The sequence below is a fragment of the Nicotiana tomentosiformis genome, chromosome 6 (genome assembly GCF_000390325.3).
Source record: "Nicotiana tomentosiformis chromosome 6, ASM39032v3, whole genome shotgun sequence".
In the NCBI taxonomy this organism is placed as follows: domain Eukaryota; kingdom Viridiplantae; phylum Streptophyta; class Magnoliopsida; order Solanales; family Solanaceae; genus Nicotiana; species Nicotiana tomentosiformis.
This window is the reverse complement of record NC_090817.1, coordinates 143,901,208-144,007,870: the sequence shown is the minus strand read 5'-3', so window position 1 is coordinate 144,007,870 and position 106,663 is coordinate 143,901,208. Positions and strand designations below refer to the sequence as shown.

General features: G+C 36.4%; 8 protein-coding genes across 9 annotated transcripts; 5 read left to right on the top strand and 3 right to left on the bottom strand.

Moving 5' to 3' along the window:
• Positions 1 to 29,804: 29,804 nt before the first annotated feature.
• On the top strand, positions 29,805 to 34,280 carry LOC104102082 (RPM1-interacting protein 4-like). The gene is made up of 4 exons (XM_009609697.3): positions 29,805 to 30,000; positions 31,917 to 32,405; positions 33,227 to 33,424; positions 34,041 to 34,280. The coding sequence occupies exons 1-4, from the start codon at positions 29,809 to 29,811 to the stop codon at positions 34,062 to 34,064; spliced, it is 903 nt and encodes a 300-aa protein (XP_009607992.2). The 5' UTR covers positions 29,805 to 29,808; the 3' UTR covers positions 34,065 to 34,280.
• Positions 34,281 to 34,783: 503 nt separating this feature from the next.
• On the bottom strand, positions 34,784 to 48,243 carry LOC104102081 (oleoyl-acyl carrier protein thioesterase, chloroplastic-like). The gene is made up of 7 exons (XM_070177976.1): positions 47,695 to 48,243; positions 37,944 to 38,077; positions 37,736 to 37,849; positions 37,169 to 37,264; positions 35,787 to 35,874; positions 35,642 to 35,710; positions 34,784 to 35,349 (listed from the first exon to the last, which is right to left on the bottom strand). The coding sequence occupies exons 1-7, from the start codon at positions 48,028 to 48,030 to the stop codon at positions 35,074 to 35,076; spliced, it is 1,113 nt and encodes a 370-aa protein (XP_070034077.1). The 5' UTR covers positions 48,031 to 48,243; the 3' UTR covers positions 34,784 to 35,073.
• A 16,729-nt stretch (positions 48,244 to 64,972) lies between these two features.
• LOC104104681 (uncharacterized) lies at positions 64,973 to 70,152 on the bottom strand. Of its 2 annotated transcripts, XM_009612820.4 has the most exons (3): positions 69,051 to 69,190; positions 66,808 to 66,866; positions 64,973 to 66,683 (listed from the first exon to the last, which is right to left on the bottom strand). In XM_009612820.4, the coding sequence occupies exons 2-3, from the start codon at positions 66,810 to 66,812 to the stop codon at positions 65,330 to 65,332; spliced, it is 1,359 nt and encodes a 452-aa protein (XP_009611115.1). In that variant the 5' UTR covers positions 66,813 to 66,866; positions 69,051 to 69,190; the 3' UTR covers positions 64,973 to 65,329. The 2 variants fall into 2 exon arrangements, with proteins under 2 accessions (XP_009611115.1, XP_009611114.1); XM_009612819.4 differs by lacking the exon at positions 66,808 to 66,866 and having other exon boundaries at positions 69,051 to 70,152.
• A 1,542-nt stretch (positions 70,153 to 71,694) lies between these two features.
• Positions 71,695 to 75,554, bottom strand: LOC104104682 (DNA-directed RNA polymerases I, II, and III subunit RPABC5). The gene is made up of 4 exons (XM_009612821.4): positions 75,399 to 75,554; positions 75,175 to 75,233; positions 74,335 to 74,429; positions 71,695 to 71,908 (listed from the first exon to the last, which is right to left on the bottom strand). Exons 1-4 carry the CDS (start codon positions 75,432 to 75,434, stop codon positions 71,883 to 71,885), a joined length of 216 nt encoding a protein of 71 aa, XP_009611116.1. The 5' UTR covers positions 75,435 to 75,554; the 3' UTR covers positions 71,695 to 71,882.
• A 3,555-nt stretch (positions 75,555 to 79,109) lies between these two features.
• Positions 79,110 to 79,864, top strand: LOC138893433 (transcriptional activator FHA1). Its single transcript, XM_070177974.1, has one exon. It carries the CDS (start codon positions 79,220 to 79,222, stop codon positions 79,862 to 79,864), a length of 645 nt encoding a protein of 214 aa, XP_070034075.1. The 5' UTR covers positions 79,110 to 79,219.
• Positions 79,865 to 84,047: 4,183 nt separating this feature from the next.
• LOC138893434 (secreted RxLR effector protein 161-like) lies at positions 84,048 to 86,568 on the top strand. The gene is made up of 2 exons (XM_070177975.1): positions 84,048 to 85,423; positions 86,496 to 86,568. Exon 1 carries the CDS (start codon positions 84,100 to 84,102, stop codon positions 84,625 to 84,627), a length of 528 nt encoding a protein of 175 aa, XP_070034076.1. The 5' UTR covers positions 84,048 to 84,099; the 3' UTR covers positions 84,628 to 85,423; positions 86,496 to 86,568.
• On the top strand, positions 86,215 to 88,396 carry LOC104104683 (FHA domain-containing protein FHA2). The gene is made up of 3 exons (XM_070179618.1): positions 86,215 to 86,227; positions 86,496 to 86,653; positions 88,145 to 88,396. Exons 1-3 carry the CDS (start codon positions 86,215 to 86,217, stop codon positions 88,394 to 88,396), a joined length of 423 nt encoding a protein of 140 aa, XP_070035719.1.
• A 1,350-nt stretch (positions 88,397 to 89,746) lies between these two features.
• LOC104104684 (wound-induced basic protein-like) lies at positions 89,747 to 92,172 on the top strand. Its single transcript, XM_009612825.4, has 2 exons — positions 89,747 to 90,114; positions 91,941 to 92,172. Exons 1-2 carry the CDS (start codon positions 90,044 to 90,046, stop codon positions 92,011 to 92,013), a joined length of 144 nt encoding a protein of 47 aa, XP_009611120.1. The 5' UTR covers positions 89,747 to 90,043; the 3' UTR covers positions 92,014 to 92,172.
• Positions 92,173 to 106,663: the final 14,491 nt, after the last annotated feature.

The window sequence follows — 106,663 nt, the reverse complement described above, 5'->3', positions numbered from 1 at the left end:
GCCAAAATGCTACGAACCCCCATCTTAGCTATTTTTCGACTCAAAGACACTCGTTTCTTTTGGCGAGATGCTGAAACTCATTTCGTTCTAGCATCTACCCGAAAGAAACGTGCGTTTTGGAGTCGGACAGTCACCTTTTAGCATCTCCGGCGTCTTCTCGTGGCTCGAACAGTTTCAAGCATACTTGTTAGGTATAATCGTCATCTCTTTAATTAATTTCTGATTTTTTATATTAGTAGATTAGTTTATGATTTTTGATTTTTCTGTTTTGGTTGTTTCTTGTTAATTAGAGTTTCAAGTTAGGTTTATTTAATTAGTTATCTCTATTTAGTTTAGTGGTTTGTTAGATTTGTTATTGATTTAAACATGATCTTTAATGTATTAGTTAAATCGTTCACGTAGTTAGTCGATTATTTAGTTATTATTAGTCGTTGTCCGATTGTTAACAATGCTCGTTCTGTTTTGAGCATTAGTTTGTGAATTTAGTTGTTTGTTTAGTAATTAGTTTGCACAAATCGAATTCATTCCAATCAAGTTGGTTTGAATACTTAGTTCAATTATGTTTTTAGTCTCGTTTATGCTTTGTCAGTTCATAGTTGTTCAAGTTTGATTTGTGTTGAGCAAGTAGTTTGTTATTGATGGTTAAAATCTGAAGTTTAGTTTATTTTATCAGAAAATAGGGTAATAGTAGCCTACTTTTACTAGTAGGGTGGCTGAAATGACATTTTTTCTCCTTGCTTCTGACACAGCAGATTTTCAGGTTGTCCTTTCATCTTTGGGACAGATCTTGAACAGTGTTTAGCACATAAAGTGAGTCTTTTGGACAGATTTGTGGTGAACCAAAATTTGTCCCAAAAAAGGGACTTTATTTGCTTATTTAAGGGGCTGCTATTTCCTCACTTAAGGACTGGATCACACATTTGTTGGGCAGTCTTTACACCCTAAAAATACAACTTGGAGAGTAAAAAATCAGCAACTAAAGCACCCTTTAGTAAGCTGAAATGGTGAGCTTTGTGAGTAAATTTTAGAGTGCAAACTTTTAGAAAAGTATAAGTCTTCTTTAGAGTTGGTTCTAGGTTTTTTCTAAGGTTTTCGGGCTGTTTAAAAACGAAACTGCTGCTGTTTTCTGCTTGTGTTTGCTGCTATTTTATTTTCCTGCTGAGCTCTATTTCTTCACTGCTGTATTTATTTTCTGCAATCCAGGTATTTTCTTAAACTTTCAATGCAAATTTTTATATTCAATGGATGAGGATATGGCTCTTTTTCAGCTCTATGGATACGTTTGATGTGCTTTACTGGAATAAATGAATGTTTAGCATGTTATTCATATAGTCATATTTTAGCATGTACATATGTAATATTTGGTTGATCTTCCACTTTTCTTTGCATGTGTAGCTCAAATAACATTATGTTAAGTGTATCTAGTTAAGGAAAAAAAATATCTTTTAGAATTATTATGTAGAGTTTAGTTTCCTTTTGCCTTGGTTTTATGTATTTGTGGTTTTGTTATTTTAATTTTTTCTTAGTGCTAAAAATAACTGATAGTAATATTTCTCTTTTTGGTTAAGTTGAAATGAAGTTGGGGAATAGTATGTGATGAGTGTGCGGGAGAGAGGAGAGAACCAGTGAAAGAATTTCTTAAATGTGTTATTGCTATTTTGAACTTCTGTTTGGTTGAGCTTGATGCATATGTTTGTTTCTCAATTATATGTCTAGAAGTCCATATTTATTAAGGCATTATTTTTAGCTACATGTCCTAGTTGGGTTTACATTAGTTTTAAGAATATTTTAGGCCACTATCACCTTTGGTTTAAATTTGCTCGCCATTCTTATTAACATCAAGGCTACTGGAAAATTTGAATTTGTCAAGTTTAAAGTAGTAAACAAGTTTTGACTCAATCTTTTAAACACTAGGTTTCTTTATTAAATAAATAGTTTTAACAAATAAATTAATTTAAACGCTAGGCCATTAGTAGGTTTGTTTTTAACTTCACGGAATCGCTTGCGTAGCGTGAAGTTTAACATTCAATAAATTAGTTCAATAACCTCACACCATAACCATTAGTTTTAGTTAATTCTTTGCTAAAATTGCTGATTCGCTTGCGTAGCGCGATAGTTAACTTTTAATAAATTTCAAAAAAAAATTAATTTTCTCAAATGTAGTAATTTTCTCAAAAGTCATAGTGTGCTTATAATCCTTGTCATGACTACGTGTTCGCTTGCGTAGTGTGGTTACGAAATCTTGTTATTCTTTATCAATTTTAATAAAGCAAGTATTAAAAGCGAATAGGTAAAATATGAAAATCATATAAATCACAGTTTATCCAAAATTAATTCAAGCTAAGTTTTAAGTCAATAAAGCGACCGTGCTAGAATCACGGGACTCGGGGACTGCCTTACACTTTCTCCCCGGTCAACAGATTTCCTTACCTGAATTTTGTTTTCGCAGACCAATAACAATAGAGTCAAATATTTCTTTGACTAGGGATTCAAATTAAAGGTGACTTGGAACACCAAAAAAAAAAATCAATTCAAGTGGCGACTCTGAACAATAAAATAATCCCTACTCAAGTTTGTCACTTTAATTGGAAAAACTCTTTAACCCACAATCAACACACATTATCTTTTTGTGGGTAGAAAAGGGGTGTGACAGCTCTGGCGACTCAGCTAGGGATTCTCAAGAATTCGAGCTTGTACATTTACTTTATTTGGCTTTATTAATTTTTGTATATACTGTGATTTATTTGGGCCTAATGTGCTAGTTGTTCGCTTTTTACCGCTTTGATATTATTGAACTGTACATATAAATTGTATCCTCCCTCGCATCCCTATGAGTCTTCTGATAATTAGTTATGTTGTGTTTGCCTACCAGCATCACAAAATTTCTATCTTGAGATAAAGCAGTTAGCCTACCAGCTTCTGGTGAAGGATTTAGTCACACATGTTTAGGCGGAAGAGCCGTTAGCTAGCCAGTGCTGTTCTACTGCTGGTGACGCTTGACGCTCCTCGACTCCGGTTGTCTGCCGGGTAAGCCAGGTCTAGATACCGTCTCCTTTAGGATTTACAAACTTAGAAGAACAAGCCACAAGCAATGAATATCCCTAGTAGGCTACGCTTCATTTGCATCATGTGCATTTGACTTAGCAGCGCTCGACACAAGGGCAGAGTTCTGTTTTACGACAGGCCTTGTTGAGACCATTATGTCATGTTATATGCTACTTGTTGCATTATTTGGGAGGTTTGCATGTCGACCGACTTTAGCATAAATTAGTTGAACGAACAGAGAAAATATGATGTGATCTAGTGCATATGGTTTTTAAAGATTAATTTTCAAAAAAAAATAAAAAAAAATAATATAGTCGATTTTAACCGTACTACGCGATTCTGATTCTCACCGGATGTGAGATACGTAGGCAAACCTCATCGGTTCCGGCCCCCAATTTTCAAAAAATCCAAAAAGATATTTTCCTTTAATTCCTTCTTTAGAAGTGTTTCTTTGAGACGTCAAATCCAAAAATTCAAAAATATTTTCTTCCTTTAAAAAAAAAACAAAAAATTAAAATCCAAAAATATTTTCTTTCTTCTTTAGAAGTCTTTCTTTCACTAATTCCCCCCCAAAAAAATTGAAAATATTTTCGTTGCTAGGAGATTTTGTCGGATTAATTATATATGAAAAAAAGAGAGTTAGTTTATCTATTTTATTTATTACGTTCCTGAACTACGTAATGATCTGATTCATGCGGTGACATGATACGTAGGCAACCCACAAAAGGTTTGATCAAAATATTTTTCAATGATTCTAAGATGAGGGATCAAAATGAGGCGTGAGTGAAAAGAAAACAAAGGAGAGAAGAAGATAAGAGCGTCAATAAGAAGCAACCTCATAAGCCGGAATGAAACATGAAGCCTCCAAAAACATGTTAGAAATAGTGACAATGATATGAGCATGGCACATTACGTGTGATTTATAGCTATAAAATGCTTAACCCTAACACGTTTGTTGTCTCTTATATAGTAAGCTTAAGGTGGTTGGTTTGTGGTAAAACGGGCAACACACTATTACTTCACCAGATCTAAGGGAACAGTAGTAATGGCCAACGATGATAAGATCGAGCTGATCAATGACGACCCCCAGGGTCAGTCAGTTGAACAAGAGTCAGAGGAAATAAGAAAATTGAGACAACAATTATCTGATGTATATCAAGCTTGGGTGTCTGGTCAGCCTCCACCCCGGGGTCCCTCAGAGGGAACTTCCACCGTACCCCTGGCTACTCAACCACCGCTCCATGCAACGAGTGACCACATTCTACCACCAGGGTATGTGCCAAAGTACAGCCTCCACGCTGCTCCTGGTACCTCTAATGTGTGACCTCCAGTCGTACTAGTCAGGAACACTCCTCTAGTCGTGTCTGGCGCGCCGGTATACACAATCCCTCCTCCACCTCCTGTGACGAGGCCAATCAATGAGCCACCATCTCATGTTTATGATGGAAAATACTACTCTCCAAATATGGCTTTCGGGTTCTCGGCTCCATATAATCAAACTCCTCAGTATGAGTCACCAGTGGAAAATAAAAAGCCTGCCAAGACTGTTGAGCCGGATGAGATAGCTAGGAAAATGAAAAGTCTTGAACAGAACATAAAGAACATACAGGGACTAGGTGGTCACAAAAGTGTTTCGTTCAGTGATTTATGCATGTTCCCTCATATCCATTTGCCACCAGGGTTCAAGACCCCAAAATCTGAGAAGTATGATGGACACGGCAACCCTATCGCCCATTTGAAAAGGTACTGCAACCAGCTGAGGGGTGCAGGTGGAAAAGAAGAATTGGTGATGGCTTATTTTGGGGAAAGTCTTGTCGGGGTAGCCTCCGAATGGTGACCAAGATATCTCTCACTGGCATGTCTCAGACGACATGGCCCAGGCCTTCGCCAAATAATTTCAATACAACATTGATATTGCGTCGAATCGCAATTCCCTGTCCAATATGAAGAAAAAGCCGACTGAATGCTTTAGGGAGTATGCAATCAAGTAGAAGGAGCAAGCGGTTAGAGTTAAGCCACCCATGGATAACCACGAGTTGATCACTGTTTTTCTGGAGGCCCAAGAGCCTGATTACTTTCAGAACATGATATCCGCAATGGGCAGACCTTTTGCGAAAGCGATCAAAATAGGAGAAATGGTCGAAAATGGCCTCAAGACTGGCAGAATTGTAAGTCAAGCTGCTCTCAAAGCCACCACCCAAGCTATCCAAAATGGGTCAGGAAGTTTTCCAAATAGAAAGAAGAAAGATGAAGGGTCCATGATGACTTTGGGATCCAGGGAAGTTCAAAGAGGGGCATCGCACCCTTATGTGCAAGTTCAGCAGGGGTAATCCAGCTACCCTCAACATTACTATCCCCTGCCAATTCCTCAGTACTCTGTGGGACCGCCACAATATATAGTGTTTAATGCTCAATCCTATGCTCGTCCTCCCAATCAACAAGTATGGGCACCAGCTCCAAGATTCCCCCGACCTCAGCAGCAAAATTTTCGGGCACCCTACAATGCTCGTCCTAGGCAGGATTATGGTCGAGAGCAGAGGCCGGTGGAAAAATTTACTCCATTGGCCGAATCATACTCTAGTCTGTTCCAGAAGTTGAATCAGATAGGTGTGATTGAACCCATTTCTCCCCACCATATGCATCCCGATTCACATGGATTTCAAGCAAATTCTAGATGTGAATATCATTCAGGTGCTCCGAGGCATAGCACCGATGATTGTTGGACCCTGAAAAGAGCCATAGAAAGACTCATTATTGAAAAATTGATTGTAGTCATGAATGGCAAGGACCCTCCTAATGTGACCAATAACCCGTTGCCGGTACACAATGATGTTCATTTTGTGGGAATGATTGGCCGAGATCGTGAATACAAGCCGGTTGGTCGAGCATAAATGACAGTGGTAACGATTCAAGAGGGAACCAAACTGGAAGTAAGTCCAAGCCGAGATGCACCGTTGATTGTGAAAGGCACCCAGAGCTCAGAGAGCGCAACTTTATTTGTTCCAAAAGCTCGAGGTTGGAAGTTCGCTCCAATGTTCCAAGCCCAAAGTTATACGTCCTTGGAGGTCACCCCATCACAAAGCATAATCAGGGCGGTGCGACGGGTATAATAGAGCCGATCATAATCAAACATGCCACACAACCCCGTATAAAAAATATGAAAACCATCCCTTAGAACTACAACAAAACTATAGTAACCTACAAAGGCAAGGAAATCATAGAAGAAGTGGGGGAAACTGGAGGTTTGACTCGATCATGGAGGTGTTACTCTCCAGAAGAGTTGAGGAAGGCTAAGCAAATCATAGAAGGCCAAATGCCAATAAAGAAGCCGGTCACTGAAGAAGAGGCGGAGGATTTTTTGAAAAAGATGATAGTTCAGGATTACTCAATCATTGACCAGCTGAGAAAGACTCCTGCCCAAATCTCTCTATTATCTTTGCTTATACACTCAAAAGAACATGCTCGTGTACTAATCAAAATCTTGAACGAGGCATATGTATCAGGGAAGACCACCATGAATCAGTTAGAGAAGATGACCAACAAATCTTTTGAGGTGAACATAATCTCCTTTGCTGATGATGAACTTCCCGAGGAGGGAGCCGGGCATAATAGGGCTTTGCACCTGATTGTTAAATGTGAGGGGCATTATGTAAAGCGAGTCATAGTTGATGAAGTCTTAAGTGTAGATGTATGCCCTCTCTCTACCTTGCAGAACATGAAGATCAACACGGACAGAATCCGACCCAGCAATGTTCGCATCCAGGCTTTTGATGGCTCAGCGAGAGATACCATTGGGGAGATCAACCTCACCATGACGATTGGGCCTGTTGATTTTGAAATTGTCCTCCAAGTAGTGGACATGGAAACTTCTTATAACTTTCTTCTTGGAAGACCATGGATCCATACGGCCAGAGATGTGCCATCCACCTTGCATCAGATGCTCAAATTCGAGCACGACAGGTAAGAAATTATTGTTCACGGCGAAGACGAGTCATCCATTTATAAAGACCCGTTAATCCTATGTATTGAGGCCAAGGAAGGATGTGAGTCTATTGTCTATCAGGCTTTCGAAGTGGTTGCTGTGGACCATGTTGAGGAAGGAAAGCCCATTTTGCATCCTCGTCTCTCCGTTCAGTAACAAGGGTACTTTTGGTTTAGGCTTCAGGCCAACACAAGCAGACGAAGACAAAGCCACGCACCGCAAAGAGTACGGGTGGGTCTTGCAGCAACCTATCCCTCACATTTTCTACACTTTTGTCAAGCCACGACTCAAAGAGGGTCAAAATTCCTCAACGCAGGCAAACATTGATGAAATTTGCCATGGCCTCAGCTAGATATTTTCTGAAGTGAATATGATCCAGGCCGGTGAAGGCACTAGTCGTGCCGATATGCAACTAATTGGCTCGGACACCATGCTCAACAACTGGGAAGCAACTCCTCTCCCCACAAGGAAGGAGTCTTGGTAGTTTGCTTTTGCAGCTTCTTTCTTTTGTACTTTGGGTTACTTTCAGGGTTGTAATCCAAACATCTTAGTATGATTATTTAATTTGATGTTAACCCTTCTATCCTTTCAAATTCAATGAAATGCAGTTCAGTTTCGTATTAAGTTTTGTATCTCTTCATTTTCCTAATTCCTGCCATTTTATTTCCATTTCAGTTTTGTTAATGCTGGCTTTAATAACATGACATGCATGCGGAATTCACGTCTAGATCTCAAAAAATTGTCTAATTTCGAAATAATGTATCAAGAGGTCGAATATGATGAAGATAAGGTTGTTGAGGAAATAAAAAGAGAGTTGGAACAATTTGAAAACAAGCCTAGGCGCAACCTTAATAAAACTGAGCCAATTAATATCGGAGGTCATGAAGAAGTCAGAGAAACAAAGATAAGCATTCACACTAAACAAAAAACCAGAGATGCCTTGATTCAACTTTTATTTGAGTATAGAGATGTGTTTGCTTGGTCTTATGATGATATGCCGGGTTTAAGTGCCGATTTAATGGTTCATAAGCTTCCCACGTATCCTGATTTTCACCAATCCAACAGAAGCAACGTAAATTTAAAACGGACATGAGTGATAAAATCAAAGAGGAAATAATAAAGCAATTGAGCGCCAATGTTGTCATAGCCGTACGATACACCACTTGGGTGGCAAAAGTTGTGCCCATGCCAAAGAAAGATGGAAAAACTAGAGTCAGTGTTGACTACAGAGACCTGAACAAAGCAAGTCCGAAGGATAATTTTCCTTTGCCAAACATCCACATTCTTGTAGATAATTGTGCAAAGCATGAGATACAGTCGTTCGTGGATTGCTATGCTGGGTACCACCTGATTCTAATGGATGAGGGTGATGCAGAAAAGATACCACTCTGTAGGGTACCTATTGTTACAGGATCATGCCATTCGGTTTAAAGAATGCAAAGGCAACTTACATGAGGGCCATGACCACTATATTTCACGACATGATGCACAAAGAGATTGAAGTATATGTCGATGATGTCATCATAAAATCAAAGACACAGGCTGATCACGTGCACGATTTGAAAAAGTTCTTCGAACGGCTTCGAAGGTATGACCTTAAGCTCAATCCAGCCAAGCATGCATTTTGGGTTCCATCTGGGAAACTCCTCGGTTTTATAGTCAGTCGGATAGGCATCGAATTGGATCCATCTAAGATAAAGTCCATTCGAGATCTGCCACCCCCGAAGAACAAAAAAGAGGTCATGAGTTTGCTCGGGAGGTTGAACTATATCAGTAGGTTCATTGCTCAGCTCACAACCACGTGCGAGCCCATCTTTAAGTTGCTGAAAAAGGATGCTGCAATCAAGTGAACGGACGATTGCCAAAATGCTTTTGACAGGATCAAAGATTATCTATCAAAACCCCATGTACTGGTCCCACCTGAACCTGGTAGGCCTTTGTTTTTATATCTATCGGTGATGGATAATTCCTTTGGATGCGTTCTGGGTCAACATGATGCAACAGGTTAAAAGGAAAAAGCAATATATTATTTGAGCAAGGAGTTCACCAATTATGAGGTTAAGTACACCCTTTTAGTAAGGACATGTTGTGCCTTGACTTGGGTCGCTCAGAAGTTGAGACATTATATTTTGGCCTATACTACTTACCTCATATTCAGAATGGATCCTCTGAAGTATATCTTCCAAAAGCCAATGCCCACTGGCAGGCTCGCAAAATGGAAAATCCTGCTCACAGAGTTCGACATTGTCTATGTCACTCGCACCGTGATGAAAGCACAGGCTTTGGCCGATCATTTGGCAGAGAATCCAGTTGATGATGAGTACATGCCACTTACCACATACTTCCCAGACGAAGAGGTCAACTCAATAGAGGAAGTAGTTCCAGACGACAACTCTGTATGGAAAATGTATTTTGATGGAGCTGTCAATATCAAAGGAGTTGGGATCGGGGCAATCCTTATCTCACCTATTGGACAGTATTACCCTGCAACGACCCGACTTCGGTTCTTCTGTACCAATAATACGGCAGAATATGAAGCCTATATCATGGGTTTGAAAATGGCCCTCGATCTCGATGTGCATGAACTATTGGTTATGGGAGATTCTGACTTACTTATCCGGCAAGCCCAAAGCGAATGGGAGACTCGAGACATCAAGCTTATTCCATACAGACAATGTGTACAAGATTTGAGCAAAAGATTCAAATCCATCGAGTTCTGGTACATTCCTAGGTTTCACAACGAGCTAGCCGATGCTTTGGCTACTTTAGCCTCGATGCTCCCTTATCCGGGAAACACTCATATCGATCCACTAGAAATCGAAGTTCGGAATCAACACGGTTACTGCAATACAATTGAGACAGAACCAGATGGTGAACCATGGTATCATGACATAAAACAATTCCTGAAAACAAGAGCATACCCAGAGTATACCAAGGAAGATTAAAAAAAAAAGAACTATAAGGCGGCTCGCCAGTGGTTTCTTCCTGAATGGGGAAATTTTGTACAAAAGGACCCCAGATTTGAACTTGTTGAGATGCGTAGATGCCACAGAAGCTGAGCGGATCATGAGTGAAGTGCATTCGGGGGTATGCGGACCTCACATGAATGGATATATTTTGGAAAAGAAGATTCTGCGGGCAGGGTATTATTGGCTTACAATGGAGCGAGATTGCTTCAGTTTTGTTCGCAAGTGTCACCAATGCCAGATTCATGGTGACCTGATTCACTCGCCACCTTCGGAGTTGCATCCCATGTCCTCTCCTTGGCCTTTCGTTGCTTGGGGAATTGATGTTATTGGGCCAATTGAGCCAAAGGATTCAAATGGGCATAGATTCATTTTGGTTGCAATTGATTACTTCACCAAGTGGGTGGAGGCCGTTACTTTCAAAGCAGTCACCAAGAAAGCAGTGGTAGACTTTGTTCATTCCAACATCATCTGCCGCTTTGGTATCCCAAATACAATTATCACTGACAATGCATCCAATCTCAATAGTCATTTGATGAAGGAGGTATGCGAGCGATTTAAAATTATGCATCGCCATTCTACCCCTTACCGGACAAAAACCAATGGAGCCATTGAAGCGGCGAACAAGAACATCAAGAAGATTTTTAGGAAAATGATCCAAGGTTCCAGACAATGGCATGAAAAGTTGCCTTTTGCTCTTTTGGGATATCGCACGACTACTCGAACATTTGTTGGTGCAACTCCTTATCTGTTGGTATATAGAACGGAAGCTGTAATACCGGCTGAAGTCGGAGATTGAAGATACAGAATGGGTAAAGACCCGATTAGAACAACTAATGCTGATTGATGAAAAACAGCTAGCACCAGTGTGCTTTGGCCAGTTATACCAGCAAAGAATGGCATGCGCTTACAGCAAGAAAGTGCGTCCAAGGCACTTCGAGGTAGGCCAACTCGTTTTGATACGCGTTCTTCCACACCAAGTAGAAGCTAAAGGAAAGTTCGTCCCAAACTGGAAAAGACCTACATCATCAAGAAAGTGTTACCAAAAGGGGCCTTGCACTTGGTAGATGAAGAAGGACGGGTACCAGACATGACTTTTAATGCAGATGCAGTCAAAAGATATTATGTCTGATATATACCCAGTGTGGAACTTTCACACATGATTTTCTAAGATCGAGATGACGAAGTCTACCATTGCTCGCTATTCCAAACAAGTGTCACCCTTTTGTTACCCATTTTAAGTTGTATTTTTCTTCCTTATTTTCCACTTTTTGGAACCTGTGTACTTACAAAAAAAAAGGAAAAAAAAAGAAGTCAAACAACAAATTTTTTGAGTCATTGAACTACGTCCGACCTGATTCCAAAAGGATACGTAGGCAGCCTTACCCTGGGTTCGGTCCCATCGCAACAAGAAATCCATATTCCCAATACTCCAAAACTGGGGCTGAAGTTTATTTTTATCTTACGGTTTTTCTGTAGAAACAGTTCCAAAAGTTGTAATTCAGTTCAAGGTTTTTTTTTGCCTTTTCCTGTTAAGAACTTCTGATCGATCTTTGAGAATACTTGAAGTCCCCATGCCAGGGGCATTGGCCAACTTTTCGCATGTCGTATCTTAGTAAAAAAAAAGAAAAAAGAAAGAAAGAAAAGAAGAAATGAGAGAGTCTTATCGGTGAAAACACGTATGGGCACTGTAAGGCGACAGTAAGCAGAGAAATGCGAGATTCTTATTGGTGAAACCCAGATGGGCACCATAAGGCGACAGTGATTAGAGAAATGAGAGAGGTTAGTTAGCGAAAACCCGCAAAGGGCGCTACTAACCGAATGAGGTTCTTCGATGCTCCGACATGAGCACAACCAAGACAGTTTCAAGATGAACATTTGCGACGTATTTTGAGAATTAAACAGCTCAAACAGATCAGGCATCCAGTCCAAAATACATGTCATGATTCATTGAAGTCGGCACATATCTCCAGATAAGTCTCTTTATTTCTCTCCCCGAAAGGGACACCTTTTATATAGACGCAATTCCTTTTTTCACTTCCAATTGCTCTTCTATTCTTTTCCATAATTTTTTTTAGATTCCCTTTCGGTCTAATCTTACATCAAAAGCAAAGCAAAAACTGGCTGCAAAACTGGCTACAGTTTCCCCGTAATACCGAGCACAATTTGGAGCATATACAGCATCGACGAAGGCAGGAATCCATCCATGATCTCTTTTGATAAGGCGGACAAAGTGTCTCAAAGAAACTGAAAAGGTCGCCTAAGCAAGACTTGCTTCATGGGAAAAGTTGATAAGCAATACAGACAGAAATTGGTTCTGGGTGCAAGACAACTAAGTTTGATTTTAAAAGAAAATTGCCTTGCCTTAGGGACAAGGATTAGCGGTACCATGGACATCCGGGTATGAAACAGTCAGGGGAAACGTCATAAAGACAATGTCTCTAGAAAGAGATACAGAGTATCCGGGAACCTCGGTACCACACTGACAAAATCAGTTCTTCGACAGCGGAGGGGTGAATTCAAACTACTCAGGGCATCAAGGCCACAGACCGACCACCACTTTAAAAACTCACAAAGTTTTCTTTGTTTGAAGCAGGATCAAAGCAGTGCAGAATGGCAATTCTCAAAGGGCGAATGTCACCAAAGGTAAGTTTTCTCAAAATCTCCACTTTCCTTTATTTGCAGCATGCATCATTACTGTCCATACCTCCTATTTTCGTAGCTTAAACCAGGTAGAACCTTTTCGCCTAGGGGGATCTAACTCATAGTTTCTGGGTAGAAGTACTCTTCGCTCATGCTGTTTTTCGTAGCTTAACCCAGGTAGAACCTTTTCGCCTAGGGGGATTCAGCTCATAGTTTCGGGTAGAAGTACTCTTCGCTCAGATGTTTTATAGTAGCTTAACTCAGGTAGAACCATTTCGACTAGGGGGATCCAGCTCATATTTTCGGGTAGAAGTAATCTTCACTCAGGCTGTTATATGTAGCTTAACCCAGATAGAACTTTTTCGCCTAGGGGGTTCCAGCTCATGTTTTCGGGTAGAAGTACTCTTCGCCCAGGTTTGCTTTTCGTAGTTTAACCTAGGTAGAACCTTTTCGCCCAGGGGATTCAACATCCTTTCAGTAATACAAGGTGCCAGCCCCCAGTTACACTCCTTTCTGTAATACAGGGTACCAACCCCTGGTTACGCTCCTTTCAATAACACAGGGTGCCAGCCCCTGGTTACACTCCTTTCAGTAATACAACGTACCAACCCCTGGTTACACACCTTTCAGTAATATAGGGTGCCAACCCCTGGTTACACTCCTTTATGTAATACAGGGTACCAACCCCTGGTTACACTCCTTTCGGTAATACAGGGTACCAACCCCTGGTTACATTCCTTCTCAGTAATACATGGTGCCAACCCCTGGTTACACTTCTTTCAGTAATATAGGGTACCAACCCCTGGTTATATTCCTTCTCAGTAATACAGGGTACCAACCCCTGGTTACACTTCTTTCAGTAATACAGAGTGCCAGCCCCTGGTTACACTCCTTTCAGTAATACAGGGTGTCAGTCCCTGGTTACACTCATTTCGGTAATACATGGTACCAACCCCTGGTTACACTCCTTTCGGTAATATAGGGTACCAACCCCTGGTTATATTTCCTTTCGGTAATATAGGGTACCAACCCTCGGTTACATTTCCTTTCAGTAATATAGGGTACTAACCCCTGGTTACATTCCTTCTCAGTAATACAGGGTGCCAACCCCTGGTTACACTTCTTTCAGTAATACATGGTACCAACCCTTGGTTACATTCCTTCTCAGTAATACAGGGTGCCAACCCCTGGTTACACTCCTTTCGGTAATATAGGGTACCAACCCCTAGTTACATTTCTTTTCGGTAATACAGGGTACCAACCCCTGGTTACACAACTTTCGGTAATATAAGGTACCAACCCCTAGTTACATTTCCTTTCGGTAATACAGGGTACCAACCCCCGGTTACATTTCCTTTCAGTAATACAGGGTACCAACCCCTGGTTACATTCCTTCTCAGTAATACAGGGTGCCACCCCTTGGTTAACTTCTTTCAGTAATACAGGTTGCCAGCCTCTGTTACACTCCTTTAAGTAATACAGGGTACCAACCCCTGGTTACACTCCTTTCAGTACTACAGGGTGCCTACCCCTGGTTACACTCATTTATGTAATACAGGGTACCAACCCCTGGTTATACTCCTTTCGGTAATACAGGGTACCAACCCCTGGTTACATTCCTTCTCAGTAATACAGGGTGCCAACCCCTGGTTACATTTATTTCAGTAATACAGGGTGCCAACCCCTGGTTACACTCGTTTCAGTAATACAGGGTGCCAACCCCTGGTTACACTCCTTTCTGTAATACAGGGTACCAACCCCTGGTTACACTCCTTTCGGTAATACAGGGTACCAACCCCTGGTTACATTCCTTTCGATAATACAGGGTACCAACCCATGGTTACACTCATTTCGGTAATATAGGGTACCAACCCCTGGTTACATTTCCTTTCGGTAATACAGGGTACCAACCCCCGGTTACATTCCCTTTCAGTAATACAGGGTACCATCCTCTAATTCCATTTTCTTTGGTAACATAAGTTACTTCCCCTCGTGGTTGCATATCCTCACATAGTTAGTTTATACTACTCTTGTTGTCTTCATTTCAACAAATTAGATACTTTAGCTTTCTCTAACTCGCAAAATTTTCCTAGTGCCAAACAGGGGCAAAAAAATTTTGTTCGTTTTGTTCGTCTTTGATGGCTTTGCAGGCCCTGCCGCATAGCAAAAGTGACGATTAAAGCTTGCAGTTTCAGCTTTCTCATCAGAATAAAAAAGTTTTTCGGTCACAAGATAGTTGGAGTTAGCAAGGATAATGTGTCAGTAGCCCAGCTTCTCGAGTTTCATTTTCTCTAATTCTGATCTGGAAAGCAAGCAATCGAGAATGAGCCATGATCTTTTCCTCAAAGAGCATCAAGATCCAATATAAGGTCAACACAAGCGAGCAGGTCAAGAATCAATATTTGACTCCACAAGACACATAGATTTGGAATTTTGTAACTCTTAGTTTGCAGACATATGTAGTTATTTCTCTTTTCCTTTTGATGTAATCAACAAGTAACAGTAACAAAAACAATAGCAGCAAGAACAGTCTTAAATCTAGTGTCTGGTAGTCCCAGCTATCAAATTTTCCCAGAACTACACTGACCTTATTCCTCTAAATAAGGATATGTAGGCAACCTCGAATCGGTCACCATTTTAAAAAAAATGCTTTCATTGGAGTGATATGTGAGCAAAAATTAGCCATGGCATTCACTTTTCTTTGTACGAAAACTCTTCATGTTCTCGAGCAAAGAGGGGCAGCTGTGAATACCTAATTTTTGTATTGTTTTAACACCTCCTAAAGTCATTAGTGTTTTATTGCTTTAATTATTTTTCCCAATTTTTGTGTCTCTGATTGCATATTTCCTATCATAAAAATACCAAAAAATAGTTCTTTCTTTATTTGTGCATTTTAGGAATTAACTAACTATTCAATTGGTGAATTAATCTAGTTAATTGATTATTTGAATAAGTTACTTAATTACTTTATTTGTTTGTGTAAATTTAGTTTAATAAGTAGGATTAAGAAAGAAATTGGGCCAAATTTGAAAGAGAAAGTGTCCAAAAGTGCAAGATAAGGGGCTGCCCTTGAAAGGGTCTGAAATGACGTAGTTTTGCCTCAAAACTACGTCGTTTCATTAAGTGACCCAAGATCAAATCTCACCCATTGATCACCCCTTGATCTAATGGTCCATATTTGATCTCTCAAGAGGTATTTAAAGCCTTAAAAATTTGAAAAATTCCCTCATTTCCCCCATAACTCTTTCTCTCTTCTCTCTCTCTCTCTCTTCTCTCCGCCGCCGCCGGAAATCACCCACCGGCGGCGGACCACCTCCAAACACCTCCAAATTAACACCATGTAATCTCCACAACCTCCTCTTCCCATATCTCCAAACCAATTCCTTCAAACACCCCTCAAACTCCTTGAATTTTAAATCTAGGAAACTTTAGCCGCCACTTTTTTGGTCCAAATTCTTGAAGCTCCGGCCAACACCATCCTACAATACATAGATGAATGGATAGAGCTCCACAAGACCTATCTTTTCCTACCCATTTCACCCCCAAAATCCCCGTCGCCGCCGGCCCGCTCCTCACTGCCACCGCGGCTCCACTGCCTCACCACCGCCAAAATGCCCCGAACCCCTATCTTAGCTATTTTTCGACTCAAAGACACTCGTTTATTTTGGCGAGATGCTGAAACTCATTTCGTTCTAGCATCTACCTGAAATAAATGTGCGTTTTGGAGTCGGGCAGTCACCTTTTATCATCTCCGGCGTCTTCTCGTGGCTCGAACAGTTTCAAGCATACTTGTTAGGTATAATCGTCATATCTTTAATTAATTTCTGATTTTTTATATTAGTAGATTAGTTTCTGATTTTTGATTTTTCCGTTTTGGTTGTTTTTTGTTAATTAGAGTTTTAAGTTAGATTTATTTAATTAGTTATCTCTAATTAGTTTAGTAGTTTGTTAGATTTGTTATTGATTTAAACATGATCTTTAGTGTATTAATTAAATCATTCACGTAGTTAGTCGATTATTTAGTTGTTGTTAGTCATTGTCCAATTATTAACGATGCTCGTTCTGTTTTGAGCATTAGTTTGTGAATTTAGTTGTTTGTTTAGTAATTAGTTTGCACAAATCGAATTCATTCCAATCAAGTTGGTTTGAATACTTAGTTCAATTACGTTTTTAGTCTCGTTTATGCTTTGTCAGTTCATAGTTGTTCAAGTTTGATTTGTGTTGAGCAAGTAGTTTGTTGTTGATAGTTAAAATCTAAAGTTTAGTTTATTTTATCACAAAATAGGGTAATAGTAGCCTACTTTTACTAGTAGGGTGGCTGAAATAATATTTTTTTCCTTGCTTCTGATACAGCAGATTTTCAGGCTGTCCTTTCATCTTTGGACAGATCTTGAACAGTGTTTAGCACACAAAGTCAGTCTTTTGGACAGATTTGTGGTGAACCAAAATCTGTCCCATAAAAGGGACTTTATTTGCCTATTTAAGGGGCTGCTATTTCCTCACTTGAGGACTGGATCACACATTTGTTGGGCAGTCTTTACACCCTAAAAATACAACTTGGAGAGTAAAATTTCAGCAACTAAAGCACCCTTTAGTAAGCTGAAATGGTGAGCTTTGTGAGTAAATTTTAGAGTGCAAACTTTTAGAAAAGTATAAGTCTTCTTTAGAGTTGGTTCTGGGTTTTTTCTAAGGTTTTCGGGCTGTTTAAAAACAAAACTGTTGTTGTTTTCTGCTTGTGTTTGCTGCTGTTTTTTTTTTTCCTGCTGAGCTCTATTTCTTCACTGCTGTATTTATTTTCTGCAATCCAGGTATTTTCTTAAACTTTGCAATGCAGATTTTTATATTCAATGGATGAGGATATGGCTCTTTTTCAGCTCTATGAATACGCTTGATGTGCTTTACTGGAATAAATGAATGTTTAGCATGTTATTCATATAGTCATATTTCAGCATGTACATCTGTAATATTTGGTTGATCTTTCATTTTTTTTTACCTGTGTAGCTCAAATAACATTATGTTAAGTGTATCTAGTTAAGGAATGAAATATCTTTTAGAATTATTATGTAGAGTTTAGTTTCCTTTTGCCTTGGTTTTATGTATTTGTGGTTTTGTTATTTTAATTTTTCTCTTAGTGCTAAAAATAACTGATAGTAATACTTCTCTTCTTGGTTAAGTTGAAATGAAGTTGGGGAATAGTATGTGATGAGTGTGCGGGAGAGAGGAGAGAACCAGTGAAAGAATTTCTTAAATGTGTTATTGCTATTTTGAACTTCTGTTTGGTTGAGCTTGATGCATATGTTTGTTTCTCAGTTATATGTCTAGAAGTCCATGTTCATTAAGGCATTATTTTTAGCTACATGTCCTAGTTGGGTTTACATTAATTTTAAGAATATTTTAGGCCACTATTACCTTTGGTTTAAATTTGCTGGCCATTCTTTTTAACATCAAGGCTACTGAAAAATTTGAATTTGTCAAGTTTAAAGTAGTAAACAAGTTTTGACTCAGTCTTTTAAACACTGAGTTTCTTTATTAAATAAATAGTTTTAACAAATGAATTAATTTAAACGCTAGGCAATTAGTAGGCGTGTTTTTAACTTCACGGAATCGCTTGCGTAGCGTGAAGTTTAACATTCAATAAATTAGTTCAATAACCTCATATATAACCATTAGTTTTAGTTAATTCTTTGCTAAAATCGATGATTCACTTGCATAGCGCGATAGTTAACTTTTAATAAATTTCAAAAAAAAATTAATTTTCTCAAATGTAGTAATTTTCCCAAAAGTCATAGTGTGCTAATAATCCTTGTCATGACTACGCATTCGCTTGCGTAGTGTGGTTACGATATCTTGTTATTCTTTATCAATTCTAATAAAGCAAGTATTAAAAGCGGATAGGTAAAACATGAAAATCTTATAAATCACAGTTTGTCCGAAATTAATTCAAGCCAAGTTTTAAGTCAATAAAGCGACCGTGCTAGAACCACGGGACTCGGGGAATGCCTTACACCTTCTACCCGGTCAACAGAATTCCTTACCTGAACTTTATTTTCGCAGACCAATAATAATAGAGTCAAACCTTCCTTTGACTAGGGATTCAAATAAAAGGTGACTTGGAACACCAAAAAAAAAAATCAATTCCAAGTGGCGACTTTGAACAATAAAATAATCCCTACTCAAGTTTGTCACTTTAATTGAAAAAACTCTTTAACCCACAATCAACACACATTATCTTTTTGGGGGTAGAAAAGGGGTGTGACAATAAGTGCAACTTTCTTATGGAGTGTATACAATATTATAGTGAAACTATTATTACAGGACAATTTCTTCTTCAAATTATTATGCTTAGGTTGAAGCCTTCTTCCTTATTTCCTTAGCTAGTCTTTCGTTATAGTACTTAGGGGAGACCCTCTGACTTTTGTAAAGCTGCGGGCTTATTACATCATATACTTGACGAAATTTTTGATGTTCTTGCTCTTCTATAATTATCCCTAGTTACTTACCTTTATGCCCTTGTGCTTGTAGGGTTGCTTCTGAACTGAAATTTTGCTTCTCTCTCTAATGACACTCTCTTTTATTTCTGTAACACTTATACGGTACCTTTAACTACCCCAACCCCTATCTAAATATTTCTCAAGGATCACGATGTCATCATATCTGGGAGACTGAATTCCCTAAGTTGGGGTTCACAACGTTTATCTTGCCTGATCTTTTGATTTATCTGTATCCTCTAGTCTAGCCATAACTATACTATTCCTGAATTAACTACTAACTACTCATTGGTCCATTCTCATATCTATATTTCACGTAATCTCTCTTGGGTTATTTTCTTTGTCTTAAATTACCTCTCGCATTTGCTCCTTATGTATCAAGTGTTCATTCACACTTATTTACCAATTAACATCTCGGGCGGGAACCCTTACTTCCTCTCCCCGGCGCCGTGCTTACATATTGTTATGGAGTTGTAATATATCTGTAGTATCTGAGTAAATACAATCTCATTCTTTTTGCCTTTATATCGCATTCTTATTTTACCATTCTATATTTACCAGAATCACTTAAATCCGACTTAATACCATATCACACCATCTTTCTCCCTTTAGTGGAGTACTAACATTTAATGATATGAAGATTTACCTATAAATGTTTTACCTCTTCATCTGTGGCATTTTTTCACATCTTCACCGACTCTTACTCGCCTTGAGGTAACCCTTCTGTACCAAGGATAACTGAATTTCTTACGCACAAGGGTGACACCTAGTGTAAATGGCACACTTAGTTCCTTAAGCTTAACTTTGTTCATAGTGTCTTCCTGAATGACCTTTAAAGGTTGTTATTTTGTTATCCATTCTATTATTACTTGAATGCGATCTCTGAAATTCTCATGATGCCGACTATTATCAAATCCTTCAGTTATCAAATCCTTCAGTCCCTAATTCATGTTCAGTTTATCTTGTTCACTAGCCCATACTGATTTTTATTACTCTGGGGGTCTAACTTTTCCTTCTGGTCCAACTTATTTCTCAAAATGAGGACATGAACTTATGGCTTATACTCTTTTATTGTTTCAAGGCATGTATCCTCTTATCTATCCCTTCACTTGACCATTGGCTCTGTCATCCTGTCATATTTTGATCTACCGTTATCACTCATCTATCACATCTTACTCATAATGCTGCATTTACTCTCTTCTTATTCTCCTGCTAATATTTCTGTCTATCACTTTATTCCGAAAACTTCAACAAAACATTCTTTCGCTTTTAACTCTCCTTGCTCCATCCACTTACTCTTCGGGTCGTCTAACATTATCTCTTTACTAGGGACGGGAGCCATACGAAGGTAAATATTTATCCTTTCTTAGATTCTATCTTCTGAATTTTTTGAAAATTCTAGTATTCATATCTAATAGTACTATTCTAGAGTGCACCATCTAGGTGTCTCACAATGAGAAATATTACCATGTTTGCAATATCCTTTAGAAATGTCAGCTAACGCTAACAACCCATCAACCATTTTGGGTTACTCTAACCCCAACTGGATCCTGATATCCCATCCTTCTCTTAAACTATATATGTTAGCTCCCATAGGGCATAACTGAGATGGGTGTGGCCAATTGTACATACCTCTATTTCTGTTGAAAGTAACTCAAAATACTTATATTTCTCTGCCTGAATTGTAAAAACTGATAATCTTCACTAACTGGGTACCTCGTACCCTTCTTCACCTTGCTTCTTTTACTTGTTGAAACTTGTATCTACCTTCTGATTCTCTCGTTGCTTTTTAAACCATATGGGTGGATAAATATTCATGCCTTTGGGCTCCTTATCAAGAAGCTTACACGTCTTAGTACACACATAATCTACTGAAGACCTTACATTTACTCATCATAAGCATGATGCAAAATCATGTTCCTCTGACTCTACTCTTCCATAGCCACATTCAATCTCTTACCAACTGTCTTTCTGGATGTAGGTATCTTTGTATTACGAATAAAACATAATTTAAGAGTTTGAATTCTTACAACTGAACTCTACCACACGATCTAGAGTAAGAAGAAAGAGTGACAGTCCTAAATGCCATGTAGCCTCCTGCTTATAAGTATGGTGCACAATACACCCATAAACAAGACTTTACTATTTCTCGGCCAGGATGTTATTGATAAATAAGTGCAAATGGATGCTTGATTCATCAAGAGTCAGTGCGAGAGGTAATTTAAGACAAAGGACATATCCCAAGAGAGATTACGCGGAATATAGATATGAGAATGGACAAACGAGTAGTTAGTAGTTAATTCAGGAAGAGCCTAGTTATGGCTAGACAAGAGGATACAGACAAATCAACAGATCATGTAAGATAAACGTAGTGAACCCTAACATAGTGAATTTAGTCTCGCATATATGACATCATGATCCTTGAGAATATTCAGATAGGAGTTGTCAATTCAGAAACACGTTTTCTTTTATGTGGCAGATTAATGTTATTTAATTCTTTTGGTTATAGCACACGAGGAGATATATCAAGAATAAAAAGGTCATGGACTCTACTAGCAGTGTAGATAAAACGTTTATTAAACTTAATAACAACATAGTTATTAGCAAAATAACCATTATAACCAATATCCATTATTTTCGAAACAGAAATCAAAATTCTTCTAATAGAAGGTACATAGAGTACATCTTTCAAAACTAAGATTCTATCACTACTAAACGAAACTCTAATATCTCCTAATGCTAAAGTTGGCGCTGGCTCGCCATTGACTTGAAAAACGCAAATTTTATTCTCACTTAGCCGCTGCATTTCCTGAAATCCCTGCAAAGTAGTGCAGATATAATTAGTGGCTCCTGAATCTACACACCAAAATATGGTAGAGACAGTCGCTAAACAAGTTTCAACAATATTTAAATTTGAATTACCTTGCTTATTCAACTTTGCTAGATAGGCAAGGCATTACTTTTTGTGATGCCGAGGTTGCTTGCAATGATAGCACCTTCCTTTGGGATTTTCCACACCAGTAGCCGCATCTCCAGGTGCCAAAACCTTGTGAGCCTTCTTCTTTTTCTTAGCGCCTTTTGACTTAGAAACCAAAGCTTTTTCAACATTCAGTGCCACAACTAGATCTTGCTGTTTGATAATAGATTCTACTGCTTGCAGCTCATTCAACAATTTTCTAGTGACAAATCCATTTTGTTCATATTATAGTTCAAGCGAAATTGTTGAAAACTGTCAGGCAGAGTCTTCAGAACCATCTCAACTTGAGATTCCTTGTCAATCACAGCTCCACGGACCTAAAGTTCATTCAGAAGACCCATCATTTTATAAACATGGTCCCTAACCGATGATCCTTCAACCATCTTGATATTCAAAAGGGTTTTCATGGTTGTCTGCTTAGCCGCGCGATTTTTCTCACTGGACATCTCTTTGAGACTTTCGAGCATGTCATAAGCAGACCCCATAGACTGATGTTGATGTTGCAAAACATTCACCATAGAGTCAAGAATGTAACATCGCGCCATCTCATCAGCCTTAACCCATTTGTCATAGGTCTTAACCTGATCATCAGTAGCATCTTCATCAGGTTTTTCTGGGCACCCCTCGGTGATTACGAATTTGTAACCTTCAGCAATTGACAATATCAAGGTTCCTTTTTTAGTCAACATAATTCGGTCCTTCTAACTTGTTTTGGTTCAAAATTGAGGTAAGTGAGTTGAATGAAGACATGGTTAATCTGAGAGATATTCACATTAATTAGACCATTAGTAATGCTATTAGAATAATAAAATTCAAATAGAACATTACACATATAACCATGCTCATTGAACAATTAGATTTGTTAGGGAAACTTAACTATTCTTGTAAAATATATGAGTTATGTAAGATATTTACCCCATAAATTAAAACAGGACCAACTAAGATGGAGTATAAACTGTCAATTTAAGATAGGTAAATATCACTTTTATAAACTCTAGTTTCATTGAATCAACATGTAACTCGGTTGGAGAGTTAATACAAGTTATCAAATAACTAGAGGAAAAACTACAGTAATCATCTATAATGAATTTATTCGATGTGGAAGAAGACCTATGTCAATATATAAATTCATTGTATTACTGTAAAACATAATTGGAAACTCTGGGGATTGAACCCTACCACCGTTGTTTTCTTAAAAAAATTATTAAAACAAATTCCAAAAAATAAAAAATAAAAAGGCCAAAAACTCATCTAAATGACCCTGAATGCCCTAAAAATGATGTACATCATGAGCAAAGCTCATGTGTATTGCTCACTGGGTCGTTTTAGATGAACCTAACAAATTTGAGGTCAATCGGAGTTCGGCAGAATTTTAGAATTCCAAATTCATGAAATATTTACAAAATCTGTTTTTTGGCATTTTTTTAGGGTTCTGTTTATTTTGACTCGTTCATATCATGTATCATACTTATGTATGTTAATCCATGATTTCAGAACTAAAATAGTACTCAAAACAGTCACATTTTTATAAAAAAAACTATCATTGTTTTCATAGAATAACCACACCAAACATGTATAATTTAACAACACGCTTTAATGTTACTCTATTTATGTTCTATTACATTATCTAGTTAGATGTAAGACGGCGTCTGATACCAATTGTTAGAACATGCGCAGCGGAAGCAAGCATACAATACATGTATCACAAACATGTAAACTAGACAATGATATAATTACGGAGATTAGAAACACTAACCTCTCAAAAACGTTACACAGGTCCTCCACAGAACAAGAAACCAGGGCTGCAGTCTTCCGCTATGCTCCTTGTAAGACCTTGGACGAAATTATTTGTATGGACAAATAATACAACTCTGAAGAGTGAGTTGTTAGGTGAAACCAGTCTTCCTTTAATAGACCCGAAATTAAGCCATAATAGGGGCTCAAAAACGTGTAGGATTCTACTAGTGCAAGTAGAATCCTACTCTAACTCAAAAGGATAACTTTTTACCCAAGTCTGTCCAGGTTTTTGCTAGGTATAGTAGGGACCACAGAAACAATAAGAGGGTACCAATTATAGTATTAATTCGAAAATTGGGATGAATTAAATCCTACTATAATTAATTACAGTTTATTCCACAAAAAAATTGCAATTGAACTCCTCAATATGAATTTCAAAAATTCACTAACACTTATTTTAACTCTCCATGTTAAGATTATAAATATCAGTTAATTAAATTAAATAACTAATAATTTAATTTAATCAACTAATTAAATCCTTTATAATTCCGCTTAAACTATTTCATGTGACAGATACAAAATTCACCGACCGAATTTTCATATGAAAACTTATAAGCTTACATCTTTGGGTATCATCAAACTCAAAACCGAGTCACGGATTCTATCAACTAATTATTATTTCACAAATGCTATTCGTTATTATCCAATTTATTATGCATACACTAACTCTGAATAGAATTGTACCTTTTGATAAATCAAAACAATAAACAAATCATATTAATCATAATAACTATATCAAGATTAGGAGTATAAGCTCATTTAATGAATTAGAGAAAATATTTCATATATATTCAGTACAAAACATCTTTTCTCTACTTGGTCCGTTCAATATACACTAAGTATACTAGCACAAGAAGTTGGAGCAAAATCACTCCCATAATCAAGATAAGTTATACTTTAATCTTGTGCTACAATCATCAAGATATCTTGCCCAACAATATCTTCGATTGTGAACATTGTTTATTAATTATGAGAACCGATAATTTAATCTATTGTGCATGAGCTAAGACTTCATACACTAAATTGTCTACTACATAACTAAAGGACACACATGTAACAAATGATCTATTTAAAATGATACTTTATTGAATCAAATAAATCAAATAAACAATTATTTCACAAAGAATAAAATACAATACTATATCTAAATCGCACGGTTAATAGTATATCCCAACACTAGAGGCCAGGTGATCCAGACTAGTTTGGCTTCCAAAATAAATATCGAACACGGAATGAAAAATCAAAGAAAGAAATTAATAAGTACTTCATATATGTACTCATATTTAATTGTTACAGGTTAAAGGTATTTTAATTAACTTTTACTATATATAAGTGAGCTAAAATGGTATTTACGTAAGCAAGTCTCCATTGTGACGATATATGGAACTTATCACCATCTATAATCATACGTTCAACTAGGCAATAAATTTATGACAATCCCTTATCATATACATCCAATAAAGGAAAAAATGTAGAAAAAAATCAAACAGTCTGTTGATTTACCTACGGCAAAAATAACCCAAACAATAAATTTACACAGATAGTATTACCATAAAATAACTTACCAGTAAGTTAAAACATTAAGTATTGGCATTATAAATATTACTAGTAGTGAACACAGAGAATAAACTTAATTAAAAGTAAGTAAATTTGTGATTACTTTGATGACAAGTTGTATTTCTCTCCCAATGGCTTCTTTTGGGTTGAATATTGTAATTATTTGTCTTTTGATTTTTATTACTCTGTCACCAACTTATGCTTTGGTTGACTTTTACCAAAATTATAATCCCTTATGGGGTCAAAACCATATAACTTTCTTTAATCAAGATACTGAAGTTCAACTTCTTTTGGACACATCCTCAGGTAGCTCAAAATTATCTTTTTTAATTATTTTTTCTGTTGGTTTAATTAAGATTACTATCTAATTTTTTATTGGATTCTATGATATTTTAAAATATCATACTAAGCCATATAAATATCATCAAATCATTTACCGACATTTATTTTACTTTTAATAAATATATAGTGACATTTATTTATGACTGTTATGAAATGGTTAATTATGTATGCAGGAGCTGGATTCCAGTCCAAATTACAATATGAATCTGGATTAGTTACAATGAGGATGAAAATACCAGACAAGAAGACCTATGGAGTTATCACAAGTTTTTATGTAATTCTTTTTTCTTGTGTATATATTAACAAGTACTGTATATGAATTAATGAATATAACCCTTAACTGAAAGGTGGATGGTTTTTTATGTATATATATTGCAGCTAATTTCAGAAAATCAATTTCAAGGGAATCACGACGAAATCGATTTCGAATTTATAGGGACAGAAGGGAAATTGCAGACAAATTTGTTTACTAACGATATGGGTGGCAGAGAGGAAGTCTACCAACTTCCCTTTGATCCTTCTCAAGATTATCATACTTATCAAATTCTCTATGGTCCCCACCATATAGTGTAAGATTTTTTATATATATTCACAGCGTAAAAATTTACACAACTATTGTAATTTAATTATTGAAAATTAATCAATATTTTATTATCTAATTTTCAAATTATGCTTATTATAAAGATTCATCTTAATTACTCTTACTTTGTAAGCGATCTAGTTGTGTTTATTATCTTTTATACCCATTGTGTATAAAACTTAAACTAGTGACAGGAAGACGTGTTGCGCTACCTACTCAGACATATGGGCATGTCTCTTTTTTCTTAAACTCGTACCTAGCTGGTTTTATTGTTTTGTATATATATATATATACACACACATCCGCCCGTTATTTTAGTTGAAGGCTTTGGCTTGGCGACTATTTAAGTTAGTTCTTCAAAAAAAAAAAAAAATGTTGGTGCATAGAGGTAGTGTTGGAGCTAGGGGACGGAAGTAGTTCATCCGAACCCCCTTCACCAACAAATTACACAGTGTATATAAGGTAAAACAAATTATGTATATATATATAAAATGTTGAATCTCTTTGGCTTTTTTGTATGTTTATTTTATTTTTATTTTTTTAAACATCATGGCTCCACTACTGCACAGAGGTTAAAACCAAGGTTAATAACATTTACATGTCTCGCTCTCTCTTTTTTGTTAAGCTCTTACCTGACTGGATTCATTGTTTACTTATTCTATCTAGTATACATAAATTATACATTAATTGTATGGTTATACACATATTATATATTTGCCCACTTTTTTAATTTAAGCGATTGATTGGGCGGTTATTTAAGCTAATTCTTCACATATTTTTTTTAAATTGTTGGTACATAGAAGTTAAAACTCTTATAACATTTACATGCACTTGTTGTCCTTGGTTTTTTTAGGTGGTTTGTAGACAACATACCAATTAGGTCATTCAAGAACAACACAATGAGAGGAGTAAACCTCCCATCAAAACCAATGTGGATAGAAGCAAGCCTATGGAATTCAAACAGTGTGATTTGGGCTGGAACTATTGATTGGAATAAAGCACCATTTATTGCTTACTATCAAGACTTCAATATTTCTGGTTGCCCTTACCAAACAGGCAATAATTGCACATTGTCTCCAGTTCTGAATCCCTGGAATAGGCCAAAAATAGACCCTCAACAATTGCAGCTTATGAGGAATTTCAGAAAGAAACACATGATTTATGATTATTGTTGGGTAAATGGAGTTAGGTTCCCATAATGTTAGAACTCATCAGAGTCGGAGCCAGAATTTGAAAGTTATGGGTTCTGATCTTATCACTGAACCTCATTGTTGTTACTAGGCTCACAATTAAATATTTTTACATATTTAATGGATTTCTAATACAAATACTAGATTTAAGCAAAAGCTACTGGGTTCGTCCGAACGCGTAGCTACTACACTACCTCCGCTCCTCATCGTGCTTAGTTCAGTTGGTTAGTTGATTAGTTTTACAGACCTTTTTAAAAATATATATATATATTGTCAAGTAGTATTATAAATCATATGTATTTCTGTGTTCATGGATACATGAAATCCTTAAGTGGAATGAACATAAATCATATACCATTGCGGCTTTATTTTATTACTCTATTTCTTTTACGACAGTAATGTCCGAGCTAACTTGTGCGCACCTTGATTATTTCACTTTATATTTGTTATATTCCACTAGCACATGTATCGAATAACTTTTCCATCAAGATTTACGTAGATGGTAAAATATTTCAATTACTACTTTAACTTCTATAGAAGTAGTAATGTTTTTACACTATTAAGTCATCTTAAAGGTAACTAATATACTATAATAATAATTATCAATAATAAAAGGAATTAATACTCTAACAAAATAAGACAAGACACCTTTACAACAGTTTAAATTATACTGATTAATTGCGAAAAGAAACCATTTAATTACACTGTCAATTTACGACTATGGGCAAGCTTTTGAAAACCGCTTATAAATATATTTTTCTCAAAAATACTTTTAGAAAGAAGCTATATTTTTGTACTTTTCAAAATTTTCTTTTGCTTCGCTTCAAAATCACTTTTTTCCTTCTAAAAGCTTGGCCAAACAACTCAATTTTTGGCCAAAGCTATTAGACAACTTGGGGAGATGGTGACTCACACATACAGAACATTTAATGTTCCAACGACAAACAAACAAAGATGTTCACGAGTACTTATGATCCAGCCTTGGAAGATCTTGACTTGATCTTTTTTTTTCTTTTTTCTTTTTTAACCTTCCGAAAGTTTACTTGACTAATTCGGGTTTGAGTTTGACAAGTCTCTTCATTAAAGGGTATAAACGTTTAGCGGCGGTAGCTACATATGGTAAAGGGGTGTCAACTGACATTATTTCAGTCGGAAAATTACATTCTGTAATTAGATAAAAAAAATTTATGTACATACACTATATATATATCGACACTCTTTGACTTCATAAGTTTACTTTGGACCCCCTTAAAAAAAAATTTGATTTCGCTACTATAAATTTCTACATCTGGTTAAAAGCGAAGGAACCTTAAATATTTCCCCACGCTAATTTGATTGTAATCTCATTCCTCTTCTATTCTATTCTTCTATATATTCAGCTGTTAGTACTGTTTATTAGGAAGACTAGTCAGCTGGCTGACCTACCACCCTCACGATATAAACGCCATTAATTTATTCTAATAACGAGTGAAATTATAACCTTTACAAAAACCAAGTCAAACATAAGATAAGCTTGATTTTTGTCTGGTAATAATACTAGTATATGTACTGCGTACATGATTTCTTTTATTCTGAAGCGCCATTTTTAGAACAGTTTAAAGAACAAAGAGTTACATTATGAGTGATGCTAACGTTGCTAAGAACTTGGAAATTGGAATATAGTTTGGTCAAATATTATGAGCTGTGCTTGCTTTAATTTTCAACAATTTTCTTTTTTATTTTTATTTTAAAAGGAAGAATCCAAGAAACGAGCAAAGTCTTTTTTATTTTCTCTTTTGGCCCTTTTCTATCCAAGCTTTAGCAACCGTTAGCGGAGAGAACAATTTTGAACTACTTTTTTCAACTACTTGGCTAACATTGGAGGTATGATTTTCGCTAAGAATGTTTAAAAAAGAAAAAGTTAAAAAGTCAAAAGAGACGGTAATAAGTGAAAATTGAACCAGCGACCTAACAAAAGTTTTGAATCCTTCTGATCACTAAGCTATGTTTTTGAGTCGTGTATAAATCGAATTTTATCTTATATGTATAGTATAATTTTTTGGCGAAGGGTAAGCGGCAAATATATAAGGAGGATACAATAAAACTCACTAAAATATAGTTCAACGCTGCTGTCAGTACTGTGTAAGTTGCATGGGGTAAAATTTGAGGAAGACTTTGAGAAAGACGACGTGCGAAGACTTAAACCAAAGAATAAAAGGAGAGGCGAATAGTCAACTATTACCAGCTATGGCAGTAGAGTCAATGGTTGCTAAAATAAACCTCACATTTATATATATTTCTCTCTTAAATTCTTCTGCCTCTGCACCTTCTTTCTCCGTCTCTTCTCTTTGTCTATCTCTTTCTCTCTCTCTCTCTTTTGAGTTATTGCATAGTTTCTTCTTTCTCGCGAAATCTGAAGGTTTGTTCCAAAAAGCTTGGTCAAGAGCAATGGCAGTAAGTTTTTCCTTTTATTTTTGATGTGATTGTGTTCATCTGTTTTTTTTTTCTAATTCTGTGGTCCATGATTTAACTTCTGGAGTTGTGGGGATCTTTTCCTTTTACATTTTTTTAGCATTATATTTGTGGATAATACAATATGTTATGTTATGTTAGTATGTTTAATTTATTTTGGTCTTGTTTAGACATTTATATATACTCTAAGTAGGAAATGTAAAGAACTTCTAGTGTGAGAGAAATTAATTCTTTTACTATTGAACTGAGATTTAAATGAGTTACATACAGTGTCAAATTCAGGATTTTGTAGTCGTTGAATTTTGTAGTCGTGGGTGCTCCGCCTCTTTATTTACGGTTGTTACGATCTATGTTGCACGGACTCTTCAAAATGTTATCTCACTCGTGTCGGATACTTTAAAAATTTACTACTTTTGAAGGATCCAACACGCACCTGAAAAAATTTTAGGAGGGTCCGAACTCCGAGCAGCATAAGTTACGGTCACAACATATAAGTGCACAACTAAGTCTTACAGCGATGGTAAAAATGTTTAACAAATATACTAAAATTAATATTATATTATAGTTAAAAAAACTTAATTTATTCACGGTTATCCCTCGCGATTTTCATTTTCTAAATACACAATAAGTAAACAAGTATCATTTTTGCTTATTTTACGTTTATTTTCAGAATCAACTATCAGTGCAAAACTATTATCTTTAGATTGAACATAAATTGAATATTTTTAATTAATTACAAAAAAGTTTAAACCATATTACGAATTTCTTCCTACAATCACAAAAGATGAAGTTTCGTCCGCTTAGGTTTGATGGGGTTTGGAGGAAAGAAATTAAAAAAAGCAAAGGCACTAAAAAGAAAAGAAAAGAAAAAAAATGAAGAAGGCCATTCATTTTTGGAGAAGAATGGGTCAGGATATTGGGGAAGAAAATAGAAAGAGAAAGGAGAAAAATTAAAATGAAGCAAATAAAATTAAAAGAGAGGATTAAAAGTACTGAGGGGATTATTAATATCAAAATGGTAAAGATATTTTCAGGGATTCGATTCTGCGACTGTCCTATCAAAAGATCTCTTCTAACCAAAGCACCCACCTTCTTATTTTGTTCCTGGGTGCTGACTCAAATTATTTGTTAGATTAATACCAATTGTTTACCAACTATGCATTATATATGATCATTTAAGCATTTAACTCGGATTCAATAAATTCCTGAATAGATATTAAGCGTAAATCTTCAACACAACCAGGTCGTTGAAATCAATTTCTTTTTTGTTATTTATGCGGAGTGGAATAATGACTTCCGTCGTACCAAAAAACCCTGATCAAACATCCCTGATCATAAACAACTGATAGGTGTGTCCTGATTTTTTTATCATATTTGATTTTACTATCTCACGAAAGATAGATAACATATTTACCATAATTGGATTTTTCTTCTTTTAGAAGGAAATTATAAATCTATTATGTTTGGCTAGTCCCTTTTTTTTTTAAGGAAAAGATTTTAGACTTCTATAAATTAACTTCCTTCTCATTCACCAACATACACAATGTAGTCATACGGGGTTTGAGAGTCTTGTTTAGCGGGACAAGTGTCAGTGTGACACTTGTATTTTGTTCTCCCGATATTTTATACTTTCTTTATATATAATGGATTGCTTATCTCCGCCTGTAAACGTAGGTCAATTGACCGAACCACGTTAAATGTTTATGTCTCTTTTGATATATTTCTCTTTTGTTGTTTGATTTATCGCCGTTCAAGTGTTGTTGTACTAGTTTTCGCATGACTCCTGATTTTTTTCAGTCCTAACAACAACGACAATATTTTTGGTGGAAAATGACTTCGATCATACCTGCAAATTAATACACTGACACTGTTGAATTTCGTTTTAATTGTTACTACAGCGTCCAAATGTGCCAAAGTTTGGCAATTGGGAAAGTGAAGACAACACTCCCTATACTGTCTTTTTTGACAATGCAAGGAAAACTCGTGGCGGAAAGATGATGAATCCAAATGACCCTCAAGAAAATCCAGACATGTTTCCCAATTTTGCTCCTAAAACTCAAAGGGATGAACCAATGGGGCTAGAAGCAGCTAAGCAAACAAACAAACGTCGAGTGAGTAAAGAACATGGTGATATTCAACAACGTAATGGAGCGGGTCGTGGATCAAACTCAGGTCGACCTGCTAGACAAACTGCAGGATCTGATCACAACATTGCTAAATCACCAATTCATCCATATTCTCAGCAGGCAAAGATATCAGGACGAGTAGCTGCTTCGCCTGTTTTGGAAGGGAAGAATTCATATGATAGTAGCCATGGTACTACTCCTGGAAGATCATTTGAAAGTGCTCGTGCTACTCCGGGGAGGCATCAAATGAAGAAAGAAAGTGTATGTTTCTTCCTATTCTATTTCATCTTTCATAATATCGAAGAAGGGGAGTCGTGGCGTAACTGGTAAAGTTGTTGTCATGTGACTAGGAGGTAACGGATTTATGCCGCGGAAACAGCCTCTTGCAGAAATACAGGGCAAGGCTGCGTACAATAGACCCTTGTGGTCTGGCCCTTCCCTGGATCTCGTGCATAGTGGGAGTTTAGTCCACCGGGCTATAATATCGTAGATTAGATACTTACAACTTGTGATTGCATGCCCTACTTATCCTATTTGATAGAGATAAGCTAATTAGTAAGATATGTTAGTCATTTCTAGACATGATAGGAAATGCATTTGATACTTTGAGTTTAATTACCTTTTATATACTGACTATATGCTGACGAGTTACTAAAAGATAACTACAGGTAATCGTTCTTGAGATTAGTAATATGGAAAATAAGATAGATCACCCGCTACAACAAGTTAGGATATATTTCCTCACACTATCAATGTATATAAGTTATGTTCTTGATACTTTTGGTATATGGCTCTTAGATCACATGTTACCAATTAGTTTAAACAATACTGCAATCACATGTGGTGCTTATGCTTTCCTGAGCCGAGGGTCTATTGGAAACAGCCTCTCTATCTTCTCAAGGTATAAGTAAGGTGTGCGTACACACTACTCTCCCTAACCCCTAAAATGTGGGATAATACTGGGTATGTTGTAATACTGCAAACATTTTTTACCTTAAAAAGTCTAGTGTGACATTGAAATTGAACCAAGGGAGTATTCAATTATTCATCTCATTACTTGTGATTTCTCCTTCTTCTGGCAGCCTGATAGAGGAGCTGTAGTTCCAAAATTTGGCGAATGGAATGAGAACGATCCCCAATCTGCAGAAAACTACTCTGAGGTTTTTAACAAAGTGCGAAATGAAAGGAATGAAAGGAACAGAGGCTCTGGAAATGTGCTAGGCACACCTGTTAGAACATCTTACAGTACCGAAAGGCATCAACGAAACGAAAAGCAAAAGGTACTGCTATCACTTGTGCTCTTTTCTATATTCAGAGGCTGATGCCTATGTTCAATGGGTTCAACTGAATCCATTATTTTCAATACGGAACTTGAATATTTCATATATGTATGTGAAAAAACACTAGTATCTTGTCTTTGTTCCTAGATTGCTAGTATTACGGCAATTTCCTATTATCTTCCGCTTCGGTTTTCTAGTATCTTGTCGTGGTTACTGCTTGTTACTTTTTCTAGTGCTATTGCTTTCCTCCATCTATTTTTTTTTCTAGTTCTTACATTGTAGTTATCATTTTTCGGGCTATTGTTGTTGATATTTGATTGTTTCTATTCATCCTCTCGAGCCGAGAGCCTTTCGGAAACAACCTCTTTACCTCCCAAGGTAGGGGTAAGGTCTGCGTACACAGTACACACTACCCTCCCCAAACCTCACTTGTGGGATTTCACTGGATTGTTATTGTATGTGAAAAAACACTAGTATTCAATAAATATTAAATTTGAACCGATAATTTCAAAACCTTAAAGGTTGAACGCGTCAAGTTTAAATTCTGCATTTGTCTCTGGCTATGAGGATCAATTTGTTTCACCCTTGTTTTCATCCTCTCTTCTGTATTCTGCAGAGCTGCTGCTTTCCTTTGTGGTGAAAAAGAGGGCCCTATTTTTCTGGTGATGTGAAGCAAAAGTGTATCTGTAAATAAATCAACAAACTCCTCTGCAATGCTAATCTTTTTTGTGTTAAGAGGCTTTTTATATTGGTGATAAATTTGGGCTAGTGGTTTGTTGTCTTTGTTATGCTTTCAGCTGATTTTTGCAATTGTATTGTGTACTTGTCGTTTTAATTCAGTTATCTTTATCTCCAACTGACAATGCTCGTTGATTCTTTAATTAACCTCCCTCCCCTTTATTTTCACGTATATGAAGTTTCAGTTCTGCAAAAGTAGCACTTTAAAATATAGTAGTACTGTAATACTTTTGATGCTATGAATATTTATCTGATTTTTATAATTAGTTTTAGTAATAATTTTGCTTAATCAATCTATCGGCAGAAAAAAAAAAGAATTTTAGAAGTTAAAAAAAAAAAATAGTTATGATTATACAATCTTTTTAACACGTGCCGTCCCTTAAAAGGGTTTCTTTTCACTTTTAGCCAGCGCCAAAAAACTATTTACAATCGGTAGCCGGAAAAATATATAAAATTTGTATGTATATAACATACAAAATATATATATAATATACAAAAAAAAATACATTTTTCGGCTATTATTTGAAGAGTGGCTATACAATCCCTATCTTCCAAGGAAAAGCAATCTTTTATGTACAAAGGTGATGGTGAAATCAGACAACTCAAAATGAGAAGAACATATGAAGATACCAGCAGGAGATACATGCCATACATTACATGATAAGAACAATGATAACCATATTACACAATACACTTTTTTCTCATGCTGTCTATTTGCGTAACTAAAACATAAGTACAAATCAATGAAGCCCTCATCTCAACGAAAGTCTATCCAAAGCTCCAAGAAAAAGAAAAGGGAAACAATCAAAAACTACAGAAAGACAAGAAAAAAGATAGAAACACTGAAAAACAGAAGAGCTCCTCCACTGATGATTACTTGGGCTATAATAGATAATATAACATTTTGACACTTATATACTTGCAGGCTTCTTTCTCCATTCAGTTCGACACCTATTTATTTCAAGTCCATCGCTTGATAATCTCAATAAATGCAAGAAGCTCTTGTTTACATCTTTTGGAGAGGTAGCAGATCCATTAGCAGCCCCATGAATCTCTAAACCAGCAGCATCCTCAATGGGCTCATAGCTCGTAAGAGAATCGACCACATCATCGTGCTGGCATTCGCGCCTATAATCTATTGTGATTGTTTCAAGTTCATGTGTATCAATAATTTCTTGAGGCATACTCTGCCATATATACAAGTTATTTGTCAGCAAAATAAAGTAAGTTGTAATCCATAGATGTAAAATATAATTGCAACGTACTTCTAATAACTTCCTATAACAGCACAAATGATAAATGGGCTTTAAAAAGTCCCACCGACTAAGTCTCCTGACTCGTCTAACTATTTATCACAATGAAGAGCAACACAAGTTTCAGTGTTGAAGAAGTTTCCAAGAAGAAAGGAAAAATTATTGCGTCCTATATATGGCTGGCCACATCCATGTATTTAAGAGATAGGTGGAACCAGCTACATACCTCAAGAACCCAGCCAATGTAAGTGACATTGTTTACATGTTGATTCATGTCCAGATCAGCTCTGCGTGGCTACCAAAACACACTGACATCCTGAGTGTTTCGAAATAGAATGTCATTGAACTTGGGATTTTAAAATGATACCTACCACCAGCCCTAGCTTGGAATACTCAGCAGGATCTTCAAGTTTTGCTATTTTCTTTAGGCTGCCATTGTTCTCCTCCGGAAAAGCTAACCTGGAATTGGGATGCCCGTTATCAATAACATTGCTCCCAATAAAATACAACACCTCAAACTTACAAGTGACAAAGTCAAGGTCAGTGACATCGCAGAGCATATGCAACAGAGTAGACAGGGAAACAAGTTACACATAACACAATTATGAAGTATATACAATTTAAAATATGTTTGGTTAAAGGGGGAAGGGGCAGATTTTTTATTTTTTTTTGCTTCCCCAGAGTGAAGTACTCTTCAGACCCCTAAGTTGGTAAAGGTGGAAGGGAGGTGAAAGACCAAAATTTCCTCCTTACTCCTCAAGTTATTTGGGAAATGTGTAAGTAAAAGACCGTCATTTCGTTCATTTATCCAATTCCGCTTTCGCCACCTGTCCTCAGACTATCCAATTTTAACATAGTGAGCAAACAGGAAAAGAAGTTAGGTTGACTCAAGTGTAATACTTAACTGAGATATAAAAATGTAAAATTGATGATTGGAGTTGGTTTGATAGAGAAGACACCGATATGACTGTCTGACTGTCTAAACTACACTGAATATAAGTTTGGCAAACAAACTAGACCTGGAGACCTTAAGGTGGTATTTGGATTGGGAAACAGATTGGTTTTAGTTTGGTTTTGCTTTTTGCGACACTCTGTGTGTGTGTGTGTGTGTGTGTGTGTGTGTGTGTGTGTGTGTGTGTGTGTGTTTGAGTTTGGTTTTGAAGAATTTGTTTTTGAAGAATTTGTTTTGCATATGTTGGAAATTTTGTTTTTGAGAAACAACCTTTTGTTTTTTTGTTTTAAGAAAGCAAAACAACTGTTTTTGGGAGCAAATGGTTTTTAGGCCCTAATGTAAATTATGATTATTAGAAGAATAAGTTTCTATTTATGTGTTATACTCTTCTATTCCATTAATCAATCTAAGATACAAAAATATTCATCAAATACCAAGAAATAGATGTAATAATTACAAATCTGTAATAAAAATCCAAAGAATTATGAATCTGTAATGTCTCCAAACCATTTGAGTGTTGGATATAACCGTAACTTATGATAGTATTTTGACAGCTACATTTTCATTTACCATTAGAAAGAAGCTGTACCTACCAAACACCATTCCAAATTTCCAACCATTGTATAGCAATTTCAAGAAGTTCAATAAGCAACTTCTCCTTAAAGTTAGATTTAACAAAAATAATTTACACACTAAGGAAATTACAAGTTCCAGGAAAGGGAAGGGAAAGAAGAAAAATGAAAACGAGGAACATAATTTTTTTTTTTAGTTTGATTGGTAAAAAGAGGAACATAAGTTTACCTCAATTCTTTTGGAAAATAGGTTGATAACTCATCACGAACTTCATCAGCTACTTTTTGAAGCCGTCTTGTGTCCTGGTTCATCATGAGCCACTTGCTGCAATCAGACATGATAACATCCTAAATTAAGATTTGTAGAATAACATGTCAAGCAGTATAGGAAAAGAAAGGATTTATAAATTATCAAAGTGAGATCTGTGACTTTGATGCTAGAGAGAAATCATTAAGACGGACAAATTACAGACTTCATAAAGTAAACATATTGACTCGTGCTGATTTAGAAGCACAACACTCCCTGGAGGTCCTTTCAGCTTTTACTAAAAGAATTCATTCGTTCCAAAAGACGCCTTTGTGGGAAATGTATTTAATAACTAGGTTAAGTATTTGCAACAAATATACACAAGTCCAGAAAACTGCTTTATCGGAAGCATACATGTCCACTTGGAGATGTGCATTTTTTTTTATAAGGACACCTGGAGATGTGCATTAAACAAGAAAATTATCTCCTTAGTGTTATCTATATTCATTCTGTTATGTCTATATATGGAGTTAATACTAAATTCTACACCTGGTTGCTCTTCCAATGACATCACCAGTAGCGCAGTCTCTGAGAATCCAATCACGTCTAGTCCCAATCCTGCCTTCACTTTGGCACCAAGTCTCTATTTCAATGACATCACTCCTGTTCCATATCACAGCCAATGTTAACCATGGCTGCAACAGTCTTGTCAAATAAACCAGTATAGTGAACAATCGCAAAGGTAAAGAAGGATTACCAAGCAGGGTATTTGTAGATCTCAATGTACAGGCGAGCAGTAACCCATATGAGATGCAATTTTCTCATGGTATGGGTAGTTGCAAATCCATCAGTTGAAAATCCAACCATTTGAGCATGGTTGCATCCAACCTCCTGCATAAAAGAATTTTAAGTATATTCAAACCCAAATAAGCATTGCATGTTCAGAAGAAACGACAACCAAAAGATAATTATAGGACCAGTGATAGAGGAAGGCAAGCAAAAGATAATCCCCAAACTTTTATACTCCCACTGTTCCATCTGATATGACATCGTTACTATTTGGGAGTCTAGCAATCTTTTCATACATTTATAAAATATTTTCAACAATAAAAAATTGTGACATAGTACTACTATGCAGTTATTAAATATGTTGTATTTTAAAAAGTGAGGTATCATATCTGAATTGACATTGGAAATTGGATGATTTTAATTCTAGTTCTCTGAACCAGTGTTTTTAGGGGAGTTTATGGGGCGAGTCCCAGGGCGCGAATCGGGGTGGGGCGCACGTAAAACGCATTTGAGCGTTAATGAGAGGCGCAGATCCTTTGGGTGCACGCCCCAAGAGATGAGGCGCACGCTTAGGCGCAAGACTCGCCTTAGAACCAAGACTCACGCCTAATGGAACTTAACCAATTGAAGGATAATTTTGACAATTGCCCTTATATTTTTTAAACCCTTTTTCGTTTTACCCCAAATCTGTCCCCACCCCATTAAAAAAAAGCCCCAACCTCGTTAGACAATGAAGAACGTTAACCTCTCTCATATTTTAAAAAATATATTCTAAAGGCATCTATAATGTTTGTCTTTATAGTTCAAAACTTCAGATCATTGCCATGAACTAGTTTGATTTTATTTCATTTTTGTTTTTTCTTACAAATGATCAATGATGCCTTTTGCTTATCGTGTTTGGAATATGGATTGTTATTTGGGTTAGAACATTATTGACTTATTGTTAAGATGTATCTCATTTATTTTACTATATTTTTTGTTGTTAGTTCATTTAATTATAAATAATTCTTTATTTTTTGTGGTTTGTATGAATTTTCTAAAAGAATTATGTAATTTTTAGATTTAAAAATAATTTTAAGTTTATTTTATTAATTATAAATTAAAGATCCATGGAACTTACGCCCCGTGTCTCGGGGCTTACGCCTCGCCCCGTGTTGGGTAAAGCGCTTCGCCTCACGCCCCCGGCTATTAAAACACTGCTTTGAACCTGTCATTCAGTTTGAAAAAGAGGAACTATCATTTACTAATAGCATGTTTGGTCAAGCTTCTCAAGAGGCCAAAAGTGTTTTTTTCTCAAAAGCACTTTTTTTCTAACTTGAGGTGTTTGGCCAAGCTTTTTTGGGAAAAAAAATGCTTTTGGGAAGAAGCAGAAGCAGTTTCTGAGAAGAAGAAGAAAGTAGCTTCATCCCAAAAGCAGAAGCAGAAGCAGTTTTGACTTTTCCTCTTACCAAAAATACCATTAACAATATATTGTATATACCAAAATAACCGTTAAACCTAATACTTAGGATATTAATGTATAAATATTTCTTATTATTTTTAGGATAGCTTTCTAATATATAGTGACTTTAGGGGTGAATGCTTTTATATTTGTTGAATAATTTTAATATATTTAACTTATATTAAAAGAATTAAGTACTTTTAAATTTTATTTTCATATTTTACTTAAATAAAAAGAAAAGATTTAATTATTGCCTGTAATAACAAATTTTTAAGATTATTTATTTACTTGTAATATTAACTATTAAGTAAATCTATTCATGTCTTTATTCGTAATTGATACTTAAAAGTATTTTCTGAAAAGCTTGGCCAAACACAAATTATTGCTCAAAAGTGCTTTTCAGAGTGATTAGCCAAACACAAACTACTTCTCTCCAAAAGACTTTTGAAAAAAGTACTTCTCAAAATAAGCTGATTTCTCAAACTTGGCCAAACAGGCTAAAAGTGTGTTACATTCTATACTTAGTGCAGTAAGATACTAGAATGACCCATTTATGAATAATGCAGCAAACAAGAAATGAAAAACAATTAAAGGTATGATGATTGATGAGGGAGTGAGAACTTGTAATGATAAAGAAAAGCTACAAGTTTAACTCATTAAGGTGGAGAAAGCAAAAGTCTCAATCAGGACAAAGTCCCAAACCCCACACGTGGGATTATACTGGGTTGTTGTTGTTGTAATCAGGACAAAGCCTTCTTCAGATATAATAGAAAACTTGTGAAGACGTCATCTTTGTTTCTACTTTATGGTTCTAATCTAGGAGTAATAATTTTGTGTAAGATTTTCTTACGTTTTGGTGGCCCAATAAGTTTAAGGCCCATAATTAATATTTAATTAATGAGCAAATCTCATCCGTCCGATCGGTTACTTGATGGACGCACCAGATTAAATAAGAACCTCTATAAATTGGTCATCTCCCAATGGGTTACCGTATTTTTTTGTTCTCTCTTCCATCACTAAAGACGGCGGTAACGAAAGCTAGGGCAAGGGGCGAGAAACCAATTTGAATTAAAGCTTCTGCTTCACGATGATGGCTTACGATTCAGGTATGTTTTCTGTACGATTTTATGTAAGATTATCATGTTCAAGATCCTGGTATGCAATTAAAGTTTATGCTAACATGTGGTATCAGATATTTTGGATTGTTTGAACGTATAATCTTCACTAATGAAAACGAAAGGAATCATTCTTTATCCGTGACTATCCTAAAAGGAAGGGGAGAAAATCCTTTCTCTTATTCTCGTTATATGTTCTGAGAATTAAGAATGCTTTTGAATGTGTCAATAGCTTTAAGTAATAAGAATAGTATAACCTTGTACATTCAATTACTAATCATGAATCACGTTTTTTTGTCTGCAAATTATAAGGATTGGTACTGTTAGTATGAAAAAAAGTTTTATGCAGCTTTGGGCTTCAAAATCTGAAAGGTCCTATATTATTGTTAATAATAAAATAAGGATGAATGGAGAAGCCTTAGCCTTGAAGGCGGCGCCGATGATAATTCTAGCATATTTAAAGGAATTAGGTTATGAAATATCTTCCACAAAATTATTATTTTATTAAAACAAAATTGATTACTTTATTATGTATTTGTTGTGGAGATATTTAATTTAGGTTCTCATCTCTTATAATATTTTGGATTATTAAATCGGTGAAGTCATTTATTATTTATTTTTATGTATGTGATTAATGTTTATATAGTTTGTTAGTCACCAAAGTGATCAAACTAGACCGTTTAAAGTATTCACATGCATAAATTCTTATGATCTCTATTTTGTGTGTGCACTTATGTTATATAGTTTGTTAGTCACCAAAGTGGCCAAACTAGTTTGTTTATGAAAATATACATACATAAAATTATAGCTTATCCATGAAATTAATAAAATGCCTATAATTAAAAATTAGTGGATAAATTAATTTTCACTATTGCTAGAACTTGAGGATTTACCCAAAGGTGAATCAATTATTCTATGAATAGTGAATATGATGAGGTAAAATTAATATTCTTTAGTCAAATATATATTGTTTGTCCAAAGATGGCATATATATTTGGTTAAAAATATTTAATTACCTATTAAAGACTAAATGGCATTTAAATTATGATAGTGTGTCGTAGTATTTACACAAAGGAGAATTGCGATATGCTTTAACTATTTTGTTGAATCCATATTGATTTGTGTGAGCATGTATTATCTATTTTGCAGTTATTCCTCTTCATTCGCAATTACTGTGTTTAACGGATTGAACTTCTCTGAATGGCGTGAACAAGTCCAGTTCCACTTAGGTGTGATGGATCTTGACTTGGCTCTGCTGAATGATAAGCCCGCTGCCATTACTGATTCGAGCAGTGCGGATGAGAAGACTTTCCATAAAGCATGGGAATGCTCTAACAGGCTAAGCCTTATGTTTATGCGAATGAATATTGCCAACAACATTAAGAGTACTATTCCACAAACAGAAAGTGCCAGGGAATACCTGAAGTTTGTGGAAAAACGTTTTCGTTCTGCAGATAAGTCTCTCGCTGGTACACTAATGGCTGAACTCACGACCATGAAGTTTGATGGGTCGCGAGTATGCAAAACCATATCATCGAGATGACTAACATTGCAGCAAGACTTCAGACCTTGGGGATGAAAGTGGATGATTCCTTCTTGGTTCAATTTATTTCGTTGCCTCCTGAGTATGGACCTTTTCAAATTAACTATAACACTATTAAGGATAAGTGAAATGTTAGTGAATTGTCCGGTATGCTTACTCAGGAGGAGTCAAGACTTAAGAAACAAGGGAGTCATTCAAAAAACCTCATGGGTCAAGGAGCTGGTAAAGGACTTAAAGTGAAGCCCAACAAGTTCAAGAAGAAGAAAGCACCTGCTAAAGCTCCACAGGATGCTAAGAAGGAACATAAGGCAGATACGTGTCGTTTCTGTAACAAGGAAGGACACTATCAGAAAGATTGCCTGAAACGTAAAGCTTGGTTCGAAAAGAAAGGTACAATTAGTGCTTTTGTATGTTTCGAATCAAATTTAATAGAAGTTCCTAATAATACTTGGTGGCTTGATTTTGGTGCAACTGCTCATGTATCTACTACATTGCAGGGATTCCTTACGATCCAAACTACAAATCCAAATAAGGATTTATTGTTCATGGGAAATCGTATGAAGGCTCCAATTGAAGGCATAGGGACTTATCATTTGATCATGGAGACTGGACGTCACCTAGATCTATTACAGACTCTTTATGTACCTTCAGTTTCTAGGAATTTGATTTCTCTTTCAAGACTTGATGTTTCTGGATTTGATTTAAAGTTTGGAAATGGATATTTTAATTTATATAAGAATGCTATTTTTTATGGTTCTGGTTTTCTTAGTGATGGTTTATATAAATTGAAACTCGATATTGGTTTTTCTGAATCCCTTCTTAATGTTCAACATAATATTGGAATTATGAAAGTTCTGCTTACTTGTAGCATAGACGCTTGGGTCATATATCCAAAGAAAGATTAGAAAGATTAGTAAAGAATGAAATTCTTCCGAATCTAAATTTTACTGATCTTACTATATGTTTGGATTGCATTAAGGGAAAGCAAACCAAGCATAGTAAGAAAGGTGCCACAAGAAGAACCCAGCTTCTTGAAATTATACACACCGATATTTGTGGACCCTTTGATGTTCCATCTTTTGGTGGAGAGAAATATTTTATCACTTTTATCGATGATTTTTCACGTTATGGATACATCTATTTGCTGAAAGAAAAATCTCAAGCAACAAATGCTCTCAAGGTGTTTGTTAATGAGGTTGAAAGGCAATTAGATAAAAAGGTGAAAATTATTAGGTCAGATAGAGGTGGTGAATATTATGGAAAATATAATGAATCGGGACAATGTCTAGGTCCATTTGCAAAGTTCCTCGAGGAACATGGCATATGTGCACAGTATACTATGCCAGGAACACCTCAACAAAATGGTGTTGCAGAAAGGCGTAATCGAACACTTATGGATATGGTTAGGAGCATGATGGGTAATTCCTCATTACCCAAATCATTGTGGATGTATGCTCTTAAAACCGTTGTATATTTATTAAACAGGGTTCCTAGTAAGGCAGTTCCAAAGACCCCTTTTGAACTGTGGACAGGAAGGAAACCTAGTTTAAGGCACTTGCATGTTTGGGGTTGCCCAGCAGAAGCTAGAGTTTATAACCCACAAGAAAAGAAATTAGATTCTCGAACAGTAACAACAACAACAACAACAACAAACCCAGTATGATCCCAACAGGTGGGGTCTGGGGAGGGTAGTCTGTACGCAGACTTTACCCCTACCTAATGCAGGTAGAGAGGCTATTTCCAATAGACCCTCGACTCAGGAAGGGCAAGAAGAAGAGGAGGAAAGCAAGGAAAGAAGAAAGAAGGAAGAGAAAAGAAAAAGGGAGAGATAAAAGATAAGTAGTACCAAATAATAGCAATAGGGAATACAATACCTGAGGCGAACAAAACCACACAATGTAATAAAAATCTAAGAATATGAATGAACATGTATGCTACTAAGATTCTCGAACAGTAAGTAGTTACTTTATTGGTTACCCAGAAAAATCTAAAGGGTATGTGTTTTACTGTCCAAACCATAGTTCGAAAATTGTTGAAACCGGTAATGCAAGATTCATTGAGAATGGTGAAGTTAGTGGGAGTGTTGAAAAGCAAAGTGTGGAAATAAAAGAGGTGAGGGTCAATATTCTATTACCCACGAATGTGCCTACTTCCACACAAATACCAAATATTGTTCCAGTTGTTGAAGAACACTTTGACAACACCAAGCAACATTTGGATGAAACACTTCGTGAAGAAACTGACTCACAAATATCTGACACAAATGAACCACAAGAAATGCCATTAAGAAAATCTCAAAGAGTTAGAAAATCGGCTATTTCAGATGATTACGTGGTTTATTTGCTAGAGTCAAATTTTGACATTGGTCTTAATAAGGATTCAGCTTCATTTTCACAAGCCATAGAAAGTAATGAGTCTGACAAATGGATTGATGCCATGAAGGAAGAGCTAAAATCCATGGAATACAATAAAGTCTGGGATCTCGTTAAATTGCCAGAAAGTTCTAAAAGAATCGGGTGTAGATGGGTCTTTAAGACCGAACGTGATTCATATGGCAATATTGAACGATACAAAGCCAGACTTGTTGCCAAGGGTTATACTCAAAAAGGAGGCATTGATTATAAAGAGACCTTTTCACCGGTCTCAAAGAAAGACTCGTTAAGAATTATTATGGCTTTGGTGGCTCATTATGATTTAGAGTTACACCAAATGGATGTGAAAACTGTCTTTCTTAATGGAGATCTCGAGGAGTAAGTTTATATGGACCAACCAGAAGGTTTCGAAACTAAAGGAAAAGGTCAAATGGTGTGTAAACTGAAGAAGTCAATATATGGATTTAAACAAGCCTCACGACAATGGTATATAAAGTTTAATGATACCATAACATCTTTTGGATTTGTGGAAAATACCGTTAATCGGTGTATATACCAAAAGATCAGTGGGAGCAAGTTTATATTTTTAGTCCTATATGTTGATGATATTCTAGTTGCTGCTAATGATTTAGGCATATTGCGTGAGACTAAAGATTTTCTCTCTAGGAATTTTGAAATGAAAGATAGGGTGAGGCATCCTATGTGATAGGAATAGAAATATTTCGTGATAGATCACAAGGATTATTGGGATTGTCTCAGAAAGGCTATATCGAAAGAATTCTAGAGAGATTTAATACGAACAATTGTTCCAATTCAAAAAGGGGACAAATTTAGTCTCATGTAATGTCCTAAGAATGATGTAGAACGAAAGGAAATAGAATCAATTCTTTACTCTTCAATTGTTGGTAGTCTGATGTATGCTCAGACTTGCACAAGACCGGATATTAGTTTTGCGGTCGGAATGCTAGGAAGATATCAGAGTAACCCAGGAATTGATCACTGGAAAGCTGCAAAGAAAGTTTTAAGGTACTGAAAGGAACGAAGGATTACATGCTCATGTATAGGAGATCCAAGCATTTGGAAGTTGTTGGATACTCGGATTCAGATTTCGCTGGATGTATCGACACTAGAAAATCCACGTTTGGTTATTTGTTCCAATTAGCTGAAGGAGCAATATCGTGGAAGAGTGTCAAATAGTCTGTCATTGCTACATTCACGATGGAAGCAGAATTTGTGGCATGTTTTGAAGCCACAATTCATGCATTATGGCTGCGAAACTTTATTTCAGGACTTGGGGTTGTCGACACCATTACCAAGCCGCTGAAAATTTACTGTGATAATTTTGTAGCAGTATTCTTCTCCAAGAAAGATAAGTACTCCAAAGGTGCCAAGCTGATGGAATTAAAGTACTTTACCGTTAAGGAGGAAGTTCAGAAACAAAGAGTGTCACTTGAGCATATTAGAACTGATCTCATGATTGCAGATCCGTTAACGAAAGGTTTACAGCCAAAGACATTTAAGGAACATGTACATAGAATGGGTCTTGGCTGTATTTATGATTGTTGTATTTATGATTTTTGACACTCTGAGCTCATTTACGTGTTTCTGATATACATTAATGATTTCCTGTTTCTCATAATGGTGTACATGTTATTGTTTTGAGATGTTGCAGGATAAGTCTCAATGAGACATTATTGTGGACCATAATATTTTATAGCTTATGAAACTGATACGATAAATTACTAATGTTGTAGTATATGAAAGGGAGTATGTAGACAAATTATATATAACCGCCATAACTCACATTTACTAGTTTGACGTATTGTGGTATTTATAGTGGACATTATAGAAGAGATTTGTTTATGCGCAACTAATGTTCCTATATTAAATATTAATATTATGTGATTATTGGGCCAAGTGGGAGAATGTAAGATTTTCTTACGTTTTGATGGCCCAGTAAGTTTAAGGCCCATAATTAATATTTAATTAATGAGCAAATCTCATCCGTCCGATCGGTTACTTGACGGACGTACCAGATTAAATGAGAAACTCTATAAATTGGTCATCTTCCCACCCATTAGGGTTACCGTATTTTTTTGTTCACTCTTCCATCACTAAAGACGGTGGTAACAAAAGTTAGGGCAAGGGGCAAGAAACCAGTTTGAATTAACGCTTCCGCTTCACGATGATGGCTTACGATTCAGGTATGTTTTCTGTACGATTTTGTGTAAGATTATCATGTTCAAGATCCTGGTATGCAATTAAAGTTTATGCTAACATTTTGTTCATCTTCTCTGTAGAACAAGAACAAATAACCATAACCAAACATAGACGGAAACAGCTTAGATAATGGAAGCACACGGGTCAACCAAATTTGCTTCAACAGACAGGTATTAAGTATTAAATGAAATGAGGCTCAATGGAGGGAAATCGATATAAAGGAATTATACAGCCAAACCCTTTGATTGACTCATAAAAGTAAATTAAACTACTTAAATATATCAAGAACAAAGACATGTTGATAAAATAATTATGATTAATTCATTCTGCAACCTCAAACGCATAAAATAAATACAGACACAAATAACTCTGGTTTGCTTATTCCTGAATACATTTAATGGTCCAGAAGTAGTAGAAAATTTACTCAATTTAGCATTTGAATTTCTTTTAATTCTTCGAATTGCTTCGAGGCTTAGTTTAATGATTGATTAACTAACAAGAGGGTCTAGCAATTGGTCTTTCAAGTAGATATCGAGACCGCAAAAAAGAGCATGTTTAAGCAACTAAATAAAGTTAAGCAGTATCCTAATCCAAAAGAAAACAAAAAACACAACTAACTCCAAAAACTTTTACCAAATGCATGTGAAAACAACAAGAAAAAGGGAGAAAAAAAGACATGCATTGACAAATTAAGAGCTCATGATATTCAGTGAAAGAGCTGATTAACACAAAAGCGCAACCAAAAAAACTAAAATCATTCTTTGGCAAATGCACGCCAAAGAAAAATAAGAAAAAGTGAGATGAAAGACATGCATTGACAAATCAAGAACTCATATTCAATAAAGAGTTGATTAAAACAACAAAGAATCAATCTTGTCATAAAGCAGTCCATCAAATCTATGATTTCGAGAAATAGACATGCATAGACAAATCATGAGCTCATATTCAGTATAAAAAGAATAAATTAACAGAGAAAAAAAAAAGAATCAAACTTTAGCAAAAAAGAAAAAAAGGAAAAACTAACAGACCTGCAAGAGATTAGCGATGGTTTCAACAGTGGCAGTTTTGTTAATTCCAACCTCATAACATCTAACAATAAACTTCTCCTTATACGACATTCCATCATCCGTCATACTCCCCAGCCTTAACCGATCCGCAAGGCTGGGCTCATAAGTAAACTGCTTGCTCTTCGTCTCGTTTGTAGCTACAGCCAAAACCGGACCGGTTCGAGCTGCCGAAGTAGAAGAAATAAAGGATTTTCTGTGGGGAATTGAAATTGAATTCGAATTAAAGAATCGATTTGAACAGCGATGAGTATGATCTGCAATAGCGGCATTACCCTGATATGTCGCTCGTGACAACATTGTAAGAGATTTGCACACAGAGAAAAAGTGTGTGTGTGTGTGGTTTACGTTATCAGTGGTTTGTTGTGTCGGAGTTGGGCTGTGTTTTTGCGTGTTTTGTCTTCTGTCGATGAGATCGAAGTTAAGAGGTTGAGGTCCTGAGGAAGTTAGACCGAGAGGGAGGGGAGCTGCCAGCTGCGCATTTAATACTGATAAATTAGTAGTAGTAATAAATTATGCAACTTGTTTTCATTTTCCTGGCAACTTTTACCTAACCGGCCCAAAACAATAAATTTTAACATAATGAGTGGCGGGGCCCCGGGTTACTAGACACCTAGAACCCATTTGTGATTCTTTCGGACAAGTACGACGAAAATATGTGTTTAAAAAAAATAGTGATATTATACTTTAACGAAGTTTTGACCGTTAAAGTATATCGCTCTTTAAAAGAGCGTTATATATATATATATACACGTCACTGTAAACCGCGCTATATACATAGCGTGGTATATAACCGCGCTATACCTGTTTTGTGGGCCCACCAATAAGTCTCATGCGTTTAACTCACATAACAATAATTCAAATGGGTATAGCACTCTTTAAAAGAGCGTTATACCTAAAACAAAATCAGCCCACCGAGCTAGGCATTGCCTTATTTAAATGCGTTAGGATTTTACAAAAAATCATTCAAAAATATTCCTAACTCTCGTTCAAAATTTTCTTCTTGTTAAATTCTCGAGCATTTTTTCATAATGTCTGAAGAGCGAAAAGTAAGGGTTTTATTATATTGGTGAGTGAGGTTGTGGTGGCGAATAACTCTGTGAGCTATAGTTTATCTCCACAGTGTCATGTTAAGTTGCCACTTACAATGGAGTACGATAGATTGGTATCGTTGTTATGTAATAAAATGAGTGTGAGGAAACGTTCGGTGAACCTTAAAGTAACCGGAAGATATTCGTATTCCGTCACTCCGCAAGGGGTTGCTTGTTACGCTGAGTTTAACATCGACGATGATGAAACTTTGAGGGATTTTTTGAGGACTCCGGATGAATACCGGAAATTTCTTGTGATAAAAATGTTGGAAATGTACGTCAAGGTCGAAGACGTTCGCAATAATGAGGTTGCGCATAGTAGGGATAACCCTCAGTCATCGGGTGATTATTCTGGAACAGTTTTTGCCGGACAGGTTCCGGATAAAATAGTTTGCCCTGATTTAAACTTATCACCACGGGCGAATGAGGAGCGAGGAAATAATTTCTCTCCTACTTTACATAATCTACAAGACGAGTGGTAAACTTTAATTTTTCTTAGTGTTACGATGTATATTTTTGTTGTATTGAATTTGTATTAACACTCATATATTCCATAGGGGGTACTGGCCAGATATGACTTTTACAAGTTATGAACCCACGCCCAGTTGAAATATGCGTAGTTCTGGTGTGTTGGATCATGGTGGTCCATCTGGGAGTCATCACCAACAGGATAATATCCATCAAGGAATGTCAACACCTTACGACTTGTAAGTGAAGTAATACAACTATATGGAAAGTATTTATTAATTTCAGTAGTTTATTATTTTGTTGTTTGTGAAGTGAAAACGAGCAAGTTGAACCACTTGTCCTCACTCAATTGCCCGAAGACGGCATATTAAATCGGGATCTGGCAGATGCACAGAGTGAGGAAGAGAACAGTGATTATGACAACAATGCCGATGATTCCGGAGACGACACACCCTTCCCTCGTGAGGATGGTAACGAGGAGAAAGAGAATGAAGGACCTGATTTGACGGGGGAGTATGCTCCACCCCCCGTTAGACCAAGAGTGTACGAGTCCCAAGTGATGTTTCATTCAAGGAAGTTCCCTACCTTGATAACTTGCCAAGTATGCCGGATGTGGATGCTCTCACAAGGGATTTTGATAAAATTCGGACAGCAATGTGGGATGATTCTAGACCAACGGTGCTGGAAAAGGGCATGCTTTTTCCTGATAAAGTGCGCCTAAGCAGGGCGGCGAAAATGTACAGCGTAAAAGAGTGTCGTGAGATGACGTTATGGGAGTCAAGTCCGGATGTATACAAGGTTGTTTGTCGCAGATGGTTTACGGGTTGTCATTGGATGCTGCGTGCGAGCAAGAAGAACACAGGTCTGTGGAAAGTGGGTAAATATATTCCCACCACATATGTGAAATGGACACATTCAATGAGAATCACTACAACTTGGATATTGACTTGATTTCTCTTGTCCTTATTCCACACCTTGAAGCGTCCATAAGGTATAAAATCAAAGAGTGCATTATATCAGTCTACCAGGAATATGGCCATACCATTACCAAAAGAAAGGTATTTCTCCGGCGCAAACGTGCATTTGAAATTGCTTATGGTAACTGGGATAAGTTATTTGCAGCTCTACCCAAGTACATGATCGCACTGTAATACTTTAACCCCGGGATGGTTGTTGAATGGAAGCTTGAGCGGAGTCCGAAAAAATCAGAATATATATTTAATTACGTGTTCTGGGCATTTAAACCAACAATTGATGGTTTTTCGCATTGCCGGCCGGTAATATCCATAGACGGCACTCATGTCTATGGAAAGTATAATATCAAGCTATTGATAGTCGTTGCAGTAGATGCTAATGGACAAATATTTCCTCTAGCTTTTGCTATTTGTGCCAATGAAAGCCAAGAGACGTGGACGCTGTTTTTGAACCATTTAAAATAGCATGTTGTCAAATAGCGTTCCGGCATTTGTCTAATATCTTATCGGCATGGTGGTATCTTAAGTTCTGTAGAGAACTTGCCTGCATGGCAAGAACATTATGCCTGCCACTGTTACTATGTGAGGCACTTTAAGGCCAATTTCTAGAAGGCACATCCCAACAAGGATCAGCATGATTTGATGTGAATGACAGCAACAGACCGCTAAGAGCATAAATTTCGGAGGCACATGGAATCTATCAGGCAGGAAGACGAGAGAGCTTATCATTGGTTGATGCGACATGAGCTTCACAAGTGGACTTTGCATGCGGATGGTGGAAGAAGATGGGGAATTCTGACTACAAACATGTCAGAGTCTTTCAACGGGTTATTGAAGTCGGCAAGAGGATTGCCTGTCACTGCCACGGTGCGGATGTCGTTCAAGCAGATGGCGGAGAGGTTTGTTGAAAGGGTTGCAACTGCAACATCATTAATGGAAAGGGGTGTTGAATTTATGCCACTACCGATGAAGAGATTTGAGAAATGCAGGCGGTGAGCACATTTGGAATTCATTTTTGCAGTATGATCACGACAGAAATATTTTTGAAGTTCGCACAGCTATCCATCAAAACCGGAGGAATAATGTACATACCATAAATGAATCTAGAAGGTTATGGTCTTGTGAAAAATGGTCCATCTACCACACGCCGTGCTCACATGCCATCAGGTGCTTTCAACATACAGGTTTAGGGCCAACCAACTACGTTGATAAACAATATAGTGTTGCTGCTTACTTAAACACCTATAATGGGCAGTTGCAGCCAGTGGGTGCTGAGCATTATTGACCGCCGGAACCATTTAAAATGGTGTGCAATAAGGACTATTTACGTCACCTACAGGTGCAGAAGAGAACGCGTATATGGAACCAAATGGATATTAGCGATACCGTTTATGCGCGCAAATGTGGTATATGCTCGCAAACAGGACACGACCATCGAAAATGTCCTTCGGCTGGTTTGGGTGACAGTGGTAATCAAGCTCGTGGTGGGTGTTCTTCTAATGTGGCCAACTATCAATGAGTTTTGTTGTAATAAGTAGTTGTTTTGTTTATGTTGCAAGATGTATCAAATAAAATTATGTTTCCATTGTTGTTAAATCTTATTGATATTTAACATTTTCCAGTTGAGTAAATTAATACATTTCTCCCTCTCATTAATGTAATCAAAAATAGTATTAGATTAAAAAACGGAAAAATATGTGAATATATTTGATAAATATAGTTCAAAAATAGTTGAGTTAAAGGTAAATTTCTGATAAATATGTGAATACACATAGCGCGGTTAAATACTACGTTATGTGAATATATATATAGCGCGATTCAATACTACGTTATATGTATTGTCTTGTCGAACTGAAAAGCTGCCCGTCTGAGAAAAACTGTTTTGTATCTGTAATCATCTTTAACACGCAAAGCATAGCGCGGTTAAATACTACGTTATGTGTGTTGCCTTGCTTATAAATAACAGCCGCATTCTAGTAATTTTCTGCGCTTAACAATAACCATTAGCAAAACTTTCCATAAAAGCAAGATTTTTTTTAACGCTTTAACAAATGTCTGAACGCCTTTATGTACCAAGGTGCCAGTGCAGCAAAAAATGTTTCATGAATGACTGTTGGGATGATGGTGAAGTTGGACGCCGTTACTGGATGTGTGTGAACAAGTTTTATAGGGTTTCCGACGAACCTTTTTGCAATTTTGAGGTATGGATTGATGAACCCTGTAAGCAGGAATACTACAAACGATCTTTGCAGTATCTTCATGATTTGACCTTAAAACAATGTGAATATGAAAAAGAATATAAACAAAAAATTGCGGAGTTGAAAGAGAAACTGAAAGAGGCAGAATTAGAAAAAAATAAGATGGAAGAGAAATTTAAGTGGTTGGAGCAGAGAATAATGGGCGGCAGTGACTAAACAATGACATGCATGTGTTGAGTGTACTACTTTATCTTTATGTTTCCCGTGTCATGTATTTTCATTATTTGTACTGAATTTAAATTATGTTAAGTTGTTATATTTTGTGTTTGTATTGTAGTATTAAAATAAAGAACGAACGGGGAAATAAAAACATAATGCGCATATTATGTAAATATAAAAAATTGTTGTTATTATTTACATAAAATACAAAAAAAAAAAAAAAATCAGTGTGTCCCACAGCCTGTGTGCTTCAATGCAGCCGCTGGCCTGAGGCGCATCCCATCCCGTCCGGCTACACTATCAGGATCATCCTCATCACATCGTCTCTTTATAGCAGGATGTGCTGCAGCATGATCATCAGTGGTACTGGCAGGATTGGTAGAAGGGGTCGTCGGTCCAGTAGAAACCTACAGAATAATAAGTCAGCTCAGTATAGGAAAGTATATATTAAGTCACAACAATTTAAATTGTCTTACCATGGTCTCGTCGGGATCCTGAATATAATCATCCGTCGCAGCCATGTCAGCATCGCACAAATGGGCCTCCATGACGGGCGGAGATGAAGCCTTAATAAGAAAATTAATAAAGTTATGGAAAATAAATGAGAAAAGAAAAAACAAATATAAATTTAATACTAATAAAAACATACTTGCGCCTGTGATGATGAGCCATAACTCAGCTGACGCCCACTATCCAAATCTCGGGTCGGATGATCCTCAGCAGCGGTCGATGACCCTGGGAAGTATGCTTCCCAATCCTCTCCGGTAAGGTCCGTGCCCGTGATTAATAACGGACCTGACGGGGTCACCTGCGAAGTCCCTGGAGTGAGCTGTATCCTAAGGTTGTATGACGGCATACTGGTGGGATACTCGGCCGGCTCATGTAGGTCACCCGACAGATCAGCATCAACATCATCAATATGGGACTCAACGCCCCTTTGCTGGGGACCACCTCCTCGCCGCCCACCACAACCCCGTGCGGCAACCCTGCCTCGTGGGGCACCCCCACCTTAAGGGGAATCCCTGCCTCGTGGGGCACCCCTCCCTCGTGCGACACCCCTACCTCGCTGGTACTGCTCTGTCGCCACATAAGCAGGGTCGTGTCCCAAGCGTTGATCCTCTCGAGCTCGCTGCAGTGTCCGGGCAGCCACCTCTGCAACCTGCCGGCCGTAATCGTACAAAGCGGTCGCTCCCTCGCCGGCATGCTGTTGCATCTACAGTCCCATCTGGTAGACTATATGTAGGCCAATAGCATGCACACCGTATAAAATATAAACTATAGAACACTAAGTTAAAGTTATATAATTAATAATAACAGAAAATATACTAGGGCCTCGTGTCGCCCGGCGTATGGAACGTACCGACCGCCAGCTTGATGAATGGGATTCCCGACAAAAAGTCGGGTAACGCGGCGGTACCAGGGCATATAGAGTTGAATAGTCTCCGTCTGGATCTGTAAGGGGGGGGGGAGGAGCGGAATCAGGTCAGCTCGCCGGTCCCAAGTATGGACATGCGCCTTTAGCCATGCTACATATGCATCGTCCACCCTGGAACGATCATCCCGCTGATAATGTGTGGCCTCCCATGTAGGCCCCCTCGGTATATACTGCGGACGGCCAAACTGGCGAAGTACCCGCTCCGTGGAATGATGCTCCATAATATCGAGGCACATGAGCGGGACGGAAGTGCTCCAAATCAGTCGGCCGACCGAGCAATAATCGGGCAGGCCACCTATCAAGTCGTCATTGTATGGCGTCCAGATGAACTATCAAATAACAACAGAAAACATGAGTATGTGCAACACATGTGAAGCTATACCAAGTACGTTTAGGTATACATTTACATGTGCACCCTCCAGCATATCCAACACATCCCTGCAAAGGGGGAGATTATGCTGAGCCTCGTAATCTTGTACATATCCATGCCGAAGAACCCACCTCCTAGCTAGAGGGAGAAACATAGGTGGTACATCCGGAGGTAATGGTGGTAGAGGTGGCTCCAACTGCAGGAACCGCTCCCAGGCCCAAACCTAGCATACAAAGTTGACGTAAAGTTTATGAAAAGTTTTGACTAGATAGAATTGGAAGGAATGAACATAGTATTCGAATACGTTGTCACCTGTAGAAGCGGCAAAAATCCACATACGTCATGCTGGGTGCCCATGCTCGCCCGGCACAGATGCCTGTATAAATAGGCGAGAACAGCAGCACCCCAGCTGTACTAGGGTAAATCATCTAGCAGCTGAAGATGATGAAGAAATCGCAAGCTGACTAGGTTCCCTGAAGTGTTCGGGAACAAGACACCCCCCCCTCAAATAGAAGGAGCACCGGCAACCTCGTATACCGATGAATATGCAGATCATCTGTCTCCCCGGTGATGTCGGGGTGCAATATCTCCAAATGCTGTCGAATAGCTGTCAAACTTATGCGACTGGCCCCTGAGTGTGCAGTCTCATCTTGTGGCATGAAACCAATGAGCTGCTGCAGCATGTCCAAATACTGCCCACGCGTCATCTCTCTCATGGCCTGAGGCAGTGCAACGGGTAGTCTATCAACAGGCATCCCATATAAAACCTTCACGTCCTGTAGCGTGATGGTGGCCTCGCCAATGGGCAGGTGGAAACTCCGGTCGCCACCACTATATCAAGGCCGTGATCAAAGACCGGTCGAGCTGCAGCTGCCCGATCTCCAAAATCCTGTAGAAGCCCGTATCCCGCAGGCGCTGGACTACACGAGGATGGAGATCTTTGTCATTCATAAAATCCCACATGTCGTCCACTCTCCTGGCGCGGAGAGTCTGGGCCAGTAACTTTCCCTCCCATACGTAGGTGGACCTATGATCGCCCTGTAACACTAATAGCTCATCGGAGACAGGTCCGGGATACATAGGCGGCACGTCCATGTCGTCTACTGTAAATTAAACAATATTAATTGTATGTTTGATCTGTAAATTAAATAATTATTTTTTATAATTATACAATATTTAATTGGACAGAGTATATATCTATGGGTTCCATGCTCGATATTTGATGCCCGATAGGGTCAAGCTATCCTGAGTTCTTGTATGTATCAATTTTATTATTTTTGTAATTTTGTATGTTTGTTTTGTAAATTAAATAATTAATTTTTATCATATTTAATTAGACAGAGTATATACCTATGGGTTCCAGACTCGATATTTGAGGCCCAGTAGCACCAAGCTATGCTTCTTCTTATGTGTGTCAATTTAAATATTTTCATAATTTTGTATGTTTGTTTTGTAAATTAAATAATTAATTTTTATCATATGGACATTGGACAGAGTATATACCTATGGGTTCCAGGCTCGATATTTGAGGCCCAGTAGCACCAAGCTATCCTGAATTCTTATGTGTGTCAATTTAAATATTTTCATAATTTTGTATGTTTGTTTTGTAAATTAAATAATTAATTTTTATCATATGGACATTGGACAGAGTATATATCTATGGGTTCCAGGCTCGATATTTGAGGTCCAGTAGCACCAAGCTATCCTAAATTCTTATGTGTGTCAATTTTAATATTTTTATAATTTTGTATGTTTGTTTTGTAAATTAAATAATTAATTTTTATCATATTTAATTGGACAGAGTATATACCTATGGGTTCCAGGCTCGATATTTGAGGCCCAGTAGCACCAAGCTATCCTGAATTCTTATGTGTGTCAATTTAAATATTTTCATAATTTTGTATGTTTGTTTTGTAAATTAAATAATTAATTTTTATCATATGGACATTGGACAGAGTATATACCTATGGGTTCCAGGTTCGATATTTGAGGCTCAGTAGCACAAAGCAATCCTGAATTCTTATGTGTGTCAATTTAAATATTTTTATAATTTTGTATGTTTGTTTTATAAATTAAATAATTAATTTTTCTCATATTTAATTGGACATAGTATATACCTATGGGTTCCAGGCTCGATATTTGATTTCAGTAGTACCAAGATATCCTGAATTCTTATGTGTATCAATTTAAATATTTTTATAATTTTGTATGTTTGTTTTGTAAATTAAATAATTAATTTTTATCATATGGATAGAGTTTGTGTTTGATCTATCAGTATAAAAGATACTTAAACTACAGGGATTCTACGCTAAAAGGCTCTACATTTTACTACGCTAAAAGGGCACTAGTCTTTAAGCAAATAAATAATCTAAACTAGATAAAAATAACAAATACATTTTAATCACAAAACAGACACAAAACACTAATATCTTAGTCCGGATAAAAATAACATACTAGTTTAATCGCAAAAAAAAAACACAAAACAACATGGAAACACATTCAAAATAACTAATATGCATTATTATACGAGTTTCGACATAAACTAAATCGGAATACCTCGATTTATGTTTTTCGGAAAGTCGATGAATTGAAAATTTGTGTCCCAAACGAGGAAACCACAACAATAGAAGGTTTGGCTAGGATGTGGGACCTACAATCTTATCTTTTTGTGTGACTGGTGGGGTCCACTATAATTTTTTTAGAAGAATTTTTTTTTTGGGGGGGGGGGGGGGGGGGGGAGGTTAAGAATTTGGAATTTGGGGAGGGGGCGTCTGGTTCGAATGTGGGGAAGAAGGAGGGGGACCGTTTATTTATCTATGTATAGCGCGGTATATAACCGCGCTATATATGTATAGCGCAGTTATATACCGCGCTATGCATAGCTGTTTTATCAGCCCTGTATAGCGCGGTTTACAGTGGCGTTATATATATGTAGCGCTCTTTTAAAGAGCGCTATACTTTAACGGCCAAAACTCCGTTATACTTTAGCGCTATATATTTAAAAATGTCACTCTTTTTTTAAACACACATTTTCGTCACACTTGTCCAAAAGAACCACAAATGGGCTTTGGACTCGGGTTACTAAAACTGATACGGATCTGATCATGAAAAAATACAAAATTGACCGGTTGGCGCAGTGGCGGAGCTAGAATATTCCCTAAGGGGAGTCAAATATAAATAAGTAAGCATATGAAAAAATTAAGGGGAGCCAACACATAGTATATATACATAAAAAAATAAAATATTTAAACTATCTACACGGTATAATTTTTCGACGAAGGGGTGTCATTTGACTCCCCTTGCCAATGAGTGGCTCCGCCACTAGGTTGGCGGAGGCGGATGCAGTATAATAATATTGTTCATCTGAACTCAATACTTTCGACGCGAAATAAAAATTTATGTATAACAAGTCACTAAAATAGTAATAAATAATAGATATGAACACATAATTTTAAAAGTATAAGAAGTTCAATACTAAAACCTTAAAGGTTAACCCACATACCTTAAATTCTGGATCTGCCTCGGTCGGTCGGTCAAAATTTATATATATTTTTTGTTAAAAATAAATATATAAATTATACATGTTGTATGTATGTAATGCATGTATATATGAAAACTATATATTTTGTCGATTATTATTTTGGGAGCGGCTAAAGATATATAATTCTCTAACAATTTTTCGAGACCGACGGACTCATAAACAAATTGAGTCAAACCGGACCTTTAAAGGAGTCTATTTTATTCTCTTTTTTTTTTTGTCTTCTGGTAAAACTATTTATTCTTTTAATAGCTAATGAATCGTTTGGTTCGAAGATAAGTTAGTACATAAATTATATGGCATAGATTATTTTTGTTCGTGTTCCCTTGATTGTAGTAAAAATTGAATATATAAGATATTATTTAAAATATGTGTTTATTTTAAATGAAAAAAGCAATGAGTTTATTTTTACCCTTGAGTCCTTGACCTTCATAGGGGATTGTATTTTAAAAGAGCTTCTACGGAAAAAAACAATAGTAACTTTGTCCTCAATTTTAATAACTTGTTTAGTCTATTTATTTTTAACTGAATAAGAAACTAAGAATAAAAAATATAAGAGCCACTGAAAAATAAACAAAATGAAACAAAAAAATGCTTAAACTTTATTACTCCTTTCAACATCTATTGCATGGTTCCTTTCTTTTTTAGGAAAGAAAAAACTATAGGTGGAGTGGATTAATAACGGCAGTAGCAAGTTATCTTCTTCTGTATAGGACTCTTTGTTATTCTGTTTTTAATATCTCTTTTGGTGCTTATCAGATTTCTTTTGTTTAGGATTGTTATTCACATAGGTTTCTCTGTATCCTAAATTCTCTCTAGTTTGTTATATTTTTCACAGATTTTATGTACTACACTTGGCTATAATAAAGCCAACCTTATAATCAATACAACACAAGTTTTTCTTCTGCCTTTATCACTCTTTATGGTATCAGAGCTCTACTGCTTCAACGAGCTTGATCCTATTTTTTTTTTTAAAACCACCCACTGTACGCATAAATGGCTTCAAGTTCTCCAACTGTCGTCAATGCCGATAACACCTCCGGTTCAAACATTATTGTCCAGTTCAATCCCGTTACTCAATTTCCCATCAAACTTATTAGTAGCCATAACTTCTCACTATGGAAGGCTCAGATGTCCATGCTTATACATGGGCACCATCTCTTTGGTCACCTTGATGGATCGAAACCAACCCCCTCTCAGACTATCTCTACAAATAACTAAGAAGTACCCAATCCTGATTTTCTTGCTTGATTTCAACAAGATCAGCTCATACAAAATGTTGTCTTGAAATCTGTAGACTCAACAATTGCTAGTATAGTTGCTTCTGCTGCCAATGCCAAAATGGCTTGGGATGCCTTGCATATTGCTTATGCAAACAAGTCCCAAACTCGTATCTTTAGTCTTTGAGACCGTCTAGCCCGCCTTTCCAAGAACTCTCGCCCTATTGTAGATTATCTCCATCAAGTTCGCTCACTATGTGATGAACTTGCCACTGCTGGATCCCCCGTTTCCAATGAAGAATTGGTTGTCAAGATTCTTAATGGACTTGGATCTGAATTTCGAGACCTTTCAGCTGCCATCCGAGCTCGAGATTCAACAATCTCATACGAAGAACTATATGAAAAGCTCCTTGATCATGAGCTTTTTCTTCATCATGAGGAAGCCAAAAGGACTCCTTCTTCTCCAATAACTGCCAATATTGCTCAGGAAACTACTTCAACTCTTACAGATCAGGGATCCAACAACAATCGGCGATCAAATGTGCCCAACAACAACAATCTCAATCAACAAAGCCGCAATCAGTCCAGGCGCAACAATCAGCAACAACAACCTCCCAACAACATTTACTGCCAACTTTGTGATGGTAGAGGACATACTGTTCGTGTGTGTCGGACACGGTCTCACAATCATTTTCAAGCCCGCGCTAATTACACTGCACGCTTCCAAAATTAGCTAGCTTTGTGGATCGTTGACAATGGTGCAACACATCATGTTTCCTCGGATACTCAAAGTCTAGCCACTATGCAAGACTACCACGGTTCAGATGATATAGTCATGGACAATGGTAATACCATTCCAATCTCCCATACCGGTAATGTGAACATTAATGCATCAAATCACAAATTCCATCTCCAAAATATTCTCTGCTCTCCAGCCATTAAAAACAATCTACTCTCTGTTCTAAATTTTGTCAAGACAATAACACCTCTATTGAATTCTTTTCTCGTTTTTATTTTGTGAAGGATCTGACTACGGGGGCGCCATTGGTTCGCGGATGGACTAGAAATGGATTGTATGAGTGGCCACCGGGCGATGTTGAAGGTCCTCCCAAATGCAATGTTGCTGTCTTATACCACCTATGGCATCGGCGACTAGGCCACCCTAATTATTGTGCTCTAAATAAATTCCTGCTTGATTTTTCCATTCCAGTTTCTGATTCAAAAACTAGCACTATCTGTAATTCATGTTATTCCAATAAAAGCCACATGATACCTTTCTCAAAAACTTCTTTGCACAGTGATAAGATTTTATATTTAATTTATAGTGATTTGTGGGGATCGTCTCTGGTATTATCGATTGACAAAAAATGATACTACGTTTTATTTGTTGATCAATTTTCAAAATATATGTGATTGTTCACGCTCAAAGCTAAAACAAAAGGTTTGTAAATCTTCCAAACCTTACATTCCCTGCTTGAAAGATATTTTCACACAAAAATATTATCCTTGTACACTGATGGTGGTGGTGAATTTTAAAAATTATATTCTTATTTAAAAACACATGGAATTGAACACTTAGTGTCGGCCCCATACACACCCAAACGGGTAGCCTTAGTTGAACGCCGACATCGGCATGTCATTGAGACGACGCGCACTTTGTTACACCAAGCATCCTTACCTTCAACATTTTATAGTTATGCATGTCATCAAGCAGTTTATTTGATCAATAGGATGACTACACCAAATTTACAAAATAAATCACCTTTTGAAATCATATTCCAGACAGTGTCTAATTATAATTCCATCAAAGTTTTTGGATGCTTATGGTACCCATGGCTCAAACCTTATTCCAGTAATAAAATAGAACCTCGATCTACACCATGTGTTTATTTAATATTTTCTAATAAATTTTATAGCCATCAGTGTTTTGATCCAGTTAATTCCAAACTATATGTATCCACGGATATAGTTTTTCTAGAAGACAATTTTCCTTTTCAAAATATTTTTTCAGATTTTAGAAGTAAGGATAATGTAGCTTGGGATAATATTTCTATTGAACAACCAGCAAGAGGATAATAATTCAACTTTAAATTCCTCTTTATCAGCTTCCACCACCGGTGACTACATTGCCCACGGTACCTCAATGCCCACAAGCTTCCACCATCTGCTTCTGACGGTGTCTCTCAACAATCAGGTAATAGTCCTTCTCCTCATAATTCGACTCCTACTTCTCCACCTTCCACACAAACTCCACAACATCAGATAACTACTTCTCCTTCTCCAATCTTGGCATCTCAAGTTTTGCCCTCACGGCCACTTATCACATATCAAAGACGAGAAAGACCATCCACTCCCAGACAAAATCCAGGTTCGTCCCACTATACATCTGCTTCAGCGCTACATCTGCCGCAAATGGCTTCTTCCCTACCTCGACCAGAATCCTCTCCACCTATTGAGTCGGACCCACCAACCCCACCTCAATCAAACCAGCCAGCCACCAAACTGTACCTAATGATCACTCGATCACAAACTAATAGTCTTAAACCTCGTCAATTTCTCATAACCAGTACATCATCTCAAAAAATTCCCACAACCCATAAGCAATCCAAGCTAATTCCCTACTGGAATTCAGCAATGCAAGCTGAATTTGATGCTCTTGTTCACAACCAGACTTGGGATTTGGTTCCATGTGACAATTCCAAAAATGTGGTGGATTGTAAGTGGCTATTCCGTATTAAGTATAAACCTGGCGATTCTGTTGACAGGTATAAGGCTCGTTTGGTTGCCAAGGGATTTACTCAGCGTCCTGGACTTGATTACCATTCCACATTCAGTCCAGTAATCAAGCCTACTACCGGCCGTCTTGTCCTAGCTATAGCCACTCAACTTAATTGGCATGTTCATAAACTGGATGTTAACAATGCCTTCTTGCAAGGTAGTCTTGATGAAGAAGTCTATATGCGGCAGCCACCGGGATTTAAAAGTTTGAGAATCCTACCCATGTATGTCGTCTTCAAAAGGCAATTTACGGCCTCAAGTAGGTTCCTCGTGCTTGGTATAATAAACTCAAAAATTATCTGCTTACTTTGGGTTTTGTTAAATCCTGAACTGATTTCTCGCTCTTCATTTTGCATAAATATGGATTCACCATGTACATTTTGGTCTATGTTGATGATATTTAAGTGACTGGTAACCACCAATGAGGTGTTCATTATATCATTGAGGCTCTCTCAAAACATTTTTCACTAAAGGATTTAAGACCTCTTCATTACTTTCTTGGTGTTGAGGTAATTCGTTCCTCTATAGATCTCTTGCTCTCTCAACAGAAGTACATTATGGATCTACTGCATGAGGTTGCTATGGATAATTGCAAAGGTGTTTCTACACCCATGACATCTACTACTGTTGTTTTTGACCCCTTACCTGATGATCATCTAGTTGATGGTTCCTTATACCGACGCATTATTGGTAAGCTTCATTACCTTTCTTTCACTCGTCCCGATATAGCTTATGATGTTGGCAAGTTGTCATAGGCTATGCATCAACCGCTTATGTCATATTGGGTTGCTCTTAAGCGGCTTCTCCGCTATCTCCGTTCCACTACTTCCTATGTTGTACACATTGCCAAGGAGAGTGACTGTAGACTTCTTGCTTACTCCGATTCAGACTGGGGGGAGATCCTCATGATCGCACCTCCACCACTAGTTATGTTATCTGTCTTGGCCGTTCTCCTATTTCATGGTCATCGAAGAAGCAGCATTCAGTTTCTCATTCTTCTACGGAGGCTGAATATCGGACAGTTGCAGTTGTTGTTTCCGAGACTAATTGGCTCACCCATCTTCTTCAAGAGCTTCAGTTTCCTTTGACTACTATTCTGAGAGTTCTCTGTGACAATGTTAGCACCACTTATATTTGTGCCAATCCCGTTTTCCATAGCCGCATGAAGCATGTGGTATCGACTTCCACTTTGTCCGTGAGCAGGTTGAGCACAAACAACTTGAAGTTACCCATTTATATGTTGCGGATCACGTTGCAGATTTTCTTACAAGCCTCTTCCACAAGCAGTTTTCAATAAACGTTTTTTCAAGTTGGGCGTCGTAGAACTCAATGCCAACTTGCGGGGGCGTAATAACAACAGTAACAAGTTATCTCCTTCTTTGTTATTCTGTTTTTTAATCTCTCTTTTGGTGCTTATCAGATTCCTTTTGTTTAGGATTGTTATTCACATAGGTTTCTCTATATCCTAGATTCTATGTAGTTTGTTACATTTTTCACAGATTTTATGTATTATATTTTACTATATAAAGCCAACCTTATAATCAATACAACACAAGTTTTTCTTCTGCCTTTATCACTCTTTAAGGATCAGGCCAAGTGAGTTTAGAGCACTCCATTTATTTATTATTAATCTTAGACATGATAGTAGTAGTTTATCCTATTCTTCAGTTGGTTAAAGGACAGAGCAATGTATAATTGTTAGGTAATATTAATGTAGTACTTGTTACTACAAGGCTATTTATTGTACCTGAAAAAAATCAAAAGTTTAAAATGGTAGATGTTCTAATATCATGACAGAATATGGTATGGCTAAACAGGTATACAGTTATTGATATGCAGCGAAGATCTTAACTACTGGACAAGTAGGTGGACTTTTTGTCTTTGGTCTGCTTACTGATCGCACGCAAGAATGTGACCTAACGGTCTCGGATAAAAATCATGGTAGATCAATGCTAGGTGAGTCCTTCTCATCTACATAAGCCGAAACAATTATGTGATGTTTGTACTGTGGTACCCAATGAGATAGGCAAGATGATACTAGTTGACCCAACGCCACAAGCCTACACAGTGACATACGCTATTTTTTTTTATAAGCAGTGTCACATTTAAAAGAGTAAACAAATAAATTTGAAACGATATCGCGAAAAAAAAAAAACAATCTAGATCATATCATTTCTAAAGTTGCTAAGGGACCGTAAAACTTAAAAGAACAAAACTGTGTTGGTTTGGGCTCGAACCCCAGAACCAAACTCAAGAATCGTTACCAAATGGCGTCATTCTTTTTTATTTATAAGGATTTGTTAATTTTTGCATATCATTTATATGTGTATTTATTGAAATTTTCCGGCGAAGCGGTGTAACGTAACACCGCTTAGCCTAAGGTAAATCCGCCCTGAGTCCACAGCAGTGGTAACTATAATAAGACTATCCTGTACTATGTGATCACTGCAAGTATGGTCTCGGACGCTCTTGGTGTTGCATAACACCAGCTCTGTCTCTAATGGTTTTATCTGTTTTCTTGGAAGTTTTGGCTGAGGAAATGAGATTTCACACCAAAATGTTGTAAATTCCTTCGATGAATTATACTCTAAGGGGTCGTTTGGTTGGGAAACAAGTTATCCCAAGATTAATTATCACGGGATTAGTTATCTCGGAATTGTTATCCCCACCCTCCCGTAGGGATAAAAATTACACTACAATTTTATCCCAATCAAACGTAGGATAAACTCATCTCAAATTTAATTCCAGGATTAATTATCCCTCATCTCTCGTGCCAAACGAGCCCTAATGATGTTCCTAACCTGCTTCTGGGATTCAAATTGGCCCTCACAATAGTCTTTCTTTGGCACCAATAACATAGGTCAAGATTTTCTTGCATACTAACATTTCAAAGAGGAAAACACAATTTCTGGTTATGATTCCAAACTAATCAGCATACTAAGAAAGGAAAGTGAAAGTGAAGCCAATTTTATTGGTTTGCATAGAGTAAATATACATAATAAAGAATTGCATCAAAATGAGGTTAAGTTAATCTTTAGAAAAAGCAAGTTACTTTTCCTGAGTATTATTTACCTCAGAGAACACAGTATCAAACATTTGCTTTGTTTTCACTTCCCATTACACTTCAATTCTATGTTGTATTCACCTATTGTGCTTTGTCAGCCAACAGAATGATAAGCAGCAGTTACTAGCCAATCCTTAACTGGTGAATGCCATTGAAGTCCCAGTAAATGACCAATATAACCTGTATATAAGCCCAAAAAATGGAGAGCGTGATAAAAAGAATGAATTTTTTCAGAATTTAACAATCAGAAATTCCATCTCGGCGATGAATTTCCTGCACTTAGACGGGGTCTGGTTTGCAGCTCCAAGTTGTTCCGTTTCTTCATGATGGAAGCTACTGTCGGGCTGTAATAGTCGTTACTCCTTTGAGAAGTTGCCCCTTGTGAATAGACCTTTCTTCCTTGCATAGTGCTCCTCTTCTGTTCTTGCGTTGCCCTACGAGCTGCTGAATTTTTTGAAGCCGGCCCCCATCTATTGTAGTTAACACAACTTTGGCTTCTTCCTACTTGTTGAAACCTTCCTCCTTTAGGACTTGGATAGTTTCGGCTTTCAGCAGTTTCTGCAGAGTACATTGTCGTCTCTCCATCGCTACTGTATTCATTTAGAGCTTCCAATACTTCTATGAGAGAGGAACTTGATTGAACCTCACTCTGGGCCCCATTAACAGATCCAGTCGAGGAAATCTCAGCATCACTAGATTTTTCTTCTCTCGCTTTATTGATAAAATTATCATCAGAGTTGGATAAGATCTTTCGGGCAGGCAGTGGTGACTCAGCAGTTTTAATAATCCGTGGTGGAAAATTAATATCCAAAAGCTGGATTTGAGTACTACTTTCCTTCTTCCTAGCTGGTGTTGAAGTTAACTTTCGCGACTCAAAAATTTCAGGAGTTGGAATTCCCTGGACATGAGTGATAGCATGTGGATCAGTAGTTACTGCTTCCTCTTCCAAATTAGTGGCAACAGCAGAACAGCTTGGTCCCGGATCCTCTCTAGGTCTCGACATTCGGTTCGAAGATGATGGTGTCCCTTCATTTTCAGCTTCAGTTGACTTAAAAACACGTCGCATCGTGAAGGAGGCACAAGAATGCTCACTCTTTTGACCAGAAGACATCAGCCGAATTAGCGGTAACTTGGGTTTGTTGAAGTCATCAAGGCTTCCTTCCCAGTGTTGGTTCAACCAGTCGCATATGATAGGTAACGGTATGCCAAATTGCATAGGACAGTCTTTCCATGATGATAATGGGGACGGAGAAGTTGACGAGGATTTTGAGTTAGGAGATGTTGCTAGCTTCATAGGATCACATACCATAAAGGCTAGATTGCCATGAACATCAAAACCAGCAGAACCCAGCCTCCAAGTTATTCCATCAGTTGACAGCTTTATAAGATTGTCAGTGGCTATTACCACTTTTCCTTCGCCAACTGTCAACTCCTTTTTCTCGCTATAACCTAACAGATAAATGACATTACCCAGCTCCAGATTTGGTTTGGAACAAGTTTTCAGGTAGTGAGGTTGCTGAACATTTGCATTTGCGTCTCCATCCATGACATCAAGGCCCACTATAGTCAGATCCAGTATCGAGCTGGTAATAAAGAACCTGCAAAAAAAAAAAAAAAAAAAAAATCTGACCAGGGTGAAAAATAAATATACAGGTGATGATGCATAGCATTAAGAAGCAATCCCTTATCAGAAGCAAAATAGAGTTAACAAGCACTACTCACATCATAAGAAGGAAATCGAGTGCCAGATAGCAGAGGACTTTTTGAATGTTCCCCCTCACCTGAAAAAAGAGGAGAGGGGAACATAAATGCAAGTACGCAACATTGAAGCGCGTGCACTAAATGAGCAAAGCTGTGTAGTGTGGAATCATATATGAGGCTTGTCGACAGATGTCAAACCGTTTACTTAGAATAAGATAAGTAATGGGCAAAAAGACAAAATTTGGAGGACTCTCATACTCCCTTGCGTGAAACATATCTTGATTTATTCATATACAACTACAGATTTCAGACGCTACTGTTGCTCAGTACAGATCTGGAAGCTGTTGTAAAATCAGTCTTTGAAGAACTATCAAGAATGGGAGCTGGATAAGTTAAGTAGATTGGAGGAGCGGAGCTGGGGCAATGAAGGTAAAAATTCTCTAAGATGGACAATGACAGTAAGGGTACTTTTACAGTTGAGTCAGGCTACAGAAACTTTGAGTCTCTACTAGGAATGCGGATTGACCATTGAAGTTAATTTGGAAAACCAGAATTCGCCTCAAGAGTAGCATGTTTTGGTTGAATTGCGGAACATGAGACCTGTCTTACTCATGACTCGTGATAATTTGATGAAGAGAGAGTTTCCACTCACAATTCATGATAATTAAATTTGTTAATCATCTTTTTCTTCACTATTCAGTAGTAAGTCAGATGCCGTACTTGTCTCAACTTGCTCAGCTTAAAGTTGGAAATGCCTAAAGACTTAAAACAATCCTTATGGCATGGGGCTGAAAAGGGGGAAAAGTGCAGAACAGCCAAAACATCTAGGAAGCAATTCATTGATGCATCTTTTGTGTTATTGCCGAGGGTCTATCGGAAACAGCCTCTCTACCTTCACAAGGTAGGGGTAAGGTATGCGTACACATTACCCTACCCAGACCCCACCTGTGGGATTACACTGGGTTTGTTGTTGTTATTGTTGTTGTGGAATGAAAAATTCAGAGGATTTTTAAAGACAGAAAGCAGGCAGGCAGCAAATGAAGTCTTGTCTTTGTTTTTTTCCCTTTCAGCGTAAAATGAGGAGATATTCAGTTTAGACGCTGTGCTGGAATTGAGTTATAATATAAGCCACAGATCTCGAATTCTTTTCTGAAGTTCAAGTGTGATATCAATGCATGGCAATCCTTCTTAAGTCGTTTTAAATGCTCTTCCGATAGATCAAAGTACGTAACCCACATGATAACCTCAATTCAAGACCAGCAATTTTGAAAGACCAGATATGATTATCTACATGCATAGCAAAAAACCGTTCACCAAATGAACATTTTATTGGCAAGTATAAGGTCGAAAACAATAGCGTCCTATCTGAACCAATAAATATATTATTCGTTAAATGGAGAAGAAACTTCAATCTTGAATCTACCTCGTAGTCTTCTTTAAATATTTACTTATTTTCTGATACATTAACCGATATCCAGCTCCAAGTCATATGATTGACTAAATTATGAAATACCTTTCAAGTGTACAGATTTACTGCAAAATTCTGTCTCATGGGAAAGGAAAAAAAAACAATTTGCAGAAGCACAGATGCACTCTCACTTCACTTGGAAACAACACTAACTCTTCATGAAACTGTAGGATGTTTTTCTTTTACAGGGAAATAGACAACCAAATTACTAATTCATCATCCTACTTTCTCCCTTTTTTACTTGGGAGTGATGTGAGGTTCTTTTCTTTTTCCCTCTCCAGGGGAGGGAAATGTTACTTAATTAGCAGAAGTATCAGGTTGGAGCTTGAAATGGTGTCAATGCCACATAAAGAGAAGGTCTGTCAATGGAGAAGATTTTGACAGATTCCTATAATATGAGTAAACATTTTACTAAAAATAATTCATTTGGTGGAATTACAAAGCACAATAGAGGAAAGCTTTCCCCTTTTGGAGTCTGAACAAAGATAGAACTACAATAAAACAACGACGACAACATCTCAATCCCAAACAAGTTGTATTTAACCATATATATATGAATCTTATGCATCTATTCTATTGTATAAAGCAAAAGCTACAATACAAAGATAAAAGTCAATAAGAGGAAAACCTGATAAAGTACCACAGATAAAAGCTTTTCACCTTTTGGACTCTGAACAATGAAAACTACTACAATAACTACACCTCAATCCCAAACTAGTAGGAGTCAGCCATATGAATCCAATGTATGTATTCCACCTTATAAAGCAAAAACTACAATACAAGAATAAAAACTAACCTGTGGGGAAAAAGGCAAGCAGCTACACCATTTTGGAGGCGGATCTCAGCAGCTTCAGCAGCAGCCACAGAAGGAAGAATAACATGTGTTGTAAGCAGCAGATTCCGGTGGATCAAGAAACCAGTGCCACTTGCACCTATAAGAGCCATAGCAGGACCTTTGCTTGAAAAAATGGTACCTTTCATTTTCTCAGACTTGCCACCCCCATTACAAAAACACCAAGATTCTACTAAACCCACCATTTTTATAGCTTTAATTCAAATGGGGTTCTTTTAAATCAAGAATAAATTGTAACTTTAAATCCAGAACAGAGGCTGAAATTGCATTTTAGCTGAAAATGACACCTCCATTAGAGATAAACCAAGATTCTACTAAACCCACCACTATTGCAGCTTCAATTCAAATGGGGTTCTTTTAATTCAAGAAAATATTGTAACTTTGAATCCAGAATTGAAGCTGAAATAGCATTTTAGCTCAAAATAATACCACCATTACAGAAACACCAAGATTCTACTAAACCCACCATTTTTATTGCTTTAATTCAAATGGGGGTCTTTTAAATCAAGGAAAGGTTACAACTTTAGATCCAGAATTAAAGCTGAAATAGCATTTTAGCTCGAAATATCACCCCCATTACAGAAACACCAAGATTCTACAAAACCCACCATTTTTACAGCTTTAATTCAAATGGGGTTCTTTTAAATCAAGAAAAGATTATAACTTTAGATCCAGAATTGAAGCTTAAATTGCATTTTAGCTCAAAATGTTTGTGGCATCTGCCAGGTAGCTTCACATAAGTCTATAATTAAGGGGTGTGGTAACTATCATCGAAATAATAGATATAGATACAGAAAGAAAGAGAGTTTATTGCAGAGAAATGGGGAACATGTAGCTCAAAATATGCTTAAAAAGGGATTTTTTAAACCCGAAATATAGGGGAAAATGTAAATTTCCTGTCAGAGAGAGAAAGCACAGGGAAATGCAGGAGACAGGAAACTGCAGACATGGAAAGTCTTTTTTTTAAATTATTTCCTTTGTTCAAATTTTTAGAATAAGCAAAAAAATATTTACATAAGCAAAAAGATTGAATTAGTTAAATAATCACAGAATGAAACATAAGTGATGGTAACATAATATACTATTGTGCAGCTTCTTTTTTCTGCCTACCTTTTTCAGAATTACTATTATTTTGGTGCATTTACGTTTTTCACGTTTGTGTCTTCCTCTTTCTTTCTAACATTTTCCCACTCAACCCCCACCGTCAACAATTTCCAAGGAAAACACTGTATATTGTTGCCAATGTTGTAGAAAAGAAAAGGATAAACTCCAAAAAAAAAAAAAGGAGAACGAGATGATAATAAATTAGATATGAGGATCAACCTTTTAAAATATCCCATATGAAAATAGATTCTTTTTTTATTCCATCTTTGTGAACTTAATATTTTTTAATTAAGATTCAAGTTATATTTGTGATTTTTGGTTTTAACAATTTCAATAATGAGAAAGTAATTTCATAAGGTGAGAATATAAGAAAAATGACACTGTATAATTATTCTCAAAATAATAGTCGAAAAAATATTTTTTTAATCAATATACATTCTATGTTAAATATAAATTTTATACGTTTTTTCGACTATCAAATATATATAATTTCTAGCACTGGCTAAAAATATATTTAGGAGCCCTAGTAATATACTCCAGCTAGACCCACTAACACCAATTGTTATGAACGTGGTATCCGTTAAACGTCTTGTTCATACTTAATTTGCAAGTGTAGACTGAATGAGGAATTGTAAAATTGGTACACATTATTGGTTCATGTGTGACGTGCATGATAATGATTGTTCATCGTTAAATTTTTGTAGTTGAAAATTGAAAAAAATAAGCTAACAAGTACAAAAGATAAGGAATGACTCCTATTCTTTTAGGTCACGCAAAAATAATCTTTGAACAAAAATTTAATACAGTCTTATCTCTTATTTTGTTACAGATCCTGAAATAAGTTATCCCAATATTAAAAATAATACCGAAATAACCTATATCTATCATAGAGTGGAATAATAATCTCAGGATAAAACATTAAAATTGATAATCCAAAAATTAATATAACATATTAAATAGTCAATAAGAAATAATACCAAAATAACTAATCATAGTACAACGAATCACATCATAACTTGTGTTCAAACCAAACAACCCCTAATCAAAGTTTAAAAATGAAACTCTATGATATGTAGGACGGTTCTTCCTTACTTTAGAAAAACTTTCAAAAATGACGCAAAACGTCCAAACGTCGTAACCATTTAACAAATCACATGTAAGAGCCCTATCTGTCAATGATTCATTAAAATTGATCGATTCCAACAGCTCAATTCCACATTGAACGTTGCCCAAACCACCTTCTTTCACATGTAAGGCTTGCTCCAACTAATTTTCCCTCTCTTATTCTACTCTTAATTTGACTCTCTAAGAAGAAAAGATAGGGACACGTAGAGGAAAAATATTGCAGTAGAAATTTTTCTTTCAGAAATCTTTCCTTCTTCCTTCACCTTTGTGTCTTTTTCCTTTCATAAAATTTCTATTACATTGAGGGATTAGGAAGAGAAAGAAAAGTGCACAGCAAAAATTGAACAGACACCTACTGTGTTCAACATAATACTGTTTACTAGTTTCTTGGAATGTCACTTTAACGAGTTACAAGATTCGAAAGTCTTCACTCCATATGGGAACATTTTAACTACCTCCTTCCAACTAGAAAGAGGAAACAGACAAAAGGAGAAACATTCTAGGTATAAACACTTGCTAAGCTCAATCTCATTACTTCAGGAAATTTCAAGTGCCCTCAGATTTCTCCAATGCTGCCACCAAAAAAAAAATGATCATGTTAGCATCAAATTCAGCTTCTCTTAACAAGTATTGAGAAGTGATCAACCAAATGCAGCATCTTGGAAGATGGAAATATCAAGAATATTATATAAAGTTTAGCAGCTAGAGTAGATATAGATGAACAAGTAAGTTCGTCATAGGACCTAAAAAAAGTCACTCAAGTTTGTCATTGGTGGAAACATACAGGTAAAACCATTAACTAATAGTTTTATCTGGTTTTCCCAGGTTCACCTCTCTGCGGAACATGAGTATAGTTTTTCTAAGGCAAAATACATAGTTTACTCATCGACGTTGCAGCGAAATCCCTATTACACACCTTTCGTTCACAAAAAACCTTTCACACTCAACCTTTCAAACTCAACCTTTCAAAAGTGTGCCTAAGACACACCACTTTTGTGCTTGACCAATTTTTCAGATAACGTGAAAGTCACGCCCTAATAGGGTCGTGACACATGTCATTGACTTTAAAAAGGAAAAAATATATTAGAAATTACAATTAAAAACCATCTTCTTCTTCTCATTTTCTATCTTAAACACCATTGTTGGTGGCTGCTGCCACCATGGTTGTTTGTGAGAAAGTTTCCAACACCAAAATTCACTATCTAAACAACTAGCCGAAAATAATCGAGCAACAAATTGAGTTCGACAACCCAATAATCAACAAGACCTAATTAAATTTTCAAGCTTTTTTCATACCCCAACAATGGTGAATTCTAGATTTTTTCACCAAACATTCAATATTATTGTTAAAGCTTTTAAATCTATCACAAATAAATGGTTTTCACAATATTTGGACAATAAAACAACAAAAACCGCTCAATTTTAGATTTAAAATTTTATGTTCTTTCAAAAATTCTATTTGGGGAAGAAGATGAGGGAGAGGGTGGTCTGAGGAAGAAAATCAGAGGGAGGGGGAGGGGTTCATGTGGGGAGGGGAGACAAAAAAAGGGGATTTTTTACGCGCTTCCCGCGCTTTTTTTGGGTGTAAACACGCAAGTGCTATCTGGTCAAAAGTAGTGTATCCCAGACACACTTTTGAAAGGTTAAGTGTGTAAACGATTTTCCGTGAAGTAGAAGTGTGTAACAGATATTTTGCTGCAAGGTTGATGGGTAAACTATGTATTTTGCCTTTTTCTAATTGTTCTTTTGATGAGTGCATCAGGTAACCATGTGGTTAGCATTTCCATATTGGCTTGGTCTTAAGTAGCATCTTAGTCTACTTTGTTGAGGTGATGCTGACTGCATAATAGGGGTAGCACAATTTCCAAATGTCCAGTCAAGGCACATATTTATAGGAAGTACTATGGTGCTATTGCTATAGATAGATCGACTGACTGCCTAATGGAAGTGCACGACAGTCCGTGGTCATGATTATTGATTTGGTGCTCCCTTGATAAGATGAAGGGGAATGGTGAAATGACCTCCTACTCTGGAGCTACGCTTCTATCATGAAACACAATAACTCTATATGGAAATGCTAATCTACACAGGTAATCAATCAATTCGACAGAGGGCTGCGAGTTATTCTAAGAAGAGGTTCTATCTGCTGAATACATGATTAAGAAAGGAGAATAAGTCAGGAACAAGTAGTTTATTCACCATTAGTGGTATCAAAATATTCAGCAACTGAAAGTGAGTGTAACTCTTCGAGCTCACATGAAGAATTATGTCCACAAAGTAATCTTTCACCTTAATGCAAGAAACAATAGAGCTAATTGCTTGAGAATTTTACATGTAATTATTATGACAGCCATCTTTATTGATACTGCACAATATCCTAAACCAATTCTAATGCGTTCAACCGCAGACCTCTAATACACCTTACAAGATTAACAAGGATACATTTATTAAATAAATATAACCCTATACAATTGGCATTATAGGCTAAGTACACATTTATGCTCCAATATCAAGCCAAACGATTTGTAGCCACAGATAGTCGATGGACCAAAAGTTCTTATTTCAAGCATACTATGCTATAGCCTGTTTGGCCAAGCTTCTTTTGAGGCAAAAGTGCTTATTTTTTGTCAAAAGTGCTTTTTTCTAAAATTAAGGTGTTTGGCCAAGCTTTTGAAAGGAAAAAAAGTGCTTTTGAGGAGAAGCGAAAGCAGTTTTGGAGAAGCAAAAAAAAAAAGAAGTAGAAGCACTTTTTTGAAAAGCACTTTTGAGAAAATTACACTTAAAAGCAGTTTTTTAAAGCTTGGCCAAACACTAATTGCTGCTCAGAAGTGCTTTTCAAATTAATTAACCAAACACAAACTGCTTCTCACCAAAAGCACTTTTTGAGAAAAAGCACTTCTCAAAATAAGCTAATTTTTGAAGCTTGGCCAAACGGGCTATTAATCTACTTCTCACAACATCATATGTATTTACAAAGAGGGAGAGAAGAGGGTAGTACTGTTGTAGTTGAGAAGCTTCTCAATGAGGTCAACGTGTGTCATCAGCATTCTACGACAGCAATATCGAACCAAATTCAGTGCATCAAGAGCATCCCTACAGAAAGAGATAATACATATTGAGAGATCCGTGAGAATATCACTGAAAGTAAAAAGGATTTTATAGGGTTCTGCCAGTTTCTTTCTGAAGCAAACAATTGGCGAATGGTTTTGTATAATTCTGCCTATGCAAAAGCAGATCCAAGATTTGAACTTTATGGGTTCAAGTTCAAATATCTACCACAGTCCATTTGATTTATTGGGTTCGAAAATTTACTTAATTAGTGTTTCTTAACACATGCTTATGCTTTCCTAAGTTGAGGGTCTATTGGAAACAGCCTAGCCTAAGGTAGGGGTAAGGTCTGCGTACACACAATCCCTCCCCAGACCCCACGGTGTGGGATAATACTGGGTATGTTGTTGTTGTTGTAACACATATACAAGGTTTGAGCCAAAACCACTGGACTGAGTGAACCCATAACATTAAGACTACATCCGCTCCTATGCATATGTAAGATTTACATCCTAAAGCTTCACATTCTCTGTCACAAGCCCGGAAATGTTGACTAACGATGTAAAAAATAGTCCAATTATCAACTCGTTTGGGATTGAGAGGTCGTTGCTCCCTATTTTCAGCTGGATTATCAAAAGTTTTCACTTTTAATAAATTATTCTTCCACAATAGGAAACTATTGGACCAATTTGCGGAGCCATTAAAAGACCCATTGGCATTTATTTTGGGGGGATTCAGGGGTGGGGGTGGGGGGAGGGTGTAAGGGGTTAGGGTATGTAGGGATTCCTACCCTTCGGAATAATCAGCTTGGAGAAGATCAAGATATTCATCCCATTTGTTTCCAATGACCTAAACATGTAAAAGAACAACCAATTTTGAACAAAATCAGTTCCGCAAAATTAATTACTCGAAAATAATAAGTGAAAGTCAGCTTCTTTTCCTCGGAAAATATATAAAGAACAGGCAAATTCTTTCGTTTCCTCTGAAATAATGAAGAATACGAAGCAAAATTACCTTGCCGCAAGTGAAACAACGCACCGGAATGATCATCTTGCCAAAACCCTAGTTGAAGGTCTGAACTTCGAAGTTTGAAGGTTTAGCAGCTACGTCCCTTGGTAAGAAATTTTTTCAGTTGATATATAACAAGTAAATGGGCCTGGGCTTTCAGACATGCCTGGTATGGATCTGACCCGACCCGCAATATTTTCTAAATAGCATGTAATATTTGATGTTTAGATTTTTTGTGTTTTCTAGAAGCTGGAGTCTAATCAAATAACTCAATATTATTTTAAAAAATAAATATGCATTAGATTAATGAGTATGTGCCACTATTTAGTGAACATAATGATAAGTTAACAAATGAACATGCATTAGACTAATCTATATCTATATCTAGATATCTATATATTAATATAAAGAAGGGAATAAAAATATTTATGTGACACATCTCTTAGGTTTGGAAAGACATTTATCTTTTTTGTCAATTTTTTGGTCATTTCTCTCATTTATCTACTTTAAATATCTATTTTGTTTCCTTCACCATAACCGTTCCAAAAATTCAGCTAATGAAAACATACAGAGTTCGGTTACAATGATTGGATTAGAATTAGAATAGGCCGTGGTTAAACTTGAATTTTCTTTCAATTTTAGCACAACATTTTAGTTACAGTTCCACACTCCATTTAATTCTCATTTCCTATTCAAATTCCTTACCTATAGTTTCAGTTACAAATCAATCTTCTTTCATCCCTGACCCTATCCCCCTTTTTTGCTCATCTCCTTTCAAACAAATTCTTTCTCCCAAAATTTCTTCTTTGGCCATGGTAACCAGCTTTATGTTATTAAATTGACATTTCCATCTCTCTCTCATTGTTATCAATTTCAGTTTTATAATTCCGCTTTCTTGTGTCTGAATAATTACTCGGATCACTAAAAATAAAAAAATTTAGGACGGTTCTTCAACAATCTATTTTTTCTTTGAGGTCAATAATTCTCTTTATGAAGTTAAAATTTCTATTAATGCTTTAATTTACTAATTTTGAAGATTTCATTAGCTTTGATAGTTGGCTTGATTACTTTTGGAATATATGAAATATATTTACGGAGAAATACTTTATGAGAATTTGATTATTTGTTAGTAGTTTTATTAAAGTTTGCTTTTATTTTAGAGCAAGAATACAAGATATTTCATCGGTATTTTAGTTTATTTACAGTAATTGTGCCTATCTCCATTAATAGTTTGTCATTATTGTAATTTTTTTAATGATGTTTTAGCCAGTTATTTTTTAATTTATTTACATTCATCTTTTAATTAACGTTCTAACAGAAGGCCAAGTAATTTTCTTGAAACCCTTCATGAAGATTGCGCATTTTTCTTACTCTTATTATCTTTTGGGTGTTCTAAATAAATTTTTGTTTAATTTTTGTTTGTAAATTGATTAATATCGAAAACAAAAACTTTTGGTTTCGTTTTTGACTTTTTGGTGTTGTGCCATCGTATCCACTTCTTTTTATTTCACTTAAAGTTATGTTTTGGTTAGACTTATTCGCTTAGTTAGTGAAAATTTTAGCTTACTAAAGTACCTTTATGTAGATGTTATACTATAAAAAAAGCTTAACGATATTCTAATTTCCGTGAAAACATCTAATTTAGTTATTTTAAGATTAAAGTATTAGAAATATATCATTTTATAAATTCAATTTCTGAAACTCTTAAATTAGTCTCATTATATTTTTATTCCTGACACCTTTTTATTTTCTAATCTGACAGCTTCTTCTCGAGGCTTTCAACTCTACCAAGACTAGATTTAGAACTTGAGTCCTTCACGAGGCTTTCAGCTCCAGTCCTCCATTTCTCATAGTAGTAATCCTTTTCACTCGGAAAATAATAGGGAAAGATTGATGTTCAAAATGCGGAGGTATTTTGCTTGGTTCCAATGTCACTTATGCAAAAACTAATTGACAAATATGATGTTTCTAGAAAACTTATTTTGAACTAAGAACTATTTTTCATAGTTTTTGTTAATGAGGTATATGCCATCTTTTGTAAGATTTTTAATATTCTTTGTGTTGTTTTCTAACTTTGTGAAATTTCTAGATGGTTGAGGAAATGCTATGATGCATTTGTGTGATATCTTATTAATTAATTAAGTGATTACTTCTATAACCAACATTCAAGAGATCGGCCTTTTACATGATTAATTTAGGGGAACACTTCATGATGATTTGATCGCACAATTAATTATAAAATCTCGGATCTCAATTGTTTAGGCCATTTAATTAAAATCTTGATCATATTATGTTCATGTATGAATCAAATTTAATGTATTTATTTAATTACTAATATGCATTAATAAAATTACTATTTTCTAAAGATGAGATTGTTAATAACATTTTTGAATAACATTTAAGTAGGAACGAAGGGCGAGAAGACATACATTACATATTTTTCTCTACAAAATAAGTGTTAGATTCCCTTTCCAATATGCCATTTTATTTTATTCAAATTTATTTTTCTAATTCATATTTTTTGTATGTATTTTTTCCCTTTACATTTGTTTTGTTTATCTTATTTGCATGTTTGTCTAAGATGAAACCTTTTTTAAAAAATAGTTTGTGCTATAAATTGTTTATCTATTTTATATCAACTAAATTTACAAAATGATGTATTTTACCGCGCGAAGCGCGGATCAATTAACTAGTGCGTAGTACCAGTCACCACAGGTCCAAAATACTATAAATGCTAAAGAATTATAAAGGAGTAGATAAATAAATTAATACCATGAGAGCAAATGAAATATTACATGGTTTCATATACAAAAACAAAGGGTGAAAAATAGCTTATAATTAAAAGATCCAAAGAAAAACAAAACTGAGAGTAATAGATGTAGATTTTTCCTTTTTTGAAAATTCGACTGTCATCTATCCACTCTAAAACTCGCTTAATTCGGGTTCGTATTGAAAATTCTTACTTTAGAGGTAAAGAAGTCCCTACTACATATAATTCTATTCTCAAGACCATACCTGAAATCACCAATTAATAATGAAATGATCAAAGTAGCATGAATATACATGCATTTAACATTTTGGGAACATAAGTTTTTTTTTTTTGAGTACACCTTCCTTCGTAGCATTTGGACTAAAAATATTTTTGAAGTAAAATTCAAACACAATAACGGGTTACTCAAGTGTTAAGTCAAGTGACAAGAGGGGATTGCTTTGACGGTAAGCACCCTATCTGCAAGCTTAGAGTCGTGGGTTCGAGTCACCAATGCAACAATAGCTCCAACAAAAGGGGGGGTCAGAGGGGATAAAAGAGAGGGGACTCAGAAAAAAAAAAAGTCCTAGAACGGGTAAGGGCAGGGGCGGACGCAGCCTTTCGGTTACAAGTTTATCTGAACCCATTATTTTTTTGACACGGAGTATATGTATATAAAAACATACTAAAATTTCAACAAAAATTAGATTTGAACCCATAATTTTAACAGTATAATTAATTATGCAAAGTTGAGTTCACTAAATTTTAATCTTGGATCTGCCTCAAAGGTGGGGTAAAAAGAACCTTAGAATAATATAATTAGTTGATTTAAAATATAAAATTTTCTTTTAAAAAAAAAACATATAGTTCAAACACAAAATTAAACTACTTTCCAACAAATAATTTTTCTTAGTATTTTTTGTCCACAAAACCAATTATTTTTGCTTTCAGGTTGTTTTTGGTTTGTATAAAAAAGAAATCCGCAATAACAAAATCCTTACTAATAGCCAAAACACCTTTTACCGCCACCTTGACAGTCACTTTCTTAATCTCGCCGGAGAAAGGAAACTCCGATAATATGGGAAGCAGCAGCGGTAGCGACGTAGAAGCAGGATTCGCGAAGCTACAAGGAGAAGATTTCGAGTATTACATGCAAACGTACTCCATAATCCTCGGCCGGAACTCCAAAAAATCAACGGTCGACGTCGACTTATCATCTCTCGGCGGCGGGATGAACATCTCCCGTCACCACGCTCGCATTTTTTACGACTTCCAACGACGCCGTTTTAACCTCGAAGTATTAGGCAAAAACGGGTGCTTTGTCGAAGGTGTGCTTCACTTGCCCGGTAACCCGCCGATCAAATTAGATTCACAAGACTTACTTCAGATCGGAGATAAAGAGTTTTATTTCCTCCTTCCCGTTCGTAGTATCCTTGGTGGCGGGCCGCTTATTGGGCCTAAACAACACGTGAATTTGAATTCGAATTATCCAGTGGCGGCCCATTATGGTGGGGTAGGGAAAAAGGGGGGATTGTTTAGAGGGAGGGAGAGGGAGTATTATGATGAGGAGGAATATGACGACGACGATGATGATGATGATGATGATGGTACTGGAGGCAAGAAGATGAGGAGGGGTGATGGAGCTGAGGGTGGTGGTGGTTATGGGTATGGTTCTTGTGGTTCCAGTGGAAAAGCTTCAATTTCCGGGCAATTAGGTCAGTAAGTTTTATCTGTTTTATGGTATAGCAAGACCTCTCTATAAAGGCATTTCACTATAACAAACATAAATTTGTTTTATGGTATAGCAAGACCTCTCTATAAAGGCATTTCACTATAACAGACATAGATTTGTTTTATGGTATTTAATCTTGGTTAATCATGATTTTCTTCCTAGCGCATGTTAGAGGGCATTAGTTCTTTTTCTGTTTAAAATTGCACTTGTACAACGGTACTTTGCATTTGGATTCCTGTATTTTAATTCAGCTCCATTAAATTGAATTCTATGTTAACTTCTGTTTGCGGGATGATAATTGAGAATTTTGAAGGATCTATTATGCTCGTGAATTGGTAAACAGTAAAAAAGTCATCTTTTTGTTAGTGTATTGAGATTTTGGTATTTGATTGAGCTATATTGATTTGAACTCTATGTTAACTTCTGTTTGTGGGTATGATAATTGAGGATTATGAAGGTTCTATTGTGCTCGTGAAGTACTAAGTTGTAAATGTTGAATTTAACAAGATTAATGCGAACTAGTGTGAACATTTGAAGCCTCCTTTTAGGAAGAAATTGGTAGATGCATTTTTCATGCATTTACATTACATGTTCACACTTAATATGATGTCATGCATGACATTATTAAGGTCATTTCCCTTCTATAAATAGCAAGGGTTTTGTTCATTTGTAAACATCTCTCACTTGCCTTCTTATCTCCTAAGGCATTTGAATCTTCTTTCTCTCTTATAGTATTTCACTTGTATTTTTGGAGTGAAATAAATTTGAGTTGATTGTGTCCGAGGACTAGGCAAAAATCAAATTTTGCTGAACCTCGTTAATTTCTGGTGTTCATTTTATTATTGTCTCATTTACTATTTATTAGCTACCTTTAAATATAGTAGTTGTGATTTAATCACTCTCTATATATTCGGCTTCCACAACAATTGGTATCAGAGCCAAGGTTCTATCTTAGTATGCTCTGTGGTTGCAACATAGTCTGAACTTCCACATCAGAAAAGAATTACTTTGGTGTTCTGTACTGTCAGCAAATAAATAGTATCTGTAGCAAAAATGGGAGATAATAAAAATGAAGAGTCCACATCGGGTGTCAGTAATACGTCGTTGGCATCTTCGCCTATGACAAGAATTATGTCAAATGCGAAATTTGTAGTTGAAATTTTTGACGGGTCAAGACATTTTGGGATGTGGCAAGCTGAGGTTCTTGATATCCTTTTTCAACAAGGACTAGATATTGCCATAGAAGAAAATAAACCAGACAATATCGGAGAAAGAGATTGGAAGATTATCAACCGCGTTGCTTGTGGTACCATTCGATCTTACCTCGCAAGAGAACAGAAGTATCCATACACAAAAGAAACTTCTGCAAGTAAATTGTGGAATGCGTTGGAGGATAAATTCTTGAAGAAAAACAGTCAAAATAAACTTTACATGAAAAAACGACTGTTACGCTTCGCATATGTTCCTGGTACTACAATGAATGATCATATCACCAGCTTTAATAAGTTGGCGATAGATTTGCAAAATATGGACGTGACTTTTAGTGACAGAGATATGGCCTTAAGTGTCTCTCAAGGAAGTTTGTTCTGCCTTGTACAACTATGAACAAAGAAAGAGAGAAAAACAAAAGAGTGGAGAAGGAGAAGCACTGGTCGTGAGAGGTCGTTCTCAAAATCATATGAGAACGAAGAAAAGAAGATCCAAGTCAAGATCCAGACCCATCAAAGATGAATGTGCCTTTTGCCGAGAAAAGGGGCACCGGAAGAAAGACTGTTCAAAGTTGAAAAACAAGGCCAAACCTAACAATGGGAAGGCTGTCATGGATTCAAATGTAGCTGATTGTGACGACTCTGATTTCTCACTAGTTACAACTGAGCCATTCAAACCATCTGACATATGGCTGATGGATTCAGCTTGTAGCTATCATATGTGTCCCAACAAGGACTGGTTCATTGATTTTCAAGAAGGGGAATGTGGAGTTATTCACACCGCGAATAACAATTCACTTACCGCATATGGTATTGGTTCAATCCGATTAAGGAACCATGATGAATTGATCAAAACATTAACAGATGTTCGATACGTACCGGAATTGAAGAAAAATCTCATTTCTGTAGGAGCCCTAAAGTCAAAGGGGCTCAAAGTCATTGCAGAAAATTGGATAATGAGAATATGCTCCGGTGCACTAGTGATAATGAAGGGAATTCGGCGAAATAATAACATGTACCACTATCACGGTAGTACACTTATTGGGACAGTAACAGTGATATCCAGTGATGACAAGGAGGCAGAAGCAACCAAGTTATGACACATGCGCTTGGGACATGCTGGAGGAAAATCCTTGAAGATTTTATCATATCAAGGATTGTTAAAAGGAGTAAAAACTTGCAATTTGGAGTTTTGTGAGCATTGTGTCAAGGGAAAACATACAAGGGTTAAATTTGGAACAGCTATCCATAATACTAAAGGTATTTTGAATTATGTTCACTCTGATGTTTGTGGTGCTTCCAAAACACCTTCATTAGGTGGGAAACACTATTTTGTAACCTTTATTGATGACTTTTCCCGAAGAGTGTGGGTGTATACTATGAAAACCAAAGATGAGGTACTGAGAATTTTTCTCAAATGGAAGGCGATGATAGAGACTCAAACAAGCAGAAAGATAAAGTGTCTCCGTACATATAACGGTGGAGAATACAAAAATGATCTTTACAATAAAATTTGTGAAGATGATGGCATTTTGAGACATTTCACTGTCAGAAATACACCACAACAGAATGGAGTGGCAGAACGCATAAACCGGACTTTGCTGGAGAAGGTTCAGTGTATGTTGTCCAATGCTGGCTTGGGCAAAGAATTTTGGGCTGAGGCAATAACATATGCATGCCACCTCATTAATCGTCTACCATTTGCCGCTATTGGTGGCAAGACATCATTTGAAAAATGGTATGGAAAACCTGCTGAAGATTATAATTTTTTACATGTGTTTGGCTCAATTGCATACTATCATGTGAAAGAGTCAAAATTGGATCCGAGAGCAAAGAAAACTATATTTATGGGGATTACTTATGGAGTCAAAGGATACCGATTATGGTGCCTAGAGACAGGAAAAATTATATTCAGCAGAGATGTTACCTTTGATGAATCTTCCATAACAGATAAGGTGATAGTTGAAGATGTCAAACAAACTGATGGTGCTTCAAAGCAGGTGGAGTTTGAGGGAAAATTAATTTTCCCAACACAGGGAGAAAACGAGGAAACGATAGAAGATTTTCCCCTGGAAGAAGAGTCAGTGGAAGGGGAGATTCCAACTCAAGAACCCCAACAACAACTTGCATCAATAGCCACCAACAAGTCAAAAAGAACAATAAAGAAACTGTTCGTCTCATAGAGACGGTGGCTTGTGCAGCCTCAATTGTAGCTGATGGTGTTCCTACCACTTATAAAGACGCAGTCTAAAGTTCAGAAGAAGATAAGTGCAGGATTTCCATGAATGAAGAAATACAGTCCCTTCATCAGAATTGCACATGGAAATTGGCCAATCTCCCGAAGGGCAAGAAAGCAATTGGGTGCAAATGAGTATTTGCAAAGAAAGAAGGATTTCCTAACCAAGAAGATGTTCACTACAAAGCAAGATTGGTGGTCAAAGGGTACGCTCAAAAGGAGGGAATTGATTACAATGAGGTGTTTTCTCCAGTCGTGAAATACTCCTCCATTAGAGTTTTATTGGCTCTGGTAGCACAGTTGAATTTGGAACTAGTTCAGTTAGATGTAAAAACTGTATTTTTACATGGAGACTTGGAAGAGGAAATCTATATGACTCAGCCAGAAAGATTCAAAGTTGCCGAAAAGGAAAATATGGTGTGCAAGCTTGAAAAATTGTTGTACGGATTGAAACAATCTTCTAGACAATGGTACAAACGATTTGACAAGTTTATGTTGCGGCAGAAGTACAGAAGAAGCAAATACGATCATTGTGTGTATTTGCACAAGCTTGAAGATGGATCCTTCATATATCGTCTCCTATACGTTGATGATATGTTGATAGCTTCCAAAAGTCTAGAGGAAATTGAGAAGTTAAAGATTCAACTAAGAAAGGAGTTTGAGATGATGGATTTGGGTGAGGCGAAGAAAATTCCTGGCATGGAGATAAAAGAGATAGACATTTAAAGAAACTCTATCTATCTCAGAAAGAATACTTGAAAAAAGTAATAGATCGATTTGGCATGAATGAAAACACGAAGTCGGTTAGCACTCCTCTTGCTCCTCACTTTAAGCTTAGTGCTGCTATGTCGCCGAATAATGAAGCTGAACGAGAGTATATGTCAAGAGTGCCATATGCGAATGCCGTTGGTAGCTTGATGTATGCAATGGTTTGCACAAGACCTGATATTTCACATGCTATCGGAGTTGTAAGCAGGTATATGCATGATCCAGGAAAGGAGCATTGGCAAGCTGTGAAATGGATTCTACGGTATATTTGTAATACTGTAGATGTTGGATTGATTTTTGAGCAGGAAGATAGTCAGTATCTGGTTGGATATTGTGACTCAGATTATGCGGGTGATTTGGACAAGCGTAGATCAACTACTGGTTATGTTTTCACTTTTGCAAATGCACCAGTTAGTTGGAAGTCTACTTTGCAGTCAACGGTTGCTTTGTCTACTACTGAGGCAGAGTACATGGCAATTACGGAGGCTGTAAAGGAGGCAATTTGGCTTCAAGGGTTGCTTAGAGAGCTTGGTATTAGTTAAGAAAGCATCACACTATTTTGTGATAGTCAGAGTGCTATCCAATTAGCAAAGAACCAAGTTTATCATGCAAGGACGAAACACATTGATGTTCGATATCACTTTGTACGAGATATTATAGAAGAAGGTGGAGTCATGGTGCAGAAAATTAGGACTACAAACAACCCTGCCGATATGCTAACAAAAGTAGTGACTGCGATCAAGTTTCAACATTGTTGAACTTTGAAGATTGAAGTTGAAGACACAATCAAAATTTATCAGTAAGAGAAAATTGCAAAAGTGGAATCTTGCCAAGGTGGAGATTTGTTGAATTTGACAAGATTAATGTGAACTAGTGTGAACATTTGAAGCCTCCTTTTAGGAAGAAATTGGTAGATGCATTTTTCATGCATTTACATTGCATGTTCACACTTAATATGATGTCATGCATGACATTATTAAGGTCATTTCCCTTCTATAAATAGCAAGGGTTTTGTTCATTTGTAAACATCTCTCACTTGCCTTCTTATCTCCTAAGGCATTTGAATCTTCTTTCTCTCTTGTAGTATTTCACTTGTATTTTTGGAGTGAAATAAATTTGAGTTGATTGTGTCCGAGGACTAGGCAAAAATCAAATTTTGCCGAACCTCGTTAATTTCTGGTGTTCATTTTATTATTGTCTCATTTACTATTTATTAGCTACCTTTAAATATAGTAGTTGTGATTTATTCACTCTCTATATATTCGGCTTCCGCAACAGCAAAAAGGTCATCCTTTGTTTAGTGTAAGGAGTTATTGACATTTCCATTGTGGAATACAGGTGTTTCCCTAAACAACTTTGTGCATAAAGGTGCTTTTGCTCTGTTGAATTACTTTTTTGTCAATGACTGCAAGTGTAGAAGATTTTGATTTATTTTCCTTTTACACCATTCTGACCAGAGTTCGTTCCTTAAACAGCAATGGTTTAATTCCATGGCTTTAGCTCCTGCGGATAGATGCTTAAAGTATGTACGGATTAAGATTCTGTTGTGGACTCTTTTTACAGCACCTCGAGAAGCATAAAAAGATTCAGCTTATGCTTTCGACAGGTTTTCTGCTTGAATTAGTATTCAAAAACTGCTGCCCTGTGAAATCTACAAGTTATTTATTCGACCTTTCCATAAATTCGTTCATGAAATTACTTAAGCATAAAAGTGGTTTGCTAATATGGAAGCACCTCAATAGCCTCTACGGCCTACACGCATGGATTTTTTGATGCATAATCCACCTGGAATTTGCAAATCCACTGTCTCTTATAATCTTCAAGCCTCAGGGATAGAAACTTCATTGTGGATCATGTAACAGTAATTCATTTTTTTCTTTTGCTTTCTATTTCCAATACCCCCTCTGGTGATTGGTTTTCGTTTAGTGTTATTGTCTTGGACTCATTGGCTGTTTTGATTGTCCTAGACATATAATTTGTCTTGCATCATTGGCTGTTTTAACTTGGGACTGAGGCATAGTCGTTTGATTGACAGTTATTCGCCATTCTGAGGTGTTTAAAGCATTGCTTGAACCCTACATATGCAATGTGAATGATATCTGCTGCAGATTAGTAAATTATTCTTAAACATGGCTCTGACTTGTATGTTCTAATGATGTCAGTAGGAAAAACAACAGAAGTCTTAAAAAACTTTTTGTGATATTTAAGAATCATTATACATATATTTAGGACGTGATATGAATACAAGATTTCATTTTTCTCCCCTTGTATCCTATACATTTGGATTCCAGTGCCGCATTAGTCTTGCTTATATGATTTACAAACTTTAATTGACAAGCATATATACTCAAAATCTGTTGGAACTTGATATCTGAAGTGTGGAAATTATTTGGCTGAAAACATGCTGCAGATAAGAAGACAGATGGAAGATTACGTGTTGACAGAGATGCTGACAATCAGCAGCTCATGCAGTTAGAAGAAAAGGATGTTGTGTCATCTGTAGCTAATGTGCTTTCTGATCTCTGTGGTCCAGGAGAATGGATGCCAATGGAGAAGCTTCATGCTGAGGTAACTTTTGAAGCTATTTATCATATTATACAGAGCCCAAAATTTTATTTGTCAAACAAATAGTAAATTGTTTGTTTACTTAACAAGCGAAAGAGGGAAAAGCTTTTGCCAATTTATTTCTCCCCTCATTCTTTTCGCCCTGAATTCTCAGAACGTGAAGTTAAATTTAGGTCAATCAAGTCATGTCAAAGCAGGAGTGGCCGCTTTCGTCCTTTGTGAGCGTCTTTTGCCCCTACTTACAATTTCTGCGCGTAGAGTGGAACTTTCATTTTACATTCTCTGTTGTTTTTGCCAAATGCTGGAATAGCAGTATGAGTGTTTATCTTCCTTGTCTTGATATTTTGGGCATATAGAGTACTGGTTTAAGTGTGTTAGGTGTTTTGTCTTGCCATGAAGTTATCTCAGGGTTGTAAATTTTTACAGTACTCCTTAATGTTCATCTAATAGTGGTGGATATTTATCAGATACACTCAAACTTTTGGCTCAATCTTTTGTGACTTGACAAGGCTTAACTCTGTCATTTAATGATATTTCCTAACACCAACGCCTTTTAGTGGTGAAATATTTTAAAAGAGAGCTTCTCCTGCTTGGTAAGGCTATGAAATTGTCCAGCTTCAAATTTGATGGAAATAAGCTGGACGCTTTCCTACTTCTCTCATATCTAGTCCTTTCCCTTTCGCCCCGCTCCATATTTTCCCTTCTTTTTTTGGTTTTGGAAGGGTGGGCCGGTTTTGTGTGTTTGCTCAGAGGACGAGGAAGGGTACATATGCCCTGGTTGACTTTTTCTCATCATCCTCTTGATATTCAAGTGGCTTCTTCTTTTATTATCTTTTCTATTAATTTGCTATTTCTTTCATTATCTTTTCTGTTTTCTCTCTGCTGCTCCCTGATCACCTCTCTCCTAAATATCACTGGCCTTAACAGTAAGAATTAATCTGACATTAATTTATCCAATAGAAAATAGAGATTCATATATTACACTATTTTAGAGATTTGACATCTTTTAGGTACCCTTAGGTAAGGTTTCAGTTTTCTTTAATTAGTTCTTCAGAATACCTATAGAACAGATCTTATACACACAGCTCTTGTGTCAAGTAAACTGCTGATTCTGAACCCTTTTTTTTGTTTTTGTTTTGGGCGAGGTTTTATGTCGCGCGCACACTGCAGGCCAGTTTAAACAAGAGATCTTTTTCAGCTATCAATTGGAAAAAAGAAATTTGTGGTTATATGCTTTCCTTCTTGTTTTATGCTAGTTCTTTATCTAATATTGAAGAAATTTGTAGTTCTTCATGTGAAGTGGTGGTTCTCAAGCGCAAATCTAATATTGACAGTCCTGTCTCATCTAAAATGGATTGGATCCAAAACGATACCGATTTATCTTAACTTTAGTATATGAGATACCATTACTGCTTAGTTTCTCATTGTAGTAGTTGGATAATTCCTTCCCCGTTTCTGAGTCATAGGTAGTAGAATTTATCTGTGTTTTGTTAGAGAATTGGACTTTTTGCTGATAGCCAGCTTCTGTATGTACAGTTGGTTGAACACTATGGCAATACGTGGCACCATAGTCGTGTGAGGAGATATCTGACATCAGAGGACTATCCCAGCCCAGAAGCCAAAACAAAGCCATGGTATGGATTGTTGATGCTGTTAAGGAAATATCCGGAGCATTTTGTCATCAATACGCGGTCTAAGGGACGGGTAACTTTGGAGTTTGTTTCTCTTGTCTCACTGCTTTCTTGAGAACAAGTAACAATTTTTAGCCGTTTAGTTGTAATTGAGCTTCAAGTCTATAGTTTGAAACTTGTGGCTTGAAACATTTTCCATTTAGCATCTTTTGTCTGGATTTGAACTCTGGTCTTCCATTGTCCATTCCAGCTTTTAGTCACACGCTCGAGTGCTCAAACGGTAATGATATGTACTTCCTTTAGGTCTCAAATATCTACCTTTTCCAGCCCATTTTGTGGTTGTGTTAACTTGAAAAATCAACAATGTCTACTTTACAAGATGAAATTATCTTCAAAATATCTCAATAACTTTTTCACTTTCTATGCTTATTCAAAACTCGCAATTGTTACTGTGTTTCTTTTCATTTTTCATTGAGCCGAGGGTCTTCGGAGATAGTCTCTCTACCTCCACGAGGTAGGGGTAAGGTTTGCATACACAATACCGTCCCTAGACACAATTTGTGAGATTTCACTCGGTATGTTGTTGTTGTATGCTTATTCAAAACAATACCGAACAATTGAAGGATATATTTATTACTAATAAGTATTAGTTTGAGCTATATTTGCGTGGACTTGTACAAGTTCCTTGTTTTCAATGCAAGTCGTTGTAAAATAGTACATATTTTATTACTACTTTTTATTGTTGTTTCAGTATGCAAATGTAGAAACATTGTCATTAAGAATTCAACAGTAATTGTTGTCTTGTTTCACTCTGCAAATAATGGAATATTAAAAAGGCCAGTATTGGCTATAATTAATTTTGATTCGGAAAATCGCGTCAATTCACATTTCACACAACTCCAGTTTCTTGCTATTCAATATGGTGTTTAAGTAATGCAAAAAATAACATTATCTGAGAACAAAAAAAAGTTAAAGAATTTGCCACTTGTACTCTGGTAGCACATTGTACAAACAAGTTAAGGAGGGTACAATAGGGGTTAAGAGCAGGAATTCTGCCATATCAGAAGCAGTAATCCATAGTGTTAAGTGTAATGTTTATTACAGCGAAACGATGTAATGGGATGATTGGAATTACTTAACACTTAACTAGAGATATGGAGTTCGAGCTTAAAGAATAGAGAATCTTTTGATGGAAAATAGTTTTCTCCAGATATATCGGAACAATGATCTTCAAATTACAAATATTAGCCAAAATATAATATTTATTGGAAGTAGATGGGTACAAAGTTTTGAGCAATAGACCTGGCATGTGGTAACTACAAGCAAAAAAAATAATTCTATATTATACTAGTTATATTAGTGACAACTAAGAAGAAATTAACAAATAAATAGGAAAAATGACACTATATAGCCACTCTCAAAATAATAGTAAAAAAAAAATATTTTTTGTATATATATACATTTTGTATGTTATTCAAAAATTATATAAATTTTATACACTTTTTCGGCTAACAAATGTAAGTTTCTGATGCAGGCTAAAAGTGAAAAACCCCCCAAATAAATATCGGGGTGTTGTTGAGTATTCTCAGTTAACTTGGCCCATATGGTCTCAACTGTCGGCCCATTACCCCACTCAATATAAAGCTTTGAACAAAAACCCAAATGGTCGATTTTCTCTCGAAAAGGTTTTAGAAAAGCTGAGCTTGAGCAAACAGGAGATTAGGGTTTTGTATACTCCATCATTTGCCTCTGACCTACGACGATGATTTACGACGTGAATTCTCCGCTTTTCCGTTCCTTTCTCAGCCAGAAAGGAGGCGCCTCCGACAAAAGGTACATTTTAATTTTCTCGTTAACCTTAAATTCATCGCCGCGCAATGTTTTATGCCTTTTGTTTGCGTTTGTCTAAAATGGAAGACTGCTAGCACAAATGATTTCATGCCAGTTCCTTCTGTTTGTTTTTTCTTCGGTGTGCTATGTGCAAACTTTGCATAAATTTTATACTCCATATAAATATCTCAATTAGCTCAGCTCTGTTGTATGGCAGTGATGAGTTGTTTTAAGTGTTTAACCAGTAGAAAATGTGCTAGCTAGGCAATTTTGTGAATGTTTTCGTATTCACAACAATAGGATGCAGTGAACATTATTTTCGTATTCACAAATATTCAGTGGAGAAACATGTTTGATAATGGCTTATTTTACGGCCTACCTCAGTAGGTGTTTATGTTCTTAAGCAGCTGAAGCAATCTCAGCCGAAATGATGAGAGATGTTCCTATAAAATTTCATGTACCTGATGTCGTAGAATCTCATGATGTCTAGTACGATACATCTATCTCAGTTAGCTCTGATCTATTGTATGGCAGTGATGAGTTATTAAGTGTTTGGCCAGTAGAAAGTATGTTTGACAGGAAATTGTGTGAATGTTTTTTCATATTCACAACTATACGATACCCTGAATATTATTTTCATGCTTTGTCAATGTACTTCCTTGAAACTGCTAAGTGTTTGTAAGACTGAAATTTTGATTCAGCCTCAGAAATAAAGCGATGAGAAAACATGTTTGATTATGGCTTATTCGCGGCCTATTCAGTAGGTATTTAATGTTCTTAAGAAGCTGTCAATCAAGATGATGAGAGATTTTCTTACTAAATGTCATTTATTTGAACACAAAGCATCTCATGATTGGTTTTAACATGATTTTGGATCTAATGTTGATCTGTAAATATTATTGTTAGGCGAGCTGCTGCTTGTGGCAAGTCAGTTCCTCAATTATTAAGACATCAGATAGTGTCTAAGATGGCATATAGTGCTTCTCATGGGTTTAAGTGCAGTGAAAGAATATAGAAGCTTTCGTAAATGGTCTTTTCTTGTCTTTAGGGATATAAAGAATGGTCTTTTCTTTTCTGAATGTTCTCGTTACTCAAGCTGCTGCTTGTGGCAAGTCAGCTCTTCAATCATTAAAACATTCAGATGAAGTGTCTCAGATGGTTTATAGTGCTTGTTAATGGGCTTTACGTGCAACAAAAGAATTATTGAGAAATTTCCTTAATGGTTTTTTCCTTTCCTAATGTTCTTGTTAGTCAAGCTGCTTCTTGTGGAGCTCTTCAATTATCAAAACCATTAGAGAATCTCGAAGATTGCTTGTTGAGCTCGTTAATGAGTTTTAAGTGCAACAAGAGAATTGTTGAGGCCTTTCATAAGTGGCTCTTTGTTTGGTGCTCCATCTCCTATCTTTATCTAATGTAGTTTTCATGTCAACTTGGTGTGGTTCTGTCCCTCACCCCAAACAGGGGGAGATCCCTTCTTTGGCACGTTGTCATAGTCAAGGCCATTTCACTTGGTTGCAATTTTGCATTATATATATATATATATATATATATATATATATATATATATATATATATATATATATATATTTTTTTTTTTTTTTTTTTACCCCTTGTAAACTTCCGTCATATTATAGGGTTAAAGTTTGATGATATCAGGTTATAAAACCTTCATCTTTTAGGCTCTTCTTGTTATTTCCTTATGTCTTTTCGTCATGTTCACTCTGGTCTCTCCGTGGTGGATACTCTGATGTGTCTGCACATTTTCATGCTAACTGCATGTTGATCGTGATATAACCGCAGCGCCTCTAATACTTTGTCTAATTGTCCAGGAAAACTGAAGAGCAGAGGCCCAAGGAACAGAGGCCAAAAGCAAGTGATAACAAGCCTGTTATGAATGAGTGAGAGCTGCCAGATGTGAACTTATTTTAGATAATTTGAAATGTTGTTAAGCAACTCTTTTAAAGATGTTGAGCACGCAATTGTCATTTGAATAGATCTCTCTCTTTAAGTTTTTTTGATCATTTACTTCTATTGGTCTTAATCTATACAAGCTTTTAAATATGCTGCCTTTGCGTTTTCTTTACTTTTTTTTTCAAGGGTTTCCTCTTCCTCTCAATTTCTCCGTGGCATCGTCATCATCAGCAACAGCTGAGCAGTATATTCTGATCTTGAAATCATCCGACAGTGATGAATTTGAGATGAAAGAATCTATCGCCGTTCAATCTGTAACCATCAAAAACATGGTGGAAGATGGTTACAGCATAATCCCACTCCTAAATGTCAATACCCGAATCCTAACCAAAATTATCGAGTACATGAAGAAGCACGCTGATGACAAGATGAATCTGAACAAAGATATCGAAATATTTCAGAAGATGGATCTGAGTGAAAAAGATATAAAAAACTCAGTAGACATCTGTCACGACCTAGAATTCTCACCGTCGAGACTGTGATGACGTCTAACATTTCATTTGCTAGCCAAGCCAACGATAGAGATTATTAAGCCAAATTCTTATACATTTCAATAATTAACAGTAAATAAGCTATAACAAGGTAAAAAGAAAAGCGCGAAAATCCATAACAACTTTAATGCTTATACACAACTACTCAGAAACTGGTGTCACAATCCACGAACTACTAAGATTTAGTTACAAGTAAGGTGTCCGAAGGAAATACAATTGATTTCGATACAAATGAAACAATAAAGGAAATGCATAGAAGGGGACGTCAGGGCCTGCGGATGCCAACATGATTACCTTGGGTCTCAAAACAGATCAATCCAGCAACTAAACTCAGGGTCAACTCGGTCCGGTACCAAAATCTGCACAGAAAGTGCAGAGTGCAGTATCAGTACAACCGACCCCATGTACTGGTAAGTGTCGAGTCTAACCTCGACGAAGTAGTGACGAGGCTAGGACAAGACACTTACAGATAAACATGTGCAATATATACAATAAAAACTATTAAAGAAGCAAGGCAAGAAATAGTGGGAAGGGGACATGGTGAGGGGATTACATGGCAAGGAATCACAACAAGAATGAGGATATGATCAATCGATATATCTTTAACAAAAAGAAACAAGTAAACACAGTAAAGGAAAGTGCACGACATCACCATTCGTGCTTTTACTCTCAACCTCACCATAAGAAACAATAGAAACGGCACGGCATCACCCTTCGTGCATTAACTCTCTCTCATAACATGGCACGACATCACCCTTCGTGCATTATCACTCACTCACGAAACGTTGCACGACATCACCCTTCGTGTTTTAACACTCTCCCTCACCAAGATAATGAACAATAACAACATGGAGATAGAAATATCAAGAACCAGTCTTACTTTAACATTCAATTCCACGTTACTAACCTCAACTTTGAGTCAATACCCAATCAATACCAATTTCCGTGAAACATAATAAGAGTTGTTCTATATAACGAATAGCTAGTCTAATCATGAACAATATGATCAAGGAATACCACGATTACAATAATAAGACTCACTCGCATGTTATGACTCAACAACAACGCATAGGTACTCGTCACCCCACCTATACGTTGTATTCAACATACAAACACGTAGCAAATAAGCGATTAATGCCTAATCCCTCAAACCAAGGTTAACCATGACACTTACCTCGTTTCGAAGGCCACTCAATACTTAATCACAACTTTTCCTCTAGAATCCACCTCCAAACCACTCGTATCTATTAAAAACGACTCAATACTATCAATTATTGCTAAATGAATCAATTACATTGCATAGATTTAGATTTTCCAAACTTTTTCCCAAAAAGTCAAAAATCGACCCCGGGCCTGCTTGGTCAAGACCCGAGGTTCGAACCAAAATCTATTTACCCATTCACCCCCGAGCCCGAATATATAATTAGTTTTGAAATCCGACCTCAATTTGAGGTCTAAATCCCAATTTCCCCAAAATCTCTAATTCTACCCAAACCCCCTATTTCTACCATGGAAATCCTAGATTTTAGGTTGGAAATTCATGAAATGTAATGGGTAATTGAAAGAAAATGGTTTAGAATCACTTACCAACACTTTGGGGAAGAGTTTAGCTTGGGAGAATCGTCCCTAGACCGTTTGGCTTTTGAAAAGGTGAAAGAATGGCTTAAGTCCCGTAATGGGACTGTTTAATAACCGGGCGACAATGTTCATCACGCTCGCGAGGACACTGTCGCGTTCGCGAAGAGCAGAGCTTGCCATGCTTACGCGATCGCGAAACTCTTATCGCGTTCGCGAAGGCTACGCCCCTGGCCTTCGCGTTCGCGAGTCCTTGCTCGCGTTCGCGATGAAGAGTGACTGACTCCCTCCCCTAGGTCCCAAACACTACGCGTTCGCGTTGAGCTGGTCGCGTTTGCGAAGAAGAAAAATTCAGCCATCCCAGTTTCTACTTCGCGTTCGCGAGAGTGCCTTCGCGAACGCGAAGAAGGAAACCAGAAGGCACGTGAAACTGCAGAAAATCAGATTTTTCTAAGTGCAAAACACCCCGAAGCCTATTCGAAACTCGCCCGAGCTCTCGGGGCTCCAAACCAAATATGCACTCAAGTCCTAAAATGTCATACGAACTCGCTCGCGTGATCAAATCGTCAAAATAACACCTACAACTACGAATTGAACACCAAATCAAATGAATTTTTCAAGAAAACTTTAAAACTTCTATTTTCACAACCGGACGTCCGAATCACGTCAAACCAACTCCGTTTCTCACCAAATTTCACAGACAAGTCTTAAATATTATAGTGGACCTGTACCGGGCTCCGGAACTAAAATACGGACCCGATATCAACAAGACCAAACATCAGTCAATTCTAAAAATCCTTAAACTTCCCAACTTTTAATTTTTCATCAAGATTCCATATCTCGAGTTAGGGACCTCGGAATTCGATTTCGGGCATACGCCCAAGTCCCAAATTACGATACGGACCTACCGAGACCGTCAAAACACAGATCCGGGTTTGTTTACTAAAAATATTGACCGAAGTCAACTTAAATTGATTTTTAAGGCAAAAATTCTCTTTTTATTAGTTTTTAACATATAAGCCTTCCGGAAGAACACTCGGGCTGCGCACGCAAATCGATGAAGGCTAAGATGAGGTTTTTGAGACCTTGAAATGCAACATTAGGTTCTAAAATATAAGATGACCTATCGGGTCATCACAATATCAAAAATTTCGATGAGGAATTCGTGAACACCATCTTCAAAAGCCTGTTTGAAGTTCTATTTGCTGCTAATTACCTTAACATTAAGGGCTTGTTTGAGTTTTTATGTCAGACGAATCTGTTGATTAGTTTGTGTTTGTGATCTTTAGGGGTTGTAATTAGTTTCTGGAAACTGATACCTGTTATAAGGGCTTCAGGAATAACATGAGGAGAAGACATGTTTGATTATGGCTTGCTCTACAGCATAACTCAGTAGGTATTAATGTTCTTTAGAAGCTGAAGCAATCTCAATCGAGATGACGAGAGATTTTCCTTCTGAATGTCGTGTAACAAAACATTCAGATAGAAATGTCTAAGTGGTTTAGAGTGCATGTTATTGGGTTTGAAGTGCAACAAGAGAGAACTATTGAGAACATTCCTCAAAGGTTTGTTCTTGTGAAAATAGCACGGGATAGTCAGTTTTCGGATTGGTAATTGAAAAATAGTCAGAGTCTGCAAAGTCATTGATAAATTGCCATTGTTTTACTAAAATACGGAAAGTTCTAATATAATATGCTGGATTATGGAGCTCATGCTTATAAACTTACAGCATATTATGTTGGAACTCCAACACACGGAAAGTTCCAGCATAATATGCTAGATTATGGAGGTCATGTGTATAAATTTCTAGCATATTATGTTGGAACTCCAACACACGGAAAGTTCCAGCATAATATGCGGGATTATGGAGGTCCTGTGTATAAACTTCCAGCATATTATGTTAGAACTCCAACACATTATGAAATTCCAACACATTATGCTGGAATCTCATATGTAAAAAATTCGAACTATAGCATATTATGCTGGAATTTTTCCGAAATATTAATATTGGTTTTGTTCAGAATTTATCTTTACGAAAGTTACTAAATTTTGATTACTTTTCAAAGTATGGTTATTTTTCAATTACCGGTTGTAAATCCGACTATTTCTGATTTTTTCCCTTTTTTCTTTCCAAATGTTCTTTGATATCCAGCTGCCGCTTGTTTGGCAAGTCTGCTCTTCATATCAGAAACATCAAAGATGTTGATCGCGCTCTGCATTTGACATTTGAATATATCATCAGATTATAACCGGAGAGAATTTACATCAAATTTTCACCTAATTAAGAGGAGTAATAAAGTGACAATCATAAAGATTCCAACCAGGGTTAGGTAAGTTTCGACAAAAATAGCAAATTTTGTGGTGGGTAGAAGAGTTAAAATTCCTAAGGAAAATGAGGATGCCTTCAATTGTTAGTACGTGACTTTTGTTATTTTTCTAAGGTACCTTTTCTTTATTTTATTTTGCACATAGTTTATAGGGAACGAGGAAGATTCAACTGAACAATGATGATTGGGTTTTTTGGTTTTTTTGGAGACATTTGATAGTTAATCATTCTCCCTTATTTCATCATACTATTAGGTTATTCGGAAAATAATACTTGCAAGATATGCAAAAGCTGGTATTCTCTACAATATGTTAAAGAAAAAATGACAGTTAGTATAATATTTTGTGTTAGCGTATGAGTTAGTTTCTCTTAAAGTTTGACATGATTCCACTATTAATGCAGTTTTACTAATTATAGTTTATTATTTATTACCTCCTTTTCAACTTATGTAGTTTCTAAATATGTAAATTTTATTTTTAAAAAAACTTAATAATTCTATATCCACATTTATAGTTAAAATTAAGAAATTTAGATCCAGAAATCCGAACTATACTACATAAATTAGGGCAGAGGAGTATTTTTTTTTTTCAAGCCATTAATACACACTTAGTAGTATACTGTATTTATTCAGAGTTGACGTTTAAAAATTTTAAAGTCTCTACACTTGTGTATAAAAATTAAATCGTCCAGCGAGGCAAACAGATGTTTTTAGAGAGTAAATTCGGTTCAATCCTTTTTCCTTTATTCACGCCGCATTTACCAATTACCATCACAATCATACATTTCTCCCTTTGTTTACTTAATCAAGACAGAAGAGCACAAGATTCTTCTTCCCCATTTCTCCTCCATCTTCCATTTTTCAATTTCCCCCTTCTTCTCCACTAGTAGTCTTGAGCATAAGGAAAGAATGTCTGAGCTGTGCTTATATAGCAATTTTACTACTTCTAAAAATCTTCAATTTCAAGTTTTTCCTCTGACTTCCTCCTCTTTTTGCCCTTCATTCTATCTCCCTATTTACTTCATTCTCTTCTTTACTCAACTTATAAACATCATTTCTTTTCTTTCCCCTCTCTTCATTTCACTTCCCTTTTGCTATTTTCCCTCATTTTCTGCTTCAACTCTTTTTCCCCAGAATTTTTTTGAATCCGACAAGTTTGGTATTTTGCACTCTGCATACCATTCTTTAGTACAAAGTTTAAGGTTTCAGATTGACAATGAAAGTGAGGATCTTTATTGTTTGGAACATTTTGCAGCTTACAATATTATGTTTGATACGTCAATGATCAGTTTTCTAGGAATCCCAACTGAATTCTTGGACTATAAATCAGCTGAGGAAAGTGAAAGTCCAATTCTTGATTCTTCAGGTTATTGTAAAGGCTCTAGTGAAGCTACAGCTGATCATGATCAGTATTTAAGAGATAAAGTGGGAGAAAATTTAGTTGAAATGGGGAGTACTAAGGGTAACATGGAGAAGAAGATACTAGAAGACTTCTTGAAAGAACTTGAAGAGTTTGAAAATATGAATTGGAGTGATACTGTTGAAGTAAAGAAAATTGAGCCAAAGGGCAGAAAAACCTACAAAGCAAAAGATTGGAAAAGGACATTGGCATGCAAATTTTATGAGGAAAGGCAAAATGCTAGTGATAGTAGTGGTGAAGGAATGGATTTATTATGGGAAAAGTATGAAATGGAAGCCATAAATTACAATACAAAAAGAGATAGTAGTAATACAAAGAAGAAGATGAAGAGAAAAGGAGAGCTCAAGAGCTATTTTAAAGAGGATAAAAAAGAGGTGAATGAGCAAATTGAGCAGTTGTGTTGCTTACAGGCACTAAAGTTCTCAGCTAGAAAAGTGAATTTGGGAATGGGAAGGGCTAATCTTGTAAGGATTTCTAAAGCAATTAAAGGATTTGGATGGCTATATCATGTGAACAAGAATAACAAGAAAGTGCATTGTGGAGATAGATTCTAGAATCTAGAGTAGTGATATTACTTTCTATGAATAAAACTAGCAGCTTAAAGAAATTGTTTGTAGTAGTATTATATATTTCTCCAAGAAACTTTCACTACTTACAAGTGACAAGAATTAATCAAATGTTATTGCTTTGTAGCAAATTTTATTCGCAATAACAATGTCTGAATTTAAAGCAAGTTGGGGTCAGCTATATAAATCCCCTATGTTCGCGACGCTTCATTGAAGCTCATTTTCTCTTTTGTATTGTTAGGGTTTATTATAAATTCACTAGTTATACGTTGGATGGTTACCTACCACGACCCTCCTCCTTTATCCTGGTTTGAAACCGGTGATGCGAGCAAGCTCGGCAGAATTATTCCATATCTGCCTCTACCTCTAGTAAAATGAGTTTAAATTTCAGCAGATGGATAATCCTGTCAGTGTAGTCAAATACTGTTGTTTTATCAAATGTTACTTTACTGTCTGGTTCAATTTTTGCCTACTTACAACAGTAAAAGGCAGAGGAATTCTAGAAATCTAAAGGTAAGAATACAGTGAAACAATATGGTGACTTTTTTGGGTGGAATGGAAAGAAAGAAACTACAGAAAATTATTAAAATACCACAATATAGACAGTCAGAGGCAGACCTATCGTATACAAAGAGGGGTCAACGGCACCCATAAAATTCAGCAAAAATTTCATGTATACAAGTATATATCTTAGAAAATATTGATATATTAGTAGTGTACACCCTATATACAAAACACATTTTGGTTGAATCAAAAAGTGCACCCACGACCTTCAAATCCTAGGTCCGCCTCTTTTATAGTTACACATAGGAGCTAGGGCAGAATCAATATATCATCTAACATAATGGAGATTTGGATATTAGGCCTAAGTAAACAAGATAACCAATATGTAAAACAGTAAAAATGCATTAGGCCTTCCTATCCCAAACAACATTATCTTGCTCATACAAATTACTCATTGATTGGCAATAGGCCTTAGCATTCCGAAAATCAAAGAAAATTTGTAACACTGTTTCTTCAGTATAGACAAATCTTAATGACTAGTGTCCTTTTCAATATCATTCTCACTTACATTTACTGGTATCTTCATCTCTAGCATTAGTGTTAATCTATTTACAAATATTCATATCAGAACTGCCTTTACCTTCATTCCTAACAGCATCAATTTTGAGGTAGGTAATCCTCATCATTATCAATTACATCTACTGGTATATTAATCTGTAGCTTTAAGTATCTCTTCTTGAATGGTAAAAGATTTGTGCTTATTCGACTCCTCCTTTCAATATTAACATCCTAAATCAAGAAAAAGATCAAATTCAACTCACCCGTTAATTAAGCCACAGTACATATGATCAAGAAATTAATTTTTTATTTTTATTTTATAGAATTAAGTTGTAGAATGTTACTTCAAATGATGGTGAAAAGATAATCGGAATCTCATGATATAATGTGCCTGTATTGCTCCTCGGTTTTCTTGGCACATCGATCTGAGGTAATCTATCCACAAGTCCCTGCACTTTATTTTCATCTTCTTTTCCAGCTTTTGACTCCATCTTTTGTTTATTTTTGCCTTTATCTTTATCAGACATCTTGAATTTCTTGATTTGGGGTTGAAGCTCTTACGAATAAGATGATGAAGAAATGGAGACGCAGAGAGCAAGAAACAAAAAGAGAGGGAAATGGGACGTTAATTTGAACTATTTATAAGTAACAACTTTTGTAGACTGTAGTATTTTGAATGCATGCTGAGTTATGACTTTACGAATTACGATCACCTATTTATAATTTCACTCAACGAACCGTTTTGCTTTCATTTTTATTGATTTATTTGTAGTTTTATTTTTGAACTCATTTTGGACAAAAAAAAAAGTTCACCTACAATAAACACATGAGTCCATTACTCAAATGATCACTCAACTATTCAAAATTATGGACTAAAGTCACTTTTTTTCTTCATTTGTAACATGAAAGTCACTCAACTATTTCTATTGCACACAAATAATCAGTCAACCGAAATTATCAAACTTTTCGGTGGACAAATGTAATGTGGCAGTCCATATGGATTTTTTTTATATTATATTTTTGGATCAAATAAAATAATTAACACCCAAACAAAACATAAAAAAATGCATTCATACACCCAACTTAACCCGCTAACAATAAAAATCCACCCGCTTGCAAATGCATCTCTCTTCTTCTTCTTATACAAAGTAATTTTTTAATGGTTTCACTCTAGTCCTTAATCTCGTACCCATTATTGATTTGCAAAAAGTATAAGAAAAATCGTGAAAAGAAGAATACAAGTCATTGAGAAAAGAACACATGTTACTCTAGTCTTTAGTCCTTAACCTCGTACCTATTATTATTTTATAAAACTAGAGTAAAAACATGAAAAAAGAAGAAATCTGCTTTTTATAAGAAGAAGAGATGCATTTACAACATGAATGCATTTTAGCATTTGATTTTATTTAGTGGTAGATTTTTATTTTTAGTGGGTCAAGTTGTAGGTGAATTTTCCATGTTATGTTTGGGTGTTAATTATTTTATTTGATCCAAAATATAAAAAGTTCACTTGGACTGTCACGTCACATTTTTTCATGAAAAAGCTTAATAATTCCGGTTGAGTGACCATATGTGTGCCGTAGGAATAGTTGAGTGACTTTCCTGTTACAAACGAAAGAAAAGTGACTTTAGTCTATAATTTTGAATAGTTGGGTAATCATCTGAGTAATGAACTCGTAAACATATACTATATTGTATTTACTATTCGTAGCTATACTTCTAAAAAAGTACCATTTGTAGCTATATTTGAATTTTATAGCAAATTCACATGTAGTACTGAAACTAGAGATCAATAGTTTTAAACTGAAACATGAGACCAACAAGTTCTCGTAACTCAGTTGGTTAGAGTGCTCGCTTAGTAATCAGTGGTCTTGAGTTTGACTCTCAATGAGAGCATTCTATTTTTCTATGGTCAATACAGCTACAAATAGTAACTAAGTAAACTATAATTATGTATGGTAATTAGGCTCTAAATTGAAGTGCTTTGTGAAAATTCCTCTATTTTCTTCCCCTGTTGTTTCTATTGCTTTTATCATAATTTAACCATTGGTAAAGAATACGTACACTTTTTTTGTTTTATTCTTTTGGGAGGCCAGGGGAGGGGAATGTTTAGTGAGAACTTAATAATGCCATAGTTATATCAATAAACTACTAATTTATTTCTTGATTTAATAGTCTTAATATTCACAAATAAAAATGATATCCTGCTTCCTAATTTTTTCCTGGGGTGAGACAAAAAATCTCTTTAGATTTTTGAAATCATGATGATTGAATGTGTTAAAGAAGAATTATGCTACATCTAAACTTACATGAAGGATAATTATCTCAAAATATATACATTTTCTTGGAATTCATATGAATTTAGCGAAAAAAGGGAACATAATGAAAACGAAGTAAGAAATAGGCAACATCAACTAATTGATTAAAGTTTAATCATTGTTAAATATTACTTCTTCTGTCCCAACTTATGTGATGTATTTCACATTTTGAGATAATTTTGACTGTGAATTCGGACATAGAATTTTTTTAGTTATTTAAAGTAAAATTTATATATTTAAAAATTACATCAAATGATGAAAAATTGAAAAGCATTATAAGTCACAATAATTTACCATTCAAAATATTTAAAAGGTATATAAAAGAATTTCGATCAAAGAAAATTTTATTTGAATCTCGAAAGTGGAAATGCACAGATTAAGGAGGAAGTACTACACTGCCATTAAGTTGGATGTTTGACATGGGTTATGTCAGGTTGGTTAACAATTGCATGTTAATATAGAGAGTATGCTAAAATTTAGAGAATTCCCAGTTTTAAGAACTCCTAATTTGTCCCGAAAGACAAATCATCAAGCATTGGAATGAAAGGGATAATGATGAAATGGAATAAATGTCAAGGGTGTTTAAATTATACGCATCGACAATATAAGTTTTTATAATATAGTGTAATTCAACCGGTTATAACAAATTACAGTACTCTTATACGACCAAACTAGTTTGAGAGAGCTCGAGTTGTTGTTATTTTTATTGCTGAGAATACTCCAATGAGGTATTGAGCAAATCACACCTATTCAAGCCGAAACCTCAATGGGTTAACGAAGAAATTGGAGAAATGACAGTGTATAGCTGCTCAAATAATAGTCGAAAAATAAATATTTTTTTTGTATATATATATATATATATATATATATATATATATATATATATATATATATAACAGATTTTATATATTTTTGCGGCTACAAAATATAAATAATTTCGATCGCGGACTAAAAGTGATTTTTTCCGATTTTTTTTTATCTTAAGCCCTAACTATATAGGTTGGGCTATGAAGAAATTGGACCTTGCCAATCACTCTTTTTGGTGGTCCTAATTAGTTTCATTATTACTGATTTACTCCCAAAACTCCCAAACAATTAGTCTTTCCTCACAACTTATGTGAGGATGTCTGACTATGTACAGGTCACAAGAAAGAAAAAGAGATTTCATTTTTATATTTACGCTCTAAAACAAGTTATAATATATTGTAACGACCCGATCGGTTGTTTTGAGTTATAGTACGTCGTTCGGCAGTTTGAGGCCTTGAGTAGTTTTACTTCAAGTATTATGACTTGTGCATGTGGTCGGAATTGAATTTCGGGAAGTTCAAAGTTGATTCAGATAAAAAATTCTAATTTCGAAGCTTTAAGTTGGAAGAATTGACCAAGGTTTGACTTTTGAGTAAACGACATCGGAATCGAGATTTGAAGGTTCCAATAGGTTCGTATGATGATTTCAGATTTGGGTGTATATTCGGGTTGAGTATCGGGTCGCCCGAGAGCATTTCGACGCTTATTATGGAAGGTTGGCATTTTAAAAGTTTTAGGATTTCATAAGTTTGGTTTGAAGTGGATTTTGGTTTTATCATATCCGTTTGGGATTCCGAACCTTTGAATACGTTCGTATCGTGATTTGTGACCTGTACGCAAGATTTGGCGTCATTCCGGGATGTTTAACTATGATTCAGATGCGTTAGTCGAAGTTTGAATGTTGAAGTTTAAAAGAAGGATTTTGATCATCGATTCGTAGTTTTGATGTTGTTTGGTGTGATTTGAGGCCTCGTGCAGGTTCGTTTCATGTTATGGAACTAGTTAGTGTGATTGGACGGGGTCCCGGGGGCCTTGGGTGTGATTCGAAGTGGTTTCAGACCATTTTTCCCTGTTTTGCAACTGCTGGCGCTAGTGTCTGGTGTTGTTCTTCGCGACCGTGAAGGGTCTCACGCGTTTGGGAAGAAGAATTTTGGGCTAAGGGATTTTTGTTCTATGCGAATGCGACACATGGGTCGCGAACTCGGAAGAGGATTGGATCATGCCTACGCAAACGCGACACAGTGGTCGCGAACGCGAAGAAGGAAGGGAGCTGGGGGCCTGGAAGTGTTTAGCCTTCGCAAACGCGGCTGTGTGATCGCGAACGCGAAGAGGAATTTTGAGAGGCAATATTTTTAGCCTTCGCGACCGCGAAGGTATTCCCGCGATCGCGAAGAAGGACGAGCCTGGGTAGATTGTTTTAAGTCCGGATTTTTGCTCATTTCACTCATTTCTCTCTTGGGTTGGGTGATATTTGGAGAGCTTTAAGGGGAGATTTTCATCATATATTGCAAGGTAAGTAATTCTCGCATATTGTAAGTTAATTTCACGGATTCTATAAGGATTTAACATGGAAATTTATGAAAAATTATGAGATTTTGAAGAAAACCTAGAATTTAGTATTTTTGGATTTTGACCACGAAATTGGATATGGAATTGGGAATAAATCATATATTTGAGTTCGTATTGTTATGGGTAATGTTTATCTTCGAATTATTTTTGAATCCGGTCACGTGGGCCTGAGGGTTGACTTTATCGACTTTTTGAGAGGAGTTGGGAATTGTTTAAATTGATTAATTATGGGTATTAGAGTATATTTTGATTGGTTTGCAAATTGTTTGACTAGTTTTGGAATGATGGCCATTGGTTCGAGGTGTTAGAGAGACGTTGGTGCCGGTTATGGAGCTTCGGAGCGAGGTAAGTCTCGTGTCTAACCCTGTGAGGGGGAAACTACCCCTAGGTAATGTATTTGATATGTGCTACTTGTTGCGGGGCTACGCACACACGAGGTGACGAGAGTTCGTACGTAGCTAGATTCATGTTATGTTCGGGTAGACTTAGGTTCACGTCATGCTATAATTGTACTATTGGAGTTATCTTTGCTGGTTTAGTTCCTTTATTTTACGCTATGACTTGAGACTAGACTTGCGTAGAGTGTTAGACTTGCTATTGTAGAGATTTGACATGTTACTTGATTTAGCCGCGGAATAATTGTGCCCCCCTTACGAATTTCTCCCGCGTTGTTCGTTTTCATCGAAAAGCTTCCTTAAAGTTAATAACTCACACGTTTATTTGTGAATGGGGTTAAGGACCCGTTAAAGCTTCTTATTCTAATGGGACCGGGCCGTTCACCTCGGCAGTATAATAGATGCATCTATGGTTCGTGTTGTTCGACCCTCGGCAATACACACATTATAATGGGATTGAGCCGTTAGCCTCGGTAGGATTATGTATCACACTCCCATGGGAGCAGGTCGTTCGCCTTGGCAGTATAATAGATGTATCTATGGTTCGTGCTGTTCGGTACTAGTAAGTGTCGATGTTGACCCCTCGTCACTACTTCTCCAGGGTTAGGCTAGATACTTACTGGTTATGCGTTGATTTACGTACTCATGCTGCACTTGCTGTACTTATTGTGCAGGTACATATATGTCTGGTGGTCTTTTGGGCGTAAAGATGCAACTATTGCGAGGACTTTACTGTGAGTTGCATTCCATGTTATGATCCACAGCATACAGAGTCTCCATCAGAGTTATTTATTTTCTCATGTTTAACTTGTATTCTAGACAAATGTTGTATTTTATTATATTTCCTAGTTGATGCTCATGCACTTGTGACACCGGGTTTTGGGGTCTTCTACTGGATGTTTGGTATGATAGTTTACGTAATTATTATCATTTTACCCTGGAGATTCTATTTTATACTATTTAATTAACGGAAATTACGATTTCAAAAGTAATAAAAATAAGTAATTAAGTTGATCAATCACCGTTGGCTTGCCTGACGGCGGCGTTAGGTGCCATCATGACCTATAATGGATTTTGGATCGTGACAGCTTGGTATTAGAGCTTTGGGTTCACTTGGGTATCTCGAGTCATAAGCGAGTCTAGTAGAATCTTGCATATCGGTACAGAGACGTTTGCACTTATCTTCTAGAGGCTACATGGATATTAAGAGCACTTCCCTTCTTGATTCCTCATCGTGCGATTTGATTCTTTTGAGGCTTATGTTTTTATTCCCTTCCTACTCGATCTTATGCGACGTGAAGCGCTTGTTATCACTTGGGCATCAAGGAGTTATAGTGGTACTGCAGATGTGGTGCCCGATGTTTTTCTCTGCGTATTCGAGCATGCTATTATCGTCGCCTTGTGGAAGGATGTTCTGTCGTTTCAGCTCAGTATCTATATTTCTGATGGTTTTGAGGCTATGCACATATTGCTATGATGTTCATGCGTTATTATTGCATGGTGTTGGTGTAATAGTAAGGTACTTGTTTATGTGTAGAGGCAGTGAATGACTTGAAAAGAGGATTTCTCAGTGCATGATTTAGAGGTTCAACATTTATTTCCAGCGGAGTAAAGGCAATCGGACTATAGATGTTCAGGTTTTGGTTGATGGAGTAACAAGACTTGATATTTTCGAGCGTGGGGGAATTCTCATTTGTGATGTGGTGTCATCGTCCTTGTTCGAATGTATTAGGGTTCATCGGTGTTGTGATCTTCTTTGATTTGCCTTCGGGGCAGGGTGTTGTAAAATGGTGCCTAAGGAGCAATTGTCAGAGATACCGGTGTCTAGCGGTTCAGAATCGAATCGATGTTTCTAGTATCGATGACTCGAGAAAGATGATCTTTGAGAAGGTTTAGAGTTGGTAGCAATTTATCAGTTCATGTGCTACAAATATGGATTTTGATTTGAGGCAACAATTGGGCAACGAAGGATAAGGAAGGACATGGTAGGAGGTGTCTCGTGGTGGTTTAATTGCTAGCAGGTCAAGTATGAAAAAAAATAGAGGTCGAGAAGT

Excerpts from the sequence above, each read along its gene's own strand:
- LOC104102082 (XM_009609697.3), top strand. The coding sequence starts at position 29,809 with ATGGTTGCTAAAATAAACCTCACATTTATATATATTTCTCTCTTAAAT. Across the intron at positions 30,001-31,916 it reads CTTGGTCAAGAGCAATGGCA|CGTCCAAATGTGCCAAAGTT; the intron begins GTAAGTTTTTCC and ends TTGTTACTACAG. Across the intron at positions 32,406-33,226 it reads ATCAAATGAAGAAAGAAAGT|CCTGATAGAGGAGCTGTAGT; the intron begins GTATGTTTCTTC and ends TTCTTCTGGCAG.
- LOC104102081 (XM_070177976.1), bottom strand. The coding sequence starts at position 48,030 with ATGTTGTCACGAGCGACATATCAGGGTAATGCCGCTATTGCAGATCAT. Across the intron at positions 37,265-37,735 it reads GTCATTGGAAGAGCAACCAG|CAAGTGGCTCATGATGAACC; the intron begins GTGTAGAATTTA and ends GTCTGATTGCAG. Across the intron at positions 35,350-35,641 it reads ACATTGGCTGGGTTCTTGAG|AGTATGCCTCAAGAAATTAT; the intron begins GTATGTAGCTGG and ends TATATATGGCAG.
- LOC104104681 (XM_009612819.4), bottom strand. The coding sequence starts at position 69,292 with ATGGTGGGTTTAGTAGAATCTTGGTGTTTTTGTAATGGGGGTGGCAAG. Across the intron at positions 66,684-69,050 it reads GCTTGCCTTTTTCCCCACAG|GTTCTTTATTACCAGCTCGA; the intron begins GTTAGTTTTTAT and ends TTTTTTTTGCAG.
- LOC104104682 (XM_009612821.4), bottom strand. The coding sequence starts at position 75,434 with ATGATCATTCCGGTGCGTTGTTTCACTTGCGGCAAG. Across the intron at positions 75,234-75,398 it reads GTTGTTTCACTTGCGGCAAG|GTCATTGGAAACAAATGGGA; the intron begins GTAATTTTGCTT and ends TTACATGTTTAG. Across the intron at positions 74,430-75,174 it reads CAAGCTGATTATTCCGAAGG|GGATGCTCTTGATGCACTGA; the intron begins GTAGGAATCCCT and ends CTCTTTCTGTAG.
- LOC138893433 (XM_070177974.1), top strand. The coding sequence starts at position 79,220 with ATGGGAAGCAGCAGCGGTAGCGACGTAGAAGCAGGATTCGCGAAGCTA.
- LOC138893434 (XM_070177975.1), top strand. The coding sequence starts at position 84,100 with ATGAATGAAAACACGAAGTCGGTTAGCACTCCTCTTGCTCCTCACTTT.
- LOC104104683 (XM_070179618.1), top strand. Across the intron at positions 86,654-88,144 it reads TGGAGAAGCTTCATGCTGAG|AGAATTGGACTTTTTGCTGA; the intron begins GTAACTTTTGAA and ends GTGTTTTGTTAG.
- LOC104104684 (XM_009612825.4), top strand. The coding sequence starts at position 90,044 with ATGATTTACGACGTGAATTCTCCGCTTTTCCGTTCCTTTCTCAGCCAG. Across the intron at positions 90,115-91,940 it reads GGAGGCGCCTCCGACAAAAG|GAAAACTGAAGAGCAGAGGC; the intron begins GTACATTTTAAT and ends CTAATTGTCCAG.